Genomic DNA, 133,500 nt, shown 5'->3' on the forward strand with positions numbered 1-133,500 from the left:
CATGCTAGTAGCTAGCATTAAGGTTATCTTCCCCCTCTTGTCCAAATATGGTCACTATCTAGTCATAGTTGTGAGTGCACTGTGCTAACCAAGTTAGCAGCTTGTGCAAGGGTTAACTCCATTCTCTCCATACATGGTCACAAGCAAAAATTTGCATTAGTGTTATTACAGTTAATTAAAGCTGTAAATGCACTGTTCTAACTAGCAGCTAGAATTAGGGCTATCTCCACCCTCTCGTCCAAATATGGTCATTAGCAAAAGATAGCATTAGCTTTATCACAGTTAATCATGGCTAAATACACTGTGCAACCCAAGCTAGCAGCTAGCTTTGGGTTCATCTTCTCCCTCTCGTTCAAATATGGTCACTGGCAAAAATTAGCATTTGCAGTATTACAATTAAACATAGCTGTAAATGCACCATGCTAACTAAATGTGTCAATAGCGAAAGATTGCATTAGCATTATTACAGTTAACCATAGCTATAAATGCACCATGCTAACCAAGCTAGCAGCTAGCGTTCGGGTTATTTTAACCCTCTTGTCCAAATATGGTCACTTCTGGCTCCAAAAATCAAAGATGGTGACACCCAAAATACTGAAATTGTGGCTTCAATCAAGAGTCCACAAACCAGTCTGTGAAGTCATGGTAGCTACGTCCATTTTTGAACAGTCTATGGTACAAACATGAGAGTGGCCTCGATATTTTCATCTATCTCTCAACAAACTATTCTTTTAAGGGAGTTGCAAGAAATATCTCAAACAGATTTGCAAGGTCAGTTAAAATATTGAATGATTTCTCAAATCTTGATTAGAAATCAAACTAATTAACATATTTTAAAGGCGAGGTATCTGTCTTTTATTTAGTAAGAGGTTGTAAACAAAACCCTGTGGTCAAAGGCATGAAATTAAATAAAAACAACAATACAAATTAAATAAAAGGTCAGATTAACATAAGGCTAAAGAGCAGACAAAGAAAAAATCCTGTCACAATCCTCTTGGCACATTTCAATTTAATTCACAGATTAAAAAACAGTTTTGATGGTTAAAAATACCTCTGTTGGGTCTTTAAGCCGTCATTAATTCATATTATATAATAACACTGTACTCATCAAGGATAGATCTGTGAATGTGGCAACACTGCCAACAAGTTCAAGGCAACAAACACAAGCAGTCAGATGATCAGACAGGTTATAATCAAGCAAAAATATTTTTACTATTCGCCTTTATTTTCTCTTCTGGAGGTTTGTTCACAGCCTGCCTGATGTTGTGCCGGCCTTTTTTGTTCTTTAATATATTCATTGGTTTTCAATCTCCCCATAGGAACACAACAAGCAAAACAAACAAACAAAAAAACCAACAGAAAATCACTCAGAAATAGAGGTTAAAAAAATAAATAGGAAACATGTATATGTCATCAGAAAGAACAGGATATGTTGGGTAACTTTGTGTTCCAGGTAACGTGTGAAGCATCCTTGTCTGCAGCTCGTTCTTTACAGCAAACATCAGCTTCTCCATCAGAAGTCGGAACTACAGTTACAATGATATTTAGCTTGTAGGGATGAAAGGATGTTTCCAATTTTTACCTCAACTCAGATCATCAGAAATGAGAGCAAAGACCTGGGCAGACAAGCAGAACTAAAGAAACAATAACAGATAAAATGTGGAGTATTTGTACCCAGAATTTTGCATCTCTTGGCACACCACTTTTCAGTCAGCCCCTCCAGGATGCTGCAAAGTTGCGGTTGCAACAGTAACGCATTTTCCAGCAGTGAAATCTGTGCGACATCACAATTTTCTCAAACTTTTCTGCAAATTTAACCTATCCTTCTAACTACTCCCCCGCATACTGTCATCAACCTCACTTCCTGGTTTCTGTTTGTGAAGATGCAGACGTGCAACACAAACGTCTCACGTTCACCAACAATGTTACTGCTAAAGACCGCCCAAGGCAATTCCCTTATGTTCAGCAGGAAAGTGGGGTAAACTGTTTTGTACTGCACACAACGTCGTGGTGTAACACAAATGCTTTGTGCCGCAAAACACACCTGGAGAATGGCTGTAAGGCGTTGACAAGAGGCTGCTATGTCCAGATTTTTGGCACGTGCTGAAAGACTCGAGGTGAGTTTGATTAAATGTGCGTGGTTTTTGGTTACATTAGTGTAGTTTAAATAACAAGATTAATTCTTACTGGAAGAAGTTGACTTTGACAAAAAAAAAAGAAGCTTGAAACTACCTTTGCAATTTTAATGTAACGGAAATTGCTGAGACTTATTGATATCAATACCATTGTCAGTTTTGTTACAATATCCATCGGTCCGGCTCTTTATCAATTCCCTTTTTGATATCTGATCAGTCTGCCTGCGTGGCACCAATGTTATCACAAAATTATAAAGCTACTATAACTTAAAGATTCAAATAGTTTCAAATACATGGCATTCCTGGAGTTAAAGCCATTTTTGTGTAGAAGGATGTTTCCGCATATTACTGCTGTTTCCATCCTTACTTGAAATTAACATTTTACAGGGGCGCCTTCCAACTCACTGGGTAGAGCGTGCGCCCCACATAGGCTGAGGCCTTTGCAGTAGGGTTGTTTCTGGTGACTAATATCCCTGTGAACTAAACAAAAATAAAACAAAAAAGACTAGTCAGCTAGCCTAAAAAAGGAAAACACAGAAATCAGTCAAAATTTAGCACAATTTATTGTTAAGTTTTTGAAACATTGTCCCAAAAACATTGTGTGCATTAAGAGCCCTTCGAAGCCTTTAATCACAATCTTCAACAACCATGTCGGATTTTAAATGCCGCTGAAGTGCAAGACACCATGCGGTATAAATGTGAATATGACGACAACTCAGTCAAAAGTTAACCACTAAAATAACAATTAAAATAAATAAACTGCCTCTGAAATGTGGGGCACATTGAACCTTGCAGATTATCTGACAGAAATGATAGCAGTTCACTTGAAAGTTAATAAAACAACATCTAAATTCTAATTAAATTCCAGCTGAAATGAGGCATTTTGCACCGTGCAGTATGAATGTAAACCTGCACATTACCTGACAACAACTCACTTAAATTTAACAAATAATATAAAAAAAAGATTAACTGCTGCTGAATTCTTTTTCTAGATCAAAGTTCTGCCAAACGGTGCTGGTTTTGTGAGAGGACATCTCTCCAATTTCCCACCATGCTCTTTTAAACTCCAGTCTCCTCGAGCCTTACTGCGGGGAGGGGGACTGCTGTCTGATGGCTCTTAAGCTCCCACTAGTGGCGGGCCGCTGCATGACAGTTAAGCGGCCTTGTACATGAATAAAACACTAATTGGTTTAACCAACTAATATTTCTGGTGCCGACTAGCAAGGGGGTGGACGTTTAATTGTTTAACCGTCTAATCGCGCGCATCCCTACTTAGCAGTACCTCAGGTATGATTCCAACCTTCTTCTTCTCTCTCCCGTTTCCTGTTACTCTCCAGCTGTTCTATAATAAAGGCAAAAAATAACATAACAAGCAGACTGTGATCATCTTTCTTCGTGAGATGAAGCCCTCTTCTGTATCTGCCTCTCTGCTATGACTCCTAGTTGTTGCAAATGTCCAGCAGCGGGAGTTTGACGTCTTAGCAATGCAAGAGTGTGTCAGAAAAAAACACGCCAGCATCAACGAAAGGAATTGGTAAGTTTGAGGCATGTGATTCCAATGGATTGGACAATTTCAAACCAGTTCTCAATTCCCATCACTACTCCTGAAATTTTATTGCAAAAAAACTCCTAAAGACATCACAACATGCATTGCAATTTCTTTTACAAAGGCTGCCATGAAATCAGGTATGTAAGGTCGCAACAATGCCCAAGAAGCCAGCGTAATCCTGGAGGGACTGTTTTAGTGATGTCACTTCATTCACAGATCTCAGCTTGAGTGTTATTATATATGAAATGATGGCCAAAACCTCGAGCTGAACCTTGAAATACATTTAAAACTCTTATTTAGAAATACTTCCTAATTAGAACAATTCTTTCTTTGCAACACAAAAATCCTAAAAGATGTTTTATGTAACTGGGCACCGGCCTGCAAAAGGCATTTTCATGTACTTTGTCAAGCTGTAGTAAGCATGTACATATGAGTTATTAATGAGCAAAATGTTTGTTCAAGAGCAGAACCATCAAATACTACAACCCAGAGTTTTTCCCTTCGAATGCTGAAGGATGAATAATGAGAAAAAAGGAGAATGAAATGAGAAGGAAACCTCCTAAACCTCCTTATATTCGTCTGTGGGCTTGCAGAGCGCCGGCATTCTCATAGAGATTAAATTCCCCTCACTCTGCATCTCAGTACGGAGGGGGGGGGAATAAAAACACTGGCTGCCTTGAAAGAGAGAAGCAGCTCTTCATTTAGCACAGTAAACAAGAAGCTTTGAAGTCAGCCATTTAAAATGGGATTTACATGAATAAATAAATCGTGTGAGCTCCAACACTGTTCATGAAATCACACAAGTAGGCAGACAGCTTTGGGGGAATCATCTGTGACGCCAACACACATGACACTGCAAATAATACGGACAGTTTACAGTCTGGGAATTATTAATAAATACCTTCTGCTCTGGTTGTGTTTGTTTAAACTCTGCAGCGATCTATTATCAGCACTTGTGATCTCAGGAGTTTTTCCAGGTATGACTGGTAATATCTGATAAGACGAAAAACAATGAGAGTTTATATTAAACACCACTTTATTGATGCCATCATTCACGATGACTCGTCTCGTCTCACAAAGCCTCTCCCTGTCCTTAAGGTGTATGAATGAACAATGAGATCCTTTATCTTTTTGTTTCGGCGGTGAAGATGTGCTTCACAACCCTGTGCTTCACATCCCTCTGTGTAGGATGTAAAAATAATAATAATAAAATCAAAAATAATTAAAACTTCCATGTCCTCCCTGGGGATGGGGTTCGATAGCATTTTATCAAATCCTTTTAACTTTAAGCATTTACAGTAATTAAAGGTTAAAGTAAGTGGATGTTTACCTGCTTGTTGTTGGCTGAGGAGACAGAAACACTACAGTCTTTAATGGTTCACAACCTGTACCTGAAGATGACGATGACACTTTATATGAAACTTAATTTTAGCAGCTACGGACTGAATGTCAATAAGATGATCCTACTGGTCATTTTAACTGCCACATTTGGTGAAGAATCAGAAGCTGATTACTACAGATAAATCCGAGTTGTAGGTGAAGTAGACCATGGCGGCACCACATTTGTAAACCTAAACCCATTTAAGTGATTTCATCCCTATTCGCCAAATTTTGCTACTTGGGCAGAAGCCCCTGGCGTCACTTAAAAGACGCAGAGGGCAGCCTTTTAAGTTGTATCTTCACGCACTGGCAAAAAGGGGTCAGCGGTTAGGTTGAGGCTACAAAACTATTTGGTTACAGTTAGGGAAAGATTGCAGATGTCCCCAAGAAACACCCAGCTTCGAGTGCCACAAATGCTGCAACCGGAATTGGCGTTTTTTTGTTCTCAAACACGGCTCTCCTGGGTCAAAGTCTGTTGTTTGTTGGGCCCACCCACCCTGAGCTGACTTTCATGGTCTTTAAACCACATTCGTTGTTCTGAGCGTCTATTAACGACACAAATTAGTTTATATTGAAGTTGGCGTAAAGCCCGATGTGTCTCACATCAACACTGAATGGTGCCTTAAGTTCACTGCAGTGACGCCGGGGACGCTGCCCAAGCAGCAAATGTTGACGCTCTGGTAGTGAAACCAGGCTAAAACCAGCTATTGTGTCATATGGATCACTGTACATTTATCATGTTGATCTGTTCTGTACGTCATCTATTGCGTGTCTGTCTGTCCTGGAAGAGGAATCCCTCCTCAGTTGCTGTACCTGAGGTTTCTACCATTTTGTTTTTCCCTGTTAAAGGGTTTTTTTGGGGGGACTTTTCCAAAGGACAGAGGGATGTCGTATGCTGTAAAGCCCTCTGAGGCAAATTGTGATTTGTGATACTGGGCTTTATGAATAAAATTGAATTAAAGGTCAACAAATTTTAGCCATATTTAGTCCAGTTTTAAGAGACGGCTACTGTGTTTTCAGCTGCTCCAACAACAAACATTCTTTTGGGGGGGAAAGGGAAATTAAAAGCCACAGTTCTCTCCTCCACAAAATCAATTTTACTTCCCTAAATCTCCATTATTTTTTTCAATCTTCATGTTTTGATGGCAATCAGAGCAGCAAGCCGGCAAAAGGCCGACCATAAACCTCTAACGAAATGAGCCGATAGGGCGTATGTCGTGGTAGCTCTCTTACCTTTCCTGGCTGAAGTTCCACTTGCACTTGATGCATTTCTTTTGATTACAATGTAAGAAATCATAATGTTTTGACTATTTAAATCACAAGGTCAGTTATTCATGCAGGGCTGTGGTAGCTACTTCACATCCAGACTATGCAGATCAGACTGAAGTGGTACGCTCATGTTAATAATCTGTGTAATGATTATTTTCAATTTCATATTTTTTTCAATCATCTCTGCTTTCACTCTCAGTGTTACTGTGCTCTACTCTGCAGTCATAGTGACGGCGCTCGACAGCCAAGCTCATAAATCGGCTATCAGATTCATCTGTGTTTTCCATAATAAATGAGAAACAATAAGGAGACATAAAAGATTTGATAAGAGATTCGTCAGTCTCGAACCGAATCCTGCTATCGGAGCCCATCCCTAGTCCTCCCTCCTCGTCCTAGTCACCTGCTGCCTCCCTGTCTCTGCTCTGGTTACATTTGTGTGTCATGGATGGAGAACAGAAACGGACGTCTGCAGCGCTGCCTGTCTCTGAATCAGTCTTTGCTTACATGATTGTGACGGCCACTGTTTGGTTCCATGTCTTGGAAGACCTCTCAAACCGGCTTTTCATCCTCCTCCTCCTCCTCCTCCTCCCCTCTCCTCCAGCTTATCGGTACGGCGGCTCAGGCTGTTGAGGGTTCGGCCTATAAAGCTGCTGCACTCTCACCGGCCGCCCATTAGCCGGCCAGCCACCCGGTAACTGTCCAATAACCCTGAGGCCGACCGGCTGGCCGTGTCCTGGGAGTGGGGTGCTGGGGCTGAGGATGTGGGTCTGTCCCGGTTCAGGTGGGGGAGTACTACTTTGATGGCCTGGAGCTGAGGCAGGGGGAGAAACGGGGTAATGGGGGAGGAGGATAGCTGGCGTGAGGCCGTAGCGTACCTGGAACACTCGAAGAGGTCCCTGTGCTACAAAGCCATTGGGCCGCTGAGGCTCCTGCGGCTGCTCCGAGTCCTTCTTTACCTCTTTGCTCTCCTCCACTCTCTTGGTTTTGCTCGGCTGTCGCTTGGCCTGCACGACCTCCTGCATCTTCTCCGCCTGAGCCCGGCGGATATGATATGTCTTCCTGGAGCTTTGGAAAGAGTCCAGGAACTCATCCAGGCTTAGGTTTCCCTCCATGAACTTCTCCAGCAGCTCCTGTGAAGCAGAGCAGACAAATAAACCGACATCAGCAGACAGGACAACTCACAAAGGGAGGTCCGACCACGGGGAGGCGTTCAAACAAAATCCTCTGAGAAGAATGAGGATTTAATCAGCTTGGGGATGTTTACCCATGAACTTTGGCATAGTTTACGGCTACAGTATTTCACTGTAAGTACATTTTACACAGCTAACAAAAGGTCCATGTGCCGCAACTGTTACTTTTGGCAACACTTGAAAGCCGTGTGATCCGTCTCTGTATGTGTTCCCAGGATGTGAGAAGCTTCGTCTGGTTGAGCTGAACATGGAGGACAGAAGTTAAATTTGTAAAGTAATCACTACATGAACCACAGTCGGGGCTGATTTAGTTTTACAGGCCTGCTGAGACTAAAAAGAATGAGTTTATTCACATTTCGGGCTTTAAATTACATTCTGGGAGAGAGTAGGGTGTTTGTAGCCAAAATATAGAGCTTCGTGTTTGTTTACATGCACTTAAATAGTAAAAATACTGTTGGCTTTCTGCCGTAGCCTGATTTCCATAATCGGGGTAGGGGATTAGAGTAACGCATCTCAGCTGGTGGAACCTGATTTCATGGCCATGTGTAAAGATAAACAGGTCTCTAACAAGGTTTTTGTAAAAACAAACGTGCATGACAATGACTCCGCTGAGGTAAAGTGACGCTGTGAGATCAGTGTGGTGAGATGAAAGGAAACACTCAGCTGTGCGTCATTGTATTTCCTGATAGTTAGTGCAACAAAAAATGAAACTGACACAGTGCTCTGGAAGTCTAAATTTATCTGTTTCCGGCTGGCACTGTGAGGAAAAACTGCATGCTCATCTGACTGTGCTGCCAGCTCAAATGCTTAAAAAGAAAAAAAAACTGTATTAATGGTTTCATTATTAAAAATTCTCCAGCAAATATCTAACTGTGTCAACTAAGTTTCTTATATTTATATAGTAAAAATGCTACTTTGGGACAAAACTATGACCAAGTTTATGTTTAAAAACAACATGACAACATGGACATCTGATTGTATTCGTTCATCTGATAGCATTTATGTTGTGGCAACCAATGATCTGTCAACCCAATCACCAGAAAAAAATGTTAGCATTAGAAATTTCTACAAACCACAGACGCATTACATTTTGACATTATTATGTAACAGATAGGTTAAACTTTATGTATTCTACAGCACTGTGGTTAATGTGTGGAGAAGTTTAGGCAAAAACCCCACTTGGTTATGGTTCGGAAAAAGATCATGTTTTGGCTGAAAATACTGGTTTTGGGTGGGAGGCACAATCTTCTCTGGATTATACCTGTTTACCTACAGCAGCTGACGAGGGGGTGTCGTGAGCCTGAGCCGGTGTTTGCGCTGTAGTAGGTATATATAGGGCTAGTACATCTTTTTCCTCACTAATAATAGTCTACTGGTTCTCTGTTGGAAACAACCAATGAAGTTTTCGTTAGCAGTTGCTATCCTGCGCACCTGCACGGCGTGGTGATGAACTGTCTTATTGATTTCTGTTGGTGTGCTGTCTTGCGGGCCTGCACGGCGGAGTGATACTGGCCAGAAAATAGTCCCAATTGATAGCAAGGTCTGACGTAATGTGGGGATGTTTTAAAATGATTGAAATAGTCTAACAAAACACATGCATACTTTTTTGTAGCTTAAAACCTTTTGGTTACGAGTCCCCCGTACATCTTCAGAGCTACTTTTTCTCCGGTAAGCTACAGGCGATTTCTCAGAGCAGGAGGCTCGTTGAGAGTAGTGACACCGTCACATCAGAGCTACAAATGGTCAACGTTTCACACAACTTCATGTCCAAAAACCTGAACTATCACTTTAAGGAAAACTTCATCAACATCTGTTTTATCTAGTAAGAGTTTATATAAAAGTTTTCAGTCAGTCCAACTCATTTCAGCCATTTTTTAAAATTTTTTTGCGGCAGTAAAATGTATGTAGTGGACTGAAAATAGGATAGGATTATATTATTTTATTACATGGCTCTATTAAATGCTGTATTCTGATTGGTCAGTAGCGGCATTCTGCGGTCTGATATTACTGTGTAATGACCGCTGCTATTAGCAACGGTCATTACACACAGTTGCTATGTAGCCCAGCGTTGCTAGGGATGCTGCCCTGCAACACTGCAGCTGTCAAACAACTTCCGAGGGAAAAAACAAACAGAAGTGGCTGATTTTAACGGATGCCGCTGAAGAAAAAGAATACCTACGGACTTTCTCTGCCAAAAACAAAAGAAGACGGATTTGAATACACACTCGGCAGTCATGCTTAATGACATTTTACGCGAGTTTTATGCCTCAGTTCAGTCCACTAAGCCTGGGTGAGTACAAAACTTTCACCAAAAGTTGTCGAATCCGGTCGGTTTTAATGCACTTCACAGAGGCAGACAACATTATTTATTTAACTGATAATTAGCCGTGTAATAAGCGGGATAATGTATAATGAGCCGGTGAATACTGGGAAAATAACTCCCTTCAGGGGAATGAAACCCTATTCCCCTGTCGGGAGTTATTTTCCCAGTATTCACCGGCTCATTATACATTATCCCTTACTTAGCAGGCTACCTGAAGTTTAATTTGTGTTTGTCATATTAATAATCAATTTAATGAAAAAAAGTGACGATACGATATTGCCACACAAAAATATTGTGATACTATGCTGTATCGACCCACCCCTACTGGATAAGCAGCAATGTCTCGCTAAAAAACTGCTTTTTCGTGGTGCTACCCCGGCGGACGGGTCACTACATAGCAGCCATGTTTGGTGCCTAAAAAGCAGCTGAAAACACGGAAATAACAAACTAAAAACAAGATTGTTTTTTATGCTGGTTTCCAGAAGTAGTCTGCAGCTTGGCGGATGTCTAGCCTAGGTGACATGCCATCCATCATCACCTCCACACCCCGATGATAAAAGTCAGCTTATACAGTATATTATGTCACTTTAGAAATGTTGATATGAGGCGTATTAAACATGCATACGTGCCAAATTCGTGTTTTGCAGAAATGAACCATGCTAACATCTTCTTCTGGCAACTGGGCTGGAATGTTGTGAGAAATGCCAAAATATGACACAATAAGTATTTTGGTCAGTACATAACCCATAAATAATCAGTTTCCTGTCATATGAGACAATAAAAAGTAACAAATGCTTAAATTTCAGACACTGAAACCAGCAAATATTTTTGCATTTTGCTCAAAATGTAATTTAAATGTTTCACTGATTATCCAACTAGTTGCTGAGTAACTTTGTTTAATTTTGATTGGCTAATCATTTTACCTCTAGTTGGCCATTAATTCTCCTCCATGAAAATTAGTTAAACACATACAAATTAACAAAAATTGTAGTCAAGGAACAGTCCACAATAACAGTCCAAAAATGCATCCAAAGCACTCTGACTGTAGTTAAAAATCCTTTTTTAGTACATGGATAAATCAACTCCTTTTCGACTAGAGAGCCTTCAAGAAGACACAAAGGAGTTGGTTTATCCATGTACTACAAAAGGATGGACTTTGGACTTTTACACTGAGTGAGCTGGCCAGTCATCGTTTTTTATCTTTAACAGTCCAAAATAGTTTGACCTTGGGCTGCAACTAATGATCATCACTTTATTTGACAAATATTTTCCAAATGTACTGATCATTTGGTCGATAGAATGGCAGAAAATAACAAAAAATGGCGTCTCTATTCCTGAATCCCAAAGTGACGTCTTCAACTGTCCAACTCTCCAGTCTTCATACAGAATACTAGAAAATATCCACATTTGAGGAGGTTTAACCATCAAATGCCGTGCTTGCTTGAAAAAAGTGCCTCAAATTATTAATCTATTATTGAAATTGTTGGCATGAATTTTTCAGTCGATTGACTGGTTGATTGTTTCTGATCTAAATGTGTCCTCAGTGTCCCGTGTAACCTGATTTCTCCCAGTGACCTGGTTTCTCCTCACTGACTGGTGCAGTGTGCACAGATTGACCTGCTGTCCGACAGACTCTTTCCATGGGGACTAAAGTGTAGCGAAAAACTCCAGCGCTGTTTGAAGATACTGATAGCAGCTGATAGATACTGATAGTCCTAAATGTGGTTATATTCTTTATTTTCTTCATTGAGAGAAGAAACAGATCAAAACCAACAATGTGTTGGTCTTTAAACTGTCCAACTTCTCTACCCTGTCTGAAGCTCATTCCTTCTACCGAAGATATAATCCCTTTAAATACATACATACATATATATATATATATATATATATATATATATATATACACACATACATATATACACACACACACACACACACACACACACACACATATATATATATATGTGTATATATATATGTGTATATGTGTATATATATATATATATATATATATATATATATATATATATATATATATATATATATACATATATATATACATATATATATATATATATATATATATATATATATATATATATATATATATATATATACACATATGCACAAGCTCATCGAGAGAATGCCAAGAGTGTGCAAAGCAGTAATCAGAGCAAAGGGTGGCTATTTTGAAGAAACTAGAATATAAAACATGTTTTCAGTTATTTCACCTTTTTTTGTTAAGTACATAACTCCACATGTGTTCATTCATAGTTTTGATGCCTTCAGTGAGAATCTACAATGTAAATAGTCATGAAAATAAAGAAAACGCATTGAATGAGAAGGTGTGTCCAAACTTTTGGCCTGTACTGTATATATATATATATATATGTAGTGCACTTGTTGGGGACTATTTTTTAGCTGTGGGTTACTAAGTATTTGAATAGTTTTTGGACAACAATGGAGCTCTAGAGCACAAAGGAAGAACACATATCATCCTTTCAAACACAGACAGCACTTGTTAGTATTTAGTATCAACCATGACAAAATACAGAATATCAGCAGATTTATCCTTTAAGAAAAGTCAGTTTTTTAATTCAGAGACTCTCACACAGCCTTGTTCACTGTCCTTCCGATAACAGTCGCTTGCCCCTGGTCAACCCTGTTGTGTGATTGGTGGAGTTTATGGTTTATTACATCTCCTCCTACTGTGTCTTCCCCCTCTGTGATGTGAGACTTTCTCCATCTGGCGCAGACGCTGTTAAATAACCTCAGGTCGCAGTGAATGCATTGTCCTTACTGCCAATATACAACAGCTGCTACAAGGAGAGCTCATTTAATTTTAATGTACAGTGTCTGTGTAAACAATAATCTGCACTGAAGCATAATGTTCATACACAAATAAATGAGTGTGGAAATAAAAATAGAGCACAAAGCCACAGCTGAAACTTGACATTGATTAACATTAAATTGTCACTCCCGCAGCTCTTGCTGATTTTCACTTGTTAAACAATAGGCATTTTTATGGAGGAAAACAAATGGCCGATCCAGCTGGAGGCAAAATGATTCGTCAATTAACTGATTAGTAGACTGACAGAAAATGAATTGCCAATGATTTCGATAACTGATTAATTGAGCAAAAAACCTTACTACTATCTAGCTCTTATCTGGCTTCTCAAACAAGGTTTTGGGGCTTCTATGACAGTTAAGTAAATATTTTTGGATGATGGACTGTCGGTCAGACAAAACAAGATGATTCCAATATGTCCTTTTTGTTTTGTTTTTTTTTTCATAATATTCTGATATTTCATGGACAGAACAATCATAATAGACAGTACTCTGCAGAATAATTAATTTAGAAATGTACTGATTTTTCGGTATTTGCCACTGCTCACCTTGTTAACTGCCATCGGCCTATCAGCAAATAAAATGACTGACCATGAACTGATGGCAGTGGCTGATGTTTTACTGTTGTGCAATGGTTAAATAGCAGGATTCGAAACTAACGGCGCCCCAGCAATGATAGAAAACATGTTTGGGATGAAAAGATCTTCCCAGGGACACGAGTTTGTTTTTTCTAAAGTGGTGAAGCATGACCCGCCCTACTCTGCCTTACCCTGCCCCTGACTGGCCGACCCTGATATTCTCACCCTATAGTGAAGCCAATCTGTGTACTTATAATTGATTTAATTGTCGCTATTAAATCATGTTTAATGTCTGTTTGGAATCAACTAATCTTTTCAGCACTTCACAGAAACCTCCGCCGCCTACTAGTGTTTTGGTGGCGTAACTGCAGAGTGACTCACACCACCGCACAAATATAAATGCTCACAACGGTGTCAGCAACGTGTGTGAGCTCTGCATAAAGCTGACGCACAAGTATAAATCTGCCTTAACCCTAACCAATCCTACTCTTCATGCCTAAACCAAACCAATCCACCTGCAAACACAACCAGGTCTAGCCAATCACAGAAAGCAGGGTGGGTCAGGCCTTTGCCATCCTGGAAAAAAAAAAATTCACCCTCTGGATTCCTTTGGTACAAATGAACACCGTTAACGCACTACTGATGTGTAAGAGGACGCACCCTGTTGTTTCCCTGATGATGCTACATTGTGAACAACAAACCTGTGTTGACATTGGCTAGTTAATGTTAGCACCCGGTGGCCGCAACTAACAGCTCACGGATGTTGCACTGAGATACATCATGGTGCATTCAAGCCCTGTTCCAGGGATCTTCAAAGTGTTGAGGTGAAGGACCCCTTAGCTGAAGGAGAGATGGAGCACGGACCCCCTGCTACATATACAGTATAAAGCAGTATTGCATATTTAACCAGGCGGATGGAGGTTGTCAAGCAGAAGGCCACATCAGCCTCAGGCTGCAGTCTTGACCTGTTTTTGCTCTTCAGGTAGGTAAGGGAGGGAACTCCACCTTCACAAAGATATGTTGTTGTAAAAGGCAAAATATGCTGGATAGGGACACACGATAATATCAGCACATCATTGGTATCGGCCAATATTGGCTTTAAAATGATATATCAGAATAGGCCAACATGCTTTTTCTTAATTTTTTCAATGAATGAATATTAAATACATTGAAGAGTAGTGTATTTCATGTCTCCATCTGCTGGGCCGTCAAGATAAGAGTATACATGCATAATATGGTGTTAATTCCACTACAGAAGAGACTTGATGATCACTATAATTAGGTGGGGATAAAAGTGGCTATATCAATCTCAGTTATCGGTCAAATGAGTTGTTATATATTGGCATATCAGCGGCAGAAAAATCCAATATCATGCATCTCTTATGCTGGATTCATGTTTGTGTGTATTTTCAGAAATATTTCAATTTTTGACAAGAAAAATACAATTATCAAACAATATTTTGGTTGCCCCCCTGCAGTAACTAACCTCCTGTTGAAGACTGTAAAAATGAGCATTTGGTGAAGGTAAATTTTATCACAATCATGATGTGTTCAAATGTAGTCTTGTAAAATTGAGCATAGCGTTAGTTCAGGCAGGGTATGATGTCAAGTTCAGCTCACATCCCAGCTACATCAGCTGATCTCAAACAGACCAGTCAACTGATGGAGCAGCTGATTGATGGAAGGGAGTCAGCTGATAGATCACATGATTCCTCTCGATGCATCCAATTGGTGAATCTCATTCAGGGTGCCCTATTTAAACTCCTCTAGCCTGCCTACTGTTGCTGCTTCCTCTGCAAGCTGCTTTGCAACCTGCCTCCACCCCAGCTCCTCCTTTTCATGCTTTGTCTGACTTATCAATGTCATTTCTGTTTGTCTTTGCTGCTGCTCTCTCTGCCTTAGGCTTTCTATGTAGGCGCATGGAAGGGCAGGGAGGTCTGCACTCTCCGCCTTATGCTTTCCACATAGGCACATGGAAGAGGCTTTCTGTGTCGGCCCGAGTAACGGCAGAGAAGCCCCAGAATAGAGCCATATGGCAAAATATAATACTACAAATGGAAATAAAGTTTTCTTTGACTAAAGTGGTCCTGACTGAATTGTGGTTTTTGGCAAGAAACTTGAATAATTACAGCTGTTTGAAGGATAAATGTGTTGATGTTTTCCACAGCAATATAAAAAGCAGATATGAAACAGATATTAGAGAGGAGCGCAGAGAAAATGATCAAACTTGATTATCTAGATAGAGGAGGTACATGTAAAAGTTGCAACATTATTTCTGTAGGTGTAGGGCTGTACAGTGCGACATATATGTTGCACATGCGATGGAAAAAATGTTTGTGCGATGAATTTATTTGCCTAGTAGCATGTGTGCGACAGACTGCTTGCGAGCCGCTTGTGGGTGTGTGTGTGGTTTGCAGTGATGGGAATAACGGCATTATAAATAAACGGTGTTACTGATGGCACTACTTTTTTCAGCAACGAGTAATCAAAAAAGTTACTGTCTCCCCCATTATAACACCGTTACCGTTACTAACAATAAAATGCGCCGTTACTGAGCTTTACTTGAGTTCACTGAGGCGGCTCTCACCCAAGCAGGCTCCTTCTCAGTGGAGCTCTAAAGTTTTTCTTCTTTGGTGAGGGCAGGTGAGGGGGAAGCATAAGTGATGATGATTGGCTTAGGGAGAGTAAAATTTCATCATAAACCAATCAGAGGCAGAGTAGGGCGGGTATTCACAAGCTCAAAAGCAGGGTTGCCAGGTCTGTTTATTAGCGGTGACTCTGGGCTTGTTTTCTTGTGAAGTCGCTTACAAATATTGGAAGTCACGGGTTGCAGTTTTTTTTGGGCTTGTTTCTAAAGTGGAGTTGCTTATTTGGCTTGAAGAGGTATTTTCAGCTCCCTGACAAAAACCCCAAACAAAAAGAGAACGAAAGAGAAAAAGACACACTTGAAGAGGAAGTTGTGCCAATTCCGCAAAATAAAGATACACCGACAAAAATTATGTTTTATGATTTATGATTATGAGAGAATATTTTTATTGTATTATTGTATTGTTTGTAAAAATAAGATACTTGTCTGAACTGAAAACATTTTTATAAAAAAATAAATATGCATTTCAGTTTCTTATTATTTATAAATGTTATATTTATTGTGTGCATTGTATGCATTGATATCCTTTTCCAGTGTTTTTAAATGATGAACCGCATTACTTGTGATTTGTAGAGGCGGTAATGGACATTTTATACTTGTGCTACAAACTTTCTGGCCTGTGCTACAAAATTATCACCGTCTGTAGCACCAGTGTTATGGGCTAAAAAGTTAACCGTACAGCCCTGAGGTGAGAGGCGGCTGTGGCTCAGAGGTAAAGCAGGTTGTCCACCAATTGGAGGATCTGTAGTTCCCCAGCTCCTCCAGTCTGCATGTGGAAGTATTTTTGAGCAAGATACTAAACCCTAGAATTGTTCCCAATGGCTGTTCCATCAGTGTGTGAGAGCTTGTGAATGGTTACTGAGTCTTAGGTGGCACCTTGTATGGTAGCCTCGGCCACCAGTGGGTGAATGGGTGAATGTGATGTAGTGTAAAAGTTCTTTGAGTGGTCTGAAGACTAGAAAGGCGCTTTACAAATGCAGTCTATTTTTCATGTAAAGGCTTATATTAAAAGTTGTTTCAAAAATGTGTATAATTGAATTTATGCTCATTTAAAGATAGTGTAATGAAGGACTGGATAACTCTAAAACATTTATTTCTTTTTTAAATACCACAGTCGTCCAAGATGTTCCTCTCTGATATAATGTTTTGATCCACACATAAAAATGCCATTAAACTTGGCCAAAGTTCTGTCGAAAAATAGCATTTTATTCAGTTATGGCAGAGAATTTTTCATCAGTTAGTGTCAACAAAATGTTTCCTTATTGACAAATAATTACTTATTCATAATTCACGGCCTCCGCACATTATCTCACATCTCTTCACTTACAGTAACTTGATCTTTGACACATAATAGAAACAAAAAAATCTGGTTTTCTTTATCAGCTTAAAGCCCCTACAAGGAACTTTCATTTAGTGTTGTTTTTGGTGGTGTGTTTTTATTTTAGTTTTGGTCTAGTCTTTGTGTCAAACTGTCATTTTAGTTTTTATTAGTTTTAGTCACGTTCATACTCTTTTTTTGTCTAGTCAAGTTTCAGTCAACTAAAAGTCTGAGCATTTTAGTCTTATTTTAGTCAGAATAATCCATGACTATTTTCGTCTCGTTTTAGTCGATGAAAACTGATGACTTTTTAGTCTAGTTTTAGTCAATGAAAATTGTATTTTAGTCTCTTTTTAGTAATGCAATTCTATTATACCCAGTCAATATAGTATAAGTACCTAGTATAGTATAACCAAACCAAAATTTTCTTTTCTAAATTAGCTTCTAGTTAGAGCTAAATATATATTTATTTATACAACAGTTAGTTCCGACCGAGTAATTTGATGGGACGAGAGGCATTCCGTCAGTGCTGATATAGAGTATAACATCACTGGGACTTGTAACAGTAAAATCACTCCGCTCACAGGTGTTATAAGTAAGGGATAATGTATAATGAGCCGGCGAATACTGGGAAAATAACTCCCGACAGGGGAATACAACCCCGACGGGCACCCTGCCCTGCCGGCAACGGCTGAATCTCCTTGTCAGGGAAGCGTCCCTAGCAACGCTGGGCTACATAGCAACGGTCATTACACAGTATTATCAGACCTCTGAATGCTGCGACTGACCAATCAGAATACAGCATTTAATAGAGCCGTGTAATAAATATAAATACAGCCGTTAATTAACCAACTGTCACACTGGCTACACTGACACAAACGGACACTATAGCGTTACACCAAGAAGATGGATATTTTCCCCAAAATTACATTTGAATTATATTATGAGAGGTCGTCAGGAGAGGACGAGGACAAGGAAAGCCAGGACTCTTCTGTGCAGACCTCCAGGTGTGTTTGTGTAACATAAGCCGACTTCGACAAACTGGAGAGGAGCAAAAATAAAGCGAACACGGTCAGGAATTATCAATGATCATCTGATGAGGTACTGATGACGATGAGGGAGAGTGGAAGCTGAATCCGGCCGTGCCAACATCCAGGTTTGCCAACGTTTCATCAGCCGAACTGGACGAAGGTACACAGTTGCAGATCAATGTAAATACAAAGTAGCTTGTGAGTTCCTGGCGTGTGCTGCGTTGCCTGGCAACAGACTGGGGGATCGCGGAGCTACATAACATACTTTTATTTCATCACCTTTTGTTAACATTTCCTTACTCAGCATTGCTGTTTAAGCTGTTGTTGAACTGTTGTATAAAAGCAATATCACATGAGAGCGAGTGATGTTGTACTGTATATCGTCACAGCTGTAATCCGTCTGTGCAGTGCGTCGCTCAGCCTAGGAAACAGAAGTACTGCAAAATAAACATTATAACGTTATTTCCTCTTGTCTCGTTTTGGTCAACGAAAATGAAGAGACATTTTAGCAGAGGTTTTATTTTGTAAACTACATTTAGTCTCATTTTTATTCGTCAAAAATATTACATTATATATTTAATTATAGTTCTCGCCACATGACCACCATTTACGTTGCGTCTCGTTTTCGTTACGTGATAAAGGTTCGTTGACGACGATATTTAGTCATACTTTCATTTTAAGTTGATTTTGGCGACCCTGTGGACAAAAGTGGTAGTGTTTTGCCGGAATGAAGCCTACATTTCCCATGAGCTCTAGCGCGTATTGTCATAAAGACGCTTATCTGGCTCGCGCATGTGTTTGTTTTGGGGATGAATGAAACAACAAGATGGGAAAACTTTGCCCCCTCTCCTATCAGGGATCCCAGCTCACCTCTGCCACACCCCAGCTCCACCTCTCCGGCGTAAGCGCCACCGCCGCCGGGGTAAACACAGCGGTTGGCTGGTAAGGCTGTTTGGCGAGCACTTCCACGGCTTCTTGGACTGAGTATGGAGCGGTGCCTCACCTCTTTATTTCTCGGCATTCACTGGACCCTGTCGATACCTGGCTGGTACCTGTCGTCGGCCTGGATGAGGTGTTCCAGCCCCGCGGCCCCTGCTCTCCTCATCCCCGCTGGCGCGGGGTGAATCTGCGCAACCTGCGGCCTCTGTGTGTGGTTCCCCGGACAGCTAACGCCGTGGACCCACCGGCTCCTGCCAGGATTGGGCTGGTAAATGCTAGATCGCTAGCGAACAATACGTTTATCCTTAAGGATTTCCTGACTTCCCGAGGATTGGATTTTCTCTGTGTGACTGAGACGTGGCTGACTGTTGGTGAGTCCAGTGCTTTCACAGAACTTTTACCTGATGATTGCTGCTATTTTAACTCCCCGTGGATGTCGGGTCAAGGAGGAGGAATAGCGACTATTTATAAGAGTCACTAAATGTAAGCAGCTAGGTAAGATGAAGTGTGCCGTCTGAGTGCCATAAATCACTTCGTCCTGGAAGCGACCTGGTGCGGACCTGGACACAGTTTCCTAAAGGTATGGATATACACTATATAGAAATAGCTTATCTTCACACCGATGGTCTCATTTGCTGTTGTAGGTCACGCACAGACATCAGAAGAAACGAGAGACTTTTGCATATCCAGTTAAAAGTTCCTTGTAGCGGCTTTTAGGAGATAAAAGAACCTCAGTGGACGCAGCGAAAATTTATTCTGGAGAACCCTTCATTATTAAACCATATATAGAGTCTCCCAAAAGGCTATTTTGTACACGTGTGTGTGCACAATAAAACAAGACAAAACATCACTTTGGCAGCAGCACAGTCTGTGGTAACATCAGTCCCCTCTTGGCAGCAATCCAACAGCTTTAACATAATCAGCAGAGAAAATGAAGCTGTGAACTCAGAGTTAAAACCCAAACCGGTCTGCCCTGTGCGCCCTCAGCTCAGCACACATCGGTACAGATAAAGTCAACAGATGCTTAGTTTACAGGCCGGAGGGGTCATTTGTATCACAGCAGCCCTCCTGTGAGTGATTTACACGAGCTCAGAGGACAACAAGTTTAGGTTTTGTTTCCTTCGTCAGATTTCTGTTTTCATGTCGGTACCTGATGAGGAATCTTCCTAATCGGGAAGCTTGTTTGACTTTAGGCAACAGAGGAGGAAGAAGAAGCCGTCGGCCTGAGTCTTCAAAGGCAGGGATTTTTGTCTGACACCGAGGCCAAGGGAAAACATGCCTTTCCAGATTTTCACAGTCTGAGTGGCACTGCTGTGAGTACATCTGAATTCTGAAAGATGTTTTGGAAACTGCTGCGTTGTCACGAAAATCGAGATGGTTTTTCAGTGAAGCAACGACCCTCTGAGGGCTGAATCTCAAACAACTGAGATCAGAAGAGATAGTCACAGACGAAGAGACATCAGAGAGGTGTCTTTGTATTTATTCAGGTATACTAAAAACACCGAGCTTTGGTTATATGTAGAACTTTAAACTCTTATGAGTGTATTTATCTTGACAATTGAAAGTGTAAAATAACAGATCCGTACCTCACATTTACTGGTGCATCCGGCTCATAAACAAAAGCACTGAGGCTGAGTCAGGCAGTTTGGCATGTGTTGGGTGTTGCTTAATCAATCAGTGGGACAGCCGCTCTAATGACTGAGTCATGGCGGTATTGATCAGAGCTGTGTGAGGTGGGGGAGGTGTGCTGAGAGGATCAATCCAAGCCTGGAGCAGCAGTGTGGGTTTCAACTGTGAGTAAGACTCCCTCGCTCATTGAGGCCAGTTGAACATGCAGGATTTTAACAGGGACACCTGTTAATGCATCAGAAGCTGAAGCTGTTGTATATGATGCGTACCATTTTATTCCAACAAGAACCTTCCTAAAGTCTTCTTTTATACGTTAGAAGCCAACATTCAATGTAGTCCATTAAATATTAATTACAAGAGTGATTTTTTTTTTTTTGCGATATTGTTTTGTCCTGTTTTATTATTATTATTATTATTGAGAAATGTTTTTGCAAATTCCTGTGAAATGGTACTTCATAGAGACATGACATTTTTACCAATGATTGGAAGTTAAGTGCAGATGGTGCTCAAGAAATATAATGCTGACTGACCAGATGGGGGTGCAATAATTTTGGTGGAAGAAATTTTGATTTGAAAGGCCTCCCCCCACCATATGGATGCACCAATGGAGTTTAAGTCCAGACTTGTTATGTAAATGCACTCCAAAAGTGAAAATATACTTTTCCTGAATAAAAACATTTATGTCAATTCAAAATGAACAGCAAAGTAAAATGACACTGATGATACTCTCTACGCTTACAACTCTGTATGTGCAATTTCACCGCCTTGTGATCCATTATCCCAAGATTGACACTTCTGACAAACGGCACAGCCTCAGAGCATTTCCAGGTACTGGCTTTAACCACCATGATTCACATTATTCTAAATCAATTTGACTTTACAACTGCATTTTTCCACTTCCATAAACTAACTAACAGGCTGACTGGTGGAATGATGCAGACTCATTGTGTATCCTAAGTGCATAGACGGAGCAAAACAGGGGCATTGCAAGAATATTTCCTGGTGCTCCCACTAACTCACCTGGTAGAGCAGGCGTCCCATGTACAAAGGCTGTGTCCTTTGCTGCATGTAATCCCCCCTCTGTTGCTCCTTCCATGCTACTGTATGTCTGTCCTATCAAATAAAGGCAAAAAGTCCCTAAAAAATATCTAAAAAAAAAAAAAAAAAAGAAAAAAGAAAAAAAAAAAGTCTAATGTTTGGAGCTGCTCCACAGACAATGAATGGGAGCCTGATTTTATGGACCCAAAACATGTTTGCTTTATTATGTTGTATTGTTCTCAGTTCTGAAACAGAAAATGTTCCCATATACTTGGAATTTTCCCCTGGGTGCTCTCGGTGTCATCACATTTGTCCTTGGTCATTAGTTCAAGTTTAATACATTCAGTGTCATGCTTGTGTTTGGACATGTCGTCAAGCTAGTGTGCTGTCTCTGTCAATTAGCTGTTACATGAATTACATGTAATAATTTTGAAAATGGGTGCAACTCCCCTGTAAAACATTTTAAGACTTTATAAGGACCTGCAGTCAAGTCCACCATTTCTGCGCTGGATTCAAATAGCAGGTATGTGCAGTATTCTTAACAGTCGGTTCTGGGCATTTCAAAAAGAAAACCTAATTACACTTACAACAATTTGTAACTTTAATCATGTAATGTGAACTGATTTGCAATTTGTTTGTCTTCTTTTGTTGAACTTCTAAAAAGCATCTGCTCACAGCACATTTCCTACCCCCTCTGATCTATAGGGGATGCCGCTACTCTAACACTTGACCTCTTAGATCTTTAGAGCAATGTCTTTTAACTGTCCCATGATTGAGGCTGGTGGGTCGTGCCTTTGCCGTAGCTGCTCCAAAGCTTTGGAAGAGCCTTCCACTCTCAATCAAACTCTCCCTCTCCACTGACACTTTTAAGACAAATCTTAAAACGTACAAATGGCCTTTAGTTGTTCATAGTGGTTTTAACATCTTAGTATACTGTAATCTTTTTTTTTTTACGTATGTAATTGTTCTTTTCCGTTTTATATTTGTGGACATGTTATATTGCTATATACTTGTGTGTCATTCTTTTAATTTGTACATCACTTTGGTTCAACTGTGGTTGTTTTTTTAAATGTGCTATTTCAGTAAACTTAATTTGATTTGATTTGGTTTAAGGTGTTGTCTTGAACTGAATTCTGGGATTTGTATTATTGAGACATTCTACAGTTTCAATATTATTTTATACTATATGGTATAGTTTATTGTCCCACTTGGATGGAGCAGTGACATGCTAGGATGGGTTATATCACGTCCATATCCATCTAAAACATGGCCATGTTTTCATTGTTTCTTCCTCTAGGTTTCCCAGGGTCAGAAAAATGGACTTCCATGCAAAATAATTTAAGAACCTTTTTCAATATTTAGTGGTACAGTAGCCCCAAGAGAAATAAACATTTAGTAAAAGGATGCACTAAATGGTAGATAGGTAGCTGTCCTTAAAACTCTATAGTATGAATGCAAGACTGGCAAAGCAAGTGTACAGTATGTGGAGGCTGCCATAGTGGGAGTGGGTTTAGTCACTCTCAGATGTTGTTGGACTGTTCACTGTATGTATATGCCTCACGTCTTTATAGATCAGATTTCACATAAGTGGGAGGGCTGTCAGCTACACTGCAGGCTTTTCAAGAATCATCCAGAACTGTGCTGCAAAACTGATGAAAGACTGTGGTGAGGAAAAGAGCCTTTTACCTCTGAATGCTCCTCAGCACGTGCCACCTCTTCCTGCAGGAGGTTCTGCGCCGTCTGCAGGCTGTGCTTCTGGACATGAGCCTCTGCAACGACAAAGACACATCACTGATGCATGCGAAGAGAGGAAGATGAGGTATGACTTCACTGGAGCTGGAAGAAAAATCCAGTAACCAAGAAACCACAGCAGAGAAAATTATTTTCCAAATCACAAAGAGCCTTGAGGGTATGTGCTGACGAGGAGATGGTGGTGATGGGGTGGACAGTTGCTGGCCAAAAAAAAGGGAAAACAGGGGCTGTAAATATTAAACTTTGAGCTATTTTGGGAAGCTGGTCTTAGTTTGGTTTGACCACGAAACTCAAACCCAGCCCAGAGTCTCATTTTTGCCGTCAATAAATCTATAAAGCTTCAACAAACAAATAATTATCCGGGCTCTTTTTAACGTTGAACCTCGACAGGAATGCCTGACAGCTCAGTGTTCATGTGCAAACACAGATACCATCTTTGAATTATTTATGTTCATGTCAATACAATGAAAAATGCAGGGAACCTTAAAAAAAAAGATTATGGCAACTGCATCAAGTATAATCTGCCACAGAATGTTCAAACCAGCAACATCAACATTATCTCAGGAACGCAGAGCAGTAACATGATGACTGAGAAGATATTGTTTGTCATTGTGATGCATTCGGTCAGCAAACTGTCAGGAGACGCTGATGAATACTGAATGCTCAGTCATGGATGCTTGCAACAAACAATGTCTCCTCCTCCATAGAAATTTGACTAGCCTGGGGGTTTATTTAAAGGGGACCTATTGTGCTTTTCTGTATTTTGTGTCTTATATATAGTGTTGAAACGAAAGATGTTCATATTAAACGTGGCCAAAGCTTCAAATAACAAGCATGAAAAAGTAAAGCTCAGGCTTCAGACTGTTCTGGATTTGACTCTTTACATTTTTGCTACTCTGGGTGCAACATTATGTCATAGCGTGCCTGATTTCTTTCCATGGTCATCTGCTCCAGGCACATTATATAGCTTACATGCTAAATGAAGCTACAAGCTAACGTCAGGGAAATATGTAAGCTTGGTTGCTGACGCTGTAAATTTCTCTGCGATTTCAGATCAAAGTCCTGCTGGAACTTGTGCAGTTGTGTTTCAAAGCTTTTATTAGTGATTAGATTTTTTAGATTTGTAAAAAGTGACACTATACTTCATTAATAGGGTCATTCCCCGGCTGCAAGTCACAGTGTTGAATCATGTCATATCACTGGGGTTAGGGCTGTGCCATATCATCTCATTTACTATAATACTAATATCATTTTTAATATCATATGAAAAATTCACATCATGATACTTGATGACATATTGACATCATACTGTTACCCACAGCAACAACAAGCATGGCTGAAAGTGAAATTATTGCAGACTCCACGGTGGTTCCAAAAAGAGGAGCAGCTTCAGTAGTGTGGTATTAACTGTGGCGTCCTGAATGTTTTATGAACAGCCCCGGACTTCTCAGACTCTTCTAGTGACTTACCGCTCAGAGGGAACTCATTCAGCGGCTCCTCTGGCAGCAGCACAGCGTCTCTCCCTCTCCTCTCTCACCATGCGCACACAGGAGTCAGTGTCATCAAGGGATTTTGTCATAAACCTTTGGTAATGTAAACCTACGTGACGCTCGCAGCTCAACAAAAAACTCCATATATGTGACTGTGCGATAGTTGTGGTAACATAACATAACATGATTAGAGGAGAAATGGCAGAGCATAAAGGTTCAGGTGGCTGTTCAATTTATATATATAGATCCCAGGGGACATTTTTTGTATTTGGGAGCTGTTTAAATGTGTAATTTGTGGTAGATTTTATTTTGTTGAACTATTAATATTGTAACAGAATCTGAATCTCACTCTGAGTTACTGTTGTTGTTCACAAACTAAAGAAATAAGAGATCATTTTAGTTTTTACTCAATATTTTGTTGCAATTCTGTGTTCTTAAATTAATAATTAAGTTGGGTTTTTTTTGTTTGTTTGTTTTTTTTACTATATCGTGACCTGAAATATTGTGATATTATTTCAGGGCCATATTGCCCACCCCATATTGGGGTACAACACATGTGCAGTGAAATCTGGTCTGCGCCTGCCAAAAGATTTACTACCTGGCGCACTATCATAGAACATGGGGACGACTGATTCATCTTACAGAGATGTCCACAGACGGCCTTACGTCGAAATATGTTTCATATGAAAAACAAAGATTTGGGTGAGAATTAAAATACTGCGATTATCATTATCATTATTAAAAAAGGTCCTAAATAAGAGGCCATAAACAAATGCTTTCTTTATAAAACGTTGAAATGTGTATTGGACACCATCCACTCAAGCGTAGCCTACCCAGAAAGGTAGGTCAGACTGAGTGCACCTTAGGAGGCTGAAAAAAAGTGCATCCAAAGATCACCTGAGTGAACGCCATCCTTTTTTTTCTAGCCTCATCTATTGTTACCCTCTAACATTGGAGCTCCAGTTACAGTGCACATGTGTCATACACCATAGCTCCCATGGGGTCAAGACTGTGTCCCCAGTCCTCGTTGAATAGCCTTGGGCGAGATATGGAAGACCTGGAAACCTTGATTAATCAGAGCAGACAAAGCTTTTTTTGGGAGGGGGGCTTTAAGAGACAGGCACTAGCTTTTCAGACAGAGTGCATTATTATTATTATTATTATTATTATTATTATTATTATGTTCCAGCACAGACAGTATGAGGGAAATAAAGCTTTTTTCCCATTAAAGCATGTAAACATGTTCTAGTAGAAACCCAAAATACAAGAATGAACCTGAAAATGAGCAGAATAAGTCCTCTTTAAAACCTGTCTGATTGTCTTTAGATTATGACCATGTTCCCAAACCCCAGCTGTTACAATGACCAGTGTTGTTATTACTAGGGCTGCAAATGCCAATTATTTTCATTTTCAATCTAATCTATCAATAAAAGGGGGGGCAATAAAATGTCAGAAAATGGTGAAAAATGTCCCAAAGCCCAAGACTGTTCTGTCCAAGACAAAAGATATTCAGTTTACTGTTACAGAGGAAGAAAGAAACCAGAAGCTGGAATCACAGACGTTTGACTTATAATCTTACAAAATACTCACAAGTTGGCGATTAATTTAACAGTTGACAACTAATCGATTTATTGTGCAGCTCTAGTTATTTCCAAAATGTATGGTGGCCAAGAACTACAAAATTGTGACTCAGAGCCTTAAAAATTTATTAGGTTTAAGGATATTTCTTGAGGACGTGACTTAAGTTAAATTAAAACAAACTTTTGCTGATAATGAAAATCTTAAGATCTGGCCTCAGGGCTGAGATGCCGACCATGAGCCACATTTTGTCCATGTTGCTTTCCATCTCTTAATGCAGGATTTCATTTCCTGTCATCACTCTACTCCTGGGGTGCTCAAAGTTTTGATGACTAAGTGCCAATTTAGAGAGCCAGCATATGATTAAGAGCTGCAGAGGGAGAGTTCCACTGAGATGACTAAATTCAGCTAACGGCACTAGCATTGATGACAGAACGAAATTCCTGCAACTACTGTGAGGTGCTACTAGTTGGCATTCAACCAGTAGCTTCCTACAAGTTGTCATTTCTAACTTGACAGATGCTTGTTAGAGAAGCACAGTTTGAGACAGAGAACCATTCACACTCAAATTCACACCTACAGTACGGACAATTTAGAGTCACCAGTTAACCTGCATGTCTTTGGATTGTGGGGGGAAGATGGAGTACCTGGAGAAAACCCACACTGACACAGGGAGAACATCCAAACTCTGCACAGAAGGGCTCCCCCACCCCGGGTCATTTCTGAGGACAGCCAATGACCCGCATCTTGAACAACAATTAATAATAATAATAATAATAATAATAATAATAACTAATAATTTTCAAATTGTAAGGGAAAGATGAAGCTCATGGAGGCTGTTAAGGTACTAAAAAAACGTCTGACTGCCATAATACCCACTGAATTCGTAGTCCTTCTTAGAGTCAGCTCAGTGAAATCTTAACAGACCTGATGTACATGTCTTTAAATTCTGTGTGACTCTCACTTCCCAAGGATATCACCTCTGATGTCCATTGCCATTAATCATCGATAAACTTGCTCAGAAATCACAGAAAAAACTACAGACCTTGCCTAAGAATCATCATGTTTTTAAGTTTCAAAGTAAACCCAGTGATAGTTGTCTGTACATTTGTGGGTACACTGCAGACAGGAACTACTAACAGTTCATTCGGCACACTTTTAATGGTGCCAATTTGCCAAAATATAAATACATACAGGCTCTTTTCTTAAATTGCTCTCATATAGCTTCTGTTTTCATTTCTATTCTTATTTTAGTTCTATGTACCTTGAATGGAACATTTACATTTAAAAAAGTCCTGATGGAGCTGTAGATAGGAGCACTGTTATCTGTCATTTCAGCAGGAAGGAATTTTCGCTCCATCGGAGTACTAAAAGCCTGAAATATTACCTCAGCACGAAGCATTAAGCAGCAAACCCAGAGGTCCAAGCTAGCGCAGCCTCCTACAGCCACAATCGACCAGGTGTTTAGACACAAACTGAGTAATGCAGACTTTATACTTCTGCATTGTATCAACGCTGTAGTTACAGCGTAGGCTCCATTTCGTAGCCTGACGTGCACCTCCCCAGATATGTAACAGCACGTTGTGGCAATGCAGACCTCCTGTCTATGTTTGTAAGCTGAAACCATTTCCCTCAGTGGAAACAAAGCTTTTATTTACTTTAATTTTACAGATAAGAAACAATAAACTTTGAAGACAATAAAGCCTCCACAAAAATAGCATTTTAAGGCTTGTGTGTGATTTATCCTGGCTTCATATGAGCAGAGGAAATCTCCACTTGTTGCTAGGCTAATTTATACAATGCAAAATGCCATAGGCTTGTCCTAATAGTGTTAGCATGTTGTATTTGTGGGGAAAATGTGTCCAGATAAAGACAAGTGTTTGTGAATGCTGCGAGTTATAATGAAGCTGATTTGTGGACTTTGTGGAAATTGTCTCTATTAGGCCATGTTTAATGTGTGTTTAATGTGTGTTTTGAATCAACTAAACTTTACACTACTTCACAGAAACCTGCGCCGCCGACTAGTGTTTTGGAGCTTTGGAGGTTTTTTCTTACAGACACACCACCGCACAAGTATGCTAACAACGGCATAGGCTACGTGCGTAGGGTCTGCCACACAACTAGAAATCCCACTTAAGTCTACCTGGACCGACTAACTCCCTTGCAAAATGGATTGCAATGGACTGCAGACTACTTATCTTATAAAAACAGGGCGCAAGTTTGAGATTTGCTTCCTTTATCATACAAAAATAAAACAAAATTACACTTGCTTACATACAGGAGGCTCTACTAAAGCCACGTCTAAATGACTACCAACAGATACAGGCAGTAATGGCTGCAGCTTGCCTGATAAAAATGTACAAGTGCAGCCACACGCGGCATGTGTTCACCTCCTGGGGGTCGCGGTCGGTCATCATTATGAACAGGCCTGACCCAGCTGACTGTAAAGTGCGTCTTGTCCCTCCCAGAGATGCTCTGACAGCCCCGCTAACCCCCACAAGTCAGACTGGGTTCAGTGGAAACTAAGGGGCAAATAAAGGTCACCGTAATGACGCTAATAACTCAAAGCCTCTGGGGGAAATCTCCACAGTTGAGAGAAAATGGACATTGTGTGCAGGCAGTTGTAATTCCAGCTTCTCTTTAAATGCTCCCTGCTTGTCACTGAGGTAATGCAGCTTGGCAGCCAAATCATTCACAAAGATCTTTAAAGGTGATAAATTCCCTTTAACAAGACAAAGGTCTGTGAACAGAAAACATTATGGCCTCAACAAACCTCACAGCACGTTCTGCTTTCTATAGCATTAATAATCGATTGCTCCACATAAGCCCTCTGGTCATCATTGTGTGAACATCGCGTAGTAAAAAGCAAGCATGCATTAAGGAGCAGCCTCGTTCATGACCCCGTGCAGCAGATGTGGGGAGATGGGGGTGTAATGAGAGGTGACAGCCAGGCAAACAAATACTCCTACAGCAGCTGTATGTGACCTACATTTGAGGAGGTGGAGAGTGACGGGGTGGTGGTGTGTGGACCTGGAGGCCAGTGTTGCGTATAGTGCTGCTCTCACGAGTGAATGGTGTTGGTGACGGAGTAGCACGTTTCGCCTCAGAGCAGACATGAGATGATGAGGTGTCAAAGCTGTCACACTGCTGGTCTGTTGGCTGCAGCTGAACTTTATCTCTGCGTAATGTTTCCCTAAAAGCAACTGGCTTTGGGTAAATACTTCAAACCAGACATTTACAACAACATGACTAAAGCTGAACAATAACTCAATTAACTGATAATTTAACGTCTACAATGTTTAACGTCGTCTGACAACAACTGGTTGTATGATGCTGCCTCTCCAAGGCAGGAATTTAATGTTGTGATGCCGCCTCACTGCGCTGTATAAAATGTACAATCCCAGAATGGAAGGGCAGAGTCGTCTCAACTTTATGCCAGCATTGGAGGTAGTAACAGCGCTGAAACGGGATCATAATTGGCACAGGTGTGACAAGCTGATGACGTATTTTATTTTATTTTTTGAAGATATATTTTGGGGCATTTTTTAGACTTTAATTGATAGGACAGTCAAGCGTGAAAGAGGGAGAGATAGAGAGAGGGAGTGACATGCAGCAAAGGGCCACAGGCTGGACTCAAACACTGGCCGCTGCGGCAACAGCTTTATACATGGGGCGTCTGCTCTATCCACTAAGCCACTGACGTCCCAACTGATGACGTATTATGAGTACAACTCACTGCGGGAGATTTAAAAAGTAGCTGATAGCAGTTAGCAGCTAACTCGAAGACGAACAGCGGCTGAAAATGTCCACAAATTGTAAAAACAATGAGGTCTGGGGGCTCCTTACCCACTGAGCAGAGGGCGAGATCAGCCACCATATAACAGGGACGGTAAATGATTGTTATTGCCATATTATTGTTCATAAAGCACTGCCGACATGTATATGTGACACTACAGGCCGACACTGTTGCAGCGATGTTTTATACTCTGCTTATTTAGGGTTATAAATATTAATGCGGAAACAGGAGACCAGGTAGAACTTGCCCACAGGCATGTACTTAGTGTAACCATCAGAGCAGGACAGTGTACCAGTTGCTACACATAACACTGGAGGATGTAACGGTATCTCTGGAGGGACAAACTTATACTGTCAATACATAACACTTACATGTCATGCCTGTCATGCCTTTACTGATTCCGCAATGCTGGCATGTTGTCTAAATTCACACACTGGAGCAGAATGATGCCGCCGTTGTTTGGTTCTGTGTAAAAATCCAAAGGCAGCATGAGGAGGGAACTTTATAGCGGACCTATAGCGTGATCTGAGTATTAAGGGGTGCATGTCTGCTTTCATTTTTAGGCACTTTGTAGTGTAAAGATCCAGGTTAATTATATTTGAGCCGTCAGATGTTGACGTGGACAGTGTGTACAATCTGGAAAGTTCTAATTACAGTAATTCCAACATGACTTAAATGTGACAATGTCTGTCAGGTCAAAGTTGAACAAGAGAGTCAGTCTGTAAACTGCAATGGATGTTCAAAGTAATGGAAACAGAACTGAGAGCATCTTCAGCTTCTGTGCTGTGACATATTTCCCAGTGAGTATTTGAGCGGCGTACCGTTTCAAAAGGGCTTGAAAGCAAGTCCTTTGAATCTGATTGAACTATCAAAAAGGAGTCCACTTCAAACCCAGTTCAAACCAAAAGATTCATGACGACACAAGTTGAAACAGGCAACTACTTGCAATGTGCCGTTCTGCAGCATGTTAAAAACCTGCCAGTTCACACCAATGCAACTAGATGACATGGTGTATCATCTCTATGCAACAACTCTCTGTACTTCTGCTCTGATTTGCAGCTTAAGCACATAAGCACGTACAGCGAGCAGCAACAGTGACCCACCGTCCAACACCGGCACACTATGAGGATGGAAACAGAGGGCTCAGTGAGGACAGAGCACCTGCTGCAGCAAGTGAACGCACTGTTTGCGGTCATGTTGACTTGACCGGCGGACTTTACTACAAGCTGACAGGCTGTTGAAACAAAGGAGATGCTTTACATTCTAAGAACAGCCGCCAGCGATTTGGTCAGCTGAGTCGCAGGTGACACAATCAGCCAGCTTGAGTCGAGCTCAGACCACTGCAACGGTTCTCTGCAACGTTCTAAAATGATTTTGTCTTGTCATGAATCATTGCTCTGAACTGGGCTTACAGTTCTGTGCGATATGGAGCTGCAGCAGACTGTCGGTTCCACACACACCTGCCTTAATCTTCAATCAGGAGCAGGACAAGGAAGAGATGAATCATTAGACCTCAGACAAACTGTTTTGGAAATGACAACAAAGGTTTTGCCCGCTGATCTCCAAACACTCTCATCCTATCTTTTTCTTGATGTTGCTTTGTAAGTTCTCAACCCACAAACTGTGAAGTGGGTTAGCTAGTCCCCCAAAGTCTCATTTGATTGGATGAACTTTTGTAAACGCCCCTGAGTGCAGCATGAGTCATCAAACATTTCAAACCGTTTTACAGAAAGAGAAAAGAAGACAGGGATTTTGATGTAAAAATACTCCTGATACTAATGTTTTTTTCTAACATTTATTTCACATATAACAGGAGATAAATGATCACAGGGACACAGGATTGAAACTGGGAAGATGTATTTTTCACTTCATTGGGTCTTTAAAACCGACAGTTTGGGTAGTAATTTTAATGGTCCTCCTTCAAATAAGTTTGTGGAACCTGAACCCTAATTTACAAACTATCTGATCATCATGTTCATGTGGTTAGGGTTAGTGTTCAGATAAGATCATCCTTTATACGTCCCTCAGCGGGGAAATTTACAGTTAACTCAGCAATTAACTTGCAGCTTTTATAGATTAGCAACTATTTTGATAATTAATTTATCATTTAAAGTAATTCTCTTAAAGAAAATGCCAAATATTCTATACGTCTGTCTCAGGGGTCGGCAACCTTTTTGGCATTTTTAAATTTTCTTCCTATCAGTGTGCTATAATGTCAATCCCTCGCTCCTCGAAGTGCTCCATAAAAACTTAGGGCATGTCCTTACCTTTTGTCGTTTAAGGCATTGGTTTTGGGCAGCAGAGCTCCTCCCTGATCTAGTCATATCACAGTATCTTGCTATGGAGTGGCAAACATGGTATGCCATTGACATCCACGCCCTCATTAAGTGTAATGCTAAACACTGTGGCTCTTTTCAAACTAGCTGTCTCTCACCTTTTCTGCCATTTTTTAAATGCATCATTCAATACTTCTGGCTGACATGGGAATGTCTTTTATTCTTGATTTTATTGTCTCTTTGTTTAGTAAGCTATGAAACAAAACCCCCGAGCTGCAGATGTCTTCGCCATCAGTAAATTACTTTCCACACATAAGAATGCAATTTTGTTAGTGTGACTGTTTCAGTTGTGGCAAAGACTTTGAGGCTGTTTCATGCTTCTCATACCTGGACACAGCCTGTTTGCTGGGTTGTCCTTGGAGTTTTCTCGTGTTTAACACTTGACGTTGGGCAAACAATTTTTTCAAGGCAAAGTATGCACAGCATGGCCCTTCTGAAACACAGTGGGACCTCCTACCAGTGGGACATGCCCGGAACACCTCCAACAGGAGGCACCTTAGAGGATCCTGATCAGATGCCCGAACCACCTCAATTGACCCCTTTCCACATGGAGGCGCAGCAGCTCTACTCCAAGGTCCCACCAGATGTCTCAGCTCCTTACGCTATCTCTAAGGCTGAGCCCAGCCACCCTCCAGAGGAAACTCATTTTGGCCGCTTGTATCCGTAATCTCATTCTTTTGATCACTACCTAGAGCTCATGACCATAGATGAGGGTTGGAACATAGATGGACCAGAAAATTGAAAGCTTCATTGCAGCGTCGGCATCACTGCAGACACCGCACCAAACTGCCGATCCATCCCATGCTCCATTCTACCCTCACTCGTGAACAAGACCCCGACATACTTGAACTCCTGCACTTGGGTCAGTAACTCACTCCCAACCCAACCAAACTCAGAGAATTACCTAACCTTTATTTTAGCTATCTTAGCTAGCATGCCTGCCATTGTCTAGCGAGCCCACTCCAGAAGCGTCACTGTTTTTCCCACCCACATTCTGCGAAGGAGGCAACGAGTACTAGCACATCAGAGGCAGACTACAGTGGGTCTTTGCGGGGTGCTTATGCTGTGCTAACAATGTCCATGACAGAAGTAATTTGGCATGTGAATAACAGGGCACATTTCCAAAAAAACTCTCCTGCAGGCTTATTGATAGTGTGCCATTGGTTGAGCTACCATGTTCCAACAGTGGCATGCTTGCATGAGGTTGCTGACCCCTTGACTAACTCCTCCTGTAATTGTAATTTCATTTTCTTTGTGTAATCTTTGTGTTTTCAAATACCTCAAATGTCTACACCTCTTAACCTCACACCTAGGTACAAAATCCTGCAGGATACGCCAAGTGTGAAACACATCCTAGGGGGTCGGAGCCAATACTTGTGGCAGACGACAGAGTGTGAAAACAGTGGGTAGGGGCGAAGCTCCCTGCCGCAGACAGTAGGATGTGAAACACACCGTAAGAGGCGTTCCTCAGGTATAAATGTTTAGGCTTTCCTATGCTCCTCTGTCTTCATTCTGACTGTTCGTGTGCTGATTGACCTTTTCTTTGCAAAGAAAATAAAAACCTTGTCAGCCGGCAGAAGTCTCTATTTCATTATTCACCAGCAGCAGAGCATTTCCACAACACTCCAAAGTGATGATATCCTGCTAAGTTGTGTATTACTGTAAGTTGAATATCTTTGGGTTTTGGATTGTTGGTTGGACATCTCCTTGGGTGCCTCCTTGAGATACTGTGACTGGTATTTTTCACATTTTTAACATTTTAGTGATTAAATTATCAATTTAATAATGAAGAAAATAGTTGTTGGTGGAGGGATTACATATTTTCTCATTTTATTCTTCAGCAAGGCTAAAAGTTTTAAGCCCTTCTGGTCATTACATGCCACCTAAGTAAACTTTTGGATGGAACAAACAACACTGTGTGATTATTTTTCCACTGGGGACAATTATATCTGCAGCTAATTTCATGCGAAAACTGAGATACCTTGCCGAGGACCAGAGTGGTCATCAGGGGAAATTTCTGACTTGATGGAGGCACAAGAAAACTGAATTATTCTCTCTGGGAACAGACGGACAAACAGAGCGGCAGACAGATTGGCTCTCTTTCGCTCTGCTGTTAAAGGGTCAGTTCACAAAGTTTAAATCGTGGAAAAAACATATTCTCCAAATCCCCTTCGTGTACCATCTATCCAGGCAGATACGTGTGGCTTTATTCGTCCAGGTTTCTGCCTACAGACAGTTTGCATTGGAGGTACTTCCTACTGAAGAAACAGCCCCTATGAAATCTGCTGACAGTGTGCTCTGAGGATTATCAGTGATTGTAACAGCAACACGGTTCCTGAAAAGAGATGCTGCTGGTGAATTTTTAAATGTACAGTTTAAGTGCCATCAAAAAAAATATTAAACTGGATCCACAGCAAATGTGAAGATTCACCATGTTTTTTGGTTTTATATCAAGTAAATTAAACATCTTTGGATTTTGGGTGGTTGGTCTGATAAAACAAGATATCTAAAGATGTCAGCTTGGGCTGTGGGAAATGGTGATGGACATTTTTCACTATTTTCCAGCCTGTCTTACAAAGAATGATGGATGGATTAATGAATAATGAACATAATCATTAGTTGCAGTGCCAGTGTTTGCATAAGAGGGATTAGATATATCCTCTAATGTACAGTTTTTAAACGCTGCCTCTTGTAAAGTTGAAGATTCAAATCATCAGTTGGGGACCCCCTCAGTCGAGCAGTTGTTTTTGCGTCAGTCAGTACGCAGTGTACTTCTGGACATGTTTTGGTCCCCAGATTTTACAGCAGAGAGATCCCTTTTCACGTTCACACTGCTCTGCAGTACAGGCCACTGCAGACCCAGGGTGAGCCTTTCTTTTCCCTTAAGAATCTAAACCTCCATTGGTCTCATATTTCAGTCCTGGACTGAGTCACAGCTCGTTTCTGACTGGCTCAAACAAATCAAATACGTTTCAAAAATCGTGCTGTTGGGCTCCAACAGGTGTGGAGCCATTAAAAGTTTAAGAGCCTGTTCCCACAACGAAGTAACCAGATTGTCCGTCAGGCACCAGTAACCCTGTAACCCCGACTGTCAAGATGTCCAGTGAGGTCAGGGTTTGAGTCAGCATTAAAATCTTCTGCAGTGATCTGAGTCCAAAACTACATCGTGTGCTTGGAGGAATCGTGCTGTTGGTAACACCGATCGATGTGACAGTTAGTGTCACTGCGTGGGCTGAGAAACAACCTCTCAGCAAACAGCTGTTGTCAACATGTCAATAGACCAGGCTAAAGCTAGTGGAGACCTCCAGTAAACACTGAGACCTCAGTGCAGAGATAATTCACCTGTTTCATGTTTCTGCTGCGATCTGGTCCCTAAATGCGCTCTGCAGAAAATGAAATCACAACCCAATACTACTGTCAAAGGTGAGGGTTAGTTTCCTGTCATGGATTATGGGGTAGACTTAAAGCCTCAGTAAACCTGCTGGGATTATTTTAACTTTCTGAAACAGCTGAGCTTCACAATGGCCAGCTGTGTAGAGGTGTACCGTAGGCAGTGTCTGAACATTTCTCTCAAGCTCATTCTTCAAACAACTACTTCTGTCACTTTTCATGTGTACAACAAAGTGCAATGCCTCCAAGGAGAGACTGGGGAAGTTCGCATTGTTATTCACATTTGTGCAATTTGTTGTTTGGAGACAACAAAGGCACACAAAAGACACAGGCCTCCATTTTAATCTTGCAAACGGGAAGAACGGCTGTTTTGGTTTGTGTAGGTCCAAGCAGCACAAAGGCCCTATTTACATATGGTATTAAAGGGATAGTTCAGAGTTTTTAAATTGTGGTTGTATGTGGTACTTTTAGACAGTTAATTACAAACAGTAAATGTCACTTGGATCAGTCTGGAGAAGCGGGCTGGAGTCTGACATGAAAGCAATCTACTGCTGTTGATGGGGTCAGCAACAAAAGTATTTTAGCCACCAAAAAAAATCAATATCAGTTTAAGCGTGCACTATATTTGGAATATTTTTATCTCTTCACCTTGCCGTCAGACAGTGGTTTCCGACAGAGAACTGAAGCTCTCTTCAAAGCCAGACTCCATTGGGAAAAACAGCAATTTAACATTGCCGAACACAGGAGCTGCTGGTATACTGCTGCCTTGATCAGTTAGTTAGTTTGTTTTATTGTGTGACTTTGACATTTAAAATGGTTAGTTCAGATTCACCAAAGTCACAAAATAACACACACTAACTGATCAAGGCAGAGGCAGACTAGCTGCTCTCATGTTCAGGAGGCTAAAATTACTGTATTTCTCAATGGAGTCTGGTGGCTTTGGCGAGAGCATAGATGGGAACTGAAGCTGTCAACAGCTTCCCCATCTGAAGGAAAGGTAAACTGGTGAAAATATTCTGAACATAATGTACACTTAAACTGATACGGATATTTTTAGGTAGTAAAATACATTTTGTTGTTGACTATTCAATATCAGTACAGTGTTTAGCTTTTGTGTCGGACTGCAGCCTGCTTCTCTAAACTACAGGTACAGGTGTAAATGCATCAAATGCTTCCTCGTTTCTCGAGATGTGATTGTTTAGACCTCGTGTGGAGATGGTCTGGGCCGCATGTGGGCACCTTTTTTCAGCAGCAAACTGAAGGACCGTCTACTCGGCTGATGTCACTGGATATTAGGCTTGTGCTGGTTTGAAAATTTTCCAACCGGTTTGAAAGCCAAATATCTAACCAAAGCGATATATCGAAATATATACCTAATTTTACCACTGGGGGTCGCATTTGAGCTATTTTTCCCAATAAAAGCCCATTATAGGTGTAATGCGCTTCCAATCCACTAGGTGGCGGTAATGCTGTATTAACCGCCAATACACACAAGGTTACACAAGAAGAAGAAGAAGCGGCAGGAAAAAGCATTAGGGCGAAGACAGTGGATAAACCAGTGATAATAGTAGTAATAGTACAGTATAGTATATACTGTATAGTACAGTAGTAATCCAGTATCTTTGGTTTGGGCAACAAACTGAATGACTGCTGACTCCCTCACACTTTTCCCCGCCCCCAATGAAATTTGATCTCTCGCAGCACCAGCAGCAGCAGACAGCTGAGTGGAGCTTAGGAGTCCCTCTGCAGCCTCTGAGACAAACTAAACAAAACACTTGTAGGCGCCTCCACTTCATTTATAAACAAACATAAACCTTATTACGTTGTCATAATGCATGTTACAATGCAAGATAAGTTGAATATAGTCCCTTGACACACCACTGATGTGAAAAGATCTGGGGTCTCATAAATGAACACTGCGTATGCACAAAAATAGGCCTGAAAGAGGCGTAAGCAGACTTGATGGAAGAAACTTTAACCCACACAAAATTTTAGAGACGGGAAATTGGTGATGCAGATGGTGAGGTGGAAGACTGATTGTAGAAACTATCAAATATTTTTGGCGCATGCCATTTTTGGCTTTTGTCTGTACATACATTTTTAGTATGGATCCTACGCACTGTTTTATAAATGAGACACCCTAGACACATGCTAATACCCAGTGTAAACAGGTTTAAAGTGTAAAAAGGCTGCTGGAGTTGAATATTCAGCAGACAGGAGGGTGTGGTGATACACTCTCAGCCAGCCACCTCACTGGTCTCATACCTCTGAACCAGCTGTGCTAATCACAGCGAGGTACGACAACAAGACTCATCAAAATTAAGAAACGGCTTCTCCAGGAAATCATGTTGTTGTCTGGATTGTGCAGAGCAGCACAACATGAGCACACAACACCACAGATCTGCAGCCAGGGGCAGATGCTTAATTAGTACAATGAAAAAAAATGGTTTGTTGAAGCCATTAAATGATCGCATCAATCCGAAACTATGTCAGTCATAATTCTACTGTCTTTTACATCGTAAACACTGAATCGTAACTGATGTGATACAACAGCATTTGCACAGTAATGCATTTCAAGGATAAAACACAGCGCGTGGCGAGCTCCTAATCCGATGTCTTCCTCATAAACTGGCAGGATAGTGTGTGTGGTTATTCTGTAGCAGTTTGGTGTGATTTGCATGTAATTTGATCAAGTAAACACTGTGGCCAGTCGTGTGTAACAGCACTACACTGTGACAAATCAGAGGCTGCAGACTCATCACCATATCTGCTCCGTTGTGTTCAGCCGGCTGCAGGGATTTAATGAACTGAAAGAGAAACTTTTCACTCGGTATAAATCAGCTGTGGACAACACATACTGTAGGAATCACTCATTTTAATTCACACATCAATGTTCCTGCGTTAATCACATTAAATGTTATTCTTTTATGCCTAATTAAACACACCTACTGGCTGGAGAGCATTTCTCTAAACAGTTTATTTACATTTTAATCCATTATTGCAGCTCATTGATGTTTCTCGTACAGCGGGCAATCCAATCTGTGGAAGGCAAAGCTGCTCATTTATCATGGAGACAACTCTGACATGAGAAAGGGAGACTTCTGCGAGCTAGTGTGAAAATGTCTGGTAAAATGCAAATCAGCAAGTGGACTGATTTACTGTATGTGACAAAAAACAAAACAGAAATGTCAGTAAAATATCAATGCACAATGGCTCTTCTTACAGCTTCCATTGTTGACTTTAAGCACAACACATTTCCACGTTTCATGCCTGAACTGCCGCTGACATCGTCTCGGGTCAAAGGCTACTAGATATCAATGCAACTGACTCATGGAGTGTCAGCTGGAAACAACACAAACATGCAGATGCCATCAGTCGATATGATGAATACATAAAAAGCTGCTCACTCTACTGTGCTGTACAGTTATGAGAAATCAAGTAAAGAAGTGCAGTTAAACATGCCGGGCAAGCGTTCTGCTGCTGATTATACACAAATAGGTCATGGTATTACAGATGGGGCCTTGCAGGGCATGGATGTATCCCAGGCTTGAAAATTAGCCAGCGAGTCAGCAATGAATTACACCCCTGCAGCACTCCAGCCTTGTGTTTGTCCTCTGCTAACACAGCGTCACCGCACAGCAACCTGAGAGGCTTTGTGCTGCATCCAACACAAGTGTGATAACAGCTTCGCAGCTTTGTGTGAAACAAACTGAGAGTAACACTTTGCTATTTTCAAGTTCATTCAGGAATCCGAGCCACCATGCTCTGCTGAGACGGAAATAACGTTTGCAATCACAATATCACAACGGTGCGTATTTTTTCCACCATCTGTTCATGACTGCGGTGTGTCCTGTCAATCAAACAGTGTGATCAGCACTATGACATCTTTTTTCCTTCTGTTGTTTGAGTTGTGGGTTGATGATCTTTCCTTCACCGGTTCAGCCATGGTCAATACAGCTCAGGGGATTAATTCTGGCTTTAAAACAGACTGTCTGATGCCAGAACTCATGTTTCTACAAGCGGAAGAGCTCCTCTGACAGCTTTATATTTGATCTATTTCAAGGATTTCTCCCTGTTTTTATTCCCATTTGGAAAGCCAAAGTCCCCGTGCACTTTCATCCATGTCACTGCTAACTCTACTGTTGGTCCAGAGAGGGCTGTGTGGGAGTTTCACTCTGTCCCCCCAAATTAAATCCTCACTGTGCAGGTGCCCTGACAACCCAGTAAGAATAGCACTGGTGCAGCAGTGATTAATTGTTTTTAAAGTGAAGGAGTTCAAATGGGAAGAGCCAAGATTTTAATTACAACCTACATGATTAATAGCGTCTCAGCGAGCTGTAGGAAGCAACAGTTTGAGCTGGCAATTGTGAATTTTAATGGTGACAGTTGTTGTATTTGGTAACCAAACCTGAGTCTGTAAACATACTAGACGTAACTTAATATCACCAGATGGCTTCAGTCAAACTCTGAAAACACAACTTTTCAATATTTTCTAGCAGCCTCTAGCATCTCATGATAATGAGCCGTGGCTTTTATTTATTCAGGTGCTGCTGAATAACATTTATTCTGTGAAGTGTTTTAGTTAATACACTCATCACTTGCTGGTTTTAACTATTTACACTTGTCAAACGATGGTTAGACAACATAAGCACTGAGCTGGGTAATCTTCAAAAACACCAACAAAGTTTCAAATCTTTTTCTACATACACAACAAGCTGGGTGATTGCCTAACATCAGTTTCAGCGAGGTTAGCTACCAGGCTGCTCATTGGGTTGTCTAAACAACAGACATTTGGCAGACAGAGTCTCCTGTTAATATTCATTACACACATCATATCATCATTTTAAGCCGATCATATCAAAAGCTTTGAATCCGGACCTCCAGGATTCAGCCTGAGAAGCTAACGTTAGCTCACGCAGCTACACTGCAGAGCTGTCAAAAACATTGTCAGACATGACTTACCAGCAATTTGTCATTAATACCATGAGTTAGAAACTGTAAAGCTGTTGCGACTGACTAATATACACTGTCACATCACCATAATACACATGCCCTTTTCGTAATAATGTTAAAGCTCGCGAGGCAGTTTAATTTTGGTTTCAATTGGCAAAAATCCCACAATGAACTTTGAGCATATTGTAATTCAATTCACGTCTGCACCTTCTCTTCGTTCTGTTATTAGGTTTTAGAAAATCTAGCCCTTGATGGAGACTTTGGCCAATCACAGACCATTTCAGAGAGGGGATGTTCCTATCAGCTGTTCTACAAATGCAGATGAGTGTGAATGTCCCTTCGGTGAAAGCCTGAATCAATGGTGGAGAATCCTGTAGAGAAAGTTGCTATTCCGGCATTGGCAACAATTGCCTACACTGCAAAGCAACCCAAAAATGGGAGACGGACTTATCAAAAAGAGAGTTTAAATGAGAGTCTGACAATAAACAAAACACATGTCTATATCAGTGAAGTGTTTCAGAGGTGAAGAGAAAATGCTGTTAATAGTTTAACCTTCTGCTAACTGGAGGTAAAGGCTCACAGCTACAGTTACAGCTCGACTAGGACATTTAACTGGACTACTGTCCTTGTCCCAGTATACAAGCATGGGAGGGGAATCAATGTAGTGACAGAAGCATGTCTGACTCTGATATGATGGAGTTATGCCATCTTTCAGCTTGTTAGCATTGGACCTTTTTCCGGTTGACCTATTACATTACAGAACAATCAACAAACAAGTTAGCTACGGTTAGCTAGCGGCAAACTGGTACCATGGTGGACAACTTTACAGCTCTGTAAATTTTGTCAGTCTAAAAAGTCACAGCTCTGGATATAAATTTCACCATGTTGTTACCGGGTTCTTCTGCTGTTACGCATCTAGTGCTATTCAACTTCCGGGTCAATGCCCGGGAAAGAAACTGTGGAGCATGCTCAGAGCACCTCGGCCAGGTTGGGACTGATTGACTGTATACATGCAGGAGCAATCTCACTCCCAATCTCATTATCTGGGTGTGTTAGTGATTTCAGTCGGACTATCATTTTTACATGTATTTTTAAAGTCCAGTTTTAGTCGGACAAACACAATAAATCAATTTTCTTTAACGTCATGTAATGAGGAGGGCGGGCAGTAGCTATAGAGACAGACCCAGCCCAGACTCCCCGCCGGATCAGCAAACTTTCTGTTGCTGCTGTTACACAGGGTAGACCTGGCCACCAGCCCGCTGTGACATCCAGCGCTGAACGGTTTGAGCTTGCCAAAGTGAAGTTGCTACAACTGCTGACAGAAGCTCCGTCTCTGGAGCTGCTGCCTGCTTTCCACCCAGGGAAGCAGTCCACAGCGGTGGGAAGTGAGGCAAAGAGTCCGCAGGGTGGCTTGCTTCTAATTCTTCCCAATGAATTGGCTGCAGGCAACTCTAAAATAACATTAAATAAATCAATGTATGGGAAACTCTGGGTGTCTGCCTACCCCAGCTTTAGATATATTAATGTAATGTCTTAATAAATGTGAGCTAAATTTATCAATTTATCTGTTTAGAGAAGAAAAAGGTAGCAGGAGTGTTACTGGTGTCCCTCAAACCAACAGTGCTCATGGAAGGCGCACCCTGAGGAAAGTGCAAGTCGACAGTGTTGGTGTATTTTTAATGTTTCTAGCTGAAATAAAGGCCTTTTATTATTTTTCAAACCATCTTGAGTGTCTGGACCTGGTTTATTCATGCCTTTTTTTTGGTAATAAGTTTTCCTCTCTTTTTTTAATTTATTCAAAGGTTGACTTTTCTACCTCTATCTAATTCAGATAACATCACAAGAGACTCTTTGTTTAATACTGTTAACCACAAATTCAGGCCTGTAGTTTAATTTGTAATCACAATTAAAAGTACAGTCACAATCACAGTCACAATATTGGTCAGAAAAATCACAATTCAATTTTTTTTTTTTTAAAGCATTCAGTCCTCAAAGCAACAGCAGGGAGAGGTGACAAACACAGCCAAAGATGTTTGAGTGACATTCAAAATGAAAGTACCTCTGCCAGGTATCAAACCATCAAGTTTTTGAGGTGTCAAACAGGAACTTTACCCCTGTGCTTTGTCTGACAGCTTTACCTGCTACCGACTGTGAGCAACACCCACAGTAACACTGCATCTGACCTGACAGCAAAACACCTCATAAATATCTAAAATATCTACAACACAAAGCTGCGAGAGACGAAGACACATTCAGATCTTTTACATCGCTAAAACCCACAAGTGAATATAATGCTTTTATTCTCTCTGAATATGGAAAGTCCCAAATAAAAATCGTGGTTACTTGTTCTTCAGCTACAAAACAGTCAGCTGGGCTCCCAGAGGAAGTGAGTATAAAAGCCTTGTCTCACAGTTCACATTCACTTAGTATGGCAACAAACAAGCCCATAATCCCTTTTTGATGACCACACCCAACATCACGAATTCAAGTATGAAAATAAGACAGAGCAAGTACAGTCCTGCAGAATGATGTTCAGAGGTTGACCTCTTCTTGTGCTGATCTTGTGGGTGTGCGGAAGATTTACTGTGTGGTCGGTGGGCAATAGTTCAGTTTAATATTATATTTCATATATTTTTTTGCCACAAGAGCATCTTCTTTGTGGTCTTTTAATGGAAAAACATGGATTAGCAGATGGATTACAGGAGGTAAAAGAAGAAGGAGATGCAGTCTAGCCATTTGTCAGACTGGAGAAGTTGAACAGCTGAAAACATTCAATGGCATCAAACAATCTGCTACAGTCTACCTACAATGGTCTGACTAAACTGATGCCAGGAGCCAAAAATGCGGCTGTTGTGCTAACACAGCTGACAAATAGTGCTGGAGTTGTTACAAAATTGTCAAAGTCATGCATTATTTCCATCTTTTCCATGATTTATTTCCCTCTAAAATTCAACCTGATGTTGAACTCAAATATCAGATTTTTATGGTGCTTAATCACAACAGGAAAGAGATAAATCATCCATCCCTCCCAAAGGGCTGCTGGCTGGAATTGAACCCACAGCCGTTGTGGCAAGGACAATGCCTTTTTAAATTGGGATGCCCACTCTAATCACTGAGCTACTGGGTGCCAAAAAAACACTTTAGCATTGTTAACTATGTTAGCACCACAAGCTGTGCTAAGGCTGCTAAAGATGCTAACAGAGCGGACATAGTTAACAATGCTAAAGAGGTTTTGTGCCTCAAAACTGAGCTACTTAGGGTGCTTTCAGACCTAGAGTTGTCTTGCTTTGGTCTGAATCAGGGACTTATTTGATTACAAAGTTGCATAATTGCCTAGAGTTGGTTCATGTTCTCACGGCAGCATTAACAAGCGGACCAGATCAAATGCCTTGTGCGAGAAAGCTGCTCTTGATTGGTCAGAATTTCCATGTGGGAAAAATCCAGGAAGTAAACCAAACGTTGAAGAAGAGTACACTTGCAAGATAAATGTGACACTTTCTAATGTCACAATGGAGGGACAACTACGCAGGTTGATTTTAGCGCTGCTCATCGTGGACTATATTGCTGTCATTGTTCATTTTAGTCAAACCATACAGTTTGAAAACGAGGCGCGGCCCCAACTAGAAAACAATGTTTTGATGCATTGGATGTGCTGAATGTGCATACTAAGGCAGTACAGGAGGAGGTGCACATTAATAATCCTCCAGGACTGTAACATGCTCATGTTTAACCCAAACAATGTGTCATGTGACTGCAGTTGGTTCAGATCTAGGTCGGAACACGTTCTCACCACAAACAAACCGCACCAGAGTTCGTTGGTAACCGGACTGAGACCACCTCTTCAAGAAGGTCTCGGTCCGGTTGTTTTGGTGTGCACCTGAGTGTGATTGCTGTGTTCACACCTGCCCAAATGAACCGCACTGAGGGGGCAAACGAACCTGAGTTAGATTGAACCGAACCAAACAGGGCAGGTGTGAAAGCACCCTTACTCACTGGGGTGACCTGGGGGGAGACCGGTGGGTAGGCACAATGTTCCAACAACAACGCTGTCCACTGCTACTAGTGGTAATCACCAAAGACATGGGTGGTGCACAGTGCAATGAACTGAAGAGAAGCAAAATAGACCTATGGACAGATGTGCAACGGTCAAAAATATTCTCTGTGTTTAACCGATTAACACTTGCCCACAACTGTGAACATGTCTGACTAAAAAAAAAAACAAAAAACTATTACTCAGTGTTGCGGCTCCAGTGCATTCTGGTCGACTGAAGCTGCCGTCACCTGAATTATTGGTGCTGTTAACTGTTTAAACGTGGATTTCTAATTGTGTAACTGCAAAGGGAAACATCGACTCTTTGATTCATAGTTAGTGACACCATATTTGACACTGTGTGCTGATGTTATAAATAGCACTGTGGCTGTGCCGAAAATATCTCAAAGTGATCTGATGCTGTCAACATTTGACCCATTATCCATTAATGTAAAAAATAGTCCTCAAGACAAAATAAAAACCATACATATTGCTGCCTTTTAGCAGTTAGTGTTTCATAGTGATTTATTTTACTTTTGAAAGAAGTAATAAAATGTTCAAACATAACATATCTGCAAAACATTATGAAAGATTTTTTTAGTTATGTTGAAGCACTTGAAGCTTTTAGTAAAGGTTTAGGAAAAGATCATGGTCTTGGTTTGATATTGTTAAGTTCAACAGTGGCTTGAAGCACAAAACTAGACATGTTTATTTCATTAAACATTAAACTTCACAAACATTATAAAAATTTAACCAAAATTATCTTTTCCCAAACACTAAAGTGCTTTTGTTGCCCGCACACCTGGGACTGTGGCAGAAAAATCCTGTGCTGTTTATACCCACTATGCTCCCGGAGCACCTCTCTTAAATATTAAAAAAAATGTCTCTGAAAATTATCCTGGCAACAAATACATTTACTTCAAAATCTATTTGCAAATTAGTAGTATACAGACTAGGAATGTCAACTAATGTCAATTAATATTCTTGACCTTTTACGAATGTTCGTTTATAGTTTAATTTGCACAAACACACACTCTGCTAATGGCTTGACAGCGACCTGCTGCGGCCAGCAGCGCCATGATGCAACTTCTCGGATGTGCCAACCAAAACCCTGCACATCTCAGCCACTGAGATACTTGCCATACTTGCCCAATAGCCAAAGACAGACAGTCAGAAACACAGCCTTTGATTGATCCATTAAACAGAAACATGGCCTCTGATTAGTCCATTAGTCAGAAACACAGTCTCTGATTGGTCCATTAAACAGAAACATAGCCTCTGATTAGTCCATTAGTCAGAAACCGTCTCAGATTAGTTCATTAGTCAGAAACACAGCATCTGATTGGTCCACAGAAACACAGCCTCTGATTGGTCCATTAGTCAGAAACACAGCCTCTGATTATTCCAAAGTCAGAAACACAGCTTTTGACATGTGATGTCAGATTTGTCATTATCAATTTATTTTACAAAGTCTCCAAAAAGACACCGAGGTTCAAGGCTGGATTACAACGTTTCTGAAAGGGACATGATCGCATCGGAGCCGTCATTGGAGCAACACATGATCAATGTTAGCTTCTGAGCAAAAATAACTCCACTTCAGCAACACATTTATTTTTCCACTTGCCCGATTGGACAACCGCTCAGTTTAAAAGTCAGTGTCGATGACTGGCAACTCGGCTAACAGCACAAACAAGCAGACAGACATAGATGCCAATAATGGTTGTGAAAAACTGTCTGTAGAAACACTCCAGAGAAACACTCAAGGTCTCAAATCCACACTCTGCCAGCTTTCTCTGGTCACAGATCCCCATCCTCTGAACAGCAGGATGTATTAAACAATGCAGCTGTCTGCCTTGATCCACTCCACAGTTTGTCTCTGCTGCGATTGCTCGTCTCAAAAGAAACCCTCCTCATTCATCTTTTTTCCTTTTTTCTTCCCTTGTTGCAACAAATGAGAATCAGATGTTTTGCAGAGGAAGGACGGACCCCCACCCATCCTGCTTCGCTGGGGAGGTGGGACAGCATCTGCGTAATGTGCACACACATTGACAGGAAGTTTAACATTCCACCCAACTTCCATCACTGGCCGGCAGCTGAGGCTGTTGCACAAAATCTGGCAACATCTCTTCATCACAGTAAACTAAGAACTGGGCCCGCTCCATAAAAGCTTACACTCGACTGTCATAAATAAGTAGCAGTTGACATTACCTCTGGAAATTAATGCAGCAGGATTTATGTTATCACCTGCTATTGGCTTGGCTCCGTACACTGTGAGGAATTTCTAAAGCTTGCCCATGAGGCTTAAAATTTAGGGCCTAGGCTTAAGAAGACATCCTCTGGTGCTGCCCTATAGCTGCCCCGTCAAAAAGCATGACTCGCCTAAACAAAGACAAGGCCCCTTTCACCCCGCAAATTCCTTGACAACTGCTGCAAGCTTCCTGCTGGCATTTGATATGCTCCATTTCGTTCCCATGACCAAAACTCCAGTCATGCTGAGGCTTTCTGTGAGCAGTTGAAGGCTCGTCTCACTGACGCTCTGAAGCTTTTCTGTACTGTGATGTGAAACGTCCCTTATTCTCCGCACTAGCGAGAGTGTCACAGCGAGTCAGAAGTGATTGAATTTTGCTTTCTATGCGCCTAAAGCGTGCAGTAAAGGCTGTGTGTCCTACGGCAATTACAAGGTAAGACAATGAGGAGCCACTGTGGGAGCTTGTGTATAATTAGCTTTAAACTAAAGTGGTTGGGACGCAACCTTTTCTTCAGTTTTCTGCGATGTCTTCTTTTGGTTTGTTTTCACTGAAGTCTACATAAAACCTTATGAGAGCTCTGCGGTCGTTTAAGTAAATAAGGACCACGACAACGGTCTGCTGTTTAAGGTCATAGAGAAAAAAAAAAAGGTCCTATCGCAAGAAAAATGGCTTTGAGGATGCAACTCTTCAGTGCTACACTTTGACTTAGAGAGGCCATATTTACCCATCCAGTGCTGGAATCTGAACCAGCGACCTTGTCATCACAACCACACTTCCCTTGACTTATGTCTCGACAGTGATCGTCCACTGGCACCCTATATGAAACCAGAAACACCCCCCTCACCACCCTACCCCAACCCCCCCTCCTCCTCTTTGTCTCTTCAGCGGTGGGTCAAACTCACCAAGCTGACTCTGTTTTTCCCAGCATGTGGTTGCCAGGTTGGACAGTTCCCGGTATTTCTCCGCCAGTTGGAGTTTGCCGTTATAAAGGCGGGGTCGTCGGGCGAGGCTCTCCTCGGCCAAGCTCCGATTGGTCGTCTGCAGTGTCTCTCTGTCCACTTGAAGGTCCTGAAACTGAACAGTAGTACAAAGTCAACAAATGCAAGATAAGTCTATCGTGCGTGACAGAGCTGTGTAGTTGTGCGTATGCTGCTGCTCTGAATTATGTACAGAATATTATGAAATTGTGTAAAACACAAGTGTATTAGGCAGAGATTTTATTTTGAAGTATATATGTTGACTCTTATGGGTGTCAATATGTTTTTATGGAAAATCCATACACTTTTATTCAATAATGTTCTGTGTTTTCATAGGAAATATAGCGTTTTCTTTAATTTTACAAACTGTGTGTGTGTTCACTTAACTTCCTCTTTTCAATCTGGAGTTTCCCTGGAAGATGTGCATCTTATTTGCTCTGGTTACATTCACTATTTTTGATTTATATTAGAGCTTCAACGATAAGTCGATGCACAGAAGATAAATCTGCAAGTATTTTGATGTTGGATCAAACATTTCAGGGTCCAGTTTGTAGGATTTGGCAGCATCCAACAGTGAGTTTGTGAGTGAGAGTACAAAGCATGTAGTAGAACTACAGTGGCCAACGCAAAAACACGAATGGCCCCATCTAAAGCCAGTGTGTGGTTTGTCCGTTCTAGGCTATTGTAGAGTAACATGGCGGACCCTGTGAGAGAAGGCCAAGCCCACAGGAACAGTGCTGGGCTTTAAAGCTAATTTAACGTAGAATTACAACTTCTCCGTCACGTGATGACACTGGGCCTGAAAAGACTTTTCCCATAGACTTTCGTTGTGAAAAAGACAACTGTAAATCAGTGGAAACATTTCTTTGGGTGTCACAACAATGTCCTGAAAATTATATCTTGATATTTTTCGGCTCTATACGCGATATATATCTTGATATCTTTAAATCTCCTAAAAAGCATTTCATTAATGCTAGGACTGGAAAACAAGAACGAACATAACATTTCTGACCAAATATCCTGTCTGATGCTACAAAGTTTTATGGATGACTTCTGTTGTTGTTGTTTAAGAAAAATATTAACACAATGAGATTCTTGATCAATAATCATCAATATTGTGGATAATGACTAAGTGGGTTAGGGCAATCGTTAAAACAAATAGAAAAGTCAGGTAAATTGATAAATTTACATCACTTAACTGTATTGGAGCCTTTAAAATACAGGGGAAAAAAACACCATTATCACCATATCAAAAATCTAAGACAATATATCTTGTATCTTAATAACAATATAATATCTTCATATTGTCCAGCCCTCATCACAACCCCTGAAAAATGACTAATTTCACTCGCACGATAACATTTCTTAAGTCTAGAAGAGACGCACAATCAAGTAATTTCATCTCCATTCCAGTTAGCAGAGGGCTATACCATAAGTTATCTAATGCACTCGCCCTAGTGGCCCCACAGTGCGGAAGATACGGGTAATTTCATTGCATGGAAATTTAGCTTTTTTGATTTCATGCGTCACTGAACAACTTTGATAGGAATGAAAGGGCCCTGCCTCCAACACTATATTCAGCTCTCTTTATACATACATGCAGAGGACCTGCTCCGTATCAGCTCATATAAGGTAACAAAAACACAACAATTGTTATTTTCAGGTGACTTTAAACTAGCAACAACATAGCTGTGAATGCAGTATACCAGTGCTGCTAATAGATGCCCAAAAATCCTACACACTGGACCTTTAAGTCATTTTTAAATAAATACTTAGATCAATAATATGGGGATTTGTTGCTTTGCTATATCTATATTATTGTACATGGAATACTCCGTATTTGGACTGTTGATTGGACAAAAGAGACATTTTGAGCTCTTGTACATTGTGATGGACAATTTTTCCACTTTCTTCTGACATCTTGAAGACTAATTGACTCTGTTCATGGTGTTACAGAGGTGCAGAGGGCGTTTATGCAGCAGGAACCCTGTGAATGTTTGTTTCTCTACAATTGCAGGAAAGTTATGTGGGTGCCTTGCAATAAATTGCTGAAAGACGGCCCCAGTGGTTCTTGTTTCCTATACAACAGAGTTAGACTCCAGCTGCATGAACTCAGGCACCCTGAATCACCCCAGAGCGGGGAGGAAATCACGGCTGGACTGAGATAGCGGTTTGAATCACTGTTTGAGGCAGACTACTTTATCTTCTGCTGCTGACAAATGGAGGTTGCACAGGACACTGAATCACCCGAAGGTGAAGTGTACCTGCTGAAGGGAAGAGGGTCAAGCAGTCACATTTTCAAGACAGAACAACCCTGGAGATTATACTGATGTCCTTCCAGTCAGAGGCATGCTTCTTAAACCATCAACAGCATCAATGGACAAACCAGACTTCTACTTCAGCAGAGCCCAAACAGACAATGATCAGAAGGAGGAAGCTGCGACAACTGCACAAGTTAACACCAGACATCAATCTGTAAAGTAGGTCGTTTATTTATGACTTACAAATAGCCATTTTTAGTCGAAATCAAAGCATTTTGGAATGAAACCCTTTGAGCATTTGAGTTGGCTGAGCTTGAAAATTATGCTTTTTGGAAAGCGAGTTTTGGAAGCCAGAACTGTCAACGCTAAGGCAATGACTCTGACATATCAGTCACAGGAGTCACCTTTCTGCACAACGGGGACTTTTACTGTTGATAGTTTCTCTACATTTTGCTGGTGATACTTCTGGACTATTACTTAAAGCTTTGGTAGAGAGTATAATGTGGTTTCAACAGGCAAAAATCCCATAATATACTTTGAGCATATCGCAGTTTAAGTGGACCGAATGAAAATATTGACAAAGCATTGCAGAGACAGATAGAAATGTTGCTAATAATTTAGCCTTCTGCTAATCGGAGTGTAAGGTTTACAACTACAGCTTCAAGTTGACGTTTATGTAGCTGGGGTGGCAGTAGTTCAGTTCATAGGGAGCATAGAGTGGTAGCTGGAGAGGTGCCAGCTCGCTTCCTGGGCACTAGGTGTTTGTGCAGGTGTGTGTATTTCGGGCCTGTGTGTATATGACAACAGAGTGAAAAAAATTAATTTCCCCTAGAGAATTAATAATAAAGTATTAAAAAAGTATATCAACCTTTAACTGGAGACTCAAATCACAGTGTATCCTCTGCTCCACGTTGCTACAGACCACTTCACGAAGAGAAGAGTGGGCAGCAGCTCCGCAGACGGACCCCCAGTCAGCAGCTACAGCAACCCAGGTCCCGCCAGCGCAAACCCCAGCTCCGAGGGACCAGACAGCCCCGACTCCCTGCTGGATCAGCAAACTTTCTGCTGCTGCTGTTACACTTAGATTAGATACAGCACTGTTGCTGGCCATCAGCCTGCTGCGACACCCAGTGCTAGTGCTAATTTAAGCCACTTCAGATGCGACTGAGGGTCCATTTCCACTTTCCTTCCAAGGAAGCAGTCTACAGCTGCAGGGAGCAAGGTAAAGGGATGGTGGGGTGGATAGCAGCTAATTCTTGTCTCATTTGTGGTCTGATAAACAGAGAAAGAGGGAGAGCAGGGCAAGGAGGGGCTGAGGGAATGAGCTGCACCCAACTGTACAATGAAACACTATAAAATAAATCAATGCATGTGAGACAATGGGTTACTGTATGAAGCACAGGCTTAGGACTGAGAGGAGAGTGAGGCGAGCTGCAGGAGGAGGGTGTATTTTCAATTTTTTTTCCAGATTTCTGCCTACACTGGCTTAAAGTAGGATCTAAAATACAGGCTTTTACTCATGTCAGTATTTTTACATTGTTATGCTGATACTTTTACTCAAATAAAAGATTTGAGTGCCTCTTCCATCACTGTAATACAGGCCTTTACAGTGTGATGTAGCTGCACTGGTGCTTAATAAGTCTAATATATATTTCATAAAAATGTGACATTGGGATTCAAAGGTCACAATACAGGATGTTTATGGCCTCAACGTGCTGCTGGGGAAGAGAGAGATGGTGGTCTGGGTATACGTAAATGGGGGGAGGGGTCACTGTCACTAGACCATAAGAAAGCTATAAATAATTCAGATGAATGCCACTCCCTCAAGTCTTGCCAAACAATACTGCCACTGCAGCACTGTGAAGGAACAGTCGGTGTCTCAAACACTGTCTCAAAGCCACTTTGTGAGCTTCACACTCCAAATATCTGAATCTGTTTGACTATCACATCAAGTCGCAGCATTCCTGTGATTCTGCCCAGCCGGATACTTTTCCTGCTCAATTGCTTTCTTTGAACAGTCAGTCACTTAGAGCCTGAAGGCCATTTCATTGGGTCCAGCGCTGTACAGGGCATCTGTCTCACATTTTACGGGTCATCAAAAGGATGTATGAGTCCCAAGTTTAGAGGAATTTGCAGAATGTGCCCTGCAGTCAAAAGAAGGTCTGTCTGAGAGCAGCGAGAGATACCACAGATCTGATGTTCATTCTGAAAAATGTTCCTGCGAGAATAAAGATAACACAGCTTGCTTCAGATCTACAGCCCAATCATATGTCCTTAAACAGGAGTCAAAACGGACGCTCCATTTCCTGCTTTGGTTCGTCCATCCCGTTTATCAAACAACTGCTGCTGCAGTCTTTGGGGAGTGAGTGTTTTTTGTGTTTTGATACACAGGCTGTAAAGCTAGGCTGTCACACTGTTTACCGACTCTGACAAATGACACTCGGGGAGCACTTAAGTGTTTGGAGTTCTGGACCGGAGACGGCAAGGAGCAGCCGCACCACTGTTGTTTTCTGCGGTTCAACATGTCTGACCACATGAAATACAGTAAATAGGTGTTACTCTTTTATCTGAAATGAGGCTCAAGCTTAATTAAGCTTCTGCAGTCCAAAGCCATCAATTTAACATTCAGGCTGAGATGAAATTGACGGGGTGCTGAAGTCTTTTCCATGAAAGAGAATTCTTCATGTAACGCCAGGCCAAGTAGAAATAAAGGGCCAGCTTGATAAGTCTCTCTTTGCACCATGTGGGATGAGTTTAAAGCAGCTGTAATTCATATATTTTATTAAAATAACAGATCTGTAACGTGCAAGTTCTGATAAACCCACTCTGCACTACCTGCTCAGCATTAAACAACAGACACTCAGAGTTAGTGACTACTTAATGAGCTTCATGGTGCATTTAGTAGATATTTTTCTCAGGAGTTGGTCGAGACCAAGAGTGAATATCAGACTTTAAATCACCAAGTTGACAGAAACACAACTCAGGATAAACGCTAATGTTGCTCTGTGTCTGCTGGAGGGGTAAATAGGCAACCACTTGCTAATACATCCATCCATCCACCCATTTTCTGTAACGCTTATAAACCTCTTAAGTGCCACGAGGGGGCGGGGGGTTCTGGAGCCTATCCCAGCTGACACTGGATGAGAGACGGGGTACACCCTGGACAGGTTGCCAGAATATCACAGGGCTGACACATAAGCCCCTTTTACACTGCCTGTTCAAGTTATTTTGCCTCGCTGTTTTGTTTGTTTTTTTAATAAAAAGGTACAGCCACAGAATGGGAGGACAGAGATGGGGCAACAAGCTGTCTTGCCTTTATGCCGACAGTGAAGGTAGTAACAGTGCTGAATCAATGTGTGTGTAAAGGCCCTGACACACCAAGCCAATGGTCAGTAGTAAGTCAATGTTGAGCCGTCGGTGGGTGGCTGTCGCCGTAGTTGGTGTGGTGTGTCCCACACTCTTGGTTTTGTTTCGGACGATTCAGTATGTTGAATTGCTGTCAGAGACAGAAGTGAGGGGTGGTATACCCTGGACAGGTCGCCAGGGTGCCTCGCTGTTCTTTATAAAAGGCACAGTGACAGAATGGGGGGACGTTTGTCTCGCATGCAGTGGAGGGAGCAACAGCAGTGAATCAACATCTGTGTAAAGGCCCCGACACACCAAGTCAAAGGTCAGCCACCGGTCAATGTTGGACTGTTGGTGGGCATCTTTTGCCCTCGTCTTTGCGGTGTGGCACTCATTGACCTCTGTTCGCCCTTGTCAGCTTTTGTTCGGCCAATTCAGCATGTTGAATCGGCGTTAGAGATGGTGGAGCACTTTGATGAATAAAAATCACTCTAATTGGCTGTTCAGCTCAGCGCACGAGAAGAGAAACAGAACTGCGGAAAGTAAACAAACAGCCAAAGTCAAGAGGTAACATGACCAAAACAAATTTGCTATATGAGGTAAAATTATTTTTGGTGATGGTTTGTGTTATTGATCAAAGGCGCGGGGCAAATATGCTTTATTCTTTCAACACTGGAATGCATTGGTAATGTGCTATCTAGCTTCATGACGTTCTTCCGGTTTCCCTTTTTGAATGATGAATACAGAGTACCGCCGTCTGCTGGTGTGGAGAGTAATTTGTTCTCATGCAAGTGCAAAACTTGCTGCTACTTGACCTTCAGCTGTACTCTTTGCAGTGGCCATGTGCAACTTTAAGGCTGAGACACAGGCGTAGTGAGGTGACACGACAGTCGGCTTTTGTCGCCACTAGTCCTTTGTTATCGGTTTGGTGTGTCTGAGCCTTAAAAGGGACAGCTGGCAGGACAGGACCATGGACAGGACGGGTGTGATGTTTTGACGATGTATTTGACAAGCCCTTAAGTGCGAATTCAAAGAAGACAAACAGCAACTGAAAATATCTGCAAACTGGGGAGTCGATGAGGTCAGGAAGCTCCTTACCCTCCAAGCAGAGGGCAAGATCAACCCCTATATAACAGGGACAGTAAATAATTGTCACTGCAATGTTCGGCCATTGTTATTGTTAGCAAGCGCTGCCAGACAGCAACAGTTAGATGTCAAAATAGAGGCTGATGTTGTTGTCAGACCCTTCACGCCAGCATGCTGTCTAAAACAACACACTGGGGCGGCATGATGTCGCCATTGTTTGGTTCTGAGTAAAAAAAGCAAACATAACAAAGGGTCTTGGTGCCAGCTCTGGAGACAGACCACCATTCATGCTTACATTCACCAGTCATCAGTTAACCTAGCCTGTATATCTTTGGACTGTGGGAGGAAGCCTGGAAAAAACCTGGACAACCAACGCATGCTCTCCTCATTTATCTCTAAATATTCCCTTTAATGCTGTCTACACACAAGCAGCTGCTCAATGACTTTTCCTTGACAAAATAGTCTTAAAAGGATTCATTTTGATTTTAATCTGGAACTATCTGATCAGAGAATAAATAAATGAAATTTCAAATCTGACCAGGCTTTCAAGATCATTTTTTTGTATGTTTACTAAGTGCTGCAGACACATTTAGGTCTGTATCAAAAACATTTTGAGGTTTGATACCGCACTGGGCAATTTGATGGGGTACAAAGGGGGACGAGGGGGGATGGCATCTAGGCTGGTGCCGTTTTGAAAATTTTCCAACCGGTTTGATTTAAAGCCAAATGTCTAACCAAACCAATATATCGAATTATATACCTAATTTTACCACTGGGGGTCGCATTTGAGCTATTTTTCCCAATAAAAGCCCATTATAGGTGTAATAGGTGGCCACTAGGCGGCAGTAATGCTGTATTAACCACCAATACACACAAGAAGACGACGCAGAAGGACACCAAGGAACCTTCCTCCAACTCTGCTCTCTCAGTGGAGACACGGCGGTTGGGAGGGCCGAGCGAGAGGACGTTCCTGTAGTAGTTCCAGCCCCCCAAATAGTACCAGGAACTTCTTCAGTGGAAACGGGTTACTAGGGCAACAAACTGAATGACTGCTGACTCCCTCGCACTTTTTCCAGCCCCAATGAAATTTGATCTCTCGCAGCAACAGCAGACAGCTGAGCAGAGCGGAGCTGCGGAGTCCCTCTGAAGCCTCTGAGACAAACTAAACAAAACACTTGTAGGCTCCTCCACTTCATTTATAAACAAACGCAAACCTTAATAAGTTGTCATAATGCATGTTACAATGCAAGATAAGTTGAATATAGTCCCTTGACACCCCGCCGATGTGAAAAGCTTTTTTTTCTCCTCCGATTTATATGGTTGATGTGAATTAAACCGGGTGGAGCTCTTAAACCGGACCGAACCAGTTAAACCAGAAATCCTAACGGCATCCCCCTTTTAAGCCTGCCATCCCTCTCCATTGCCCAGGTTTGGACCCATCTGGAGCCAGACCTATAATCAGTAAATTGTTGAGAATTATTCAATTTTAACGTGGCACTTCTCATTTAGCCAGCGCCAAAATTGTAGCACTGGTTTAGCAACCAATTGCATGCGTTAAATCATCTCACACGAGGCTACTAAGCCAATCAAATCTGGGCATTTCAATGAACACTGCAACTCAAGTGAGTGACATACACACACAGAAGCCCTTTTTACACTGCCTGTTCAAGGCGGGAATTTCACACCATTATTGTACCTTGCCATTTCGTAGAAAAGGTATAATCAGGGAATGGGGGGACAGAGTTGTTTTGCCTTTAAGCCAGCATCGGAGGTAGTAACAACGCCGAAACAATGGACAACTTGACAGATCAGAAAGAAAGAAAAAGACTCGCAACACTGTAGCTGCTCCCAATAAAAAAAAATATATATATATATATATACTTTATCCTATCATCAAAGTATAAAAGGACAATGTTTCGAGCCTACCGGCTCTTCATCAGGTCACTCATGTTGAGACATCTCAGCTGGTCACATTTATAAAATTAGCAGGTACTGCAATGTTCTGCAATGCGAGTTTTTTGTGTTTTCCCTACATAGGCCAGTCTACAGGGGCACTTAAGTAAATAAATGACGTTAGTAGTAGAGCATGTTATTTTTCCTTTTATTCTGATGGTTCTTCCACTAATATGATGGTTAAAATGAGTCATTTCGGGGGTGACATTGCATTGTGTGCAAGAACTGCACCTGAAATTACCCTGGAAACTGTCCAGGAATGTGACTGATTTTTTAGGTTTGTGATCTGAATTAACCACCCTGTCACCTATGTTAGGGGCTCGCCTGTACACCATCTGTGGTGGAGATTTAAATACCTTATCCAGAGATGGATCAGCGCCCAGGACATGCCAGTGTTTTTTGATGATATTTTCAATTTCTTTCGCTTGTGTAGAGTAATGTAAAATGCAATGTATGGGGTTCTTATTAGGTTTTTTGGCAGTTGGTTTGAGACAATCCTCCTGTGTTTTTTTGGAATATATATCCTCTGCCTTTTTAATGGCAGTATCTTTTTTAGTTTTTGTTTTAAACATGTGCTCTGTTCTTCATATGCCTCATCTGACAGATCTTGACAGATCCCCAAAAGTGAAGCCAAAACATCTGGATCACCCCCTGGTGGCAGGCTGTAGTACAGGTCATAAAGCCCGCCTACACCATGTGAGTGGTGGGACATGGGCCAAACTAAAAACTCAAAGTACAACTAAATGTTTTACCAAAGATGGTGTGTGTCATTTCAGGTAGCTGTTATCACACTGTTGTATGTTCAAGTGTTAAGTTTGAACTCAACATGGCAAAGATGGCAACTGCGCAGTCTCTGGTTGCAAATGACGTCACCGGCATAAGATGGCAGCGGCCGTATCGGGATATTTTGGCTTCATTTTTGTGCAGTGAGGGTAAGTGCAGACACATCATACATCTTTGTGTACAGTCTGTGACCATGGGCAGCACGGGTGTGACATTTTGATGACGTTTTATGTGTGTGAGCCATTGCGGGTTATTTAAAAAATAGCTAGCAGCAGTTAGCAGCTAACCCAAAGAAGAACAGCATCCAAAAATGTCCGCAAATTGGGAAAACAATGAAGTCCAGGAGCTCCTTGCCCTCCGAGCAGAGGACGAGATCATTCGCTATATAACAAGGGATGGCAAATGACTGTTAATGCTATGTCAATGCCACTGTTATTATTAATAGAGCACTGTGGACACGTATATGTCACACTAGAGACTGATACTGCTGTGTTAAATGTCATGCCCTTCACGCCTCTTTTGCTTCCATGATGCCGGCATGCTGTTTAAAATCATCACACATTGGAGCAGAAAGATGCTGCCATTGTTTGGTTCTGTGCAAAAATGCAAAGGCAGCATAAAGAAGGGACTTCGTAGTCATCCTATAGGGCAACCTCTGTGTTCAAAGGGCCAGAGAGACAAGAGACAGTCTGAGAAATAAATGAGTCAGAGACAAGTGTTTTCACGTGGCATCCCTCTGTTAAAGGAGCTATATGTAAGAAATCTAAAGCAAATAGTCGTAAAATCCTCCTATGTCACAGAGACTAAGAAATAATGTTAATATAACATACTGATCTCACCGACAACAATAGTACAGCCAGAATATTCGCATTTTTAAAAAAAAAATTTTACGGTCTGCAAATCATGTTTATGTTTTGAATTTGTGTTTTGGCCTGTTGCGCCACCCACCGCCGTCTACCAGTCACGCAGTCAGTAGAGTCTCAGCATCAGTTACAGTTACGACTGAGCTACAATGGCTGACGGTGCGACTAAACCCAAACGACCGTTATGATTCCCAAAAATGTCAAGACAAAACTTGAGGCAAAGCGAGGGTCTATATAGGAGATGCTTTTGAGCGGTGGAAACGGTTGACAGCGGAGAAGAATTTGAAATCAGATATCTAAGTGGCTACTCTTCTCCTCGACAGGTAAGCTTTAGCCAAAGTTGGCTAACTCGCATCATAGCTAGACGGGGATGGACATTTCGAATACTTTCAACTGTTATTCATTTTCAATCATACATTGTAGGCCATGTGCAGGTGGGTCATCGACCCAACTGATTTTTTTGAGAAACTAACATTAGCAGCATGGCAAGCAGCATTAGCAGTGTCCTGGTACATAGCATTAGCAGCCGGCTCCTCCTCAGCTGTAGCAGAGAAGCCGGACCTGCTCGAACAGTCCGCTGGAAAACCAAAGATCAAGGACGCGGCCATGGCAGCCGCCCGTGGGCAAACAAATCACCCCCAATTTCCACCAGATGCATGTTGGTTGCGTCTCTGCTCCAGTACGGCAGCGGAGCTGACAGGGTTCAATTCTAGTCAATGTGTGTGTTTCCACCAGCTGAGGTTGTGCTGCGTTCCGGCTCCGTCTCAGCTGCGACATTCCGGAGTCCTCTGCAACAGATACGCAGGACTTCTATTTATGCCGGACGCCGGAGCACAACGCAACAATTCAGCACAGAGCAGCAACCTCGAATCTGTAGGGGAGGGGGGACGGACACGACTCGCGGCAGTATTTTGAATTTAACTGCAGTAACCGTTTTGGCCACATTCTTAAATACAGCGCCTTTAACAATTAACAGATTGCCTACTGGACACTGCACTTGTGATTAAGTGACTTTTTTTTTCTTTTTTTTTTACCTCAGTTTGCTGATGTGTGTCTCAAAATGACATCCAAAGCCTTAACAAAGCCTTATGCTGCCTGATGTTTCAGATAGTTGCACTGGGAATATTATGACATGACATATAACTCGCTGTGTGTGGAAATTATTAATAAGAATATGAAGAATGCTTCACCAATAAGGCTGTAGCATTCATGATTATGAATCATCGTGAATGATTAAACCCAGTGGTTTACATAACATTCATTATTAGCATGAGATTAATGAATTATGCTGTCGCCAAGAGCTCATATGGGGAGGAGAGATGTGAAACCAGCCAGCCATGATACATGTAATATATGCTTTGATATTTTCTGTGTATAATACAAGACTGGGAGACAGACTACTTATAGGATAAATGTCCTCTGCACAAACACAAGCTCTGTATTATTAGTAAATGACAGACAAATGGGAGCCTGAGTAAATAGTTGCTAAAACACCCCGAAGCTCTCTGGACCGTGGCTCTGAGTCACCCTGCTCTGCTCCCAGAGGGGGTAGTATTCTATGACCTCTTGGTGAGAGTCTACCACTGTGGCTCCATCATCCCAATTCATTCACAGAGCCAGGTTTCAAATGTCACATCCTGGGCGCCAAGAACTGGGCAAATGAGTAATGTCTCTCTTTGTTTTCTAAGCAAAATCACATTCAGCTTTTGGCGTCTTAATAAATCAGGAAAGAAGAGTGTGGTGGAGGACAGCGATGCAAATGTGCTTTTCAAAGTGGGGGTCCAAGCAACAGGAATAGTTGAATTTATTAATTATTTAGCTCCTTGGATGCACAATCACAATGAGAACATGTATGACAACGATTATCCCACCCTGATTATGTTTCACTGCACACACTGTTGTTATCACTCCACCCATAGCTGTGAAAGCAATGCAATTCTATAGCCTCTTGAAGCCTGACTGAGAGTCTTTTCTGTTTGAGCACCCCCTCCAAGGTAAACCTCATCAAAATGGGGCCCATGAAAAAGTTTTGGAACCACTGATGCACCTTGGATCTGTGTGCGTGTGTATGTGTGTGTGTGTGTGTGTGTGTGTGTGTGTGTGTGCGCGCGCGCGCGAGAGAGAGAGCGTGTTTGTGCGTGCGTGCGTGCGTGTGTGAGAGAGACTGTGTTTGTGCGTGCGTGCGTGCGTGCGTGTTTGTGTGAGAGACAGAATAGAGGGATTCCGTATAGCTTCATGTCAGGAAGGTCATCATGTAGCCCCGAAACGTGCCTCTCTGACATGGAGAGTAAGGCACGTGGAACTCTATTAAAAATCTGTCATTTTTAATTTGTCGTGTTTATACTCAAAGCTACACTCGCGAAATAATAGGTCTTAAGAAGTTTTCTGATTGTCAAGAGACCACTGTTCAATTCGGCATAAGTCCAATACATCAAGAAGAAACCTACTGCAGTGAAAGTAGACTTTTATTGAGGATTAACTCTGCTCGCCAGTCCGTCTTTTGAGCGAAGAGGACTGAGGACGACCAGTTGAAAAAGTTAAAATTGTATTAAAATAAGACGTACTATGATTATTAAAGTGATGCCGAATTGAAAAGTACGCTATAAGGACTAGAATGATTTCTTAAGTCATCTTCTATCTAAGGTGCAAGTCCTCCAGCGGTTGAAGAAACTCCTAAATGCCAAATTTTTAAAGGGGGTTCGGCGCAAGGTCTCAAGCCAGTGCCACATAACGGCGCGTATGGGGTCTTCAACACCTCGATATGATGCTTCCTGCACGATAAAATGCTTGTGAAATAAATCAGTCACTTGAACAGATCAAATAAATGACGTTAACTTAATCTGTGTTTGATTTTCGCTTCAGTAACTAATAATTCACCACAAATATTAGGAGACCGGGGTTCATGGAAACGAAATTGGAAATCCGACCACTCGCCACGCAGACAATCGATGAGCCATGTAAAGCGGATTTGCGTTACACACCACACACCAAATGACATTAACGCCAATTTTTCATCGGTGAAAAAAAGGCAGAGTGTGAAAATGTCTGAAACCGCGACGTTAATGGAGAAATAAGAGGTTTAAAACAGCGCAAATTCCTCACGGCACTTTGGTTCAGCGGGGGAACAGAGGATACCTTACCTTCTCATTGAGTCGAAGGATTTGGTCCATTTTGTCGTCGTTTTGTAAAAGCTCCCTCAGCTCACTTGTGCTTAAAGCCCTGTAGCCGTCAGGACAAGAGTTGGACTCCTTCAGACCGGACATTTTATTCATTCAAAATGCGGCTGGAGACGGTTTAGGAAACATAAAGTCTGCACAGCGGTTACATCTCGCTCACATTGGAATGCGATGCGATCAGCCCGCATGCAGCGTCAAGACAGAGACCGTCACACTTCCTGTCGGCTCCTTCAAAATAAAACACGTTTCCCGCCTCGAGGCTCTCGAGTATGCGGAGGAGTTTGTGCAGCAGTGAGCCCCCTCAGTGTTAATGATACACAGGGCCGGATTATTGGACAATGGGCCCCTGGGCGCATATATGTGAAAGGCCCCTCCACCTCCTCTACACAGGAGGAAGACACACAGAATGTGAGGTGGTTTTGAGTCTCCTTGTAGACGTCACGTATGGTTTTGTCATTTTGTGTCTCTTTGCTCATCCTTTGCATCTCATTGTGGTAGTAGTTATTGTGTGTCTTTATGGTTGTTTTGTGTATCTTTGTTTTTGTAGTTATTTTGTGTCTTTCTGGTCATTAGGTGTCTCTTTGTAGTCTTGCTGTGTCTCTTTGTTTTTTTTCGCACCTTTTTGTAGTTTTGTGTCTCTTTGTACATCCTTTGCATCTCTTTATGGTCTTTTCGTGACTTTTTGTAGTAATTATGTGTCATTTTGGGTTTTTTGCACCTTTTTGTAGTTTTGTGTCTCTTTGTAGTCATTTTGGGGCTCTTTTTGTAGTTATTGTGTGTCTTTCTGGTTGTTTTGTGTCTCTTCTTTGTTGTTTTTTTGCACCTTTTTGTTGTTTTGTGTCTTTTTGTAGTTATTTTGTGTCTCTTTTTGGTCGTTTTGCACCTTTGTGCATTCATTTTGTGTCTCTTTGTACATCCTTTGCGTCTCTTTGTGGTATCTATTACTAATTCATTCATTTTCTGTAAGCGTTATCCCGTTAGGGGTCACGAGGTGCTGGAACCTATCCCAGCTGACACTGGGCAAGAGGTGGGGTACACCCTGGACAGGTCGCCAGACTATCACAGGACTGACACATAGAGACAGACAACCATTCACACTCACATTCACAGCTACGGACAATTTAGAGTCACCAATTAACTTGCATGTCTTCGGACTGTGAGAGGAAGCTGGAGCACCTGGAGGAAACCATGCTGACACGGGGAGAACATGCAAACTCTGCACAGAAGGGCTCCCATCTCGGGTTTGAACCAGGAACCCTCTTGCTGTGAGGCAACACTGCTAACCACTTCTCTAATGTGCTGCAAATCTATTACTATCTATCTAGTAATCTATCTAGTAATATATTTTATTTGATCGTTCCTGTTTTGTTTGTTTATTTGTATGTTTGATCCCCAGAGGAGAAATGAATGTGTTGCAGCAGCACACGCACAGAAATACATACGGATAAATACAGAAAAGTAAAATAATAATAATAATAATGATAATAATAATGATGATGAAAGAAGAGGAAGAAGAAATTATGTAAAATTATGTATACTGCACATACAGTACAAACAGTGCTGTACTTAAGCAATAATGCAATTCTGCCTTAAAATAATAATATCTACTATAACATTGTGCACTAGAATAACAGCCAGGCTATATAAAATGATGAATTATTTCTGGCACTGTATTGAACTGAAGATCTACTTGCTCCTTTAGTGTTAATTTAAGTTCTGTGAGGCATTAGGTCTGCATTATTTAATGTGACACAAAGTTGCTCATTACTCCATTTTAACCTAAAAGCGATCATTTCCTGTCATGAAATAAAATGTTTTATGCACCAGTATCACTCGCAGTTTCTATTTTCTCTTTTAACATTTATATATACTGCCAATAGCCATGTTAATGTGACTTTGTTTAACCAAGAAGTGACAAACTGTCGCTTTTCTCCTGTTTCAAGTTAGCACTTTTAGTCCTAGTTTAACTTCCGTTTTAGATTGTTCAAAATAAAAGTCCCCATGACAAATTACAGATTTTGATCACGATACTCTTTACAAGATTTTAATAATTCATACGTGTTTAATAGTATATTTGTTGACAGCTACAACTCCTCCTGTATTATTTAAACAGAAAATAAATGGCAATATAACAGAACACAGCTTTAATGTCTTCCTAGGAGTAGTTGGCAAAAGCTGTACTTAAAAAAACACTTAAGCTGTCCTTATATCTCCCTACAACCACATTATAGTGTGTTGTAGACATTAATTAAAGTTTAATAAACTGCTTATAAATGGTATGAAATAATAATTATCATATTATTAGTATTTTCTTCCACCAAGCAGTTGAACAGTGGATAATGGCAGCTTAGTAACACAGCTGAGGGGTGAAAGTAGGAAGCCATGAGTGCAGATATAATCTGTAATTGTGGTTACATTTATCACCATTTTGCTTCAGTGAACTTGTTTGAGCAGTTTTGTGCCCAGACTTCTTAAAAATCCCTGTCCTGCATTGTCTCTTTATGTGATCAGCTCTTTAAACCCTAAACTGAGGCATCCAAACCCACTGATATCCATTAAACTTCTCAGGGCCAAGTGATGCAATGACTGATGACTGACAGGATATTATTATGTGGTCAGTGTGTGAGGGATTAATAAATGTATGTAGGTCACCAAACTATTGGCTACCACTGGTTTTCATAAACAGAGTCCAAATGATTTTTAGATATTTGCTGCATTTTCAGTCCAACATTTGGACCCAGCATGGCCGACCTGAGACATTTAAGCATTGAGTATAAACTGACTGGGAAGCTGCTACGGGCCCTGCTGCCACCAGGGGGCCCCCAATACAACCAGTACAAAAAGGAAAATGACAGATGATGGAGGTTGAAGTCAATCCAACCATTTTTTGCTCAAAAACTTTAAGGAACAGTCATTTATTTCATGCAGAAGTTACATAGATTTACTTAAGAACTGTACTCAAGGACAATTTTAATTTATTTCTTCTTTCCATGTTACTCTCTCTCTGACTTCTCTGAATCTTCACTCCTCTTAACCGGCCTTAACTTACATGGTGGACACCTGTACTCTATGGAGTGCAGTTTGCTGGTTAGACACAGAAACCTTTTGTTAATGACTGACTTACTCTTCATCTCTCTGACCTCATTATGTCACGATCTGCCCTGATCTCTTCTTCAGGTCATGGTTTCCTTTGTTTAGTTCTTCATTCAAGCTTAGTGTTTCCTGTTTTGTTTTTTTGGGTGAATCTCCTCTGGCTTCAGATCACTTCACTTCTAGCCCTTGTGTTTTCCTACCAGTTCTGATTGTCTGCCTCGCCCTGATTAGTTTCACCTGTCCCTCACTGGTCTTGCAGTCAACCCACCTGTTCTCACTTCCTCTAGTAGTGTCTTCCTACTTATACCCGCCCAGTTCCTTTGTCCTTTGTCAGATCATCTAACACATTCTCACTCCGACCTTGTCACATATCGTCGTTTGGTCATGGACTTTTCATGTCGACATATGACATGCACGGTTCCCTGGGTGTGTTGCTTGTCCACGTCCTGGGATGCCATGTCAACTTCTGCCTGTTACATGCATCGTCTGTTTTCAAAATACATTTCCATTTGCATACAGTCTCTGTCAAAATAAATGCACTACACTGGTACAGCACCACAAATTGACATCAAAACATGGGGTTGGGTTTAAGAAAAGAGAACAGGGTTTGGCTTTACAATTTTAAGAGAAGCGAACACTGGCCTCCCAGGTGAAAGTTGGCGGCTGTTGGACCACTCCTCCTGCTGACCCTACTCAGACTTCCACCTCCTTAATTTTCGCTGCTGTCCTGCCCCATTTCCCCCTTATGCCGCCAGGCACTGTTAAACAGTAACAGCGAGCAGCTGCGTATCATGCCGACGTGAAAGAACAGCTTTTTCTGTCAGTGTATGACACCAGAAGTCACTGGCCAAACGCCAAATTTCAACAACTCTGGAGTCATGGGTTGGATCATCTGCTTGTGTTCACTTGTGGTTTCCCTGCGTTCTTGTGGTGTTTCTCAAAGTCAAGGATGCTGACCTGGTAGTACAGGTCCTTCCAAGTTAGGTCCTTCAGAGGCTAGGCAAGACTCCTTCCTAGCATTTGGTGAACTCCCACTGGAACAGGCTAGCGAGTGCCCAGGTGTGCGTCATAAAAGAGGCCCCGCCTTCAATTCTGGTAAATCCTGTGTAAAGAATTGTTGGTAGGCTACTTCATACCCACTGAGAATATACACATGCATCCTTTAAAATTCTCTGAAGGAAAAATTTGGTCCTCGGTAGAATTCGGAAGATCTGTGACACTGGAAGAGTCCTTCGGCGGGATTCAATGACATAGTCTCCGTGAAATTCAGCCATTTCAGGATCCTCTCTTGACTTTGAGAAGCACCAACTGTTGGTTTTTGCTGCTGATTGTTTGCTTGCTTGTTTGCCTGCTCGCCGATGTTCATCTCATTTGCCTGGAAGTCTGTTTTTGTCAATGGAAGTATGTTTTTTTTTAATCCACTTACCTGCTGTAGATAGCTCCTCCCTGCCTGTGCAGATAGCTCCTCCCTGCCTGTGCTGCGCCAATCAGCTTTAACACATTAATCACCTCAAAACGCCTTAGATTTATCCTTTAGCCTTTTAGTTGGAGCCCGACCTCTAGGCTGGTAACCACTGAACTATGAATTCATATAAAGAAGAAACTAACCCTATCTCAACAAGCTACGGCAGTAAAATACGACTTACACAGAGAAGCATCAGTACAAACAATAATAAATCAATCTTGGTCATATTTTTCTGCAGAACGGAGACTGGAACGTGCTTACATTGTCATATTGGTACTTCTAACTAAGTAGGAGCTGAGTGCTTCTTTCACCACTGATCTGATGTTATTAGACGTCCCCACACTTTGACTGTTACTGCCTTTGACAGCACTTTGGACTTCTGAGCAGTCAGGAAATGAACTCATGTTTGGTTTGGTTACTGTATGGTTTGCAGCAAGAGCCCAACATCACCGATTTTGCTGACTGTTGCTGCAGTTGTTACAGCAGTGAGATGTGTAAACTGTGGTTTCATTGGACAAGGTGCTTGTTCTGTTTTTTGTGGGCTGAGAAAATGTGTCGTGGTTCAGCCAGACTCAAACAGAAGGTATTAACTCTCTAACCAATTAATATGTTCCAAGAAAGTTTTAGTTAGAAACACACCCTTCCTGTCTCTGAATGTGTGAATCATCATTTAACGACACTCTTGAAGTCTTTTTAAGTCTGGGAGCTGCAGGACTTCTGCTTGTAGTGGAGTATTTTCACAGTGTAGTATTAGTACTTTTATTTAAGTAAAGGATCTGAACTCCACTTCCACCTCAGCTCATGAGTCATTTTTGTGTCCCTACGACCAATTTCATACCCTGAGACTTTTCATAACTTCTGTAACACAGCAGGCCCAAGTCAGATGGGGCAGTTTATTCCCTTTATTCCCTAATGACAACCTAATATTACAGTGCCACTTTTGCATAATTTAATAGCTTTAATGTCTTCAATGCACAAACCATTCTGATGCATAAATGAACTTGAGAACAGCTAAGAAAATGATTATAGTCCTCTGGGAAATTTTACCAACTAAAGGGATCAAGAGGCTGAAACAATAAGCCAGAAAGACAATCACATGGGTGAAAGTATACCCAAGAGGAGTGCATATATTATTCACTGAAACTTAAAGGATATTAAAGATGTTTTTAGGCACTCACATGTTTTAAATCGTGTTTGTAAAGAAAGCCACAGACCCTCTTCACAGGAAACATTTTGATTGAAGGCACCTAAACCAGCTACAGTGTAATCTTATCATCACATGATCAAACAGAGACCTGACAACACCAACATTCATATCACCTGGAAATCATCATTACATATATCTATAGGACAAACATACCAAAGAAAATAAGGAATTAGTCATTTAACTGAACAGTTTTTATAACTTATTTATAGTCATATAAAGGCATAGTCATATAGGCATATAAACCACTCGACACAATTTTTAATTAAATGTGAGTTGTTTTTTTAACACAGCCATATTTCTTAGGTGGCAGTTTAAACTATTGCAAGGGCCTGTTTTCTGCCGAACATATAGTTGGAGGGCCCACTTTCTTTTTGGGCTCCCTCGTCCCATAGGCAGCAGTGCAACCGCGTATCTAATTTAGGTTTAGGAAAGTAAAGTTACATAAGTTAGGCTTAGGAACAGCAACATGGACGGGATTCATCACATTGCATCCTTAACATAAAGTTACATAAGTTTGGTTAAGGAAAAGAAATATGGAAATGACGTACTTTAAAATAACTTAGTAATGTGGTTTCATATGAAACACAAACACCAATCTCTTGGGGAAAAGTCCTGTGTTTGTTTGACTTATCCACCACCCCAACCTGCCTTCTTATGTGGAATTTTGGCCTTTAAACTACCTCCTTCTTTATTCCCATCAGTGCACTGGACATGTAATCACACCCTTCACAATTACATAGGATATATGCGACTTCTGGTGCATTACTTTTCATACGTACATGTACGAACAGTGCATGAGAACAGCCTGAGACATAACATGCTGGACAAAGCCAGGCTTGCTGTTTCCCCCTGTTTTCAGAGAGTCGACTTTAGAGAGTCATATCAATCTTCTGACGGAACTCTCAGCATGAAAGCAAAACATATAACTAATTCCTTTAAATTATATTTGACAAAAAAATCAAAATATTTTTTAAAAAATATGTAGATTACAATATTAGCTTTTAAATCAGAAATATAAAAAGACCACCGTTGTTAGATCAGTTAGTCACACACATTGTTTACAATTTAAAAATACTGAAACTATGCAACATGTGTCACATAACCGCTATATGGTTGTTCAGCACAACGACTTGTAGCCTGTAAACAATGGTGGTTAAAGGGAAAATAAATTAGCTGAAGGTTCCATGACTAGAATCAAAACCTTTTGCCCCTGTTGTCTGAATACCACCTATATTTTCTTCAGATTTTGGTCTCTTCAGTCCTGTCGTCTGTGCTTTAATATGTACATATAATACAGATACTTAATTTGTTCTTTTCTCTTTTATGAATAATATCAAAAAATACAGTCAAAAAGAAAACTGTGGTAAGGTTCATTTCTGATCTGTCTGCTCAGCAAGATTCAGATAAGTAAAGTCAACAGTGTCTTTTACTTCAGAATAATATCTCTCTTGTTTTCTCCTCGTCTTAACCCACATCGTCGTAGTCCTCCTCTCCCTGGTTTTCATCCTCGCCTCCAATGTCATCATAGTCCTCCGAGGAGTAACCTGCCACTGGATCTGGATCCTCAAACAATGGAGGAGGAGGAGGTAGAAGTACTTCCCCATCCTCCGGCTCCACATAGTCAGACTGCTCGTCCATGTCCTGCACGTAGTCGGGCATACTTTGCTTGTAGTCAACCTTGTCCTGCTCGTAGTCGGGGATGTCCTGCACATAGTCGCCCTTGTCCTGCTCGTAGTCAGGGAAGCTCTGCTCATAGTGACTCTTGTCCTGCTCGTAGTCGGGCATACTCTGCTCGTAGTCGCCCTTGTCCTGCTCATAGTCAGGGATGCTCTGCACGTAGTCACCCTTGTCCTGCTCGTAGTCAGGGAAGCTCTGCTCGTAGTGACCCTTGTCCTGCTCGTAGTCGGGCATACTCTGCTTGTAGTCACCCTTGTCCTGCTCATAGTCAGGGATGCCCTGCACGTAGTCGCCCTTGTCCTGCTCGTAGTCAGGCGTGCTCTGCTCACAGTCGCCCTTGACCTGCTCGTATTCTGGTGTGCACTCCTCGTAGTCCTCAGCCAGGTTTTCATAGCTTTGGGCTGCTGAAACATACATTTTAGAGTTACAACATACCAATGTAGCGGTTTGGTGGTAGATTGCGGCCATAATAAACAGTGAGATGGCAGTTTGATTACATTATTATATGACTTATATTAATGAGTAATTATATGTCTGTCATGTGAATTGACAATGAACATTCACTTTAGATATATTTTATTCTGTGAGGATAAATATTTTATACAGGGCTATTTCTAATATTCTTAAGAAAGACATGTTAGTGACTTCCCCTGGACAAGGCAACAGTCCTTTATATTACTTTGGGGTCCTACAGTATAAATAAACCCCTCTTGAGCCAGAATTAGACTTAATTCCAGTCTACCTGCCATTAGTAAGTGCTATATAGTAATTGTCATTTTAGCAGTCAGTGTAACCAATTAACTAAACTAATTTTGGATATGTGTGAGCTTAACATTTTGGGAAATACACTATTTGTTGGTGGAGAATTGACTAGACGTTTGATACCAATCTCATATAAGTTAAATATGAAATTACAGCAGCCAGTTAGCTTAGCTTAGCTTATCTTAGCACAAAGCTTCAAAACAGAGGGAAACAGCCTGCCTGGCTCAGCACAAAGCCAACAAAAGCACCTCTAAAGCGTACTAATTAACACCATGTGTATTTTATAAACTGTATAAAACACAAGTATAAAAGCAACAATTTGCTGTTTTGCAGTGCCAGACATTTTCTTGGCCAGGAACAGTAACTTCTTAGACAACCAATATGAACGTTGTAACTCTATTAGGAGTCAGTAGTGGTTATCAGCATTATAGATATAGGTTTGAAAGCTCCTGCTACACTGACTACTATGTTCAGAATGCCATTATCTGGTTGTTTGAGGCATTTCCTGCTGTATTTTTGCCCCTAAACACGGGTCTGTCCTTGCTAACCATTGCTGCGTTTCCAGCTGCTTTCGCGCTAATAAGTGTAGTAGTAAGCATCTTTGAGGACTCCAAAAAGTGCTATATACGTGTGATGTATTATTATTACTATTATTTTTTACCATTATTATTATTTTAAATAGTAGTTGTTGTTTTCTTTTTTACAGAGCCTTTTAACATGTGGCACACCCTCTACAGTTGAACTTAAGGTTTCATTCACGTTCACCACAGTGTTGTTAAAACATAAAGACATGTACATTTTTGCCAAGGCCATTTATTAAGGTTCTAACGGTATTTTGAACATACTCATCAGTGTAACAAGAGCCATCTCACTGACTAATGTTGCCTGACTAATCCCAGCAAGCAATAGTCGTGATTTAAACGTATTGGCTATATTTAGCTCCGATTTAGTCTAGCTACATGTAACCCAAATCTAGCCGATTTAATTTTGAAATTGATTAAATGTAATTTTCGCCATTGCAGATGGTGTGCGGTATAATATTCAATCACGTATGGAGAGTCAACAGTAATTTAAATATGTTTATCTCCATTTTTTGGACATGGTCTCTACATAGCCGTATAATTGATGACGTCTACACTTTGGCTATGGTTAGATGTCTACCAAATTTTCACTGACAGCCCAAATTCAGTTGTGATTTAGCCTAGACATCAGGTCTTCATGTAGACAGCTATTAGACGTTTTTTAAACCAAAAAATGTTTGCTGGGATGTTAGCAATGATAAGTTTAGAGTTAGGTTTTGCCATTCTTTATGTTTTTCCACACCTCGCTGACAATGGAATATCAATGGTAAAATGTTAATGTTAGTTTTAGATTAGTTATGAAAGACCAATGACTGCACATAATGATGGCCGGCGAGACAGCTTCCCAAAAGTGAAGCCAAAACATTTCTGTGTTGTTTAAAAGAAAAAGTGAGCTAGTAAGGCTTAACATAAGAAGAAAATACTGGAATAATGGAGCTGATCATGCTCAGGCATGTTCTTCCTGCCTCTGCATTAAAAGCCGGACGCTGAGTTTTTAAGAAGCTTTTCTCGTTTTTCACCAGGAGTATTTCCCCACAACCTTCTGTGATACACAACAGATTCAATCGCCCCCTGGTGGCTGGCTGCAGTACAGGTCATAAACCCTGCCACCTCTGTGTTAGCAGATGGGACACGGGCCAAACTAAAAACTCAAAGTACACGTCAAACATATTTTTCCCAGAGATTGTTTCTGTCATTTTATGTAGTTTTTATCACGCTGATGTGTGTTCAAATGTTTGTTTTTCTGATAAGTTTGATTATAAATAGTTATTTGATGATATCGAAGGGGGTTTGACATCATGACTGAACGCTGTGTGTGTCAGTTGGCATGCTCGGGATCAGTGTTGCTGCTGTTGATGTGGTCGGACCTGTGAATTGGTGGGAATTTGATACCACAGCTCCACTATCATTACTGTGAAGACAATGGCTCTAAGAGTGCAAGATGGTGGCGCCAAAATCAGGAGGATTAGGAGGAAATGGAGACCTGTATTTGGCATTGGTCTTATAATGTAAGCCAGTAAAAATTCCAGAAAGCTGTTATCAATGCATCTACAGCCAGCAGGCTTTTACTGTACAAAAATACTAATGTATTTTTACAGACAGCAGGTAGTTTAAGTTTATAAAACTGCATTAAAAGCAGGCTACTCCTCCTATAAAAGCTGCTGCGCATCCCTCCACAGTTTGTGGTACATTTTACAATTGCTTCATTTCCATGGATCTGAGTTGAACTGCAAACATCATCTACAATTCTCACTTGGTCTGATTTAATGATGCACAGATGAACTTTGGTTCAGAAACTGCAGCTTGGATTAAAATATGTGGTTCTCTCTTGGCTTCGAGAAAAGTTTCTGGGGTTTTCACTGCCCTTCATGTTGCCTAATTTTACTGTCATCAGTGGTCACATGATGTTTGTTTGGTTTGTCAAGACAAACTCATGTGAAACCAGAAATACAATTTCTTTTTTTGTATGTCCTTTAGACTTGGGTTTATTGTCAAATGGCAGATGGACTGAGGTTTTGTATTCAGCTCTTGTGAGTATGTGGTGAAAGTTAGTGGAGGTCATGTGGTTTAAAAGAGGACGGGGGATTCTGAGGGGAAGTGTGGTGTCTTGCCTTCTGTGAGAAACTGTGTCCGAGGAGGTAAAGCTGGGGTGAAGTCTTTGGGGGTTCTCTCCTGGTAGTTGTTGCTCCTGAAAAGTCGAGAAGAAGAAATGCTGAGCTGTATGTTTTATTGTTGTTATGTGGAAAATATCACCCAGAGGAACGGTTCCACATTTTGGGAAATATACTTTTTTTGCTTTATGGCACTGAGTTAAACAAGAAGACTGATAACACTCTCATGTTTGTCCAATAGGGGCTGTTCTCTACTTACCAGAGGAGGGAGGGGGGTGGCTGAGGTGTCACTTTGTTTTTTTATTTATTTATTATTTTTAGATTGACCCTCCCCAGAGCTGCAAATATTTTTCCTTAGCCTCCCTGAGTCACTGGGGGAAAATGCATGACCCTCCCGCCACCATAAATAAGCACGCACACAGCCAGCATTGTAGCAACACGTGGACAACACCTCTTTCCCAAATAAACCACAACATACTGAACAGTGGCAGCAGTGGCTACAATAATATCAGTAACTTGGCATGGCAGGCATTATTAGATTTTAAAAACGTACTCTTTGGTGATTGAAAGTAAAAAGCTACAAATAGAAATTATAGAATGAAATCCTGGAGTTGAAGAAAAGCCTTGGTTTTTGACTATTGTCATGCACATAGTAGCAAGGAAATTTACATCCGGGTAAAGCAAAAATAAAGTGGCCAGTGATTTTGAATGGTTAAAAAAATCTCCAAGTGTATAACAAAACCATGATAGGCTTTAAATGTTTTTATAGGATGTGGTTAGGGCATTTCAAATGGTGTATTTTTAATTAGACATGTAGAAAAAATTGACCAATGGAAATCTAAAAATCCGCTGATAATTGCTCTTTTTTCCAGTGTGGTTATGATAAATGGTGTAATTTTGGTGCTTTTTATGTCCCTCCCCTAAGACAAAATTTAAAAAAAAAAAAAAAAAATCACTCCCCGTGCTTAAAAAATTATTTGATGCGCCTCCCCCATTTTGCACCATGTCCTCCCCTCTTGTAAGTAACGAAACATCCCTTAAATATGAAGCTATAGCCGGCAGCTGGTTAGCTTAGCTTAAGGACTGAAAACAGAGGGAAACCTGGCCTGGGTCTTTCCATTATACCTTTATAATTTGTACAAAAGCTGCAGTAAAAATATGACAATTTGCAAATTTATGGGGGGACCACACTTCAGATAGAAAGATTAAACATTTTAATTTGCTTTAGAGGTGCGTGTAGGACTTCATTTATTAACTTTGGAAAGAACCAGGCTAGTTGTTTCCCCCAGTTTCCAGTCTTTATGCTAAGCTAAGCTAACGCTTCATATATACCAAAAATATATAAGTTTGGTATCAATCTTCCCATCTCTCATTAAGAGAGTGAAAAAGTCCCCTTTAAGGTCCAGTGTGTAGGATTTAGTGGCATCTACTGTTGAGGTTGTGGAATGCGTGTAGGAGAAATATGGTGGCCAAGACAAAAATGTGAAAATGTGATGTCTAGAGCCAGTGTTCAGTTTGTCCATTCCAGGCTACTGTAAAACAACATGGTACACTCTGTGGAAGAGGACCCGCTCTGTGTGTAGACCTCATCCTAAGGTAACAAAAATACAATGATTCTTTTTTTCAGGTGATTCATAAAAAAACACAGTTATGAATAATATATTGTTTTTCTGCTACTAGACGTCCCTAAATCCTGAACACTGGACCTTTAATGCTGCGTTCACATGGAATCATGCAGACGGTAGATGGACAACACCTTCTGGACAGCACGTAAAACACAAACAGCCTGGTGGAATGGCGGGACGGTAAAACAAAACATGCATAAATAGGAAGTGGATGGCAAAAAAATGCACAAAAATTGTACAGTTAAATTAAAATGGTGGACCTTTTGTTGCATTTTGGGTATGGCTTCAAGAGACTTGCGGCAACAAAAATATCATAAGTGCGACTGACTATTTTACAAAAACAAAGAAAAGAAAAAGAAAACGATGAAGGGGATGGTTTGCCATTTTGGGGACATATATTGCAAATGGCACAGTTTTTAATTAACTTACATTCCCTTTTTTTTTCATTCATCTTTGAACAAATCTAAATGCATGGCACTTTCTCTGTGCCACCTGTTGATTTGGCTTTTTTTTTTTTTTTTTTTTACCATAAATTCTCAAACATGTCTAACATTACATCAAATACATTCCTTGTATGACTGATTTAAACGCTAGTGCTGTGCTGCATTACTGTTAAAACATCACAAGTATCACATGAGACACACAGAACAGACCTGCATCGAGTTATCGCTGCGGTCACATCCCCTTTCCGGGTAAACAAACGTGCTATTACACAGTTACACAAAGAGAGAAACAGGAAAATACTAAAAGCTGTTATATAGCAGGTTAACCAAAGCTTTCACACCAAGGTCTGAGGCACTTTAGATGCAACGTCCACTGTCAGTGTGGTAAACTGCTGAATAATGATGGTGACGGTTACTACTGACAGATAGCTAATGTTAGCTTGAGTCAAAGGCTTCTGCAGTGGTGTTACAGATATGCAGGATAGCAGCATCAGACTGTCATCTGTCTGCCACTGTGTTAAATCATTGAGTCACTTGGACGGCGAAAGACTGAGGGGACATGGCGGCCATTGACCTTAATATATATTGCAACACATTCTCACTTCGACCTCATCACAAATTGATGCTTGGTCATGGACTTTCCACATCCACATACGACGTGCAAGGTACCCTGGGTGTGATGGTTGTTGACGTTCTGGGAAGCCGTATCAAGTTCTGCCTATTATATGTATTGTTGTCTTTCAAAATATACTTCTGTTTTCACAGGAAATTTAACGTTTACATACGGTCTCTTTCACAATAAATGCACTACGTTGGTACAACACAGCAAATTGGCTTTTAGGAGACAAGAACAGGGTTTGGCTTTAGAATCTTACGGGAGGCAAACATCGCTCTCATGGGAGAAAGTCGTGTTTGTTGGACTCATCTGCCACCCCTCCTGCCTGCCCCAAGTATATTATATATATATATACAGTATAAGTATAATATATATATATATATATATATATATATATACACTTTGACTGTTGAGCTGCAGCAATCACATCACGCCAGGGGGAGGCTCACCTAGGGCCCCAAATATGCTAGGGCCGCCACTGTGGCCCCACCTAATTTCACCGTCACTCTCTTCTACTAACATGGCAATTTGCCGTCTGCCCAATTCCATGTGAAAGCAGCACAAAAGAGGAACTTTTCTGTTTAATACTGAGATCAAATATTCAACAATTCAATTTTAAATATGAGAAATATGCAGCAAAGTGTATATTCATATTACTTGACAGTGAGGTTGGAAGATCTTCTGTGAAGCTGTGTGATCCTGTGTTTTCCTGTGGAAAAAACAAAAGAACATGCAGTTAGATTTAAGCTACAGGAAACTCAACTCAACTTAACTTATATAGCACCTTTCATACAAACGTGCAGCTTAAAGTGCTCCACATGGCAAAATTGGAATGACAGGTGCAAATTAAAGGATAATATGAACAACTATATATAAAGGTTTGCAAGGGTAGAAAATTACAGCAATAAGACAATAAAATATTAAAAAAGCAAACCAAATAAAACAGAACAAACTAACAAAAAAGATGATTAAAATCCCATAGAATAAAAAGAAAGTAAATAAATAGAATTAAAAACAAACAGGAGGGATAAAATGAGGTGAACTTAAAAATCAAGGCTGTAATGTTACTCCATATTAAGATGTCAGAAACTTGGTATCAGATCTTGAAACACTATGAGGCTTATTATTTTGGTGCGTGAGCAGGATTGTGTCGATACAAATGAGGACACGAATAAACATTTTTTAAGACCAAATAATGAGGTGCTTTATTTACTTTCAGTTTTAAGTAGGACATGATCATGAGAAACCCCCAGTGATAAACACTTACACATTAGATCTGTGTTTCTGTCTAAATTTATGTTCATGTATTCATGTTTTGATATGATCTTCTTTTATCTCCACCTGTGCTGTTACTTGTGATTGTGTTATATTTTGCTCCCTTTATTTGCTCTCTCCATAATAAACCATCAACGAGCCCGTCTCTCTGCAGCTGCAGCCCAGTTTCCCCACAGGAATCATTAAAGTTTCATCTAAGCTAATCAAATCCAGAGGGCACCACTAATAATAGCAATTCATACAATTATAATAGTTTTTCTTTTGCTTTGCAACGAACCCCTCGGAGTAATACTTTCACAGCTACAATGGCGGGCTGTTTTTGTGTGTTTGGTTTCTTTTCGCTGTTCTGGATTTTGATTCGTGGTAATACAGTATATTGGTTTTCAGTTAGCTAAAGAAAAAAACACAAAAAACAGGTAGTTAGCAATACTGAAAATGAAACTGCTCACTTCTTTTTACAGTAAATTAAACCTTCACATGAAATTCCTGATGAGAACACGAGGAAAGTGGTTGATGGTGTGCTGCCGTTATTACAAATACATTTAGTCAAATGTAATTTTACACTCATACTGCACCACAAATCAAAGGAAAATGTTATACTTCACTTCCTGCATTTATCTGAGAACTTCAGTGATAACAGCTTAAAAAATACGATGCACTATTATAGATCAAACTATCCAAAAATAGTTAAAATAAGCTTCACTTAACCAACAAAAAACCTTCACACACTTTCATACACATCACATTTTTCTGCTTTTCTGTCTTTTAATAATTATTGTTGTTGTTGTTGTTGTTGTTGTTGTTATATATATTTAGTAGTAGTTTATCACTTTTACTGTATGTAATCATATTATCATATTATGTTAAATTAATTTTTGTGTTCTTCATAACTCAGTTTTTTATTTGTGTTTTTTTATATTTTTGCCTTTTTTTTCATTTTATATATTTCAAATTGTGCAAAAAATAAAAATATAAAATAAAACAAAAAGACAAAACCCTATAAAGTTAAATTGATCGGTAATGGTGATCATATAATATAATATATATAAAGTTGTGGTAGAAGGATTCACATATTTTAAGTAGCGGTACGTCAGTGTAGAAATGAGCTGTTACACGTAAAAGTCCTGTGTTCAAAATGTCACAGAAGTACAAAAATATTAGCATCAAAATATAGTTAAAGTAGCCTACCAAAAAGTAGTCATTATACAGATTGGCTCATTTCAAAATAATGTATATTATATTATTCATATCTAATTGTATCATATCATATTGTATCGTATTATATTATATGATCTTATATCATATTGTAATTGATTCATTAATATGTTCATGCCTTTAAAGGAGCAGTGTGTAAGATTTATGGGAATTTAATGGAATCTCCAGCAGTAAGGATTGCAGATTGCAACCAGCTAAAACTCCTCCTGCTTAGTGTTTAATTTTTTAATTTAATTTAATTTAATTTTATATACTTTATTAATCCCCAAGGAAGTTTTTAACGGAGCCATATTATCCGTTGCAGTCTTTTCCTCTCTCATCACAGAGAGGCTTCTAACTACGATGGCCAAAGCCAAAATGTGAATGGCCCTATCTAGAGCCAGTGTTTGGTTTGTCTGTTCTGGGCTACTGTAGAAACGGGACAGTGAACATGGCGATCTCCGTAGACAAAGACCTGCTGCCTCTATTAATATAAGTGGCACATTCTGAGGTGAGGAGAACAGAATACTTATTCTCAGGTGATTATACATAAAAGAAAACATACTCATATCATACTCGTATCACATTCCTTTCCTGCCAGTATATCCCCCTAAATCCTACGCACTGGACCTTTAATGTTGCAGGTGAGCTAATTGTAATTTCTTTATGCTGTGTATCTTAACCTATAATACTGCATCATATTTTCTCATTTGATTTATATTCTATTTTGATGATTTTAATTTGCAAAGTATCAGGAGTTATTAGATAAATGTAGGGGAGTAAATTGTACAATATTTGCCTCCAAAATGTTGTGGAGCAGAAGAAGGAGGCAGCATGAAATGGAAATACTGTGAAGTACAGTACAAGTACCCTAAAAATGTAAGTACTGTAGCTGAGTAAATGTCCTTAGTTACATTCCAGCACTGGACAGCCTGTTTTATAGTAAATGACTCATGTGGAACACTTTGCGACATCACTGGTACTTTTACTTTTGATTTTGCTGATAATATTTGCATATTTTTAGTTGAAAGTTCAGTGCAGGACCTTGACTTATAACACAGTAGTTTTTATTTATTTTTATATTACAGTGTTGCGACTTTTTTTAAGTGAAGGATCTGAATATTTTTTGCAGCTATAACTGATGTGAGGAACGGTGGTAGCTTAGCCAGCGGAGTTAACAATAGCTACTAAAGCTATTAGCATAATAAGCATTGCTTTTATTATAAATCTGTGATTTTTTACACATCCCTTGTTCAGTCATTTTGCATATCCCTGCAAAAACTGTGCAGCCTTCCACTTGTAACAAATTGTAACCAGTGGCGTACAACAGGCCCCAGTGCACAATTCTATGACAGGCCATAGTGCACAATCAGAAATGTGACATTGAGCAACATCAACATATAACTCAGCAATCATCATTGCATATCTGACAAAAATATCAAAGAAAGTCATAAATGAATCATTTAATTGAATAGTTTTTTTATGGTATATAATAATGTTTTACAGTATATTTATAGATTGTATAGTTAATTGCTATCTTATTGATGTTATTTCCCATTTATTATCTTGATTTTAGCTTTTGCCCTCCTTATTTTGATGTAATGTTATTCTTCTTGTGTTTTAAGTGTGTGAAGTTTTATTGTACAACAGCTGGTAACTGTGTTTTGAAAGGTGTTATATAAAGAAAGTTTATTATTATTATTGTGATATAAAAACTGTATAATTTTGTTTTAGATAGCTACTGACTATTCAAAAAAAATAAAAAGAAAACAGAAAATCAGGGTTTGCCTTTTTGAGGACATATATAGCAAATGGCACTGTTTTTTTTAAATTAATAATATTCTTTCTTTTTCTTTTTCTTTTTTTTTTAATCATTTTTCTTTATATATATCCAAGGTGGCAATCTCTCTATGGGCCCCTCCACCCCAGGGACTCCAGTGCAATCACACTGCCTGCACTGCCTATATTTACGCCCCTGACTGGAACACATTTCTTATATTTTCTCATGTTTTTATTGAATATTTTTTTCTGTTTTATTCTATCATGTCTGTTGACTCTCTGGACTGATAAAAATGTTTATGATTCAATAAAGTCTGACCATTAAATAGATTTAGATAGATAGATAGATAGATAGATAGATAGATAGATAGATAGATAGATAGATAGATAGATAGATAGATAGATTTTGACTTTATATTCAGTTTTTGTTGTCTTACGCTGCACGTTTTGTACATCCTGTGGTGTGCATCTATAGACATATATTTCAGGGGGTGATGCAGGAAACACATTCCCCTCTATATTTAGAACATGTATATTTGTCTCCCCCCCATTTTACATTTTACATTTTGATGACACTGAAAACATTTCCACCATAAATTGGTGCAGAAAAGGCAAGAATCGGTGCATTAAAAAGTCACCCAAATGCAAGAAATTAAGTGCTGGTGCACAAATTGTCCTGATTCATATGTATTCATATGTTCATATTTATATAGAGGTCATGATTCCAAATTTCCCCCAGAAAACCCTCTCACCTAACAGATTCTTTCACATTATATTTGACATTTTTCTGTGCATCTTACTCCCCTGTATGATTACATAAATGTTGTTTCAAATAAATATCCACACTGCCTGTCATTCTGTTAATACTGACCCTGCTGTAATGATAATCACAGGCTGCTCAAGAGGCAAATAAAAAGTGTGCATGTCAGAACAAGAAAAAGAAGTAAAAATCTTTGTTGTGGCATGCAAATGATTCCACGTCCTGTAACTCTCTGACAGATGTGTGTGAGCAAAGATTGGACCTACCTTGTCTGGAGATGCACTTGTTGATGAAGATGAAGATGAGACTGATCACCCCACTTGCAAAAATAATTGCTATTATCACCCATAGCCACTTGTAGGTGTGCAGGAGATCCATGGGCACTGTGTTTGATACAATAGAAGAAGATTAAAAATAATCACATTGATGCTGTCAGAAACTACAGGAAGACATGTGAGCCGCTGCTTTTCAGTATACAGAACTGTGGATCGGAAAGAAGACCATTCACCACTTCCCCTTTTTGTGCGTTGACTAAGTCATAAGGTTATTTTGGTTTCTGCATTAGCCTTCTGAGAATCAAACGGGCCACTTGAGAATCTTAGGCACTTTTTCATGTGAAGACATCGAGCAAGAATGTGAAAGCTTTTGTTCAGCTGAGATATCTGAGTTTGTGTTTGACATTAACTTGAAAGAGGAAGGCGGTTTTCACATTAATTGCTCATGTCAGCTCGAAAAATGTATTTATGTTCCCCTTATCTCTTTGAGCAGAATGATGTAAATGTTCTTTTCTTTGGTTTATCTGAACGCCCCATATCCTCTCTTTGCAACAGCTTCCTGTCAACTTCCAACAAAAAGACATGTCATGCTGGATATTAGGATATTTTTTCACACATGGATGCACATAAAAGTCTTTTTATACTCATTTCTCTTTAATTTACTTATTTTATACAATACAGTGATGCTTATTATGAATAATTTGATAGTTTGATTATCTTAAGGGTTAATTTAAGTCCAAGATGTTTCACATTAACGTCTTCCCAAGTACTCAGAGTGTGTCTTACCTTTTCAGAGAAGAGCTGATGTCTTCAGGGCTGGGTGAAAGTCTGTTGAAAGTCTCAGCAAACGGTCGATGAAAGTGGATGAAGAGATACAACAGCAGTCATCATATGTTGTATTTGCATGACAGTTTCTAATTTTCCTAGTTAACCAAAAAAACTTGTAGGCTGAGGCTTCAGTACACTCCCCTGCCTCCTGCCACGCTCCGGTGACTGCAGCCTGAGAGTGTGTGTGTGAGACTCAAACAAGCATGCTAAATATGTCATGTGTGAAGACATGACGTTTAATGTTTTTGTGGGAGATGATACTCCTCACTCAGCCTCTCGATGCCAATGTCACAATGTCAAAACCAATATTTTATGTATCAGTTAAGAACCCCTGGTGATATCATTGTCGAGTAACAGTTTATGTCAAAAACAGAGTATTACACCCATTTCCTAGTCTGGTTATGTTTTCACTTCCTCTTAAATCACCATCATGTTACACTGGTTTTATCACCTTCATAGATCATCTGAAAAGTGTTGTGCAGCTGCCTTTTAAAATGAGCTTTATTAACCCTTTCCATGTCAAAAAGAGACAACTTAACCCATTCAGATCCCCTGTCCACTCCGATAGACGTAACTTTTCATTACTATCATCTGACACTAGCCTACCCAAATAAATAGACTTAATTGATTGGATGTCTACTGGCCAAGAAAGAACAGCAGAGGAGATACCCGCACACCAATGCAAATGGGCTGGACCACCACAGAAATGATTCACAGGCTGAGACCAATCCAGAAAAACGTTTTTTTGTTTTGTGGCAGTCCAGCCCAGTTGCGTTGGTGTGCGGGTATCTCCTCTGCCGTCCTGTCTTGGTTGTCGATTGTACCGTTGCACCCAAGATAAACTTTTTGTCGCCCTAAGCGGGCCCAGTGGCTGTGTCTCATTTCAGGGGCTGCAGCCTTCAAGGGCTGCATTTGAAGACTGATTGCGTCACATCGGTGCTACCAGCCTATCCCAATGTGCTTTGTGCGCAGATGATGGTTATATGTTAAGTAAAGCTAACTAACAGTTGTTAACTAGCTACTGGTTAACTGTTGTCCATGATTTAGGGCTAACTAGCTTACTAGCTTACTCCTTTTTAAGTCAAGCGCAGCTGGTTGCTAGGTAACAGTAACGCCAATGGGTTGGGCCGAGAACAACTGGTGATGCACCCAGGAAATCCTCCGCAGACCGCTCTCCAACCCATGCTGGAGAGCGTTTGGATTGACTGATGTGGTTTTCAAAGGATGTGGCCAATGTTGACTGCGAAGGCTGCGTCCGTCAAAGGCTGCAGCCCCTGAATTGAGACACAGCTAGTTTCACAGCAGCCCTAAGCCTTTGCAGTGTGTCTATAAGTCAATCACAGTGTTCTACATCATCTAAAGTAGACTGCAGTAGAGCCACACCTCCTTTTTTAAAACAGGCATGGCCGCCAATGGGGCAAAGGCATGTTTAAGTCTGTTAATCATATTGTTTATGTACATATTTTGTGTTCAAACAGTTTTTAAAGTAAATGTGAGATATTATATTACTTAAACATGTTTTGAAAAAATCATATGAAAGATTTATAGCTTTTACTTAGGATTTTTTTTTTTTTAAAATATCCGTCCATTGTAATGGATGGCAGAACTGAGTGTCAGTGGAAAGTGAAAAGAGGAAATACTGTTCTAATTTGATTTTCTAATTATACATTCATTCATTTTCATTTTCCAACATTTTCTGTTGGGGGTCTCGGGGGGGCTGGGGCCTATCCCAAGTGACACTGTGCGAGCGACAACGAATACTAATACAGTGCAAATTATATATGCATGTGTTTTGGGGCATCACTTTATTCACTGATACTGTGTTAAGATTCTTTGTCTATTGGAATGTACAATAAATAAAAACACACAATACAGTATCCCAATCAGATTCTTTTTACTAATGATTTATGAGTACATTAAGAGTAGAGATCGATCATAATATTTTTTTGTTGGGACATAACTGGGCTTTGAACGGGTTAAATGTGAATGTGGAACTTGGTAGTTTCTATTACTCAGAAGAAGAAAAAAAAAATCAATGTAAATTACTTTTATTTTGAAAGATGAAACCGGAATGATTAAAGCTGGCTAGAATGAGCAAACAGGAAATGGACAGAGTGCCATCAAAATACTAGCGCAATTTTTTTAAATTGCCAAATAAATATTAGGACGCTGCTGTATAACGTTTATATTGATTCCAGATTGTTATTACGGTTTAATTATTTGTTATGCTGTTCGATTTTATTTTCGCTCACGTTACGACTAAAGCAGGCGTCGTCAAGATGTGAAGGTAAGAATTTTATTTTGAAAGTTTAACCAGAAACGGCCCTCATCTCCCCCCGCTAGCTTAACCCTAGTTGTGATGTTAGCCTGTTTTCTTGGACACTCCTAGCGCTTATCCCACTGCCCCGGTAATTGCCTCAAGCCCCCTCAGGAAACCATGGCCGAGCAGGCCTCGGGACCCACTCTGTCGTCCCAACATGACGGTAAATCTCTCGTGTTTGTGGGGTTTCGTGGGGAGAGTGTTGAGGGCTGGGAGCAGCGAAGCCAGCGGCCCTCTGCATCCTTGACAACATTAGCTAGTTAGCATCATCAGGGCGACGTGTCACTGGCTGTCACTGGCTCATCTTGAACATTTAACACTACGCACTTGGTGCATTTTTGGATATCCACTTGAACTAATTTGCGGGAGGTCACTAAAGCTTCACAATGCTGAACAGGAGTTATGTCATTCTGCATCCTAACATACCCAAGCTAACGTTGTTATCTCTTTACCTCTGCAACTTAGCTGGTTAGCTTTTAGCTTGAGCTAATCTGACTATATTGATCTAAAGGTCGGCACTAGCCTCTGTTAGCCTGGCCTGTCAATCTGTAATGTGGATCATATGGATTATATCAGTCCATTACAATGTGGCCTGCACACTCGGAGGTTGGACCATAATACAGGAGCATGATCCAGCTGGGGGTTTCTCCCTCTGGTTCGGGGACCATCCTGTGGTCCTGCAGGAAATCCAAGCTGCAGCTTTAAGTGAATAGAATACAATCATGCAGGGGTTTAATTTGTTTACATCTACCAGAGGGCACACATACGATAATATCACGATACTGAAGTCATGATACAATAGTATTGTGATTTTAAATGGCATTATGGTAACATATATCGTGATATATTGCACTATAACTCACTATATCCCCAAAGGAAAGCTCTGTCAACATGTTTTATCTAATGATCACATTTAGCCATTTTTATTGCAACAACTGTATCTATTGGACTGAAAAAGCAATTTATTTTGTTATTCTTGCAGGCTACCAAAAGTTTAATTTGTATCTGTAATATTAATAATTTATATTCTTAGTAAAAACTGATACTTGGCGTTAGGGATAGGAGTCGAGAAGCAGTCAACAGCAAAATAGAGGCAGAATTGAATGCCTCCAAGCTTATCAGTTCCTGTCTTTCTTAAAATTTCCCATTGCAAAACAGTAACCTTAAATATCTTCGCTGCTGAAACTTGCAACAAGAAGGAGTCATAGCGGAGAGGAAGAAATGGTTCATATCTTTTTTTCTACTCTGTTTATACAATGTAAATCTGGGCAGAATCAGTAAGGGAATCAATAAAGATTTGGACTGATCAGCAGACTTGAGAATGGCATTGATATCAGTAAAGACTTATTGATATCCATCCCTACATTTGACCTTTTTTTTTTTTTTTTTTTTTTTTTTAACCGTATTGGAATTAAAACTCAGAATCGATCAGACCTGGAATTAATAAGCAGAATTGTAAATAAGATAAGATAAGATACACCTTTATTGATCCCATAATTGAGAAATTCCAGTGTTACAGCAGTCAAGGAGAAAGAGTCAGATTAAAGATTTAAAATTTAAACTTAAAAACTTAAATAACTAGGCATGCAAATAAGTACAAAAATACAAGAGATGGCGATAAATAACAATAATAATAATAATAATAATAATAATAATAAAAATAATAGGAAGTGGATAATAATGAGCAGCAGTGAATGAAAATGACCAGTGGATAAAAGGAGCACATCTAGTGCAAGTGATTGTATGTGCAAAACAGCAGACAGCTGTGGTGTCCATAAAGTGTCCATAGTGTCAGATTCACACGATACCACACCCTTCTTGGCGTCCTTGCATCAATACAGTGTTGCCACAAAAAATTACTGTGAAACAATGCTGTATCAATTTTTTTTTTTTTTTTAATCCCCATCCCTAACATCTACCAGATAACAATTTCAGGCTCACCATCAGTCTCCGCTACAAGTTGTGCGCACAAATATTGTTGATATAAGCAGTAATGGAAATTTTGATCGCAGCAAGCACAACTGTAGGATGTATAAGATGAAGAATAATTATTTTTCTGTCCATAGATTTCAGTGAGCACTTTAATACTTTGCTTTATATTTAGTACTACAGCTGCAGAGATAATTCCATATGCATCATTTGGGTCTAAAGTCAGGTCCCATTTTAAGTTTCACTGCCAAGGAAACACGAGAGAACTGCTACATAATGTGATTTATTGTGGTGGCCTTTTCATGACTCCTACAAGCATTAGAGATTTTTGGGGTTGCAAAACATTGTCATGCCATGCACAGTTCCTCTATGTTATCATTATTAATGTGTGATTTAGCACAGTGTTATAGCCACGACTAACCTAAAGCACCTGGCCCATAGCATGTTTAGCAGTCCCTTACCTCTACACCTGGAATTAAACATTTATGGATTTATGACCATTTCAATCAATATTTGGCAATGGAACATGTTGTAATGGTTTTAGCACAGTGTAATATAGGTTATGAGGATGCTTTCGGTTATTGATTGACTGTAAACGCTCTGAGGGTTTGAAGAGCTGCTTTTAAGACAGCTGCAGTCATCTGTACTTCAACTGTATCAGTGTATGCTGGTGCCATACTGTGTGAATGGTGTAAAACAAAACATAATAAGAAGGTGGTCTTTTTTATGAGGTGATAATGCATTCATTGTCAGATTTACAGCATGCACTTTTGCATAGTTCTTGTTTTATTGAACATAATTCAACAAGTGCTCAGAGTTAAAGTCAATCAGCAATGAAATCAGTATTTCCTGTGTATATGTCATGTTATCTAATTATCTAAACCCTCCTTGCTTATACTTTTGTTTCCATTGTTGCTGATTATTAAGCTTCAGCCCACTGATTCTAGACTTTGGAAAGCATATTGAGATTGAGCTTCATCTATATAGCACTTAAGGTGAAATGTCAATTGTCTGTTGGTTAATTACTGACTTTGTGTAAATGGTTCACATGTGATCTCCATCCCTTTAACTGAATCATCATCCCAAGACAGACAGTGTGACAAGTTTGTTTGGGCAGCCATGATTTTATAACAGTAGAAGCTGAGCATGCTTTGAGTTAAAGTGCAAAAGGGCTTAATATGACATTCAGTAAGAACTCATGTGGATATGTGTTAAGCTTATGTGGTGATGGAATTTCTCCTTTAAAGTCTTTTCAGCTGTCACATGATCGTGGTGGAGTTGTGCTGAACCGCTCTGCTGCTTTGTGCTAGTAAATGTTTCCATTCGTCTGGCTGTGTTTGAGGGTATCATCGTCTCTCTCTCCTCGGTCCGCTGGTTTTGAATAAGAAAGGAAATAAATAAGATGTGCTAGATGTTGGAAAAATCTTGTGACTGAAAGTCAGTTTGGAAGACTTTTGTTCATCAGTTTAGGCTTTCGAGTATTTGTATGGGAAGAAGACAATAAGTCACCCGATACACACTGATAATTACAAATGATATTGTGTGACTTGATTAACTGCCATAAGCTTGTATGGACCTGAAAGTCAAGACTGAAGTTTAAAATCACAAAAGTTTGGACTTATTAGAGAATCTGTGTGTGTATTTATGTTTGATGGGAGATCAAGGTGACTAGTATTATATTATATATTAGGTTGCTTTGGTAGTGTTAAACAATATTGGAAGATAAATCCACATTTGAAAAATATTTAAACATTAAGAAGAACAGCAAAGAGTTAATCTTAGGACACATTCACACTGGCGCTATTTGGTCTGCTTTACAAACCCTGGTCTGCTTCCACAGTTAGTTCGCTTCGTTTGGATTCCAACTCTGGTGTGGACCAAACGAGCGATCCCTGGTCCGCTTTTAAACTAGGGGTTTCGGTTCACTTGCAAGTGAACCCTGGTGCAGTTTGCTTACAGTGGGAAATGCAAACAGACTATCCAGCTGACCAAAGAGAGAATGTGAACCAAAGAGAGGAAGGGACGTAGAGCGCAGTGCATTTTGGTGTTTTTGTGGTGACGAATGAAGGGGATTGATTTCGGTTTTCGGTCTTGGCCAGTCGATGAACTGGGTTTTCTTCTTCCTCTTGCCTTTTTTTCTTCCTGGTCAGTGGTTGTATCCAGCAATACTGCCCCAAAACGATCAGCTGTTGTAACTGCGTGATGTTGTCCAGGCGGTTTGATCCGTTTTAAAAAGTGCAGTGTGAAAGTGAACCGAACCACATGAAGGTGTGAAATTTTTTGGCATTCTCTGCTCAATCGAACCAAGTCCCTCGGACTATCCTGGTGTGAATGTGCCCTTACTTGGCTGCCTTTACGTGACTGTTGATTTGTTACCAGTGTGCTTGTTTGCTCATTTGTGTATTTATTTATTCATCTACCATTTATTATAAATTTTCTTTATTGTATTTGCCTGTTACTGGGTGATCACTGATCCAGTTATTAAAGCAAAGTGAAAACATTGATGCATATTGCCATCTTTAAGGGTATACTATACAGGATTGTCAGTTACTCTTTGTAGACACCTTGCTAGCAAAAGTCAAAGCCAATACCAGATTCATTCTAGTCTGGGGTTCCGCCTTGCTTTATTTGCATTTTTCTGGTGCTGTGTCTCTGTGATGCCTGCTGCTTATGGTCTGGCACCTGGGGTCTCATTTATAATCATTGCGCACGCACAAAACAAGGCCTGAAAGAGGCGTATGCCACTTCCCACACAAAAGTTTTGATGTAAAAAAACAGACTTGATGGGAGAAACTTTGACCCGTGCTCACCAACATTTCTGTAATGGGAAATTGGCGATGCAGATGGTGAGGTGGAAGCATTCCATTTTTGGCTTTTGTTCTTATGACAAATTTTAGTATGTATCCTAGGAATTGTTTTGTAAATGAGACCCCTTGTCGCTACCTTTTTTTTTAAAGCCCCGACCTCACCTGAGCTGCAGGGCTACACGCCCATAAACGTCCCGAACACAGAAAATAAGAAAAACTATGAAAATGCAGGCAAAGAGTCTCTGCAGAAAAGTACACCACCACACACTTACAGTGGCTCATAAGTGATGACTGAGAGGAATTACTTCTGTATGAGTCTATACATTGTTTGTAGGAAAATCCTGCATAGTATATTTTTAAGATACGCCTTTATTTGGACATTTCCCATGGCACGTATGTGTCACCATTTCCGTCCAAGCACATAACTTTCCTAAACACTCAAACAGTGTTAGCAGCCTAGCACCCGGCTGATAATGGCAAGCATCCAAGAAAAAATACAATGATATTGTCAGTGTCTCATGTCGATCACAGGCCCCTAAATTAAATTAAATCGTAATTGTGTTATACTCAGCAAATATTGTGTTGTTGTCCAAAGAATCGATATTATATCGTGATGAAATGTGTGATTTACTCCTTATTTACTTTGTCCATATACCTCCCTGTGGGATCAGTGTGGACAAATGGAAAAGTCTGAGTTATTTTTGATGCTTTAAAAGGGATGTTTATGTCCAAGAAAATGTTAAAAACCATCAGTGATTGTGGATATGTTGGCTCAGCACTTGGCTCGTACTGTCTGAGCTGTTGTCCTAGAGGTGCTGGGTGTTTGGGAAAAAAAACTTTATATGTATCCAAAATAATGTTTTTCTTAGACTTGATTCCATCCTTGCTTTTGTCTTAAGAATTACTGAACAGTTTTACGGGTTCACACCTCTAGAAATGATTAAAACAAATAGATCATGGAAGGAAAAATTACTTTTTGGTGAGCAGACACAAAAGAACATTGCCTCATTTTTAAGGGGTCAGAAACTGGAAATCTTAGAAAACAGTGAGAGAAAAAAGCCTGGCACAATTTTCCAGAACCCAAGCTTTCATCTTTACATGTATTGTTTTGTCCAATGAAATTAATCAAAAAATAATACCTTTCCTATTTAATAGTTTTAGTTTAGTAAAAGCTGACTTTCAACTTGGACACTTTAACGAACATGTATTCGATGTTTTGATATCCGCTGGTATGAAAACCATCACAAGACATTGGCTGCTTTCTGACACACATTAAACATGGCTTAATAGAGACAATTTCAAACACGAGAACACAAATTGGCTTCACTGTAACTCGCAGCATTCACAGACAAACACACATTTTCCCCACAAATACAACATGCTAACGTTATTAGCACAAGCCTATGGCATTTTACATTGTATAAATTAGCCTAGCAGCTAGCGGACTTTCCCTCTTCTCATATAAAACCAGGGACAACAGCAACATTAAACAAAGGTAATGGTACATAATTTGGCTCCATTACAACTCACAAGGTTCACCGACAGTAAGACCGACTGTCTTATACTAAACACGTTTTCCAAACAAATGTAACATGCTAACGTTATTAGCACAAGCCTATGGCATTTTACATTGTATAAATTAGCCTAGCAACTAGCTGAGATTCCCTCTGCTCATGTGAAGTCAGGATAAATCACACACAAGACTTAAAAGGCTATTTTTGTGGAGGCTTTATTGTCTTCAGAATGTATAGTTTCTTATCTGTGAAATGAATGTAAATTAAAGCTTTGTGTCCCCTGAAGGAAATGGTTTCAGCTTACAGAAACAGACAGAAGGTCTGTGTCGCTGTGACGTGTAGATACATTTCTGGGGAGGTGCATGTCAGGCTACAGCGTAGGTTATGGCGTAGGCTCTACGTCGACGAGGAACCCACACACTAGCTACGGTGTCGATTCAATGCAAAAGTATTAATTCCCTCTAAGTTGCACATTCTTGTCTTAAATTTGAAGGTTCTGTTTTAAACTTTAGGTAACGTGTTGTTTTGTTTTCTTCCTGTCACCCAGAGGTGCTCCAGCAGCGAGTGGCCGCTCTGGAGCAGGAGAGGGCTGAGTTCATCAAACTCAAGCAGCAGCTGGAGGCCGAGTTCAACCAGAAGCGAGCCAAGTTCAAAGAGCTCTACCTGTCCAAGGAAGGTGAGGATCTCACAACTGTGCACGCTCGCTGAAATCTTACCTACTGAACTACTCATAATGCTCATGTAAACCTGGTCATAACACGAGTAATGTGCAGCTTTGTCTTGGTCTGTCCATTGTCATGCTGTGTTTCTGGCTCCTGTGTATGCCTTTACCCCTGGTTCTCTCCTCTGCTCTGTTCTTGCACATTTGCTCACTTTGATCCCCCTTGTCCCTCCTCAGAGGAGCTGAAGAGGCAGAACCTGGTACTGGAGGGCGCCCAGGTTGAGCTGAGCTCCGTCCAGGCCCAGCTGTCTCAGGCCCGGGCCGAGATTGAGACCATCAAAGCGGTGGCCACTGTGTCGGAAAACACCAAGCAGGAGGCCATCGACCAGGTCCGCAGCCAGTGGCAGGAGGAGGTGGCCTCACTGCAGGCCATCATGAAAGGTAAAACTGAGCTGCTCTCACATGATCAGTTTAATGAAAAGCTGAGAGTGTGGGAGGGAGTGTGCCGGTGGAGGAGCTCTGACAGGTTGGGGGAGTGAGGCTGTGGAGGGCTTTATAGGTGATGAGGAGGAGTTTGAAGTGGATGCGCTGGGGGGTGGGGAGTCAGTGGAGGTTATGAAGGATGGAGGTGATGTGGTCACTCAGATTTTTTGCTCTGATAGCATTATTAACAAAGTGGTCAACAGTCTGTCAGACAAGTGTCAAAGTGCCAAACGAGGCTGATTTGATCTTAAGTGAAAAATGTGAAAGAGAACCGACTGTTTCCGTCAATAGTTGGTAAAAGCTACGTCGCCTGGTGTGAAAGTTTTTCCTGAGGTGTTCCATTTCTCTTTTTAACATGCAATTTTATCATCACACTGCTGAATTTAAGTGAGGGCGAGGAGGAAGGGTGCAGTGACACCCCTGATGGATATTGGAAGAAGCATCAGAAACAGACAAAACAGCAACTGGTTTATGTCCAGGCTTGTTTTTTAATATGGTTTATAAATGAATTTGAGTGAAAACATTTTTGTATTCTTACTCGAAACTTTCAGTCATGACTCGAGGTTTGCTCCAAGTCAGATTCACCAAATTCTTGTAACTGCTCAAACCTGTTGTGAAGTGCTTGTTTCAACCCAATAACCCGAAACACCTCCAGCGGGAGGCGTCCAGGAGGATCCTGATCAGATGCCTGAACAACCTCAACTCAAATCTCTAAGGCTGAGCCCAGCCCCCTTACGAAGGAAACTCATTTCAGCTGCTTGCATCTGCAATCTCATTTTTTTCGGTCACTACAATAAAAAATAATGATCCTAATTTTCTTTACTAACTAAAAAATAACAAAGTAACAGATTGACTGTGTATTACATGTTCTCTGTTTCATTGCATGCTTCCTCTCTGTCGTCTGACCCAGAAACTGTGTGCGAGTACGAGGCCCAGTTCCACCAGCGTCTGGAGCAGGAGCGAGCCCAGTGGAACCAGTACAGGGAGGCAGTGGAGAGGGAACTGGGTGAGCTGAGACGCCGCCTCACCGAGGGCCAAGAGGAGGAAAACCTGGAGGATGAAATGAAAAAAGTAGGCTTTGTTTTCTGTCGTACTGTGGGAACTACCACTGTTAGTAGATTTGCTATTTAAAAACAGCAGGTTTGTGCAGGATGTCCTGTGTGACATTGATGAAGATTCTCTCAGTCCAGTCAGTGGTCTGCAGTGTTATAACTCCACCCTCAGTTATCGGCACAGCTCGTTTAGAACCTGACCAGGGTGGTACCAAGAAACGAACCCGGAACCTTCCTTTACTTTTTGCAAATGAAAAATCATGTCGCAAGTTTTGAGCAGAACTATGCAGCACCATGTGTCAAAGTGCAAAATGCTTTTCCTGTAAGAACTGTGTTTTTGCAGCTGTAAAAAGAAGCCGTAACTTGACATATAGCTGCACACATGTACATGTTTTAATGAGGTATTGTAAAAACCCTTCAAAGGCCCAGGAGGATGCAGAGAAGCTGCGCTCAGTGGTGATGCCCATGGAGCACGAGATCGCAGCCCTGAAAGCCAAGCTGACGACAGCCGAGGACAGGGTGAAGGAGCTGGAGGCCTCTAAGGTTAGTCGGCAGAAAATCGATAATTCACTGTGGGGAAAATGAGAGGTGAAGATGATGTTAACTGGGTGTGATATTGACCAGGCATGGCAGCTGCTCTTTTCTAAGTTAATTTCATTTGAAGTGGGTCAATATGTTTGAAGGAGAAAGCCTTTCTACCACTTCATTTTTTTAATGAACCTTCCCCCAGTGCACGGTATGTAGGACGTGATGTCATTGCACAGAAAAACTTGTGATGTTATTTTGTAATTATGAAAAGATATTCAGAATAGGGCTGCTCGATTATGGAAAAATCATAATCTCAATTATTTTGGTCAATATTAAAATCATGATGAATCATTGACTGTGGAGACATCATGCATTTTGAATTTTTTAAAAAAGTTTTAATGGTGAATTTTCTGGCATATTGTATTAAAAATCAGTCCCTCCATTATTTTGCAGGATGTTTTTAGGACTGTTGCGGCCTGCAGCTTTTCCAAAACAGTTGCGTTGCATGTTGCCTGTTTAAATGTGTTTGGGTTTTTTTTTCCTTTCTTTTTTGTGGGGGCAAGTAAAAATTGCAAAAACAATTGTGACGCTGTTTCTGATGCATAACCTTTTATTATGAGCATTCAGTGTTTCCCACAAAATTACTATCTATTTGCGATGCTAGGCTGGGTGACAGCTGATTGACAACAATCAGCTATTGCTGCCATTGATGTCTTAGTCAGCCACTCTCCTCCCACTCTCTCTGCCCGGTTAGCACGAGCTAACACAGCACAATGTGATCTCATCACTATTTGTCAGATTTTGCCGTTGGGCAGAAGCCTCACAGCAGCCGTTAACATCTGACACTGAGCCGTTAATCTCTGACTCTGACGTTAAACCTGTTAAAAACCACTGGGTAACATTAGCCGTGTGATGCTAACAGTTAGCCCTGTCTCTGTGTGTGTGACTCTGTCACAGGCACAGCAGCAGTGTCATGATGACCACAGAGAGAGGGGCGAGGAGGAGCTGAATGAATCACTGCATGCAGCTTTACAATAAAATTTTAAATAAATTAAGTTTTTTAAATTGCCAAATTTGCAGTAAAGTTGCAAGGTTGCGCAGAGGATTGGCTGAATTTTTTAAAAAAAATTGTGGCGATCATAACATCACAGCATCCTGCGGGGACTGAAACATATGTAACACAAATCTCAGTAACGTAAATGTAACTCTCCATCACAGCATCATGAGCTTTTGATATCTGCTGAAGTTCAGCTTCTGCTTGTTTCTACAGAGCAGGCACAACAGACTGACTAAAATACAGAGCTCAAGCTCTTTGACAGTGTGCGGGTATGGTCACATATGTATACAACAATAAACACCCCATAGCATTAGTTATTACTTTAACATGGTCAGTATTTGCAGTGGTAGGCTGCCTGAACACTGTGGGGAGAAGGACTGGCCCTCTAGGGTGTTCTTGTCTCATTCTGCTAATCCATACACTCAGATGATGCTGCCTTAATGCCTTTTGTAAAATTTACACAATCTTATGTATCACAAAGATGCACTTCTTATGAAATACATATTTTCATGTTTGTGCTCCTTATATTCAGGTACCATCCACTCATTGCCAATCTCACAATTAAAACAGGATTTAAAAAAAAAAGTGTGTATGCATATTGGTGCACATAAAATAAGTTATTGCACTTCAGAAAAAGAGCTGTAATGTATTTTAGTGGGTTCGTTTGAGTTCAGAGTTCAGTATGGTGATGGCTCTGGGGTAGAGACTGTTCATGAGTCTTGTGCTGCGTGTTTTTATGGACCTGTAGCGTTTTTTTAAACAGGTTACAGGAGTTTTACGGAGTATTACAGTGCAGTATTATTAGTATTCTACACTGTTTTAATGAGTTGTACAATCATTGAAAAGTTTGCATTTTATTCCATTATAGAATGAAGTCATACTGCACCTAACATGTAATGTAGTGTCATAAAGTTGTCGGTTTTAACAGTGGCTGTTGTAAAAGTTTCACAGATAAAAGTAGTTGTGGTTCCTGCCCGTCAGTAACGATGCAGTGTGGTATCCAACATATTTTTGTTGAAGTGTTTATATTTGATATCTTGTTGCCTCTTTGACAGTTACACACTTATAATGGCCACCTTTCAAGTGTGCAAGGTGTTTGATACTCAGAAGTTAGATTTGGTGTAGTATAATTTTGTAGTCTGGTTATATAATAAAGCTGCATTAACATCAGATCATATGACTGTGTGTGATGTAAGAGAGGTCACTTGTGCTGTAGTGTTCAACCACAGCAGAATGGTCAGACTCTAGAGTTCACCTTGAGCTCATTGTTCTGGTTTTATGGCCCCACTGCTTTGGTTCAACTGTCATCTCTCTCATCAACCACGCTTCCAGCCGCAGCAGCAGACAGCTTGTTCATAGAGAAGCATCTGATAGAAGACATCATACACCACCTGCACAGCACGTAACTTACTTCTGCTTTACTGTTATACTTTTGACTCCGCTACATTTATCTGATAGCTTTGCAAATTAAGATATATACACACAAAGCATATGAGGAGTTTATAAAACTATTTTGTTAATTATCATGTAAAAACATTTCATAGTTCCAGCTTCACATTGTGAAGATTTGCTGATTTTCGTATTAATAATTTTACTGTATATGTAATAATGTTGAGACTGGGACTGTTGGTTAGACAAAACAAACATTGTGAAAGTGTCACTCAGGGCTCTTGGTCATTGTGATGGCATTTCTTACTATTGTAACTATTTTTACAAACCAAACAATCAATCAATCAATTAAAAGTCGGCTCCATTATTTTTGGGGATGATGAGGTTTTTATATCATTTTGCTTTCCAATAGTTTTCCTTAGTGTTTGAATCCAGAAATTACATTTTTCCTTGTAGGATGCATCAAAATGCTTTTTTCCCGAGCCCTTTTTAAACCTTTTTCCTACATGACCTGACGTAGGTCTCTGCACAATGTTGTTGCTACATGTAAACCTGTTCATTGCTGTGGACGCTGAAAGTCGCACAATAACAAACAAAATAAGCGGCAGCAGACCAGCAACTCCTGTGAGCTGTGTGCTGAGAGGTAAAATTACTGTTTCTGTCAATGGAGTCTGATAACTTTGAAGAGGGTGATACAACGACTTCACCTTCCCATATGAAAGGGCTGTCTGATGGTGAGGTAAAATATTCCAAATATAGCTTACGCATAAACCGATATTGATTGTTTTTTAAGGTGACTCTAAATTGGCCGTAGATGTAACTGCATCATGAGCGTCTGTCTCTATGTGTCAGCTGGAGGCTAAAGAGCAAGATATGTCTCTCAACAGCTGATAGAGACGAAAGCAGAAGTGACCAAGAGTTCATATTGGACTTACATTCATCTTCAAATAAATGCTTATGCTGCTCTGTGTCTGCTCGGTGTGTAAATAAGGAACGGTTCAGCACAGCAACCTTATAAGGTGATGATAATATGTCGATGTTGTGTTTTCAGCTTCAAGTTGCTTCTCCCTGTGTTTACCAACCTTTCACCACAATACAGTTACAGTGACTAATGACAGAGGGGTTCTCTTAATAAAATGAAAGCTTGAACCAAATTAACCACAGCTGCATGTTTCTGGACTTTCACAGGTCAAGGAGCTCAATCATGTTCTTGAGGCTGAGAAGTCGTGTCGTACGGACCTGGAGATGTACGTCGCTGTGTTGAACACTCAGAAGTCAGTCCTGCAGGAAGATGCAGAGAAACTACGGAAAGAGCTCCACGATGGTACTTAGCTTATTGTAAAAACTGAAAATCCTTTTGATGAATACAAGAAGTGTACAAGTTAATGAGAGCAGAAGACGTCACAGAGAGATGTAAGGGGTGTGACATGTAACAGGACAGCATTAGCCTCTAGTGTGATGTTTAAAATATGTGTGGGGCAGCGCTTTCTAAACAATATCGATGGAGTTACGGGGTAATAACAATCCTTTGCTGTCCCTGTTAGATGGCCGTTGATCTCATTCTTTGCTCGGAGGGTGAGGAACTCTTGGACCTCATTGCCTCCCCACATTGCAGACTTTTTTGGATACTGTTCTTCTACTTGAGTTAGTTGCTCATTGCTGCTAGCTGCTTTTTAATTTCCTTGTGGTGGCTTTCACATTTAACATGTCATCAGAATGTCACAACTGTCGTGTCCGGTGACAACTGACCACGGTTAGGTGCTACCTCGGCTGCCAGCATAAAGACAAGACAACTCTGTCTCTCCATTTTGCAACTGTACCTTTTATACAATACAGCAAGGCTGCATTACGGCGTGAAATTCCTGCCTTGAAGAGGCAGTTTAAAAGGAGCTACTGGCTCTAGATAGGTCCATTTATGTTTTTGCGTCAGGCACTGTAGTACTCCTTCACAGGAGAAGTTTCAGTTGGTTGCAGTCTACAACCTCACCACTAGATGCCCCTAAATCCTTCACACTAGACCTTTGACTTACTGTTTACATTCAAAGAGATAAAAGAAGTCAATATTTTATAATAAAAAGCTAAGATAGGGGAACAGTGCAAAACAACTTTGTGTATCAGAACTTTTTTATTTGCTTTTCTTTCCAACTATATCAGTCATGATATTTCTGACATTTTGGAGGCAGCTGGACCACTAGCTTGGGAACCACGGGACTAAACTGTAAATAAATAATAAGAATAAACTTTATTTATATAGCACCTTTCATTCAAGAAATGCAGCACAAAGTGCTTTACAGCAGAGACATTTGTGATCTATGCTTCATGAAAATAGAAAAGATGAACATAAAACAGACAAACAAGGCACTTCAATATAAAAGGTTTAAAACAAGGATTAACTAATTCAACAATTTTCGTTTAAAAGTGGTGATTTGAGGTCCTACTAATCGAAATCTCACTTAGTATTTCTTCTTGTGTCACCTTCTAGGCCTTCTGTTGTCATTAACAATCAGAGCGTACAATTTCCAACGGGCACAGACTCACCAATAGAAATTGATTAACCAAAAAAGCGTCTTTAAGATTACCCCATAACATAGTTAAAACAATAACAGCTTCATCAGAAAAATGTGTTGATACATCAATATTAGGGAGTATTTTTAATTCTTATATATATTGCTGATCATACTTCTGCACTTTCACTTAAGTAGCATTTTGAATACATGACTTTTACTTGTAATGAAGTATTTTTACATTTTAAACTGATACATTTACTGAAAGGAGGACTCAAAGGACTGCGTGTGTCTTCCACCACTGTCTGTGAGTATATGTAACAACCTCAACCTTTTTCCTCTCACTCTCTGTCTCTGTCTCTCGTTTGCTGCTGTTTGGGGTCTTAGTCTGTCACAAGTTGGAGTTGGAGCGGCAGCAGCACAACCAGCTGAAACACACATGGCAGAGAGCCAACGACCAGTTCCTGGAGTCTCAGCGCCTCCTCATGAGGGACATGCAGAGGATAGAGAGCGTGCTGTCTTCAGAACAGCTCCGCCAGGTGGAGGAGATGAAGAAGAAAGACCAGGTATACACACACAAACACAGACCTGTTATTGTCTCACTGTTACAACACTCCACTTTATAAAAAAGGGGGGACTTACTGTTGTCAGGTAAAATTGTTTTTCAGTGATTAGCCAGCAGATTAAGCCAGCTCAGAAGCTTCAGAATGAGAAACAAGGGGTTTGCCTTGGTGTTATGGTGTATAATGCTCAAAATATGCAAAGCAAGAGAAGAAAAAACAAGTGCTGTAAAATTCAAGAGTCATAAATATAAAACGGAAATGAAAAATTTAAAATTAAAGTATGTGACATGTATGAAGAGGATGGAATATACAGGACAGACTTGTTCTCATACCGATACAAGAATCTCAAATGCCTCCGGTGCTGCTTTAAATGCTGGATCAGCTATTGGCCGGCATGCAAGTCTGTGCACCAGTTAGATAATGCGTAATTTATTAATACACTTAGGCTGCATTGGTTTAATCCTTTTCGAAGAATCAGAGACTATGATGCTGACTGCGAAACATCGCTGATCCCAGAGGTCATTTTCCTATCTGAACCCGACCCGAGTCCAAGACAGTTATAACTGAGCCCAGCCCGACCCCGACAGACTTTCTGATTTTTAAGTCTGAGCCCGACGCAGTTTGTTACCTGACATAATTATTGTTATGGACAGTGTGTAAATGACCATCAAAAGGCTGCTGTTATGTACAGTCAAACTTGCGCGCACACACAGCAGCGCAGCACAGCACACACACTCAAGTGGAGAGAAGCCTATGTTGCTTTCAGGCGTTGCCATGTAAATAACAAATTCCAGCAATTGAATAGGCCATAGAACAACACAGCAGCATGTCAAGTGGGCCGTACCCGAACCAAACACGCAGAAAGTTTCTGATTTGTTATCCGAATCTGGCCCAACCCGGCGGGTTTTGATGGGTCCCGTCGGGCTCGGGTCGGGTATCCACACTCTGGTATACTGGCTCCCAGGAATGATGCTCAGCAATGCTTTCAGTTTTTCCCATTGGCCACTTGCGGTACTGAAACAAATCTCCTGTGGCCCAAAAAGCATTTTCCCAATGAACCTTCTGTAAAAGAGACGTTGGTAAAACTGTTGACACCTTGAACTTCAAATATTCAAATTATCATGAATTTTTGATCCATGGAGGTTTATATTTGTAAAACTTTTCTCAAGCAGAGAAAAGCAATTTAAAAATCTGTGATGCATCACAATGTAAAGTCTACAAGTCGAGTGGGAACAAGTAGGCGGGACCAGCCGGAGAAAAACTACTAGTTATATAAGTAGGCTGCATACCGCGGAAGTAAACCCAGAAGCTAGAACCTTTTTTTGGCGTATGCACCAGGCAAACAGTTGTCATCGGACAGAATAAACGCCATCCTGGGGCCTGATATCTAGTTATTATTATACATCTATGGTAGTATATAGCCGTTAACCTTTTTTTTTTTTTCTTTGTTTTTCTCTTCTCAATGTGATTGCATTGGGCTGGCGCTCGGTATTGGCCAATACTCAAGGTCTGAATTGGTATTGGAGTGACCCAAGTTCAAAATATTGACTGAAGAGTGTGAGAAGTGTTCATAGTATGAGGAAAAAATGAGCAAATGTGAAAAATGTGCAATGTGTGAATAAAACCTCGAGGTCTCCCAAAATCATGAAGCTAATCGTCAGCTAGTAGTCTGTGGATCCACGTGTGGTGGTGATGTTGACTGATATAGGATCTTATTCTGTATTCACTACATATATATATATATATATATATATATATATGTGTGTGTGTGTGTGTGTGTGTGTATACATATATATATATATATATATATATATATATATATATATATATGTATGTGTGTGTATATATATATATATATATGTACATATATATATATATATATATATATGTACATATATATATATGTATATATATATATATATATATATATACACACACACATATATGTATGTATATATTTGCCCTTGATGTTCCATTTTTATATGTTAAATTGTGGTGGACACAAGCTTATGTATAAAGGATAATACCCAACCAGACAGCACCACTGCAAATTTCACCCTCAGAGGAACATAACTATAATTAGGTTTCATCTAATGAGGTGGAGTAAATTTAATAAATGGAACAAATATGTGACAAATTATGATTAACACCTTTGTCTGTCTCTCCAGGAGGAGGATGAGAAAGAGAGGCTGAGCCAAGTGAAGGAGCTGCATGAGGAGGATGTGGCAGACAACACCGAGCCTCTGGAGGATTTATTCCTCGGGCTGAGTGTTGAGGAGGTACGAGCATTCCGTAATGCGATATGTCCCTCAGAGAGAACAGAACAGAGCAGAGCTATTATCGTCTTACGTCATATCATATTCCCTTTCTGAGTAATGTGAGCTTCAAACGGGCAACATGGCACCTTCACTTTTATCCTTGTGTATTGTGTTTCCAGCAGCCATAAACTGATGCTGCTGTAACTGGTGAAGAGAAACCAGGGATGATTTAAAATATATATTTATGTGACTTACCTTAGAGATTTAAGTCCTTTGCTAGTTTGTCTTCAAAGCTGTTACCTGTAAAATTAAGAATTATGAAGAATAATATGAAGAATTATAAAGAAAGTCATAATTGTAGGGCTTTGAGTGGCATTAATCCAGGCAGACAATGTATGGATTAAGTTTGCTCGCTTGTTGTTAGACGAGGGGACCATGATGCCTGATCAGTTACCTGACTGACAAGTGCTCTGGTTAGTGGACCATCAGTTGGATTTTTGGCATGGCAGACATTTCTGGTCAGCTGTCCTGCAGTTCAAGCAGCTCAGTTGTTCAATTTCCCACATGGTTTCTGTCCCAAAGATCTGTTAAGATAAGGGCCTGTGTCCACATAGTGTTCAATTTGAACCTGAGGCCCTTTGCTGCATGTTGAAAATTTCTATTTGAAAGGTTTACATTTATTTCTGGTTATGATCTGATACAAGGTTTGTTTTAATCTCTATATGACATGGTAAATAGATTCCATTTTATTCTCAGTTATTCTCAGGTAATTCCCATTACTTCCTATGGAAAGTTCCCTATAGGAATGTTGCCAGGTGTTCCAATCCTAAAAAGGAATGACATTTTCTCTCATCGATGTTTTTTCTTGGACATTATAGAAATGCTTAATCACAAATTTCTCAGGACACTTATTTGCTCCCTCTCTTTCAGCCTCATGCCAACCACAGCGGCCACGGCTCTATGCACTCCTTAGACACTGACGTGGTCGCAGGTGGCCCCACGGACCCCTACAAGGAAAACCTGCGGAGAGTTCAGTCCACAGACAGCCTCGGCTCCTCGCTGTCCGTCCAGCAGGGCCTTGGCGGCCAAAACCACAAAGCCAAGTCGGCCAGCCACTTGGACGAGTCAGACTTTGGGCCCTTGGTGGGGGCCGACGGGGTGACGGACAGTAGTTTTGGTGAAACTTCATCCATCAGCTCCATCAAGCTGACAGCGAGCCACTTCCTGCTGACTAAAGACCAGGAGAAGGCCATCAAAGCCATGACGCCTGAGCAGGAGGAGACGGCGTCATTGCTGTCCAGCATCTCCCACGCTCCTGACACGGCCTACTTACCGCCCGCAGGTTACAGACTCGTCAGTGACAGCGAGTGGAACCTGCTGCAGCAAGAGGTGAATCACCGAGGCTTTTTCATGGAAGTTCTGATCGTTTGAATACATTGCTGTGGTTAAATATAGTCCAGACTATTTCATGGTTATAGCAGGACATTAAACGTTTGCAGCACGAGCTAGGTTTGAAGGTTTTCCTGTAATTTTAAGATGATTACTTTTAGGGAACACATCACTCACCCCAGGATTTTTGCCATGAAAACTTTTTTTTTTTTCATTCGATTTTAACATCAGAGCTGCGGGTGGCATATTTTATGTTCGAGACACTTGTGAAACGATCTGCATCGTACATATTTACAGATTTTGCCCTCCTTTTCTTTCTTGTCACCTTAAGAAATATCTTGTTGCTACCCAGCCAAACTAGCATGACAAGTATCCAGAACAAATTGCTGCAGGTAAAAAGTTGATCAAAATTACTGCAGGAACAGCAATTTATGGTCGGACTATGATTGATGCATGAGAGATATATTTTTCGTCTTCAGCGTACAGTATTCTTTAGTTCACAACCACACATCTCAAAGGGAAATATTGTACTTTATTCTACAACATTTATTATCAAATGCCAGGCTGGAGGGGATCATGTGTTAGTCATGTGTGTGTATCCGTCTGACCACAGCTAATCTTGCAAACTACTGGACCATTCAGCCTAGTATTTCGTGTGCACATATATGACTGTATGCTCAAGGACTTCTTTGGGTTGCGGTGACTTACAAACTTTTTTATAGATTGTTTTATACCGTCATTAACTGCTTATCCCTAACTCCTCTCAACTGGCCGATAGAGGTGTGTCATATCATCTCGTTCACAATAACATCGGTATATTTTTTAATATATGAAAAATTCATATCGTGATACTCACAATATTTCCACTTGATGACATATTAATGTCCACGGCAACAACAAGCATGGCTGAAAGCAAAATTATTACCGACCCCACTGTGGTTCCAAAAAGAGGGTCAGCTTCAGTAGTGTGGAATAAACTGTGGCATCCTGAATGTTTTATGAGCAGCCCCGGACTTCTCAGACTCTTTTAGTGACTTACCGCTCAGAGGGAACTCGTTCAGCGGCTCCTCTGGCAGCAGCACAGCGTCTCTCCCTCTCCTCTCTCACCATGCGCACACAGGAGTCGGTGTCGTCAAGTGTCGTTTACACTACTGTTTACATTACCTATCACATAGGTAATGTAAACCTATGTGACGCTCGCAGCTCAACAAAAAACTCCATATATGTGAATGTGTGATAGTTGTGGTATCATAAGAGCCTGTCACAGGTTACAGCGTGATGATTAGAGGAGAAAGGGCAGAGCATAAAGGTCCAGGTGGAAAAAACAACAACAACTCAGTCATTTAGGATTTTACTAAAAGAAGGAAATCACCTGTTGATTTATATATATATAGATCCCAGGGGACATGTTTTGTATTTGGGAGCTGTTTAAATGTGTAATTTGTGGTAGATTTTATTTTGTTGAACTGTAAATATTGTAACAGAATCTGAATCTCACTCTGAGTTAGGGCTGCTCGATTATGGAAAAAATCATAATCACGATTATTTTGGTCAAAATTGAAATCACGATTGTGCGGCGCATGTGATGACTTATTTACATGACGGCATGTCTTTTCTGTCTCCACATGGTTGCACATTTACAATTCTCCTTTGCTCTCTGTATTGCGCACTGCAGAGTTCAGCCCTGATGCGCACACATGATTTGCAACACAAGACAACAAGAGTAAACTGACAAGAAGCGCATAATCGTTTTATGTCGATTATTTTGTTTTCATAAAGTTAAGTTTAGTAAAATTCGATTAATCGAGCAGCCCTACTCTGAGTTACTGTTGTTGTTCACAAACTAAAGAATTGAGAGTTCATTTTTGTTTAGTTTTTACTAAATATTTGAAGCAAACTGTAAAACTACATCACTAATTCTGTTGCAATTCTATGTTCTTAAATTGATAATATGTATTTTTTTATTTATTTTTTTTTTTACTAATTTGTTATATCATCAAGAATATCGGTATTGCAAAAATATCCTGAAATATGATGATATTATTTTAGGGCCATATCGCCCACCCCTACCATCCGAGGAGCAGCAAGTCCTCAATAAATCTCGCTGCAAAAGTATAGAGTGAAAGGCATTTCTGGAAGTCATGTTAGTGAAAAACAACGAGCCTTACCTAGTGTGCTGTAGGCCACATTTTGGCTTTCATCCTGGCTCAAAAACTGACATCCAAAGAAAAATTTGGTCACATTTTAAACTGGAGTATCTGCAGATTAATTCTGTACCTGATACAGATTTCTCAAGAAATATCGTAAAGTCACATTTTCACTTTTAGTCTTTACATACTCATATTGTTAATATGACTGGTTCATGGTGTTCTTGTTGGTTTGTCACCAGGTGAAAAATGCCGGCAGGAAGCTCGGCCGACGTTGTGATATGTGCTCCAACTACGAGAAGCAGCTGCAGGCCATCCAAGGACAAGAGGCTGAGACACGAGATCAGGTTTGTGTCTCTGCTGTCACTTTATCACCTTTCTTATTACAAGAATGATTGCGAACATCAAACCACAGATGTTTTTTAAGACTTTGTGTGGTACTCAGGACGAGAGTGTAAAGAGCTGTACTGCCGTGACCCACAGCAATTCCCCTGATAGTGTTTGAAAATGCTCATGAGAGGGATTCTCTGTCACACTGTCCTCCAGGTGAAGAAGCTGCAGGTGATGCTACGTCAGGCCAACGATCAGCTGGAGAGGACGATGACCGAGAAACAGAGTTTGGAAGATTCGGTCAAAGTAGGCAACGAGGAAACTGCAGCTAAGGTTTGGACACAGTGAATCTATTAATAACTTTATGTTATTTTTCCCTAAGAGGTTTGGTTTAGTAATTAATCTGCAACTGACAGTGTGGATGTAAAGACTTCAAGCTCCACTGTTTTTTTTTGGTTAATGTTCTATCTTATACAAGAAATATGGGAGTGGTTAATAGTCAGATGTAATCTGTTACCATAGCAACCAGATTACCATTCTGGCATACGTGTCAAAATGATAGCATGGATAGAGATGACAGTCACTTTAACGTTAGTTATGAGATTTTCCCGGGGCCAAAAACTGAAGAAACAATCCCAAAGTGAAAGCTCTCCATCTTGTTTTGCCCATGACTCACACAACCCTGACCTGCGTGTGTGCTGCTGTTGATAAATTCGTCAGCGCATCTCTGCATCCGTTACATCTTAAGTGTTGCCATGATACAAGCTAAGCTGACCAGCTACTTTATCAGTTGGCTGCTCAGGCGCAAAGAGGCATGAATGTGCACCTGCACAAGCTTGGAGCATGACGTATGACCTGCAGCCTCTACTACAGTCATACCTCATCTTCTTGTTTTAACAACAACATTCTTTTTTTTCAACTTTGGGAAAAGTTAAGCCAGTCAGCTTTGAAAAAATGAAATATAAAAATTTAAAAATGCACTGGAGTGGTGTTTTAAAAGCTTTTTTGAAGGAATTAATATCTCAGCATGTCATTCTCAAATTAGATTAGATAGCATAGAATGATGGCTAGAGGAAAATTAGACCTTTGGTTTATTATTTGAGTTGATTTTTACATTAAGTCTCCATTTTATAAACCCTACCAGACTGTCTTAAGTTCCCACAACTTTGAGGGATTTGGGGGCTTTGGGGGATATAAACAGGAAGTATAATGTTGTTGCCATGGATTCAGTGAGTTAGGCTGTGGGCTACAACATTTTTAAACCCATATGTATTTACATTTTGGCAAATTGGCAACATTTAAGTATGCAGAATGAACTATTAGCAGTTCCTGTTTGTGATGTTCCTATGAAAGTATAGACAACTATCACTGTGATACTTTGATTCTGAAGAAAACTTAAAAGCTTGCTGATTCTCAGGCAGGTTCTGCATTTATGAGAAGTGTCTTTTTCTGTCAAGTTTATTTATGGACATTTATTTGATTCTGTATGTAAGTCAAGCTGAATCAAACTATAATTACGAGCTTCCTGCAATATCTTTGCCTTATTTCTATCCCCCTCTCAGTTGTAAAACCCCTGAGAAAGAACTGACTCATATTTTCATATGTAATCAAATAAATAATCACATATAGATGTTGTTACACTCCCTCACATCTAGCTCGTTGGTAGTAATGTAGAGAAACGTGGTCCTTCTTGGCTGTTGTTCGTTGTCCCATGTCTGTTATATTTTTGTAATTATCTCCAGGATCTCGGCCGAGATCGAGTGCAGTAACTGTGAAAGACAGGAAATATCTTCTGAGCACAGTACTGTTAATGTTTTAAAGTTGGTGTAAATAGGCACTGAAACTCGGCACTACTGTCTCTATGTGTAGGTGTATAACAGAAGTGCACTGTGATGATTTCTTCCTCTTCTCATCTGCACTGGTTTGGTATTTCAAAGACTTACCACAGTGGGAGGAGAGGCGCCGTAGGAGGGAGTGTAACTGGTGATTTGAGGAGCGCAATGCAATTCTGGTGCCATGATTCACAGTGTTTTTGGTATTCCACCATCAGCCTTCTTGGACCAGCTCAATTGCATCTCCTCAGGCCTCAAATTCACACATTAAACTCCTTTTTATGTATGATTGGCATATCTGTTCACTCTCTCATACATTTTTTAACCAATTATTGCATCTAAATGCACAGTTAGGGTACAGAATGTAAGGCTGATTATTTTAATCATCAATCAATCTTCTGATTAACTTTTTTATTTGTTGTTTTGTCTAAAAAAAAAAGTCATAAATTAATGAAAATAGCCAATTATAACTTCCTAGAGCTCAAGGTCCAAAACACTGCGATATTCAGTTTACTATCATTTATGACAAAGAGAAGCAGCAAATTGTCACGTTTAATTAGCTAACCCTGAAGAAAGTTTAACAATTTTTGCTTGAAAAATGACTAGACAATGACTAGACAATAATCTACTATCAAATCTCTGATTTTGTTCTCTGTCTATTGATTAATGGTTTCATCTGTAAACGTATGGCAGTAATACTGTATGAAACCCCCCCTTTCAGCTGATTATCTTTCTTTACAGTCACCTGAGAGCAGCAGGTGTGTGTCCACCCTGCAGGCTCTAATTTCAGTGATTAAATCATGAGCAGTAGACCCCCAAATGATTGCAAATAAACCACACAAGCACATGTGGACATTGTTTATTTTGTTTTTTTATACTCCAGGTCTTGTTTTTCCCCACTGGCATCCAAGCGCAATCTCCAGAAGGGCTGCACGTCAGTGGTATCGGCCAACAATGGCTTTAAAATGAACTATCAGTATTGGTCAACATGCTTTTTCTTATTGTCCACAATGAATGAATATCACATACACTGAAAAATATTGTATTTCATGTCTCCATCTGCTGGTGGACCATCGTGATCAGAGTATGTATACATAATATGATGTTAATTCCACTACAGAAGAGACTCAATGGTCACTAAAATTAGGTGGGGAGAAAAGTGGATATAACGATGTCAGTATTAGTTATCAGCCAAATATATTGTCATATTGGCTATCTGCAAAAAAAAAAAATCAATATTGTGCATCCGTAATCTCCAGAAACAGCTGTTACAGTCACATAAGTCTCTTATATTTTCTGCCCTTTTTTATTTTAATTGATAAGTTGATTTTTAATTTCATCCAAGATTGACAGTCTCTTTTCAAGGGAGACCTGGCCAAGACAGCAGCATAAAAAAGTTACAGACCAAAATAATGACCACAGTAACACCTAGAAGACATTAACGTGTCGAAATATCACAGAGTCACAAGCACCAACTGATTCATTCATTCACCCTTGTACTTATGAGAGCTTTAAAATCAGGCAGAGACCAATTCTCTCAGGTTGAAATCTTTATAAAGACTGTTCCAACTGAGGAGAGCAGAGCACATAAAAACTTTCTCTCTTAGCTCAGTCTGCGCACCAGGAACAGACGACAATCTTAAGATCTTAAGACCCGGTTACTCAAGGTAATCCACAGACCTTGTTGTGAGCAGTTTCATCAAGGAACTATTTTCCTTCTACCGAACTACACCCACCAACTGTGTCACTGCGCAGAAGGAAGCGTGCATCTACTGTTAGCTCACCTAGCGCTACTGAACTAGCTAGCGTTACAGGACACCATTAATGTTTTCATCTTGCACTATCATGAGCTTGAGCCTCTCATCCATGAGTAGATGCACGCTTCCCACTGCCCAGTGATATGGTTGGTATGTGTAGTTCGGTGGGAAGAAAATAGCTCCTACATGAAACTGCTCACAACAAGGACTGTGGATTATCTTGAGTAACTGGGTCATGATTTCTGGAAAGTGACATTGCTGCCGAGTTTTCCAGATATATCTGTATTGTGTTTTTATTTTTGTTGTTTTTGGCTGCTTTGAGCACCACATGACATCTCTACAGCCGATACCTCCAACACATCTGGAGAAAGGTGGTTTTCACTGAACAGAAAGGGGGGTGACAAATGCTGTGGAGTAAAGAGTACAGTATTTACCTCTGAGATGTAGTGGAGTACAAGTATAAAGTAGCATGCCGTCCTTTCCCGTCAGTCCTCTCTCCTAATTCGACAACAGCAGGTTACCGGAGCAACAGCCAGCTCATGACTCATCCATTTCCTAACCCACAAAACAAGTGCCTGAAGCATGAATTTTTTTTATTCAGTAGACCTGTGGGTGCAATATGAGCAGGATGTGGTGGAGCAGCATCATATAGTTTTGTGCTTCAATTTCACGCTGCTGTGACCACAAGTGACTATTTGATATTTTATTTGTAATATTTATTATTTATTGATGTTAACATGATTACTATGAGGTGTATGCAGCCTCAAAACACTGCAAGAAGTATTGTTAATCAGTAGTAAATTGCATGTGTGTGACAAAAAAAAGATTTTGTCTTAAGTTAAGAGATATCATCGGCCCCTGCAGATTTGTTCTTCAAGTTCTTTTGTAGTTTTAGTAGTATATTACAACAGTTTACTTCCAAGAAAAGCTTTTCCATACATAACCAAATTGTCACTACATCATAGTGGACAGGAAGCTGCTCTTAAATGAGATGAGAGGAGCTTATGTGATTGGCCGTCATTGGTAATAGTGCACAAATAAACAGCTGACACAACACACCCTCTGATAATGTGTGATAATGGATTCTTCCTTATCCCACACTCTTCCCATGTGCACCTGGGATGCACCAAAGATCTGAAAATAGAGTCCAGTGGCTGCCCATGCAGGTGTTTTCTAAAAGGTGTTTTCATTTCTGTCAGTATTAGACTATGGTGATGTGCTTTACATGCATGCAGTGTCACCCCTACTTAAAAAACTGGACTCTGCATATCATGCTGCATTACATTTTTATCACAAACGCAGTTTATATGAGTCTTTTGGATGATTGACTCATTGTGAAGGCATTATTAGGTAAACTTATTCTGTCTTCAGGCCTTTTATCCTTTCATACCAGCAACTATTGCACTCCTTCTACCAAACAGATTCCTTTAAATGTCCTCAGGGTGCACTCAGAGCTTGGTAAAACTGTTTTCTCTTCTTATTCACCCTGGGCATGAAGTGAGCTCCAAAATGTTGTACACTTATGCATAAAGGTTGAACACTTCAAACCCTCTGAGACCCACATAGACCCATTTTTGTCCTTTTGTTTTTTAAGCGGGGACAGGGGGATCTTTTGGGCAGATGGCAGGTCAACGATATTTGCCACATAGATGTGGTATGCATCATCTGAAAGCTGGGAACCTGAAGATTAATTTGAGATGCAGCTCAAATATATAATAAATATTGGGTTTTGGTTAGGCGATTATTCGAATTTTAGAGTTTAGAGTGGTTAGGGGCTCAAAACATTATGATGGAAGTATATGATGGCCTTTCCCATGCACATTTATATCTCGTAAGTTCTAGGAATTTTTGGGTTGATGCCATTTGTTACTGACCTGGAAATCCAGATGCCCCGCCCCTAGCAAATTCGAATTTGCTCTGGAGGGGGATCTGGCCCCGATGAGCAGAGCCCGGTGAATCGCCATCAGACCAATCAGATCAGTCTGTCTGGCAGAGGCGGGCTCTGGGCGGGTGTAACTTGATGAGGACTGCACTGTGCTGTAGGAGTCGAATAGTAAACAGCCAAGATAGCAGCTGCTGAAGGACCGCGTCCATTCAGTTTAGCTTAGGAAGAAACGCTAAGCCAACTACACTTATCTTTTTCATTGAGAGAGGAACAGAAGACTGCCCTTGAAGCCTTCGCTTCCAGGAAGAAGGTTTTTGCCGTTTTACCAACGGGATATGGCAAAAGCATAATATATCAGTTAGCTTCAACCAATGGGGCTTACTGCAATGTATACGTCACCTTGTTTTTTGCTCTGATTGGTCATCGTGCTATCCATTTGCCTGCGGCGGCATTTAATATGCCTCAGTTAGTGCTGCCCCTTGGGTAGGGATTAGGGATGCACCAAATATTCGCTAACAGAATATATCCGGCCAAATATTGCAAGAAAACACACATTCGGTATTCGGTGGAATAAAAGCAAGGCCGAATAATAGCGGCGTGTTTTGATAACGCAATCAAACAGCGTGCGGCGACGGATGGAGTAAAATGTCGGCAGTGTGGCGATATTTACTCCGTCCGTCACCGCACTCGCATTTGCGACTAAAAATAGTTTTGTGTGGGCAAAATAAATCATTCAGCACGCTGTGTGAGTACAGATTTCAACCAGCAGCAGAAATGAAATGGCGAATCCCGCCAGTTGTGGGTTGAACAGGGGTCACAGACATGGACAGGAATACGTATTCCTGTCAAATACGGCGGCGCATGATAACGGCTTACCGGCGATGTAGAAGTCCGTCTCCAGGTGAATAACTTGTTGTCATGACTGCCCTAAAGTACCTGGACAGCCAAACCATGGCGGCACACAGTATATGGCGTGTCAGAGAAGAAACAAGCCGTTCACATTTCTCTCTTTGTGTCCACAAACCTCACCGCATTTTAGGGACTGTTCATTACTTATGAAGGGACTTGTCAGGGGAGGAGGGTGGCTGGTTGATTTTTATTTATTTTATTTCAATCCCCCCTATGTTAATCACTTATTGATGCTGTTTTTGAAGTATGAATAAGTCAATAAGTAATTTATTCCATTGAAATATCATTGATGTATTATAGAAAAGTGATTTATCTTTTCATAAATGACAAAAGGCACATCTGCCTCATTTTCGCTGTGGTATCGTGATACTACTCAGAACCATGATATTTTCACTGGTATCGTACCGTGGGTCCCAATTTTGGTACCGTGACAACACTAATCTGGAGGGGGTTCATCTGCAAAAACTAATGAAAAACTAAAAAAAAAAAAAAAAAAACAGCATTCGGTACTCGGTATTTGGCCAAGCGTTTAATATTATTTGGCTTCGGCCACAAATTTTCATTTCGGTGCATCCCTAGTAGGAATGGTGTATTGGTGAGGGCCAGACTCAAAGTCTTTCTCGATTTGAGTCTGGATTTCCAGGCTAATTTGTTACAGATTAGTTGCTAAATTTAAGCAAGTTTTGCCACTCGAGAATTGATAAAAACGGTCAAAAATCCACCCAGAATATCACATTAAGACACCAAGATGTTGAAGAACATCATAGAAAAATACATGCACCATCCTGACCACGGTAGAAGTTTTAAATCCAAAGGCTGATGGTTTTCTTTTTCTTCACAAAACAAGCAAATTACCACCTATTCAACTTGAACTCTAATAACAAATCTTTGTTTTACAAAGTACTTAAACCAACCACAAAGTAAAACAACACCCTTAGAAAACAAAAGGTTGTGAATTATTATTTTGCTTAGGGCTTTTCAAATTTTAATAGAAACAATCTTTTTCAGTGCATTTAAATCAGACAACATAATGCCAACACAAATACATGGTCTCAGGGTTTTACTTAAGTAGGCCGACATAAATTAAAACTGATATACAAATAAAGATAAACCAGGATACAAGCATACAGATAAAGATGTATATTCAGTTCGAGGATTCAGAGAAGAAGTTAAAGTGTTACAGAGAACAGGAATATTACTTTGATTGTTATCTATGATTTGTATAGCTGACTTTACAAGGTTCTCACAGTGCAGCTCAGCCATATTCGCTCTGTGGTGCCACTAAATGTGACCGCAGGCTTTTCGAAAGAGTGAAAACACCTTTTGTCAGTTCACAAAACCACTAGGCTCATTTTAGACAGATGCCACAGCTGTGGGTTGCAACTGGTACAAAACACTGTGGTCAGTGTGGCGTCTGAAGCCGTTTGGAACCAGGATGGTCAGCTGTCACTGCAACTGCTGATTAGTGGCACAGAGTTGCTTCTGAGCTTCAGTATTAACTTTTTATAACTGCTTGGTGACTATCAGCTGTTAGGTTGTACTTTAATGCCAGCAAGATTAAAACAAGTTATGATTAACAGCCACTGTTTTTTATTACTCTTCTTCTAATATTCAAGCAAACCATCAAACACAGATCAGCCAAAACATTAAACCCACCAACAGGTGAAGTGAATAACTTTGATTATTTTGTTCCAATGCACTGTTCTGCTGGGAAACCTTTGGTTCTGGCGTTTATGTGGATACCACCTGACATGTTCCACCCACTCAAGCACCATTGCAACAGTACTCCCCAGTGGTAGTGGCCCCCCAGCAGGATAATGAACCATGCCACACTGCAAACATCACTCAGGAATGGCCCAAGGAATGTGACAAAGACCTCAAAGTGTCAACCTGACCTCCAAATTCCCCAGATCCCAATCTGAATGAGCACCTGTGGCGCGTGCCATTAACCCACCTCTTAACCCACTGGACTAAATGGACCTGCCGCCAGCACACTGGTGCCAGACACCGCAGGATACTCCCAGGGATCCTCTGTCCATGCCTTGACAGGTCAGAGCCAAGTCCGATCCAAGGAGGCCCCACCTTGGACTAGGGGTACATCTGGGGTACCGGCACATCACAAGAATCCTTGAGCACATGAAGACCTGGGAAATTTAGAAGCCAGGTCGAAACTTTGAGCTTTTTGTCACGCTCCACAGGCCATCACTGTCATTGGGGAGTGCTGTTGCCGTGGAGGGGGGGGTACTTGGTCTGCAACGGTGTTTGAGTGGGTGGAACATGTCAGGTGGTATCCACATGAATGCCAGAACCAAAGGTTTCCCAGCAGAACAATGCATTGGAACAAGATAATCAAAGTTATTCACTTCACCTGTCAGTGGTTTGAGTGTTTTGGCTGATCGGTATAAATCACTCTCCTCTTGTTTTCACACACTTAATTCGGTAGAATTTGGTAGATCCTTTACTGCATTAACAAACTCATTACAAGACTCGACCTCTTTATGAATTTTTGGTCTTTGCAACCTTTATGCATATGTGATTTGTTCATCTCATACAGTTCCCATATTTTTTTAACCATCTAATTGTGTTACATTTAATTGCAACCCCCAAGAGGATTTGTTATAGATTTGTTTTTGCCATACCCTCACATCCTTCAGGGATCGCTCCAAAGACAGTCACCCTTGGATGTTGGGGATATTTTGATGGAACACTGCTCTCAGGGCGTCTAACACATCCTCCCAAAAGTTGCTTAACTTGGGGCATGACCAAAAAATATGAATGTGGTTTCCAGTGTGTGGGCCACATTTTCACCAGCACTTGTCTGAATTGGATGGAGCCCACTTGGCTGTTACTTACTGGGTCTGGAAATATCGTATTACTTTCCATTGAAACTCTTGCTAGATGCTGGAATTAGCTGTCAAATGTGCCTCACTACAGATTTCCCTCCAGGTGTCTGGTGATAGATCTGCATTCATTTCGATCTCCCATTTCTCCTTTTATTTATTTGTAAGCTGTTGAAGTATATTTTGATGTTAATGCTTTTGTACTTCTACTCAAGTACAAGATCTGAGTACTTCTTACTTCTTAGTATTTTCCAACTGTAGACCTTTTTGAAGACTGTCTCTAAGCGATGTTTCCCTGTGTATTGTAGGTGTCCACCCTCATGCAGAGAGTCCAGGAGTCAGAAACGCTGCTCAGCACACTACAACAGGCCTTCAGTGAAGCAAAGAGGAACACACAGGAACAGATGGTGAGCAGCGTGTTCTTCCTGTGTTGCTTGTTCTTGCCAGCTGTGTTTGTAACTTAAGTTCCTTCCTAATGTCGGAGGCTATCAAAGCTGGCAGGACTTTAGCCCGTCAAATGAGCATATCAGTTTTTTGTTTTGACCGCAGGCACTAGTAATAGTCATGCAGCCAAACTGAACTGCAGCCTGTTAGTGTTTTGGATTTACTTTTCTCTGCCTCTGTGGCAGTAACGTCACTGTTTGCTCCTGACCACAAATATTTGCTGACATGACTGAGCTCTTGGTCATGGAATTATTTACTTTTAAAAAGTATGTTAGATCAGTTAATTAGTTTAATTTCACATGTCATCATATAAGGTCAGTAAAGTTTAATCCCACCAGTTCTTTCACTTTGTCCATTAAAAATGTTGCTAATCACTGCAGAAATTGCCATATGCATTGCTAAGTAAAGTAAGTGTAAAGTGTAAAATGTAATGTTTTGAGAGTCCAGGGTGAAATCTTAGTATGTCTTGTTTTGTCCAGCCAGCTGTCCCAAACCCAAAGTTATTTAATTTAAATAGAAATTCAGAAAACTTTCACATTTTTAGAAGAATAAAGTGATATGAATGTCAGTTATCTGAATAGTTTAAAAAAAAATTTGTCGCAGGCCACTAATAGATACAGTCTGTATTTATGGGAACGCCCACTACATGTTACATCCTTTATGCCAAGGGGGGAAAACAAAGCACTCGATGCCATGCTGAAGAGCTGTTGCATGGCGTTCTGCACATCAGACTTAAAGAAGCAGTGTGTAGTAGGGTTTAGTGGCAGTGAAGGCTGCAGGTCGTAGCCATTTGAAACTTCTCTTTCGTCATTGTTCAGGAGGTCTGCTCTGGGAGCTGAATTATCCGCAGAGGTCTCTTCCTCCCAAAAACAAACGGACAAGGTGATTAAAACCAGTAAAAACACTGAATAAAGCAGATTCATGTTAAAAATCAGTTTCTGCAACGCTGTTCGGATCATGGCGAAGGGGCTGCTCGCCCAGCACCTGCTAATGTGTGCTCACCTTTTTTCTCTGATAACTTAAGATCCAGAGTTTCAGGAGGTTTTTACCAGGAGCCGAATTATCCACAAAGGTCTCCTCCTCCTCCTCCGTGCGCAACAAATGGACCTAGTGAACTAAAACTCGAAAAACGCAGAATAAAGCAGTTTCATGTTAAAAATCAGTGTTTTTTCAATGCTGTTTGGCTCAGCCGGGGCTGGAGCCGAGCTGCCGCCAACATTTGCTCAGCTGGTCTTTCTGATAATTTAAGATCTAAAACCCTTCATTCTGTTTAAACATATAGTTAAAAACGACCAAGATCCAAAAAGCGTATCATAAAAATGTGGCTTTAAACTGGATGAAAAGTCAATTTATGACAGCTTCTGGCATATGATGTCACTGGCAGGTGACAGCGACCAAATAACATGGACAGTGTCTTTGATTAAAATGACAAATTTCGCTGGGTTTGAACATTGTTGGAGACGTTCAAGTCCACAACTCAACAAAGTGTATAACATTGATCTTGTTGTTTTAAAGCATTTTACAGTGGAAAAGTTACATATTATATCTTTAATTTAAAATGATATAAATCAGATAATGTTCACCACTTAGAAGAGGAACATATGTCAGTTGTCAGAGCTATCATGATTCTTTTTTTTTTTTTTTGCTCAGCTCTCTGAGTGTTTAAGGAGAAGTTTAAACCTAGAAAGTAAACAAATGAGTCACTTTTTTGGAGGTGGAATTGAACTGTTTTTGTAATGTCACCGTTCCTGCCTACCTCAAGTATTTGTTCTTAGTTACAGGATATCAAATATGTCCAGGTGTTACTCATCCACCACATCAGAAATGCACAGATTTTTAGACTCCGTTTTTACATCACTGCAAAACCAGACCATTTGCATTGTAAAGTAAGTGCATGACTTTTTCTAGAAGTTAATCGCCAGGGGGAAAAAAGGAGGAAGTGAGCGATGCAGAAACATCCTCAGTAATAAATGTGCAGCTGCGAGCTGTGTCATAGAACATGCATCGATGTGCCCTCAAAGTCTTTGCAGACAAACTTCTGCCAGAAAATGAGACATTCCCGTTTCTGCATGTGGCTATGATCTGAAGAAATATGGGTCTTAATACTGTCATGAATTCAGTCATAATGTTACACCGAGCAGAATGATGGCTCTGCAGGGAGAGTCAGAGGACCAGTGAGTCACTCTTCACCATGTTGTGAAGTGCTGCTGGTTCCACATGGCAGGGGTTTAGAAAAAAAATGGAAACAAGCTGACACACAATGAGTTGGCATGATTTATTTTGTTTGTTTCAGGCGGTGCTGGTGAAGTCGAGGGAGCAGGTGGCAGATGAACTAAGCCGACTGCAGAGAGACAACGAGAGCCTGCAGGGAAAACACAGGCTGCACGTAGAACTGCAGCAACAAGAGGACTTCCAGATGCCCAATACTGTGCAAGTATGTGAAGCAGGGGGTCCTTAAAAAGTCTTAAAAGGCATTGAATTCATTAATCCAAAAACAAGGCCTTGACTAGTATTAAAATATAAATGGTAAGTGGACTTACACTTGTCACATTCACACATACATTCACACACAATCATACACTGATGACACAGCCACCAGGAGCAAGTTGGGGTTCAGAATCTTGCCCAAGGATACTTCCACATGCGGACTGGAGGAGCAGGGGATCGAACTGTCATCCTTCCAATTAGAGGACGAGCTGCTCTACCTCCTGAGCCACAGCTGCCCGACTAGAGTCAGTCTTTTAGAAGTCTTAAAAAAAGCTAAGCAGGGTGTCTGCCAGTCCTTAAAAGAATCTTATGGGCTGTACACATGCCGCGTTTTTTGTGCCCTCACATAAACTGTTTCAGTGTAGACACGTGGCAGGCGCAATTTACACGCCAAAGTGACGCCTTTTTTTCAGGGCATGACAGCTGCACACTGAGATAAGTGTAACTTTTGGAAAGAATGGATGTACGAGGAACAACTAATCCCAGCCGACAAATATCTGTCCTTTCATCCGTAAATATCAATCTGTGATAAATATGGAGGAGTGCAGGGCTACCCAGAGCTTTCCATCTGTCCCACAGACAATATTTTTGGCCTAATACTCACTTACAAAACAGCGCCTGGAGGAAGATCAGCTCTGCACTCAAGATTTCTGATAAGTAGGCTTTGATACCTGCTGTCATGGTCGCTAAGCAACCTCAGATGCAACCTGCCTTTACACCCTTGAAAGTTGGCACAGAGTAGGCACAAGAGTCATGTCCAGCGCGAGACCTCGTGTTTTCCAGGTGGTTAAAGACGTGGCATGTGTGTGGCCCTTTAAAATGTCTCAAAATGTAAAGCCTTAAAAGTCATTAAATAGTCTTAAATTTGAATTTGTGAGGTCTTAAATGCCACAAATATTTGATCTAACTTATATCCATCTGTCAGTTTTTGTCAAAATGAGTCGAGCTCTTTTGCATGAGAGAAAAAGAAAAGATTCTTTTTTCGGGCGTTTTTTCCTTTAATGGATAGGACAACTAAGTATGTGAAGGGTTAGGGAGAGAGGGAGTGACACGCAGCAAAGGGCTGTAAGCCAGAACAGTACCCAGGCTACTGCAGCGAGGACTGAGCCTCTGTACATGGGGCGCCTGATCTAAACACTAAGCCCCTGACAACCCTAACATCTATTTTTTTATTTAATTTACTGAATACCTCTGGCATTAACGTCACAGATCAGGATAGTGGAACCAACAACGCAATACAACGATGAAGTACTGTAATTCAATATGATTTTGAGTAGGGTTGCCCCCACAGTCGAACAAACGTTAATCAACCAGAGAAGTCATTATTCAACATGATTTCATTGGTCGCTTAGTGGCAGAGGAAAACAAACAAAAACATACGTGAAGCTCTTTTAGGAGCTGCACCTTCAAAATAATCAAAACCTATATGAGTGGACCATGTGGGAGTTTAATTTGAAAGGACAGACACAGGAAGTGTCCACGCTCAGCAGTCAGACAGGAGTCAGGTTAATTTCCAGGGCTGGTACCTGCGGTTATTCCACAGGCTAGTTAATAACATGTCAGGCAGGAAATCCAAAGTGTGGGATCATTTTGAGAAGGTGAAGGACGAACCCAAGGTGATATGTAAACTCATCTTCATTGGTCGACTACAAACATGACGTATCATCTGAAACATGGAAGTAGCTACATGCCCATTAGCCCACAGCGTCATTAACAGGCGGCTCGCTCAGTGTGTGACGTGCACTTGTAGATAAAATATAGGCCTATATTAATGAAGGTTCATTAGTACGCTTTTGTATTTCTCTGTAATGTAGCACAGTGTTAACAATGTTACTGATACTATTCTTTCTCACACCTTCAACTCAAACCACCAAAATATATCATTTAATAATCAAATTAATATCGTAAGCATCAATCAATCAATCAATCAATCAATTTTATTTATAAAGCCCAATATCACAAATCACAATTTGCCTCACAGGGCTTTACAGCATACGACATCCCTCTGTCCTTATGACCCTCACAGCGGATAAGGAAAAACTCCCCAAAAAAACCCCTTTAACAGGGAAAAAAAAAACGGTAGAAACCTCAGGAAGAGCAACTGAGGAGGGATCCCTCTTCCAGGACGGACAGACGTGCAATAGATGTCGTACAGAACAGATCAGCATAATAAATTAACAGTAATCCATATGACAGAGAGAGAGAGATGCAGGTAATGACAGTAGCTTACAACAACATTAATGAAAGTAATAATATTATAGTTATAGTTCTGGCTACTGTGGTACAATATGTTGAAAGTATGTATTAATACTTGGCAGTATACATGTGTGACAATAATCATATGTGTATAATAACAGAAGAAGTATGACTGATGACTAATGATGGCAGCAGCAGCAGGAGGCATCTGGCAGGACCACGGCAGCAGCACAACCACACACGTCACGCTGTCCAGGCACCACTGTGATATGAGTTAATCTGAGAGACAGTGGAGCACAAAGGCTCCGGAGAAGAAGCCGAGTTAGTGACATCCAGACTAGGCCTAAGACAGCCTAACTAAGGGCTGGTACAGGGCAAGCCTGAGCCAGCCCTAACTATAAGCTTTATCAAAGAGGAAAGTCTTAAGTCTAGTCTTAAATGTGGAGACGGTGTCTGCCTCCCGGACCGTAACAGGAAGATGATTCCACAGGAGAGGAGCCTGATAGCTAAAGGCTCTGGCTCCTGATCTACTTTTGGAGACTTTAGGGACCACGAGTAACCCTGCGTTCTCAGAGCGCAGTGTTCTGGTGGAATAATAAGGCACTATGAGCTCTCTAAGATATGACGGAGCTTGACCATTTAGAGCTTTATAAGTTAACAGTAGGATTTTAAATTCAATTCTGGATTTTACAGGGAGCCAGTGCAGAGAAGCTAAAACAGGAGCATGCGGGCGACTAGTTGACTAATGAGCCTAAATGATGACTATTGGTCGACTAGGAAAAATCTTAGTCAGGAGCAGCCCTAATTTTGAGGTACTTGTACTTCACTTTAGTATTTACATCTCAAACTACTTTACACTCCACTCCCTGACATCTCCAGGTGTGCTGATGTTGAATGTTTGTGAAAAACCGAAGTGTTCCTTTGATTGCTGAGAAAATGTTCCTACTTCTCAAGCTAAATAAACTCTTTTAAAATGCTCTTGGATCAGCTGGAAAATGCATCGTCACAACGCTGAAAACAGGGCTGTCTTGACACCATGAAAACATTTTAGAGATTTGTGGTTCACAGGACGGCCACACTACAAACATATGATGATCTTATAGAATATGATGCCTTGCTGTAGATTAAACTACCCAACAGTATATAAAGGAGTTAAAATGAGCATAACCTTCAACATCTACAACAGTAGAATTCAACATACACATTAATGCAGCAGTAATTTTAATCCTAAACATCATATATAACAGTAAAACTAACAGGGAACATTTTACTGCACAATGAGCAGTTTTACTTGAAGTACTTGAAGCATATTTTGCTTAAGATACAAAAGTAAGGTTTTGAATGCAGGACTTTTTCTTCTAGTAGAGTATTCTCACAGTGTGGTATTCGTACTTTTACCTAAGTATCTTAATATGTTTTTAACCTCTGCTCATTTTGAGTTTTCTGACAAAGGGAGAATACTGTCTTTTTATGACAACTGTGCGCTCTCAAACACACACATCATCCTCCCACTCTGTTACTCTTTGCCTCTTGCTGAATTACGCTCTGGAGGTAAATCTGGCAGAGTGGGCTTGTGCTTTAGTGGAGGTGGAGTAACACTGGTGACATTTTCTGCTCGTTGGTGGTTGAAACAAGCTGCTCACATAACATTTAAATCTGTATTTACTGCATCAAGATACCAAAGATTATGTTAATGCGAAGCAATGTAACTTCTTATTATTCATATTTTACACTGCTAGAATCTGAATAAGATCTGGATTGTGTTGCATCAGATATTTTTATATCCACCACCACATTTGTGTGTAAAGCACCTCTGTATTTCATAGGTATGATTATTAAGTTTCAAACTAGTGATTTACATAATGGGGTTGCACCATTTAAGTCTTAGCTGCAAAATAAGTTACAAATATCAACAGTTTAAGGTGATAAAGTGATATATTAAACTAAACTGCCAATCCTGTGTAGGGTATATATGTATTTATGGATACATGGTGAAATATGTGTTTTGTAACACTATTAAAAGGTTATCAATAAGGTTAAAAAACCAGATGGGCACAACAGAGCGCGGCATAGGCTGCATTTTCCTGACTGAACCCAACCGGAGTCCGAGACTGTTGTAACCGAGCCCAGCCCGACCCAGCCCTATGCAGTTTGTTACCTGACGTAGTTATCGTTATCATGGTTACAGCTTGTCTGTTTACCGTGATCACACATGGACAGTGTGTAAATGACCATCAAAAGCCTGCTGTTACGCTGCGTTCAGGTGTTGTCACGTAAATAACAAATCCTAGCACTTGAATAGGCCATAGCACAACACAGCAGCATGTCAAGTGGGCCGAAGCCGAGCAAAATGTGTGATTTGTTATCCGAACCCAGCCCAGCAGGTTTGTACACTGGATCCTTGTCAACAAAGAGTGACCATTCCCTTTTGACTAATAAAAGGACAGCAGTGTCCCTTGCTCCAACTTTTAGTGTTGGATCAATGTGCTAGGTACCTCAACAGAGACGTGACTAAAAACAGTACAGAAATGAGTGGTTCTTGTGGTACCATCCACAAGTTTTTATCTAGGAAATACAGTAATCACTAAAAAATCACTGCACTGCTTGGTGGAAACAAGGCTTATGCTTCAAAGCCAGACTCATTTGACAAAAACAGTAATTTTACCTCACTGAACACAGGAGCTACCGCTGCCTTGATCAGTTAGTTTGTTGGTGTTATTGTGTGACTTTGGTGTTTTAAATAGTTAGTCACACAATTACGCAAACAAGTCATGGATTGAGGCTTTTGTAAATGGAGTCTGGCTTTGATAAGAGCATTGATAAGCTAAAATTTTAGTTCAGTTCCCTGTTGGAAAGGGCTGTCCTTTTGGCAAGTGAAATGAGACTTGGATTATACTGCATGAGTTGTGTGAGAGTTTGTACACTAGGTATAGATATAGTTTTTCTGTTTCTAAACATGGTCACTGAGCCCCGTTTCCACCAAACACTTTCGGTATAGTGTTTCACTGCAAACAGTCCTCTTAAATGTGGGCGGGGTTGTTGTCACTCACTGCTCTGTCCAGCACTCACTGTATTTCCTCCTTTATCAGTCTGCACCTCATTTATAATCCACAGAATGAGGCTGCACGCCGACATTTTCAGAACAAAATAGAACAGACTGCAGTGAGAGTCTCTCTCCATGGGATATTTAAAAATAGCAGCTTTGTGCATTTAGTCCTTCTCAGGCAAGCTCAAGGGTTTAGTGTTGCTGTAGCCCACAGGAAATACATACAAATGGTCATTTATGAGGGGAAGTATTCCTCTAAAAATTGTGCTCTGTGATAATGATTCTCCACACTGATGCCTGTAATGTAGTTTCGTTCTTCTCCAGGAGCTACACAGCCTGGTGGTGCGGTTACGTGAGGACCTGGTGGCGTTACGGACGTCAGCTGATCACATGGAGGAGAAGCTGAAAGCTGAGATTTTGTTTCTGAAGGAGCAGAACCAGGCGGAGCAGTGTCTGAAGGAGAACCTGGAGGAGACTCTGCAGTTGGAGATCGAGGGCTGTAAGGAGGAGATAGGTGAGGCTTAAACTCTCCAGTTGGATTGTTAATTGAACTTTGATCAGCTTTTTATTTTTTAGTAAACAAACCTTCCATCACTTTAACTTCTGTGGGTGTTTTTTATTTTCTGGACATTTCTTACATTCTCTTCTGTTTCTGCTTTTGTTTCTTCTCCATTGATCACTGTCATTCAGACATCCTGGAAGGTATGACAAACACGTTGAGCTAGCTCACTTTAACTGCTTATGCGTGCGTGCGTGCGTGCGTGCGTGTGTATGTGTGTGTTAAGGGCATAGCTGTCAGGCTGACAAATAACTGTAGTGAGTTCGCCACGTACCCCTTTTCCCACATGTCTTGAACTGTCTTGGAATGTCTAAAATGTGCATTAATAGCTGATTCACCTTACTGAATGTTGTCCTGCCCCACATATTGTTTATAACATGTTTTACTGTAGTTTGATCAGGATGTCTGTGTATCCTGTTGATAAGTTAACACTGTTGTTTTTGTGTGTTGCACTTATAGCCTAAATCTTTACACATTTACACTCACTTGAACTGGTCACCTTAACCCGGTGTGCGACAAGAGATTTGGTATCCAAATTGTATGGGGATTGATCTGTCTCAATATTTTTTGTGTCAGGGCGGCTTCTAGCTCAGCAAGTAAAGTGTCCGCCCCAGACTGAGTCCTTTGCAGCAGCCTGGGTTCGATTCCAACCTGTGGACCTTTGCTGGTGTCATCCCCATTCTCTTTTCCACTTTCCTGTCACGCTCTAGCTGCACTGTAATAAAAAAGGCAATAAAAGGCTATTATTTGTGTCAACAGATCAACAGGAAAGATTAAAAAAAATATGATAACCACTGTATTCAATTACTTTGATATTATTTCATTGTATTATGGACCTAACAAGAATAACGGAAAAGTATGACGGTGTATTTGGGGTGAACTAGCTACCTCGCTAATGTCTTGTTGTTATGGCTGATTGGTGCATGACAGTCCCACACCACACCCAAAATTTAACTTAAGTCTAGCAGCAAAGTTGCTTCATTTGTTACCGCTCTTCTATCATCAGTACACACTGGCAGGGAAGGAGCACGGGTTGCTAACATTAGCTTGTGGGGCTAGTGGCCTGGTACTAAAGCAGTGTTCATTTTTATTTGATGACTTGATCGATTGATAGCCTGAAACAGAAGTGGTGAACCTGTCACGAGCGTCCCGACAACCCCAAAATAATGCCTATAGCCCACAGATGGCATATTTGCAATGTCCAGCAACACTCATCACATCTGTTTACGTAAACAAATGACATAAGGGTTGTTCTGTTTTATAGGGAAATATTTCAACCACCAACCCTTGTAACTCTGTCTTAACTTATTTGCAGTATTGTTATGTAACATGTATTTGCTTATCAAAACTTAATTTTGAGAGTAGAGAGTAAAATAGATCTGTTGGGAAGTCTGAGCACAGAAATGGCATATTAAAAAACAAGTTAAAGTTGTTTTCTTGCTGTTTTTAATTTACAAACAATTAAAAACACACCATGTTTGGATTATTGAAAGGTGTGTATTCATTTAATTGTTAAAACATTCACACCTCACAGATCTACCAGAGACTCAGGCCCTGTTTAGACGACAACAGTTTCTCTAAAAACGGAAAAGTCTGTCCTTTGCGTTCTTCTATAAACTTCTGCGTTTATATGACGACGTTATTGAAACGATCCCCGTTCACACGCAGCCGCAAAATCTACTGGAATCGTTGTAGTATGCATGCCAGGCCAATGGGTGGCAGTGTAAATTTGCAAAGTAACACCACGGCATGACGCCATGCGCCTGCGCTGAAGCGCCTTCCTCTACAACACGGTGATTACAAACCAAAACAAGGAAAACACAATGGTGAAAGCATGCACAGATAACTTCGTCTGGATGGACGACAAGGTGGAGTTGCTACAGTAACAGATCTACACTTCACTTCAAATCAACAGGGTGAGCAGCACAAACAGAGCTCGGCATTGTTGTTGTGAGGGTTGGCATGCCTAGTGACTGGAACCGTAATGCGCATGTGCGAAAAGTCTCCGTTTTCAGAGGAACTGCATATTGCAAGTTTACATGACAACGCAGACGCTGCCGTTTCCAAAAAGTTGCACTCTGGAACCCGTTTTCAAAACGTTGTGTTTTCAGGCACCCAAAATGCCGCTGTCGTGTAAACGATCAGCCAAAACACAACTAAAGTTTACCGTTTTCAGTTGAAATTGTTGTGTAAACGGGGCCTCAGAGATAACTTTGACACCATTTCTCTTGTCTTTTGAAGTGACCAGTGAGCTGAGCTGCCCAAAGACAGTCAACGTAGCCATTAAATGTCGGAGTGTTTTATGTTTGTTACAGTTTATTTTTAGGTCAACACATTCTTTAAGGCTCAGTCAGTCTATTAGCTTTTAGGATTTGTCCTGTAGATCTCTTACTGCCTGTTTGACACATCCCAAACACACACAGCACCTCTCAGCTCTTTGCTTTCACTAAAGGTGCAGCTTTGTTGCATTATTCATGAAGTGCCGAGTCATTTTCAAGAGACCCCGTCATGATCCCAGAGAGAACATCTTTGAGCTTTTGAGATTCAGATGAGCTGTATACAGGATGATCCTCTAATGATATCTCCCTCCAACAGCCTCTTTCTCCAGTCTGAAGACGGAGCTGGAGCGAATAAAGGCGGAGAAGGAACAGGTACTTAACTCTATATGATGTCATGCAGTGTTACACCTCAGTGGGGGGAAAACAGAGATTTCTTTAATGCACATGCTGCTCATTTCATCCTGTGAAAAGACTGTCAGAAGACTTAATGTTGTCAGCGATGGTATTTCTCCTGATAGAGATTTTTAAAGCTGCACTAATAGATATTTTCAATCAATATTTTAAATTGACAATGAGTCAAATATTTGTCAGTGGCTTGTAGTGACGAATCACCCACCTCTGCAGTTCTCCTTCAGCTCCACTAAACATTTTTGTTTTGGTTTTATGGCCTCCAGGCGTCACTATTTTTGTTCAGTCTCAGCGCTCTCATAAGTGTTGCTTCCAGATGCAGGAGGCTGATAGTTACAACAAGAGTAAGCTAGCAAGTCAGTTTTGTGCTTATGTGTGGTATTTATTCAGTTTGGGAAATCCCACGATTTCAACAAAGCATTAGAGTGAGCTAAAGTTGGCTTGCCGACTCAACAGGGACTACAAATTGTCTCTGTTGCTAGGTCGTTACTAAGTGTGCTTTCACTCCTGCGCTGTTTGGTTCGGTTCAGTGTAACTCAGGTTCGTTTGCCCCCTCAGTGTGGTTCATTTGGGCAGGTGTGAACACAGCAATCACAGTCAGGTGTGCACCAAAACAACCAGACTGAGACCTTCTTGAAGAGGTGGTCTCAGTCCGGTTACAAACAAACAACTGCAGTCACATGACACATAGTTTGGGTTAAACATGAGCATGTTACAGTCCTGGAGGATTATTAATGTGCACCTCCTCCTGTACTGCCTTAATATGCACATTCAGCACATCCAATGCATCAAAACATTGTTTTCTAGTTGGAGCCGCGCCTCGTTTTCAAACTGTATGGTTTGACTAAAATGAACAATGACAGCAATATAGTCCACGATGAGCAGCGCTAAAATCAACCTGCGTAGTTGTCCCTCCATTGTGACATTAGAAAGTGTCACATTTATCTTGCAAGTGTGCTCTTCTTCAGTGTTTGGCTTACTTCCTGGATTTTTCCCACATGGAAATTCTGACCAATCCAGAGCAGCTTTCTCACACAAGGCATTTGATCTGGTCCGCTTGTAAATGCTGCCGTGAGAACATGAACCAACTCTAGGCAATTATGCAACTTTGTAACCAAATTAGTCCCTGATTCAGACCAAAGCAAGACAACTTTAGATCCAAAAGCACCCTAAGGGCCATGACACACCACACTGTTGGTCAGCTGTTGGTCAATGTCGGGCTGACGGTGAGCATCTGTCACCCTAGTTTTTGTGGTGTGTCCTGGATGGTTGGCACAAGTTGGCCGTCGCTGAACACAAACATCAGGTTGTGTTCTCAATGTACTAACTGGCTCACTAGCGTCTTGAATCCATCCTGGCGGTCTTCCAGTTTCCCTTTTTGAATATTTAATACAGATTACTGCCACCTGCTGGTGTGGAGATTTATTTCCTCTGACACAGGTGCAGAATGTACGTGCTGGTTGGTTGTCGGCTGTAGTTTTTGTGGTGTGCTGAGTGCAACTTTTTGGCCGAGACACAGGCGATGCACAGTTGGACTGTGACGCCACGTGTTCTTTAATGTTAGATCAGTGTGTATGGACCTCAATCTACAGAGCAGTTGCCCTCCCTCCCTTCAGTTGTAGACTCTTGGTGAAATATGTTGTCTGCAGTACATTTGTCTTTGTATCATTAATATGTATTACATACATAACTGTTGTTTATGTAGTTGCAGAGCAGTTTAACAGAGAAGACTGAGACACTGGAGAGTATCCAGGCCCTGAGGGTCACCCTGGAGCATCAGCTCAGAGAGCTTACCACTGCAAAGGTCAGTCTCATTCACACACATTTACCTGAAGGCCTGTAATGTCAGAGCATCGCTGATGTTTTGTAAACCCCAGACCTACTGCTATTTTAGGACAGAACTCTTTTCATGTCAGGATTACAAGAATATACAACCTCACTTTAGTATCTATTAGGGCTGTGCGATATGACGATATATATTGTGTGACGAGAGAAAAATGTCTGTCGTTTCGTATTTTGCTCTATCGTTTATATCGTTGTGTCTGTCTCTTCTGCGCTGAGAAAGAGCAGACAAGCGAGACAGCGACAATAAATGACAGCAAAAGCCATATTCAGACCAAATCAGGTGGTGTGGAGTACAGCCTCAGTATTGAGTGGAGGTGTGTGGGGGTGTGGGCGTGTTTGTGCTTTAGAACACAACCGCTGTGAAACAATCAGAAAATAATGTTTTATTGATCTGATTCACCAGCTTTCTTGCTACCAGCGCTCCCTCTCTTCACTCACTCTCTAGCTTGCTCGACCACAGCTGCTCGCTCTCTCTCTCTCTCTTCCTCTCTCTTTTTCTCTCATCTTCTTTAAAATTAGTTGGTTACCCGACTCGTCGTAACGTTATCGAACGAGGAGAAATTGGGGACAACTTTTTATTCATTTGAATAAAATGTGCTATATCGTGATATGTATCGTTATCAGGATATGAAATGACCTATATCTTGATATGAGATTTTGGTCATATCGCCCAGCCCTAGTTTGCAAAACAATTTATAGAGAATGCTTTAATGAATGCCAGAAAGAGGCAGTGTGTAATATTTCCTCATTGAAATACAGAGTATTTTAGAGCATTTTTAGACAATCCGAAGCCATTTGTAAACTTCTGTGTGATGACACTGAAGCATTCATTTAGCCAGTGACACTACATCACTTTAAATTATTCAGCAAATGCGTTTGAGTTAAATATTTATTTCACCTCGTCTGTAATGTTGAGGATTTTTCTGGCATTTTATGGGCTCCATTTAGACTTTCTAATTCAATTTGTGTGTGTGTTTTGTGTATGTGTATGTGTGTGTGTTTTCACTGCAGAGTGCACTAGAGAGTCAAGTGTTTGAAGAGAAAGACAAAGCTCAGCGGCTGCAAACAGAGCTGGATGTCAGTGAGCAGGTTCAGAAAGACTTTGTCAAACTTTCTCAGACCCTTCAGGTAAGGAGGAGTTGTCTGTTTATGGGACAGTTATCACGTAAACAAAAAAAGAAATTTAAAAAGGCAAAACATTTAGAAGTCTTATTGATAACATTTTTATGTTGATAAATAATTTGTAAAAGCGATCAAGAGCCTGAGTAGTTGCCAGTTGGTCTTTTAAACATCTGCCCAGTTGGCACATGCTAACACAGCAATAGCTAACATCCGACACCGAGCTGTTACACGTTCCAAACTAACTCACACATACAGACACTGAAATGGCTCAACACTGTAGTTACACCAGACAGTTAGCCCTGTAATTGTGTGTGTGGGAGACTCCCACAGCAGTAGCATAAAATATGCTGGCTTGACATGCTGCTTATCCCTGCTGCTTGTCTGAGGTCTGACCTCCCTCTTGCTCCTTTCCAGATATTTTCACATCTAACTAGGTGAATTAAGGGTTTATTTCAACCAGTTGGTGGGTGTTAAAACAGTTGAAAGACAAACCAAGATGGTTTTTTTTTTTTTTTTTTTTTGGAGGGTTTTTTCTGCTGATTTTCAATGGAGTGTGTTCTACGATTACAAAATGACTGTTTCTTTAAATGGAGTCTGATGGTACTGGGGACAGTGATTTTGGGGCTGTTACTGGCTGAACAAAAATGATCTAATTCTTTAAAGGATAATGTCGATATTTTTCATCTTGGACCCTATTTTTAAGTGTTTTTTTTTGTCTAAGTAACTGATGGTAAAGTAAGTCTGAGGAAGAGGCGTTTGGCTCGAAACGTTCTCAACGGGAGCTACTTGGTTTGCGGACTTATGTGTTTTTTACTTTGCGAGCTGTTTCTTTGGTCGAGTACTCATTTCATTGGAGGTTTTGATGTGCGTATCTTTTGTACTGTTTTTAAATGACTAATGGTGACTAGCTTTTGAAACTGGTCCACTATCGAGTGAGACCACTGCAGCCGATAGCGGCAAAACAGGCTGCAGTGTAATCATTCAGGACATTGTTGGATGTATTTTTGCCCCTCTGGCTTAGAGAATCATTCTAAATGTCTGACAACATTATGGAAAGGATCCCTACAGAGATAGACCTTTATGTTAATGAGTAAGAGTCTTTTTGTTTAACCAGAAACAGCCCCAAAATTGCAATCACCAAACCCACCAGACCCCCCACTTCACACACTTCATTCAGTGTCGACGGAAACAAAATAAAAGTCACGAAAGCCATCTCGGTTCATCTTTCCACTGTTCCGGCAATCAACAACTCTGGTTTGGTTGAAAAGTACCCTTAATTCACCCAGTTAGATGCAAAAATATGTTGGCTCTATGCACGCTAAAATTACTCATTATTCAAGTGGAGTTTGGTGGGTTTTGCGAAATCAATTTTGGGGCTGTTTGTCGTTAAACAAAAAGGATCTTACTCCTTAAAAAGGTCTGTCTGTGTGGGGATCCTTTCTATATGTAGTCAGACACTTAAAATAATGAAAAATAGTCTAAACCTTTCAGTGTCAAAACGAGCACTTAGTGAACATACACTGAAAGTGCAAGAATTGCCTCAAGTCATTACCTTGCAACCTGTTTTGCGGCTGCTGGACAAGTTTCAAAAACTTGTTCTTGTTAGTCACTGAGACACAAAACATGGAAAACAGGGTCCAAAGTGAAAAACACTAAAGTGTTTAATTGCTGCGAGCATATGTTTATATTTGCAGAGATTTTAGTGAGTAAGTCAAACTGGAACTGTGAACGTAGGAGAGACAAAAACAGATTGTTTTTGTGTTTAAATGAACCAATCGATGTTTTGTCCGCAGGTACAGCTGGAGCGAATACGACAGGCGGACTCCTTGGATCGAATCAAAGTCATCCTCAATGATACCAACTTGACTGACATCAACCAGCTTCCAGAGACATGATACCACTGATTGAAAACTGCCTTCAGTTTCATTCCCCCTTCTTTCTCTTTATCACTGGCCCCAGTAACATTATTGATCTGACCCTTCCTCCTCCTCCTCCCCCATAACCACCACAGAGGAAGAGTTTGGAGGACAGACGTGGCATGAGGAGCCTTTTGTGTACATTGAGAGTCTTGGAACACACCATGGATAGAATAATGAAGAAGAACACTACTAAAAAAATTGTAAATAACTAAATGTGTGACTATGGACGGAGGGAGTCCATCTTCCCGTGGGTCTGTCTGTGTCTTGTTTCTACTGTAGATATATGACTGTCTGTATTAGCTCAACCAAAAAAGGTTTGTCGTCTTCTTAAGCACTTTTCATCTGCAACTTCTCTTTCCAGGTAAATATAGAAAACAATTGGATGCATAACTTTTTCTCCCTCTGTTCCCAAAGCGGTTGATATTCGCTTCCCTGTTCCACTTGCTTGTTTTTCCCCGTGTTTTTGTTTCCTCGCCTTCTCTGGCTATTTTTCCTGTGACATTTTCCACCTTGTTCACCTTGTGACGAACACGATGAAGGAGATTCATGGAAAAATACTTGCACATAACTTAAGTTAGATAAAAAAAAAGGAACACAATTTGAGCAATACCCTCCATTTCTTAAACCTCCTCCACTGTATCTTGTTTTGTTCTTAACGTCTAACAGAAGCCTTTTTTAAAAGCTGCAGAAATACAGTGAAGAAACATCAAGTCATGTTTCAAAGTTTTATTTTTCACATGTTTCTTGATTGTCGAGGAAATCATCAAAACACTAGCTGACCCAGTTTACATCATGGTTTGGTGAGGAAGCATAAATGGATTTTAATTCACACTTTGTTCCTTTTTGTTTGATTTATTTTCTGACCTTCTTAAAGGGGACCTATCATGCTCATTTTCAGCTTCTAGTAGAATATGTTTACATGCTTAAATGGTCAAAAAACACTTTATTTTCCTTACACTGTCTGTGCAGATACACCTCAGAAACACCCTCCATCTCAAACGCTCCGTTTTTGCACCTGTCTCTTAAAGCCGGCCTCCCGAAAAAGCTTAGTCTGCTCTTATTGGTCAGCGTTTTCTGGTCTTCTGTATCTCAGCATCTCTGCCAAGCCCCCAGGAAGTGCGCTGGACTTTGAAGCCAATTGCACATAGTGGTCAAACTGTGTAACTACAACTTCTGGGTCAGTAACGTGATGCCATCAGGCGCAAAAAAAAAATAGAGACGTCTATAAATCAAAGCTAATGTTTTTAAGCGTCACTCATTTCACTTTTGGGATTTGATTCATTTGATACGATAATGTGAAAAAGAGCTGCAATGACTAAATATTTTATCCCCATTCAAGTTGATGGAGGGCTAAATTGAGAGTTAGCCACTCAGCCGGAGAAGTCTCTAGTGCACTAGCTCTATGGATCTGGGTAATTTGACACTCAGGAAGTTAAAATTTTTTGGCGTCATGCACCACGAAGCAACTTTTATTGGAATGAATGGGGCCCTGCCTCCAACATTATATCCAATTCTCTTTATACATCCAAAGTCTCTGCACCATCATTGTAGCCCGGGGAGTGACTGTAATGCAGTATAGCATCACTTTATACCATGAAAACCCGTCAATAAAAGCCTTAAAACCCAACCGTACATGTTCCGGCAGGAATATGATCCAAAATCGCGGCGCAGTTAACTACACCAGCAACCAAGATTACATGTTTCCCTGGCGTTAGCTTGTAGCTACATGTAGCAATGTAGGCTACATAATGTAAACACTCGCAGTAGCGTGCCTGGAGCAGATGACCATGTAAAGAAATCTCTCATGAGCTGACATCTTGTCTCGAAAGTAGGAAAAAAAACCCAATGGAAACTTAGTATTCAGAACAGTCTGAAGGTCTGAGGTTTTTGCTCACAGTGGTTACTTTTACATACATTTACCTTCTCGTTTGAAACTTTTATCCACCATTATTTAGAACATCGGACATTGCAACATAACATGTGACAGAAAATAAGGAAAAGCAAAATAGGTCCCCTTTAATGTTATTCTAAAGCCCTTAAGTTACAGGTGGTGGCTTTTTGGTTGGCGCAAGTTATTTTTCTTCTGTCACAGCAGTAAGAGGCAGTTAACTGTTGGGGGCGCCAGGGGAAGGAAAGGCGAACCTCTAGCTAGCAAGCGACTCTGCCACTTCCTGTCTGACGGAGAAATTCAGAGGATAAAATTTCGACTGATGGACAGCTGACATATCTGTTGTGTGTCTACGAGGTTCATTCATCACTTCAGCAAAGTCTGTATCGGCGAGGCTACTAATGGATGTTATTTAAATCAGTGCGTTAGAAAGCAAGACTTTGCAGCTGTGCATCAGAAATCACTAAAAACAAGAATTCACAGACTGATAAACAACTAAAGCTGCCAGTATGCTTCGTCAGAGCTGCTTGTCGGATTGTCATGTAGCTGTTTCCTTCAATTTTAATTTGAACAATAGAATAAAATATGAATGCTTTCCAGGAAAGATTGTCAGAAAATGTCGGCCGATATCCCCATATTAGCCTCTTTGTGATGGCTGCTCAGACCAACCATGAACCCTTTTGGTTTCGGACAACGTGCCTCAGTGTGGCTCAGAACAATCCATGTTGTACAATGTGTCATCAGACCACCCTGAAGGCAGAGTGTTTATACCTTTTCTGAATGGCTGCAGTCAGAAGAACTCCCGAGTCTCTGTACTTTGGACCCAGTACATTTTACAAATGGGGACATTTTCAGATCGTGGTTGAGGTAGATGTATGTCAAATGAAAAAAGGGAGCTTTTGAGAGAGAAATCCCGCCTCCTTTTACCCCTCCACACACCTTTATGAGGGTGTGATTGTCATGTTGTTTGTGTAGCAAAGTTGCAAAAATTGTCTGAAGCAAACTGAAAGGAGGGCTGAAGCAGCCCAATCTTCAGAAGAAAATGTTGGGAATGTACGTTTTTGCAAACCACGAAAATGTCAAATTAAAAGGTTCAGTGTTTCTAAAGTGATGTAATATATGAACAGACAGACAGTCATCTGAGGGTGCAGGGAACTGTGGATGGCGTGTCACCTTGGCGAGAAAGAGAAGGTGTATGGCACAATACCTAGGTGAGAAAGGGAAAGTGGATGGCATGTCATCCAGGCAGGAAATGGATGGTGTATGGTGTGTCACCTAGGCAAGAAAGGGGCAGTGGATGGCACATGAGCAAGGCGAGAAATAGACAACAGATAGTGCAGCACCTAGGCGAGAAATGGGCCCCGGATGGGGCGTCACCTAGGCGAGAAACAGACAGTGGATGGTGTGTCACCTAGGCAAGAGAGGGACGGTGGATGATGATTCACCTAGGTGAAAAATGGACCCTGGATGGTGCGTTACCTAGGCGAGAAACAGACAGTGGATGGTGTGTCACCTAGGCAAGAGAGGGACGGTGGATGGTGCGTCATCTGGGCAAGAAATGGATGATGGAT

The 133,500-nt window shown here is 40.7% G+C and overlaps 3 protein-coding genes across 4 annotated transcripts; 1 reads left to right on the forward strand and 2 right to left on the reverse strand.

Annotated features, from left to right (window-relative positions):
- Nucleotides 1-831: 831 nt before the first annotated feature.
- On the reverse strand, nucleotides 832-62,073 carry vps37d (VPS37D subunit of ESCRT-I). The gene is made up of 4 exons (XM_049591270.1): nucleotides 61,856-62,073; nucleotides 48,350-48,521; nucleotides 23,560-23,642; nucleotides 832-7,463 (listed from the first exon to the last, which is right to left on the reverse strand). The coding sequence occupies exons 1-4, from the start codon at nucleotides 61,985-61,987 to the stop codon at nucleotides 6,936-6,938; spliced, it is 915 nt and encodes a 304-aa protein (XP_049447227.1). The 5' UTR covers nucleotides 61,988-62,073; the 3' UTR covers nucleotides 832-6,935.
- A 5,264-nt stretch (nucleotides 62,074-67,337) lies between these two features.
- On the reverse strand, nucleotides 67,338-82,172 carry LOC125897824 (chromosomal replication initiator protein DnaA-like). 2 transcript variants are annotated; one of them, XM_049591272.1, is made up of 5 exons: nucleotides 81,541-82,172; nucleotides 80,746-80,862; nucleotides 76,129-76,180; nucleotides 72,788-72,864; nucleotides 67,338-69,734 (listed from the first exon to the last, which is right to left on the reverse strand). In XM_049591272.1, the coding sequence occupies exons 2-5, from the start codon at nucleotides 80,855-80,857 to the stop codon at nucleotides 69,121-69,123; spliced, it is 855 nt and encodes a 284-aa protein (XP_049447229.1). In that variant the 5' UTR covers nucleotides 80,858-80,862; nucleotides 81,541-82,172; the 3' UTR covers nucleotides 67,338-69,120. The 2 variants fall into 2 exon arrangements, with proteins under 2 accessions (XP_049447229.1, XP_049447228.1); XM_049591271.1 differs by having other exon boundaries at nucleotides 67,338-69,737.
- A 1,752-nt stretch (nucleotides 82,173-83,924) lies between these two features.
- On the forward strand, nucleotides 83,925-133,313 carry rabep1 (rabaptin, RAB GTPase binding effector protein 1). Its single transcript, XM_049591252.1, has 18 exons — nucleotides 83,925-84,065; nucleotides 90,700-90,828; nucleotides 91,051-91,254; nucleotides 92,207-92,367; nucleotides 92,772-92,891; nucleotides 96,511-96,646; nucleotides 98,214-98,392; nucleotides 100,558-100,668; nucleotides 101,578-102,036; nucleotides 104,426-104,530; nucleotides 104,730-104,846; nucleotides 114,045-114,143; nucleotides 116,474-116,614; nucleotides 122,234-122,423; nucleotides 125,064-125,119; nucleotides 126,861-126,959; nucleotides 128,012-128,128; nucleotides 129,916-133,313. The coding sequence occupies exons 1-18, from the start codon at nucleotides 84,020-84,022 to the stop codon at nucleotides 130,015-130,017; spliced, it is 2,571 nt and encodes an 856-aa protein (XP_049447209.1). The 5' UTR covers nucleotides 83,925-84,019; the 3' UTR covers nucleotides 130,018-133,313.
- The last annotated feature ends 187 nt before the right edge of the window (nucleotides 133,314-133,500 follow it).

The sequence above is a fragment of the Epinephelus fuscoguttatus genome, linkage group LG12 (genome assembly GCF_011397635.1).
Source record: "Epinephelus fuscoguttatus linkage group LG12, E.fuscoguttatus.final_Chr_v1".
NCBI classification, from domain to species: Eukaryota; Metazoa; Chordata; class Actinopteri; order Perciformes; family Serranidae; genus Epinephelus; species Epinephelus fuscoguttatus.

What these genes read in the sequence shown, in the direction of transcription:
- vps37d (XM_049591270.1), bottom strand. Translation starts at nt 61,987, where the DNA reads ATGAATAAAATGTCCGGTCTGAAGGAGTCCAACTCTTGTCCTGACGGC. An exon ending in TCCTTCGACTCAATGAGAAG is followed by an intron (nt 48,522 to 61,855) that starts GTAAGGTATCCT and finishes ACTACTGTTCAG; the next exon opens with TTTCAGGACCTTCAAGTGGA. An exon ending in GTGCTGAGGAGCATTCAGAG is followed by an intron (nt 7,464 to 23,559) that starts GTAAAAGGCTCT and finishes TCTGCTTCACAG; the next exon opens with GAGCTGCTGGAGAAGTTCAT.
- LOC125897824 (XM_049591271.1), bottom strand. Translation starts at nt 80,857, where the DNA reads ATGGATCTCCTGCACACCTACAAGTGGCTATGGGTGATAATAGCAATT. An exon ending in TCTTCCAACCTCACTGTCAA is followed by an intron (nt 72,865 to 76,128) that starts GTAATATGAATA and finishes TCGACTTTTCAG; the next exon opens with GAGCAACAACTACCAGGAGA. An exon ending in GACACAGTTTCTCACAGAAG is followed by an intron (nt 69,738 to 72,787) that starts GCAAGACACCAC and finishes TGTATGTTTCAG; the next exon opens with CAGCCCAAAGCTATGAAAAC.
- rabep1 (XM_049591252.1), top strand. Translation starts at nt 84,020, where the DNA reads ATGGCCGAGCAGGCCTCGGGACCCACTCTGTCGTCCCAACATGACG. An exon ending in TCGGGCTGAGTGTTGAGGAG is followed by an intron (nt 100,669 to 101,577) that starts GTACGAGCATTC and finishes CCTCTCTTTCAG; the next exon opens with CCTCATGCCAACCACAGCGG. An exon ending in TAAAGGCGGAGAAGGAACAG is followed by an intron (nt 125,120 to 126,860) that starts GTACTTAACTCT and finishes TTGTTTATGTAG; the next exon opens with TTGCAGAGCAGTTTAACAGA.